Raw genomic sequence first — 104859 nt, forward strand, 5'->3', positions numbered from 1 at the left:
ATACCTGTGCGCAAGTGAAGGCGGTTATGTCTGTGTATAGGCAGTGTATAGGTACAAATACATTTGTAAATATTTAATAAGTAACATGTAGATATTTATAATGAATTGATGTTATTGTTGACGTAAGTCACCACAGGGAATACAACATGCATAATTACAAGAAAAGCTACTCAAAAATTAGCCTACACTTAGGTCGGACTTTGAACAGGTAGGGTAATGCGTCTCCAAGTGCTATGGTATGGCGTAGTTAATGTTTAGTGTAAAGCAAAACTTCAATCCGGCCTGAAATAGACCAACCGTAGTGCTATACTGCAAAAGCTTGATTCGTCTAATGTCTGTGCGAGATGAATACCGTTTACTTCAAACCGACTATTACTATTTTAATTTCAATACTTATTAATGTTTTGTTAATGTAACAGTAACTAAGAAGAGTATAGGCCTAATTGTCTTTTTTGTATACATTTGCAGATAAGCTGAAACAAAGTAACTGCATTTAAATTGAATTTTTGTTAACTTTCAGAGATGGTTGTGCGCTTACCATGTACTTTGAACTATCCTTGGCATAGCCTGCGCAATCTTAATTCTTGTTAAGGATTTTGCCATGAAGTAAAGGGCTGTAGACAAACCAGCGTTCCTCCATGCTAAAACTTGAATTATCTGGTTTTTACTGTGTATGTAGTAATGTAATTTAATGTATTGTAGCTTATTGTACTAGTAGTTGCGTTGGACATTTCACATATTTTTTCTTGTGATTGTTTATTGAGAAGGTAGACTGCCACTGTTGGCATTTATGTCGCCAATTTGGCCCGATAATATAAAGCTGTTAATTCGGCAAAATAACGCTATAGCTACAATCTTAGATGTTCCATTAACTGTTTGATAGATTTCACTACAGTCTTTGATTGATTAAAGTTTATCTTTCGGATTTTAATGAACATTCAGGTGAATAGGATAATCCCATGTTGCACCTCAGAAAATACCCTGACTTGTGTTGACATATTTGTGGAGTCTGTCCATCAGTTGTATCAATCAGTGAGATGCAAAATGTCGGTTTAGTGGTAGACCATATTTATTGTCAAAACAAATCTATGCGCATCGGTGTTGATACTTAAATCTGTAGCCTATTTTTCCAAAAATAGAGAACAAGTCCAAATCACGCTCTTCTTTTGCATAGCCTATTTAAGACTATCACTGGTCAAAAATCAGTTACCATTTAATTGTGTTGATGGCAATTCATGCCATGTGTCGCCTTGGCATACTGTATGATGTAGCAAAAACAAAAAATGAAAAGCATAAACTTTAACACATCCGAACAACGAACAAGCTCACACACACACACACACACACACACACCATTCCACAGATATACAGCAAATACACAAAATAAGTAATCGAAAAACTTATGGAGAAAGTTCTTGTATACTCTATGTTTAAGGGATACAGCTACAACACTTGGGTGGCCTATGCTACCACACTTCTTAATCACTTTAGAAGTAGGCACATTGAGTACATGTGACATTGAAGGCCGTTTTTATTTTCGGATAGTATACTTCTTAAGTCTTTTGACGTCATGTGAGCTTTACCCTTGACCATGACTATGCAGTCACTTTGACCTTGACTCAACGGAAGCTTGTGAATAATAAACAGTGGGCCGGGCATGGGAGCTTGGGAGTTTGTTTGGAGGCAAACAAGGTGTTATTCTCCCTGTCTAGACGACTCTGCGTAATGACGTGCCATAAATATATAAACCCGGAAACTGCACGAATGTCCCAAGACCTTAACTTCTATTGTCCATTTTGACGAAGACCATCTTAAATATTTGCTGGGATCTTCTCTAGTTTTATTTTCAAAGAGTGGTTTCACAACCTGGTATGCTACAGGCATGCTACCCCCGTATAACTCTTTAACAACCAGTGGTTATATTCCTCCAGTATGACTTGTGCGTTCTATTGACCACAAAGATAAGAGCGTTTACGTCTTTCGACAGCAGACATAGTTTCTGTGTGGCGTGACGCTAGAATGAGTGGATAGGTGATGTGAAGCATAGCCCGCACTCTGCACAGCCTAACATGTCTTCATGGTCACGTTCAAAGGTATGGCGACTTTTTGCTTAACGATTAATAGACGATAATTGTGTGGCTCTGTTGGCTTCGTGGTTGAAAACGCTTCGTATTTCAGATGCTTCTCCTGCATTTTAGTCAATATTACGTTGTGGATAAACAGCAAATAGGCTGATGGTGTTTTTGTCCAAGGCCTATGGATTTCATACATTAAGATGTCAGGAATGTATAGCATGTGGATACTGAGTCCCTGACAAACACTCAAGACTATATATCGGCTTTTACTTTTAAACGAAATAGGAAAAATGGTTAGTCACCGATGTCGAAGATTTACTTGCTTTTTTCTGTTCGCCAGTCTATGCAATGTAGCATATACTTGTAGTCTATAGAAGTGAAAGTATCCCATCTCTGACCAAAACTTTAACACAAATATATTTTAAACCACCACTGTTGCATTAACTCCTCACTGATTATGAAACAATTTGCTGATTATATTGTCATTTTAGATCACCGCATTTCATATGTTGTTGAGTAGCCTATTTTTGAGTAGCCTTTTTTTTGTTACGGCAGCAATTAATAATATTAATATCAATAACACAGAGATATGCATATGAATAAAATCAAATAGAATTAACATATTAGACTACGTCTCTGTAGCCCAAATGTAAATCGTCTCCCGATAAAGACATGAATCATTGCTAGCCTAATTCTTCTGTGGGCTATGCATGAAAACCTTTTACATTTTACATTTAGATTATTTTAAATGGTGAATATATGAATATAATAGGCGTAATTTAGGCGTGATTTATATAATTAGGCTTTATAATAGGCCTACGTTTACAAATAATGTCATTTTAAACAAACAAACACACACACACACACACACACACACACACACAAAGTAATAGCTATATAATAGTAGTCGTAGCCTAGTAGTAGTTGGTCTCCTTATTGTTGTTTCCAAGTTGTTGGAGAGATGTAAGAAAGAATGAACAAACCTTTGCCTCCCTAGTTCAAGACAAAAGCACATATATTTTAAATGCTTTATGTATGTTAACTAAGTAGGCTATCTACTGTGTTTTTGTTAAACAATTGTCAAATTGAATTTGATTTGAAGTCAACACACTTAACCTGTTGCCAGTGGATCTGCCCTGATATAGATATAAACATAGTTTGTGTGAGGTAGCCTACATCATTTTTGAAAATATGCCTTTTAACCAGGCCAGGTTGTGATTAGGCTTCCTGTAGCCTCAGCAAGAGAAAGGGGGCTGATAACCTCTGCTGGTAGCATGGTGAAAATGTCAGGAAGTGGAACTCCAACTTCCATTCACATCAGAAGTAGGGTCCATCTCGAGAGGGAGCGCAGAGAATTTATCTCAGTTCTTTCAGCTGTGACCATGAAAGAAATTGTAATTTAATGTAAGGTATGTGTTTAATTGTAAGATCATAACATTTATTGTATGCGTGTTGGACTGTTATTTATTTATTTTTTTCAATATAGAACTAAAAACATTCTACAAATAATAGGATGAACACAACAGGCCAATAGTCATATAAGCCATAACATAGTCTACCTTGACAATTTGTAAAGAGGCAGGCAAAATCTTTCGGGGAAAAGTGTCGCGCTGCTAGGATTATCCATTTAAGTAAACAATAAACCTCAAATTGAGAATGGTTAGCAGCGTAGCCAGCCAATGGGATAACATTTGTATTGCGTTTAAACTGCGTGCAGTGTCATGTTGGTATTCTGCACTTAAAATTAAGGCCAGCATTTTAATTGTTATTTTGAAAAGTATAAATAGATAGATAGATAGATAGATAGATAGATAGATAGATAGATAGATAGATAGATAGGCAGGCCTAGAATACCCAATACGTTATCAGTACCCTACAATAATGCAATAACGCAAGTCGAGATGTTCCATGTTTAAAATGTTCTAATTGATGGTGAGAGAGTGAGCGCTCAATTCCAAGGTTTTTTGTTGCGTTTATCGACGTTGTGCATTTTCTAGGACAGTGCTGCCAAGGCAAGAGAAAGACTGTGACAAAGCCAAGGCGGTAAATTACGCTTTTTATGCGTTATTGCTCTGCTTCGATTGGGCGAGCGATTCTAAAGCAACCACTTCAAAACGGAGCGGCAGACAGTGCACTAGACACTGACCTTGAACTGAAAGTATATATATTTTTAACTTCATATTAAAGCAGCAAGGAACCAAACTGTTTGAAATTTGCTTGAACTGATTCTTAGTTAATGCTAACGGAGGGATATAGATTGAAGTTGCGTTCAAAATATTTAGCAGATGATATCAGCCTTGGGATATCAGGTTAGGGATGCGCTCATGGAGTGAAGGGGGACGGGGCCATTTCAGCACTGCTGCTTATCCAATATCTTCCAACTTCGGTTCGATCCAACTAATGTATCTAAAGATATTTGCATGGTTTTGTAATATTAATTTGAACGTTTACAATGTGTTTATTAAAACAGGGCCTTGGTAGGATAGCAGCATACTTTAACATCCAATCACATCTAACACCAGAACTTGTTGAGTCATACCGACATGCCCAAAAGGAAAGTCTGTGGCCTCTCATCTCTTAACGTGTAACTTGGAATGATCGAATGATCTGTCAACAGTAGGTAGGATAACTGAACAGGAGATAGAACTTTTTCAGCAAATTGCAGTAGACCACTAGGTCGTGTTATTCACCCTTATATAATAGCCTACCACGTGGGCTGTATAAAAGCCGTAGGATAACATATGCATGTTGACAGAATTCATGGGAAGATTTCCAGTGAATGGCATGTGCATAGAACGATCCTTTCAGGTTTTCCAGTCAAATTGATGAACCAAGTAGATAGATAGATAGATATCACTGAATGCTGTTTATCAATTGACTGTCGCATTAGTCATCGCGTTGCTAGTCTGTATTCAGTACAGTAACGTACTCCATGAAATAAAAAAAAAATAAAAGATTTTCCCAATGAACGCCAGGCTTCTTTATATAATTATTTAGGTCGTCATTTAAGGTATGTATCTTTTAGGGATAGGTAGTTCAGTGTTACAACTAATATAAAGGTGTGTGAAGATAATGGATTAGGTTGAATACTAAGGGAGCAGAGGTGAAATAAAACAATCTATCTGAACTTTTTCTCCTAGGAAACTGAACTGGAAACTCAAGAGACACGCACATGTGGAGTGAGATTCATATTGTGAGGGCATGCACTATGTTGCCATGCACCTTGTTGCCATACGTTATCAGTATACCATGCACGCATTTCCATACATTTCAAATCAAGCTAGCGCAATGCATCAGGTTTATGGAACATATAGTTGATTTTTTTTTTTTTTTACAAATGTTTTGGTTTAATCATTTTGCACGGTTACCTCGGTGTGCCATCACCGCCTTGACAACATTCCCTTTGCCACAGCATTTCAGTTACCGCAGTAGAATAGGATCTCTATTTTAAAGTGTGCATGGACACACACTCTCCTCTTGCATTTTCAGACTTCAGTAATAACATTATCGTCAAATAATCTTCATAGTTACAATCACATCACTTCACCCTCACTCGTGGAGCGCATGGGCCGACTAAATCATTTAACTGGCCTCCCCTAGCTTGTAAAGTTCATATAAAAGAATTGTGAGATGTACAACAATCTTACTAGAGTTTGGCTGCCAGCGTTTATAGGTGGTATCTGTTTAAATTGTTCAGGTGTGAGAGAATAGCTGAAATATAGGCAACGCTCTTAAAGTAGCCTTATAGAATATCATCTTATTTTACAGAGCCAATAGTTCCAACCTGCTGACCCTGTTACTGTAAATATGAGTGCAGTGCAGCTATGAGCATCGGTCCCTGCTTAAAACAAGCCTGTAAAGAGGGGCATCGCAACTTTATATGACATTGAATTTAATCGTAATTTGTTTGAAAACAAGATGGCATGTGTACTCCTTCACACAAGGAAAATAAATAGTATTCATAAGAGAAAGTATTTAAAACGTTTTGCCAGCTAGTAAATATATCAAACGAGGCATGGGACACCCTTATATTTTAATAGTCTATAATATAAAAAAGAGGAAAGCCTTGGCACCTGCATGGTTTGAGAAAAGAAAAACAAGATTTTACATTTTTAATAAGATACTTTATAGTATTTTTAAAAAGCGCGTAAAATCGTAATACAGAAGTTGATGTTTTGTTTTGTCAGAAATGGACCAAGTGGGTGGTACCTTATGTGGCGAGGGTTAGTAAAGACACGTGACCATTGACTGACCAATCGGATGCACCCTCAGGTTCAACTATGTTAAATGTCAGATTGCAATAAACTAGAAGCTGTTGGTCGGGCCCGCGGAAATGGGCGAGCATAATCTCCTTAATCCTGGGTTTGTGGGACCTTTGGTAAACATCCACACTGGAGATACATTTTACTTTCCAAATTTTAGAGCCTCTGGGGGACAACTGGCGGGGCTACCATCTCTCTCGTACCCAAGAAGGGACAATGTTTGCTCCCTACCGTGGAACCCATCGGAGCCGTGCAATGGATATCCTCAATCCTACTTCAACAGCCCTGTATCCATTAACCCTTCCTTTAACCGTTCGTGTGAAATAATCCGCCCGGAGGAGGGCAAGTGCTATTATAGTAACAACAGTGCAAACAGAGAGAGTTGCTCTGATGGAAATAGTCTTAAGCGGGAGGAGAGAGCAAGAGACAATTCTTTATCGTCTGAGCATGGACTGCACAATGGAATGACCAACAGTGGCACCTATTCAAAGTATGACTATGGGACCGAGCAGATCAGTCAGGATCCGTCGTCTTGTCAGTCTCTGGAGTCCGATTCCAGCTCGTCGCTGCTCAACGAGGGAGGCAAGACCTCAAACAGCGACCCCCAGACCATGGTATCGCCGGAAAGTCACACAAGCATTGCCTCCGGCGGAGGTGGGTGCCACACATTCAGTCAGGGTATGATAACAAATCTGTTTACCGTGATATCGTGTATTAATTAAGCTGATTCAAAACTTGAACTTGACCAAGAGGCTCTTTGCGCATTAGTTGTCAAAGGGGCTTGGGGTCCTGTGTTTGCCTGCAGAGGGCAGGCGTGATGGTTCAACACCGCTAGGGGTTGCCCTAAAAATGCTCCAGGTTTCCCAGGCTTAGCGCTCAGTCATTTATACAACCAGTAAACACTAAACCATAAAACACGACGGCTCCGATGGCAGTGCTGTAGTGTAGACACACTTACCCTTAAGCCACTCTCTGTTGCGTTGTTTTTTCTCTCATTGGAGCTACCTTCACATTACGCATATAAATTAGCATTGTTATTCAAAGTGAACTCTGGTGTGGATGAATGCATCGAAAAGAGAGGGTTTTGTTTTAATGACTCGTAAAACGAATTAATATATGTCGTTGTGCACTAAGAAGTACTTTTAATATGCCTGGAAAGTAAATGGCCTAAGTAGGGGTATTTGCAAGTAAGACTTAATTATCGCGTTAATGTTGCTTTAACTGCAACAGTAAAACTTCATGTGACACAGACTACTGTAAATTAGTGGTTTTTTCCTTCAAGTTAAAAAGCTAGGGAATTATTTCATGTAAACATTGTGGTTTTATATTTGGTATTGGGCTAGCCTACATGCAATAGTTGCCTCAAAATGTGGTGATTGCATGACAAGCGTTAATCTCAGTGGCGACTGGAAATGCTCGTCATTATAGCCTAACTATGTTGGCCTTAGCGTAATCATTGGCATCGTGTTATCTCCGACTGACATTTGCTTGTGCCATCCTTCTCCTCCACCCAGGTGCGCCATGGTACCCAATGCATACTCGCACCCGCAAGAAAAGAAAACCATACTCCAAACTACAGCTGGCGGAACTGGAGGGGGAGTTTATGCTCAATGAGTTCATAACCAGGCAGCGACGGAGAGAGTTGTCCGACCGGCTCAATCTCAGCGACCAACAGGTTAAAATCTGGTTCCAGAACAGGAGAATGAAGAAGAAAAGACTTTTGATGCGGGAACAGGCTTTATCTTTCTTTTAGAGGAATGATATGAAGAATAGTTTTATTCCCACACAATTTTGCAGTGGCCCCATCCCCTGGAGAGTTGTTGCTGCAACAAAAAAAATGCACATTTGGTCCCCACAGTTAAAGCTCAGTAAGTGTAAATAGCAGATATCATAACGAGATATATAAACTGCTAGTGGGAACCCAGTTGACAGCGTGGTGTATGTGTATTTAAGTGGTGTCAGTATTTAGTGTTTAGTTGAGGAGGATATTTCCCAGTGTATTTCCTGACACTTTGAAAATGCAAGGATAATACACAAGCGTCTCCGTATGTTTTGACGTGTTACTATGACAGGTAATAGGTAGGCCTTTATGAAATGAAAACTATTTTATTTAGCCGAGGAGGCGTCTGAATTGACACCAGAAATCCTGGTTAGTATTTAGGTTACAAATAATTTAAGAGGAAAAGTAAAAACAGGGATACTAAAGAACATAAAGAAGCTAAGGTAATCTAAAAATCTGAAAAAAGAGAAAGTACGAGAGATGAAGGGTTGCAAACAAAGTATCACTACTGCAGAGCCTCATTAGCCCTCATGTCCTAACCTATGTGTCAAACTTTCTCTTATTCCAGCATGGGTTCGAATGAGGATCAAACCCAAATGTTCAATAGCCTTTCCCCAGTGACAGAACCTACCCTATATGTATCTCCCTATTTGTAGTTTCCACCATGTGTGCCGACATGTTCACGGTCACGGGCACAAAGTTTGTCCCAAAGTTGCATATCTAACGCTGGGAAGGCTAACCACAGCGCCAGCAATTTATGGACAGACGCATAATTTATTTATCACTAAAATTGCCAGAAAACCATTTCTGTCCTGTTCACTGACAGTGTTCCTTTCACATAACTTGAAATGAAAAGCTGATAGTCAAGGGCGATGTAGTAATGGATTATGCAGTTTGCTCCCGACACCCTGCTGTTATTCGAAAGGCCTCGTTGATACGTGGGGCTTTGGAAAACACACAGTAGTCGAACTTGAAATCCTACAACTCTCCTGTGCCATTGCAGGGGCGAAGAGACGCGTATAGGCCTACGTCATTAGTGCACGTTTCCCTCTTTCAAGTTTAAAGCCTAAAATCACAGGACGTCGTAATGTAGTAATGTAGAAAGCGTTTTGACAAAGTAGTATTCATTATATTTTATTTTAAATGGAAAATGTACAAAAAACGTACAGCTGTTCCGTACATTCCCACCAAAAGGGAGAGGCAATTGTTATATAGCTATATGTGATTTATTATTATGATTGAAATACAGGTGAAAGATATGTGGTGCATGCGGAGTCTGAACTAGCATAGATGAGTTGAATAAATAGGCTATATGTCTCCCTTTTTGAGAACTGTCGACTGTCGAGTTTTTGAAGACACTTTACCTCACTTGGCGTTTCGATTTTGTCATGTTTGATGCAAAGAATACGAGTTGAGTGTCTACATGTGAATAGCCGCGCAATATTTATTACTATTATTATTATTATTATTATTATTATTATTATTATTAGCCTATTATTGGCATATAGTCTAATTTCAATGGGTTGATGCTGCTTTCTTTTTCTATTATTTTGCTCGTGAATGGCATGTCTCGAGAATTCATTGAACTATCTATTAGGCTATAGTTCACATGGGTAAAGTGTGAATCTCATACTGCTAATATGCAGAATAACTTGGTCGTGTTTGGTATATCGTACATTCACTTGGGCCTGTTTGTTTTTTCTTTCTGTTGCGCGTTGCATCAGTATTGCATTCCCCATCTATCGCCTTTGTCTTGTATAAATTGTCATGAGTAGCCAATACGAATGTATCCCTGTGTATTGTTTATGAAAAATAAAATCTATGAACATAATATCTGATGGTTTGTGGTGCTTAACGTGGACTATACGTAGTCTTTCTTGAAATTGACTGGGCCGCCAACTGTTTTGGGCTAATTATGTAATTGGATAACGACTCTTTTTTTCGTTTCTTTTTTCAGAAAAGATGTGATGTATTTTTGTTTCTTTTGTTTTCAAAGCATGATAATTGTAGGAGGGTATTTTTTTAATAACACCGACTAAAATTGACAAGGTCCGACGCGAAAGACTTAGAAGTAAAACGCCTGTTTGTAAGATGTCGGTGAATTCATTAGAATATTTATTTATAAATATAACTCTTCTTCCATTTCACTGATTTGTGCATGTCTAATGAATAACGACAACGACGAGACTATGTGAATTTGGTGCCTTGCCATTGCGAAGACATAGTTACACAGTTGAGAATTTCAACTTTCTCAGTTAACGCATGGGCAGTTTCTTGAAACACTGGACAATGCGGCTTTGTATATTATTTGTGTTACACTGCCTTATAATTTCAGTTAAACATCACCTGTATTGTATTCCACTCTGTATTGAATTGAGAATACGATTTCCCATTCGTAGTTGTTCCTTCATCATGTATAGCCTAGCCACTGCATTCCCCAATACATTGAACAAGGCAATGCGCACTGTGCGTCAATTTCGAGAACTCTATGGTTCTGCTGTGATGTCCAAAGAAATGAATATGACCAGTAAGCCCTTTTGTCATTATTACTACAAAATGTAGTCAAAGAAATGTATGACCTGTCGTGGTTAAGTCATGGCTATTCCGTTATTCCGTTGCTTTTTTTTTATCGCGAGTCAAATACGAAATTGCTTATTATCGCAGTAATGGTGAGGATTGACTCAGCTGGAATTGCTATTGTTAGGGGCATATGGATTGCCAGGTGCACGAGGTATAGGTCTAGGTCCTGACAAGTGGGTGTTTTGGGAAAAGGGCCTAAAATGATGCTTTAAGAAAGAAATGAAACCATTGAATCAATTTTGAACGGCACTGGTCTTATATAATGTTTACTGGGTGGAAGTGTGCCAGCAGATATTAAAAACGTCCTTTAGACTTAACAGTGCTGTTTCTGACCTTCGATATCATTGACATTAGTTTGTTTATAGTTGGTAAACATGATGCATCCGTGAAGTCTAGGCATATATGATACCTTATTAATTTTGATTGAACACATTCTGGATTTTAATGTTAAGCATTAGTCTATAAAATTAAGCATTGAGCAAATACAGACTAAGAACGAATCAGGTATGGCAACCCACTTGAAAGCTCTGCATCGCTTTTGACTTTGAGACCAGCCTCGTCTGTTTATGGTGTCTTCTCTCCGCAGAGCAGAGGTCATTGAGCTACACCATGGCCTTCACACAGAACTTGTGTGTCATGTGGTCTAACGGGCCCCACACCACCCCTTCCTCACGTCTTGGACACAGAGAAAGGACGTGTTTGCTCATGTTCGGCCGAAAATGCATATGAAAACATTTCTAAAGTGCACGTCAGCATGTGTTTGCGTCCGAGAGAATAGCATGTGTTTGTAATTCTGGGCCTTGTTACTTTTCAAAAAAGAAAATGACCCAGCGTCCGAGACGATGGTTGAATTAGAATATAACAGACTATAGTAGGCTAGCCTATGCAAGCATAAGTGAAAATATGAACAAAATCTCGTAGACACTAAACTGCGCTCATTTTGAGCTAAAGAAAAGGAACCGCTTGATTCCAGAAGACAAAGACAAAGAAGATCGTATCTATTTAGTGTTCTATACTTACCACTTTAAATAAACGCCTCAAAACATTTATGTAAAGGCTAATAGTTGGCATACATTCATTTCTGGTATTTCCACAACTTTGGGAAATAACAAAGAGAGACATCAAGAAACATCAGCAACGCCAAACAGAACAATCGTCGTGAATTTGAGTGCACAGTAATAGAAAAGTTATGAGAGCTGCCGGTCCTGAAAGAGTGTCGTCACTGCACCGTTTAAGTGAAGATTAAAGCTCATGAAACTGTTGATATTATTGTTTTTGAATTAACCAACCATGTTGTTAAAAGTACAATCAGTTCAAAATAACTGTGAATAGGTCATCACAGCTTAAAAATGTGCACATGGCCTGCAACTGCTGATCCAGCAAAAAGCTGAATATCCGATGACAGTCGCCCCATATCGAGCTTAATGGAACCATGGATGAGCTAATTGGTTACGGGCATGTTTATTGGGGGTTAATACTGAGAATGTGAAGTGTTGTACGTCAAGGCATACATGTGTATAAGATGCACATCTGCATTGATGACTGCTATGTGAGGATTTAAATGCTCATCTGAAGAGGTTATGGTGCTGTCTTACAATGCTAGGCCCCACCCCATGCCAGGGCTCTGTCTGTGTAGGCGGGAACAGCATACAAATTGAAGGTCAAGTTAGTGTGCACCTTATATGGATTCCCAGTGTCCTGTGCGCACATGTGGACATGAGGTAAACTTAAGGCATGAAAAATAAGAAACAAAGCATCTCGACAACATCTATAAATACCCTGAATACTTTCATTCATTTTAAGAGATGCCTAATTCATTACACTGTTACTCCAATGCTGTTTGCTATGATCATTAAAGTAAACCATGCTTATATTCCACATACTCCACTAGTTGATGGAGCGAAGAGTGTTTGGACATATTGAACCCATATAAACACAGCTTTGTTCAACAACATAATTAAATTGAAGACGGAAAACGGATAGTTTATATGTTTGAGGTATTTATATTTTTTTATTTGTGTCGGGCAAATAATATAATCACATGTGTGCTATTTATTCACACAAACAAGTCTTCTCGGGACGATGGAAGCCTTTGTATGCTGTTTAGTGAACCTCCGTCTTTCAGCGAGCAGCTGATAACTGAACCCTATACCTTTTTTTAGGAAGATTTAACATAATCGTAACATTTTCCCAGATACGTGTTTAGAACAATGGAAAGCAATACATTATACCCATTGTGTACTTTGGGAGGTAGGCCGATGCTATTATCCTATGGTCAACTATACGGGTTTTATTGTCACTCAAATGCGGTTCTTGCGCGCAGCGGCAAAGGTCCGGCCTGGCTGAAACAAAGTGATATACAGTGTATTTCTGTTGAGTGAAGGTCAGACTCCAGAAACTGCTCTGTTTCATACGAGTGTATCCTAGATCCACGCTCCAAGCATCTGATTTTTGCATGTAGCGTGCGGACAGTGAATGGATAGACACTTTGAAAACCGCATTGCTCCTTAGGGGTAAGGCCTCTCCTCTGCTACTAGCACAAATATTATCGAAAGCAACAAGAGAAACGACGATTGTACAGGAGAGAGACTATATTGGTTCAGTTGGCCGTATCTCCCCTTGGTAAATTTTGCTTGACAGCCACGTAAAAATAAAACATTTCTTTGTATATTTTTCCATGTGCACGTCTTACTCTGAAGCGTAATGTAGATTACATCAGATATTGAACTTCAGTGCTGAAGAAGTGGGTGCCCACGGCGATTTAAACAGCTCCCAAGTTGTCCATGACGATTTCGGGGCAATTGTATCTATATGAAGGTATTAGTATTTAATTTGCGAGAGGAGCTTATGAAAAAAGAACCAAGTCTGTTGGTTAAAGAAAGTGAAAACAATATTAAAATACTATAAAAACCTTCGACGACAAAAATTGGGCATTTTTCTACTGGTCATATTTAGCTGTAAATATTAACTCTCAATCTGAAGTAGCTATCCGACGCATATAATGTGTTTTAAGATGGTCTTAAATAGAAGACAATGTTCGTCTTTGGACAGTGGTCCGACGATTAATTGCTAAAAATTTTGTGAGACTACTTGGATTTTTATGTATAGCTAAATAGGCCTACTATTAGTGACGCTAAGGGCTTTAACAATACCCTACTACGAAGCAGCCGCATTTCCTCAAAAGGCTGTTTTCCACTGAGGATCAGCAAAACACATAAATGATATATTCTAGAAACAAAAAAAGGAATGAAATTGAATTAGGACACTGGAATTGTTGAATAGTGTTTGTTGCCGATGTAATCGAATGCATAAAAACAGCTAGGTAGACGAAAGACATCATGAACAAGCATTGCTTACCATCGGGTCCACTTTGGCCGGTTAACAATTGACTGGACAATAATTTATTAAAATCGCAAGCCACCCCCCCTCCACATTCATACCACGATCTTATGGTCTAGATGTAGGCATTGATTCATTGAGTAACCGTTGATTTCCATGCGCCAATTATTTCAAAACGGATTATTTAGAATGACTGAAACTTTAAGATAAAACAGTTAATTGACATATCGGAGTGCACTAGAACTAGAAATAATTAGAACTAGAAACTAGAACTAGAAACTAAAAAAACTGGAATTTTGTTTCCGGAGTACCAGTACCAGTGGTGACTTGCGGTGAACCCTAGTAATGTCCTTATTTGATTGAGATTGACAAGTGCGTCCTAGGCACGTGTATTTACCCTCAATCCACGTGCATTTCTTAATTTTCAAAAGCATTTATTCTTGCATGTCAAGAAACTCCACAGTAAGTGCATATGGGGTTGCCAATGTTTCTATTTCCTCTTGGCAGCTATGGACAAATACTTAACCATTCCCTGTGACCATCCTTTTAAAATTGAATAATGTCCTTGATCAGAATGTATTGTGACTAGATAATGTACAAATGAGACTTGTGTAGCCCCACAAAATTAATGGGATTTCATATGGTGCGGGTCCCCTTGCCAACACTCCACGGATAGGTGCACTCTCTGAGACCTCAGTAAAAACTAGGGCCATTTTTGTTGTTGCTCGAAACTGTTCACAGCTCATACAAGCGAGTTTAACAGCCCTACTTACATCCAATTAAATTTATCTAGGCCATGAGGGGACAGTAATGTTATTACGCGCGCTCCCCATATTTAGCCGTGGTTTCTGACCGATTTGAAAGGAGACGCCACTGAATAGCTCAACGGTGGCGTATGGTCTTAATGCTTCTGGACAAGCTTTGAGAAGTATTGCAAGATCCCTATAGCATACAGCTATGAACACCATGTTTTCATTTCGGAATGGTTGAAGTTTTAAAAAGAGCTTGCGTGTAAGCACACGAGCTTTCAAGAAGAACACCAATCGATTGGTCACCATGAACTCTGATCGAGCGACCTTTTACTTCACGCGTTTGCTTCATGTGTTGAAGGGTAGTCGTATTAAGGCAAACTGTATTCTTCGAAACAACAGTGAACCGTGAACCACAGATTTAAGGTTGTAATTATGGACCTAGGCTGCAATACATTGCTTAGATTCCGCAGACAGTGTCGTAAAGGTCCTACTCCCCCAACAGTAGTGTTTGTAAGCAGAGAATGGCAAATATTTACAGCACCTCTTCCTTCTGTGGCTTTCAGGACTCCAGAAATCTCACTGATTTTTTTTGTTGGCCCAATTCTGAAGTTTGGACGCTTTAAATTTAGCTCATCAAAGTAACCAAATGATGTTCGTGATGCGTTGGATCAACCATTTGCAAGAGAAATAGTGCTTATTTAGAGAAAAGACGCGCAACGGCTGAGCCTCCGGGTCCTACTGCGAGTAGATCACTGTCACTTTAAAATTAACCCCTTCCCAAATGTACAGAACCCTATAGAAAATAATTCACTGGGTGTTGCATAGACTTTGTAATCCATTTCTGCTCTTTCCATGGTCTGATGAACAATACACTGCATTTTAAGCAACAAGCAACATGCATTGTGCATATATTTATTTAAAGCCAATCAAGGAGAAAATCTGTTGGTTTGTGCTGTCCATGGATTTCCCGAGTATCACGCCATGAGATCACATTTCCATTAATCGTGCCACCAGTTGAAATACATACTGTAAGCACTTCCTATGCGCAAATAGACACAAATAGAGTCGATATCCACATGCCTTAGCTCATGTATGGGATGGCCCACGCTCAGGATTTTATATACACGTTGCCTAGTCATTTGCTTAATATTCTATTATTTATTTGCATGTTAATGCACACGGACCTCACAGATTGATTAAATTGGACAGTTAATTTCTCAATTAAATATTAAAATTTCCTCGCATGTTTCTGTTTTTGTCGATTGTATGTCTACCTGTTAGGATGTTATGTTATCTAGGCCTATGCTCCCTATCTTCGTCTTAATCGGTATTTGCAGGTGTACGTTTTCTTTATTTAATTACTTTTTAGTTATATTCCCTCTCCTTTTCTTTGTTGTTTGTAGAACAAAGGGTTTTGCTTTTCTCCAGCCATTCGTGCTTTTATGGTGGACGCAGGGAGGATTTTAGTGGTCAAATTCAAGTGCTGTGTCTGGACAGCTGTCTGTTTTCTTTGTACTTGGTTGTAGGCATCTTGCACCTCAACCTTTTATCTATCTAAAAAGGGCTCTAAACAAAGTAATGTCATTGCCACAGACTTCTTTTAAAATAGAAGTCCTGTCAACAATCCTGATAATCCGTGGGCATGCTAACACAAATGTTCATTAAACACTCCAATAAACCGATAAACCCCTGTTTTCTGAGACCAATGCATAAAAGATAACTTATAATTATCTTAGGCTATCACATTAAATAATCAGTTTCAGCAATTGGGATTTTAAAAGATTAGGTCAGTTGAAACCATGCCCAATAACAGATCATTATAATGGAATTAAAAAGTTGCCACTCGTTAAATATGCCGAAACATTATAATATGCTTTTATCGCACAGACAAATCGTCGAATGCTTATTTTAGAATAATGTAGGCTACAATCATAGTCTAGCAAAAGACACTTGATTTTTTTATTCAAAGCGTGCTGGATAAATAAAGTATCTCCATCTATCTCTAGCCACGCGTATTGGCAAGTTTTACTATAGTTCTTCTCCTTTTGAAATTAGAAGCCTGTCTGTTTTAGGCCCGTGTGAATACGAGGAATATGTTATCTATATGGGATATGATATTCCATATGTAGTATCCATTCAGACTTTGAGCTTTCGACGGTTATTCAGTTCAACAAATAGCGATCGGCACAGAAAATAAGGATTGCAAAAGAAGGCACAAGTCAATTGTATGTCGCCTGTAAACTTTATTTAGAAAATCTGTTTTAGCAACTTGTATCAAAAAGACTTTCAACTGAGGGGTTGTGAAACAAAATTCAGAAAGGATAAGCCTAATAGTTATAGATACATCTTCTTAACCAAAGGCCCTGATATATATGAAAGATACACAAGATTCATGTAAAAGTTACCAGTGCGCAGTATGTAAACAATCTGAGATCCCTTAACATAGCACAATGTGCTTTCACCAAATACACCATCTCAGTTGGTGCAACGCTGTGAATATATTTATGTATTTATATGCAAACCACTTCACTATCACCCTCACCATCATATTGCCTCAACTTGATATGGGGTGGAGCTATATTTCTGACAGTTATCCAAGTGCAATGGTTTAAAACGTTACATAAATGTAGTAAATGACATTTACTGTGACTGTGGAGGTACTATCCTGACGTTTTCCTCGAAAAGTTCTGATCTATATGTCACTGTTGGAAGGATACTAAGCTATTTCAAGGCCATTGCCATATGGGAAACAGACAGCTAGCAGCTACTACCTTTTCTGCATTACTCTCTATAGATAATCAGATCTGTAATCAAATATTCAACTCTTCTAACAAATTCGACAACTGATACATACTCTCACAGTAGTGAAGATAAAAAGTCTTACCTGGTCATTCTTATAATCACTGCAACTTAGCCTACATACACTAACACATTCCTGTACTAAAAAACAGCTTCCCCATAAAAGGCATTGAAACAACATATCGAAATCTGGTACTCATTTTCCTAGTGCTCCTGCGGTGTTTTGAAAATTAATCGTTTGAACCTCCTAGATCTTACCTAAGAGAACCACTCCTACGCATCCAAGTGTTCCAAATTGATATATGACAATATCTACTTTCGATCACGTGTCTCGGGGCGACTTAGACGGATTGCGCGTCATCTCGCCTTCCCAAATTTTCTCCTTCTGCAGCTTGAATCCAAAACATCTATCTATAGTACCGAGTACGAGGGAAAGATGTTTAACTCGGTGAATCTGGGCAACTTCTGCTCCCAGACGCGCAAAGACCGGACATCCGACTTTGGGGACAGAACGGGTTGCGCCTCCAATATCTACCTCCCAAGCTGCACATACTATGTCCCCGAATTTTCTGCCGTCTCTTCGTTCCTTCCTCAGGCCCCTTCGCGGCAAATCACCTATCCTTATTCCACGAATCTGTCTCAAGTACAGCCGGTACGTGAGGTTTCGTATGGACTGGACCCTTCCAGCAAATGGCACCACAGAAGCAACTATGCATCCTGCTACTCAGGAGAGGATTTGGTGCACAGAGACTGTCTTCCGCCATCCACCATGACAGAAATGCTCATGAAAAACGAGAGTGTGTATAGCCACCACCAACATCACCCTAACTCCAACCACCCTGCGTCCGGGTTCTACTCTGGAGTGGGGAAAAACAACGTTCTTCCGCAAGGCTTTGACCGTTTTTTCGAGACGGCATATTGTGGAGCGGACAGTCAGTCAGACAGTTGTTTACAAAAGACTGAACCGAGTAAAGTGGACTCGGCGCCCCAGCAGCCGGCCGCTGTATCGGGTTCTCAAGAGCAGAAAAAGGACACTAACGATGGAGAGGAACATACAACTTCGAGCTCGTGTACCTCCTCAGCTACTAAGGACGGCAACGGCAACAAGAACAGTCACTCGAGTAGGTACCGAAGCTGTAAATGGGGAAAGGTTAAGGGACTAGCCCGGTGTTTTGTCGGTCAGATTTTATGTGGAGTTTTATAAGCATTCAAAGGATTTTATTATAACCTACAAAGCTCTTTCTTCCAATGAGAAGAATTTTTACGATGGGAAAGCACTTTGAAAAAAGGGGATGTTAAGCACAGACGCTGCTATCCTAGAGTCTGTGAAATTTTAAGAGCGCGCTATTGTGACAAATGCTAACTTTGATCATGAACTTGCATTGGGTGTTTTAAGGGATTTTCTCTTTGGGCTGTCATGAGTAAAAACCAATTGTGCAGAACATTGCTTTTGGCGTCCTGTGAGCGTTCTTTTAGCAGCTTGCATGTAAACTAGCAAATCCCTCATATAGTCAAATGACTTGCGATGTCTGAAGTGCCGTGCTGGCTAGCTAGAACTGTCATACAGCCTACCAAATAGCCACCTCTCAGTGTTGCACTAATGTTGCTTTAGAGCCCCTGGTTTCTATCTGTGTATCTCGTTACCAATCTAAAGTCATAGCAGCCAATTAAGATGGCATTTCCAGGCTTAGACTAATCTTGCTGTTATGTTCAAAATCAACACGAGGTGTCTATTCTCCAGAAAGCATGCGGCGACTATTCTTTGTGTTCAGTCTGAGTTTAACCGTTCACGTTAGAAGCCTATGCACTTTTCAACCTCCAACCAAAAGCCACTAAATGAAGACTAACTAAAAGGAACGGTTTTAATAACTAAAAAAGAATAACCCACCTCATTGCCTACATTAGAAAGTCTTAGTTGTGAAAGGATTTGCCCCTATTTTGAATGAATGCACTTTTTTCTCTAACTTATGTATATTTCTAAAGTAAAAAATTCACGTGTTTAATATGTGACAATACACTTTAAATGTGTCGCTTGATCAATGTGACACAAACTAGAGTTTGATAAAGCCATACAAAATCAGTTTAGTAAGTTGATGGTTAGCCTGCTACCCCGCAATAGACCACTCAACAATTACAGAACTGCCATCATTCCTTGTCATCATAGGATATTGTAATGCTTGATATATTCGTCGTCTTAGCCACATAGGCACCTTTGCATTCCTCCAATAAAGACATTTAGCTTTTCAACAGCAGACACCTGAAGGTAGGCTAGCCTAATGCATCAAGATGGAATTGGCATTAGAAATCCTGTTGAGAGGCAATTTTATGAGTGCGACCTCCACTTGTTTTTAAATGTGATATTTGCGCTGTGCTTGTGTGGATGTGTATGAAGCCTAAATGCATATACTCATTTGCATTCTTTTTCTTTGTTTCAAGGTACCCCACGCACAAGGAAGAAGAGATGCCCATACTCCAAGTTTCAGATTCGAGAACTGGAGCGAGAGTTTTTCTTTAACGTTTATATCAACAAGGAGAAAAGGCTCCAGCTATCCAGGATGTTAAATCTCTCAGATAGACAAGTCAAAATCTGGTTCCAGAATCGGAGAATGAAAGAAAAGAAGCTAAGCAGAGATCGATTGCAATACTTCTCGGGAAATCCCTTGTTATAATTGAACATTTCGCTGGGTGTCAATGTTCGTTACACCTATTGTTACTGTGGTACATAATTAGGCCATTTCACATCATGAACAACCCGAAAATCAGTTTAAGTCAGCATTTATAATGGTATCGTTCGTAGCAACAGCAAACGAATGCGTTTATTTGTCAGTAGCATAAAAGCGTAGTTGCCCGTGATTGCATTGTAAGTGCATTTAAAACTATTTGCTGTTTGCTGTAAAAAAGTCCTTTATGTTCGGTTATTGTCTAGCTCACTCATGTCATATGTAAATCCCAACTCCTCTAAAATCTTTGTTTTATTGTTCATAGCACACCTAATATGTTAGTTACTTGTATGCTACGAAACTGTCCTTTTAGGTTGTGGAATATTTGACAACCCTTGACTTTTATGTGTATGTGGTCATTGTATATATGTAACATAATCGCAGACACTCGATTCGGACTTCGGACTTGAATCTTTCAAAAAAAAAAAAGCAAGTTTTTTACATTTTAGCCATCGAGAACTGTGACGTGTACAATCTGTAATAATTTTTTCTTTGTACAGAGACTATGCAAAGTGCATTCGTGACTGTAAATATAAGTTTATTTCGAATTTCTTTTCTTTCTCCCTGCTGCTATTTTCATTATATTGCCGAGGCAAACACAAGAGCTTTAAATTTCGTTTCTAAATTATTTGCTTTGTGCTTGATGTTTTCTTGTTATGCGGTCGGAAAGAAAGATTACATTGGGCCTGTGTACTATATCTGTCAGAAATATTGAGGAATAAACCGAAATATTGGTTAAAAACAATGGTTGGTATTAATGGTAATTTCCAAATAATTTAATGATGCTTAGGCCAAGTAGGTTTTCAAGCTACATGCTATATAGTATAGGTAGGCCTACATGTACACTATCTCTCTGTCTCTCTCTCTCTCTCTCTCGCTCTCTCTCTCTCTCTCTCTCTCACACACACACACACACACACACACACACACACACACAGGCCTCATGGTCAGCGCTCAAAAAGTTTAAAATCCCTAGTAGTTTGCAATCGTTTATTTTCAATCCAACGGAATGAAAAAAAGACCTCATTGTGTTAGAGAAGATGGAGAGGATTTGAGTAGAGAGGCGGGAAACTGAAGGCGGTTTACAACCAGATATTATGCTAGCGTGCGTTAAGATCAACGGTGGGTAGCCCTTACACCTTTTGTAGGCCTACTACGGAGAAAGACGCAGTACGACGACATTGAAATTGCAGCCAAGAATCACGGCGGGGGAAAGACAGAGGGAAATGACAACCTCCTTTAGTGCTCACTAAATGGAATAGCCACTCTTGCAGTCTAGACACCGCCATAAAGGCAGAGGCACTAAATGGCTATTTTTTCCCTTAATTGCACCGTCTGTTCGAAGGGAATGGCGTTGACTTCCGCAGTAAATAGCAAACAAGTAAGACTGGCTTTTCGGAAAAAAAGACAAAACGTTGGAAAGCCCTACTCGATATGTAAAATAAGTGACATTTTATTTTGCAACCACCTCCACCGATTTCCGATTTGATCTGTCAATTGTACATGGTTGTCAACTGTACATGGTTGTTAGGTAGTGACCCTTAGATAAATATGTATTTTTTTATGATGGCCTGTGGATACCGTGCATGTATGTGGATATTTGAGTTTCTGGGTGTGCGCGTATGTCTGTGTGTGTTGTGTGTCTGTGCATGCGTGTGTGTCTACTGTCTGCTCCCACATTGAAGTGCAAGTGTGTGTTTGTGCCTGTGGGTGTGCACATATGCACGCCTGCAATGTGCCCACGAGTAATTATGCCATAGCTTCCAGTGCCTTAGTGTGTATTCATCCGGGCATATGTGTATGTTGGGTTTGCACGTGTGCGAGCTGCACACGTGTGTATTAAGTTAAAAAATATAATTAAAAAGTTGTCTTTGAACTTCAATAATGTCAAGGCCTTCACCTTTAACCCATTGCAATAAAGCGGAATCAAGGAGCCCCCTTTGCCAGGAAATGTGTGGAGGAGGACAAATAGCCAATGAGAATGAGTGGGAACAGAAAAAGGAATGTGTAGAGAGAACCAACTTTGACCCTTACAATTAAGCTACAGCAGGTAACTCTGCCAGCTTCAGCGGGCCCAGTAAATACTCTTTATTGTCCTTGTAAAATGTAATATTTTCACGCATGAGCAGTTTTAGGTTCACATTTAGGTTCACCGCTTTGGGTGTTTCTTCAAAGTTCGTACATTCAGATTTTGCTGAAATAAGTGTGTGTGTGTGTGTGTGTGTGTGTGTGTGTGTGTGTGTGTGTGTGTGTGTGTGTGTGTGTTAGGGAGAGAGAGCAAGAGAGATGTTTGTTTCGCTTGTTTGACACATGCATCTGGACATGGGAAAACCTAGAAATGAAGCCCATTTAGCATATATTAAATGACTTTTGTATTTGTGTGTGTGTGTGTGATAGAGAGAGAGAGAGAGAAGAGAGAGAGGGAGAGGGAGGATAACTCAGTGGTTTGTTCAAAATAACAGACGGAGTGATAAGATTGCGGTTGTAGAGGGGGAAGGAGAATCTCAACCAGGGATCAAGGCTACGGAAGGCTCCATGCAGTTGCCACACCCACCAACCTTGGCCCTGGCTCTGTGACGTAGTTAATATATCCAATTCCTCTGTCTTTGTATCGTCGCCATCACCACACAGCATGTCTGAAATAATGCATATCAAACAAATGAAGTTTTGGGGTCGTGTCTCGCTGAAATTCTTAACAGCACACCAAACGACGCGCGTTTTTCTGCACAACAGTGTGGTCGCACACTTGTAAACTATCTTCACAAATGCGAATTTAAATGTGCTCGGTAATTATGACCGAAGAACTGTGTAGCGCTTGATTGGCTATGGAATATGTTGAGTTTTCATTCACTTTGGCAATGTTTCTGATAGATTCTGGTGGAGTGATCTAAATGGAATGCTGGAGCCAAAAGAATCATCCGGGTGCGCTCTTGGCACATGGAAAAGAAAATGGCGGGGCCCTTAGAAACATCAACATCAGACTCTAGCCTGGAAGACAACTTAGATGATTGTATGAAATTCCGTTTCGTCTGGAAGCACGTTGAATAACAATTAAGAATAAAACATATGTGTTTATGGTATTATAAACGTGCAAGTACTGAAGATTAAGGATGGTTCCTATTAATATTTTCTAACTGTTTTTCGACAGTAATGCAAATGCAAATGGTAATCTGAAATTGAGTTGTTACTAAAATCATCGGAGACCTTTTTTTGATTTGTCTTCTCTCAAAAAATGTGATGTGGTTAAATAATGCTCAGCAGGGGTATCCATAGCCCAGCACATCACTACTTTGCACTTTAATTGCTTTGTGAGATTTCAGTTGAAAATGTGCATTACTGCAGGGTTCCTGTAGTGACTTCCTCTCACATAAGTGTACAGTGAAAAAAAATAACCTCCTAGGCGGTGTTCTGTAGTCATTTCGGTGGTCTTTCGCGATATTAAAATTTAATATAATGCTGATGTGCATCTCGATTACCACTCTCTGATTTATAATTGTCTTTAAGACGTTACATGCAGCAGCTATAAATTTCGTAGCGCCGTGGGTGGACGGCTGTTTAGTGAAGGGAAAAGAGCTGAACCTCGTTACTTTAAATTGGAGAGATATTTCATGGTCCTTGCAATGCATTTACAGGTCCAGCCCGCCCGGGTTCTGAGCAAAACAAATGTAGTGTACGTACCTGAGTGATGTGGTACTGTAGCGTTGAATCGGATAGTTCCTAGTCTTCTGTCTTAAGATCAAGGCCGTGGGCCTTTTGCTCACAACTGATTATACATACCTTGTCCCTATCTTACCACCATATCTTGTCCCTATTTCCCTGTCTTGCCTCATATTATTTCCCTTTCCTACTCGTTCAAGTGTTGAAAAATAAACAAATTATACACAGATCAAATTAATTCTAAACTTTCATTAATTAAACTTTCATCTGTCCTTTGAACAGGTTCAGATAGGTATAAATGAAGAATGGATTATATGCCCAAAGTGTGAAAAGACAACCATTTCCACATATGGAGTTGTTTTTTTACATACTAAATGTGTTAATATTTTTCCAAACATTGTGACCACCATACGTCAGTAGTAAACGATAAGTAGGCTAGTAAGAGATAAGCTGTACATACCACACACGATAAAGAAAAACCTTTATTCCTTTAATTGATTAATTAACATGTACAGATAGCAATCAATCAGATGAAACATATTACTCATTCAACGTTTGTTTCTCGTAAGAATTCCAACTGTGCAAATAATGGAAAACTGTCTGCACAAATGTCCAACAACAAAACTGCTGCGCTGCTGCACACACTGACGGATATCGATGAAAAATTCGATCCTCGAAACTTTGCCAGATTCGTCATTGCGCAAAATACCAAAATGCTCTTTTCAAATTGACTTCTCAAAAACAATCAATGGAGTAATGCGGTGTTCAGTCAAAACAGATTTTAAACATACTGTTGATCTTGACTTTGGTTTTTTTAGTCAACACAATATTTACATGATCACAAACACGATGACGCGGTTTAACTTAAACATTTTCACAAATACACAGGCAGAGGTACACATGCATAGAATAATATTTTAACAACATACGTTATTTCATGATGGAGGAGCCTGGATATTTTCTAATGTAACCATTGATAATCATTGATAATCCGCTCCATCGGCATTGTACGTATGAAATACTTACTGCGAAAAAGAGACATTAGAATTGTACATTGTACATTGTATTATGATTAAAAAAATTGTTCTGTGGTTAAAAATGTTATGGACAGACCTTTCTCTCTAAATAGGCCTACTGATTTTTTTCACATTGGCACAAGGGGAAATGTACAAGCGTTTGACAGACAGGGGAATGGACCAATCACACCGATGCAATAAAATCCTCGGAGGGTCATTGGCAGTGACCTTTCAGTCTGCGCTCCTGAAAGATAAAGCCACGGACAAGGCCTTCAAAACAAACCCTCCATTACAGAAGAAATATACAATTACTTCAGTTAAATGTTGGTAGGGGACTGGGTGATAGCGTTTGAAGAAGTAAACTCGACTTTCTTTCAGTGAAAAAGCATATATGCATGAGATGTATACATCTGAATTTTGAAGGTGTTTTAAGGCGGCAGGACACCCATGTAGGCTTATGTATAGGTTGTTTTATTTATGTTATAATATTCACATTACCGAAATGTAACAACCTTTCATTCAACCGCTTAAAAATCGATCAAAATGTTATGTCACACCCTTTGTGCTAACATGTTTACAATGCTTCATTCAAAATCACCCAAAAAAAACAAATACACAGAAAATGTTTACACATTTCTATTACATGGTTTAATTTGACGTCCAATCACACCATCAATGAGCATCATGATTTACTACAGAAAAAATGTAACACGGTTGTGGTATCATTAGTCGACATCATTTTCTCTTGTGAACATATGCATTTTACGCGCAGATTTACGCACATAACCCGAAGATGTCAGCGCACGAAAACCAAAATTAGGCGAATTGATTCAACGAATGTCGACTCCTATTTTTACCAAATTACCTCAAAGTAAGATACACATTATTGACTTAACTTTAGGTACTTTTGAGTGTGGATTTCTTCGTTAAATAATTTAATCTTGATTAATATTAAATACTCTGGAGTATGTGTGTAAGTCTTGACACAACACACAAAATACAGTTAAATTACTCATTCAAATACCTATATTACAAGTGTTACAGATGGATGTGTGTTATTCTACTAAATGAATTATTAACACGTGAGGTTAGGAGATCGTATGGGCTCCAACCACTGTAGAAGAGGCTAAAAGTAAAGCGGAAAACAACAGCGATGGGCCTAGCGTAGGCTACCGTTCGCGGGCAGGTTTAGGCTACTTCACCTTAACAACAACAAAACAACAAACTGCAAAGGGGGGAAAGTCTACAGCCAAAATCAAAGCAATCAATGTTCTCTTGCGTCTTGGCAGATATTTGAAAACATCTATATTTGGATACTATTAACAGACCGAGGAGCGAAAGTAGTACGTAGATTGCAGTCATATTATAAGCTAAATTAAGACCAACATTGCAGTCTCCACACAATGCGAACAACGGCAAACTCCAATGGGATTCTTTATTTGATTAGTATTGGACAGCAGTTTCAATCGAAAGCCCTTTTGCAACAACAAATTAACAAAAATAAAACAACACCCAGTAGATTGGCCTGTTAATATGATATAACTCGAACATACCTCATGCTTATTCTAAGGTAATTCCCTCTATTGAGCCTTCGTCAGTTCGGCTGGATCCCTGGACACGATCTAAAGAGTTCTCCAGGTTGTAAACATTTATATCGGCCATCACTTTACAGTCGTCTTTAACAACGTCGGCTCAGGCTTTTTGGGGTGAGGGTGGGGGGCTACTTTACGTTTCTCTTCAGAAAAGGTCTACCACAGGCGCCCCAGTCCCGCAACAGAAAGCCAAGCCTGGTTCAGCTGTTCTTTGTTCCTATGAATTAGAGTGTTGTTACAAGAAAATGTTGGCTAGATGGCGCCATTGCTCCACCCTACATCTCCTACGTTTACCAACTTGACCCCGGTGACGTAAGCCCAGTCTGGAGCATCAAGGCCACTTCCAGAAGCTCATTGGTCTGAAAATCACATGACAAGGTTCTCTGACATCCATAATTATGTTGCTGATATTTTTGCCCCCCCAAAAGATGTCAGCGTCCTACTGTCCCTATCCCTCACGGAAAAAGCGAAATTGCTGCAAAACAAAAGAGTAGGCTAGTCCTTTACACACCAAAATGACATGTCCGAACAACGTGGCAGCGGGATCGTTTCTAATGGATTCGTTAGTCGGCGGTTCATCTCCTTACAGAGGTGAGGGTTACTCCGCCAACTCCGGGATGTATATGCAAACGGCTGCAGACTATGGCTGCTCAATGATGAGAAATTTCGGTATTCTGGGCGCACCTCTGTCTAAACGGGATGAGCTTTCACCAACCAGCCTCTCCCTGAGCGCTTACCACCACTCGCATTACCTGTCACAGCGGGACGCCTGGGGAACGGCTGCGAAAACTTACAGGAATGGACAACCTGTTGCCCAGGCTTTGCATCCGTGTTCGTTTGCGACAAGCAATGTCAAAGAAGAAGACATTTCTTGTGTATTTCAAGCTGATACGGATAGGTCTAAAGACTCAAACGAGTCGTCTACTACGTACATACGACTGGGAGACAATACCAGGCAGACGGATCAAAGCACGGTCGCTGCGCAAGACTATTTCCGCGGAGGCCAAGTATATTCTACCCAGGGAGGACAACAAGGAGGTGGGTTTGGAACAGATTTTCCCTCTATGCCCAGAATAACATCGCCCATTGAGACCCCATCGTCAGATGAGTCTGTCAATAGAAGCAAGCCCAAGCAGGGCAGTACTGATGATGAGACGAAAGCTGAGGAGCATGATACCAACCAAGGGCAACCTAGGAAAGAGGATAATGGCCCTAAGACGGACAGCTGTACAGATGACTCAGAAAATGAACTGAAAGGTGAATTTCTAAAACCATTAATAGCACAAAATAATTCTGTACAGATGAATTTACCAACACGTATCGTCTCTCTGCCTGTCTCTCTTTCACACACACACATACGGGCGCTCACAAGCAAACATACACACACGCATTCTCCACCCCATGACACTAACCACCTTAACAAACACTGCAAATGTAGACAAAAAAATTAAATGCACACACACATGCGCACAGTACTGTATATCAAACAAAATATCAGTTCTGCGGGGAAGATGATAAATGTAGGAATATAATACGTAAAACATATTATGTAAAGCAGTTGAATTCTAACAACACACATCTCCAGCAGCATAATCTTTAAGTACATTCATCTCTGTATCATTACATGGCAGAGATATTTTGTACCACGTTTTTACAGCGACAGCTAGACCCATACAATGTCAATTATATGGAGAATGGGTATGTGTTTACGGCGCTCACTGTATTAACACCTTTCCATAAAGGGAGGGAGACACTTACTATTGAAATAAACACTCTCCCACTTGCCCAATATAACGCAAGCACACGCTCACACACTGGAATGCACACGTACTTGCTACATGGACCATTTGAACAGACAAAACATAGTCCCCTGCCACTAGGCCCATGGCAGTCCCCATTTGCGCAATATTACGCGCAAACAGGCCATTCAAATTGAACATCTTGTTAAGCAAATAACACACGTGTAGCCATGCTAGGCTATTTTAATCGAATTCTGAAACCAATATATTTTTTGCACTGAAAAAAAAAATTAGCTTGATAAAAGGTTTAGCCTACTGCATTCATTGGCTTTATAATGTTGCAAATACATTTCCCCATGGTTCATATTTTTTCAATTTTTTTATTTAGTTATGTTTCATTTTTCTATAATTTTAATTATTCAACAGATCTCCTCCGTCATACTATTAGGGTTAGTGTTAGTTTTCACATTTTCATTTTACATTTGATATCATAAAACATGATTTCATAATTATATATTTGATTTGTATAGTGAACTTGGTCTAAATATATTTATGAAAGGGTATGAGGCGCTTGTAAAGTATGCTGTATAGCCTATATACAGATTCGCTCAATTTTAGTTAATGTGAGTGTGTATATTGTGAGCGGGAAAGCATGTCTTTCTTTCGTTTGCCTAAAATTCAAAGCTCAAAAAGTTTAAATCTGGAGAGCTATGTTAAAAGAGTTACATTAGATAGTCCAATCATGGTAGATGAGTATGTCCTGTCGTGCATTTCCCCCTTTCTGTTTTGGCTATTCTGAGGCTCATAAGCGCGTCTGGTAATAAACCCTTGCACTTTTAAAAATAGGTACAGCTACATATATGACGTAAACCTTTTGTACACATTTTTCAACACTGCTCACTTGATTTTGGCCTCATATAATACTAAAATTAGGTTGGAGCAATAAGTCAAGTAGAATGATAACAATCTTTGCAGTGCTGGTAATACTTCACTATAAAAACAGTGAGTTCTGTTCTTGTACACTTATCGCATTTATAGCACAATAATCCCGTTCATGTTGTTTAATTGAAAAGAAATAACTTGTATGAGGACTACGGTGATAGTTGCGCATAGGCTAGGCTTACCACATTGCAATTTATTGAATAGGCTCATCATGGCCTTAAAAACATAAAAACGTTTATCTCACCCACCATTGTCACTTGATCTAAAGGTTTAGAAACAGGATTTCTGCATACTTAAATCAGTGCTGAATTAATGAAATTTGGATTCAAACAAAAGTTATTCTGATAATTCTGGATGATGTGAACATAAATTTGGCTAATATAACCTGGTATATCTGTTATCCTACAGATGAGGATCGATTGGAAAAGACAACTGGAAACTGGCTTAAGGCAAAAAGTGGAAGAAAGAAGAGATGCCCATACACAAAGTACCAGACTCTCGAGCTTGAGAAGGAGTTCTTGTTCAACATGTACTTGACCCGTGAGCGCCGCCTGGAGATCAGCAAGAGTATCAACCTTACTGATAGACAGGTCAAAATATGGTTCCAAAATCGAAGGATGAAACTGAAGAAGCTAAATAGAGAGAGCCGAGTTCGTGAGCTAACAGGCTACAATTTCCATTAAATTGATGTGCGAACACACAAACACACACACACACACACACACACACACACGCATACACGCGCGTTCGAGCATGTGGATTATGATCCGGGATTGGGAGATTTATGCGGATGACACAAACACAATTCTGTTTACATAATTCTAAAGAAACCTTTACAATTAATATCAGCTTGACTTGGTCCTGTACAAAGCCTGAATAAGACATTGACCTCATAGTGTAAATAGCCGTCATACGGAATATTGATTGCCCAGAAAGTAAACTTTACGCATTTTTTTTGTATAAGATGCCCTCAACATTCTTATAATGTCTTTTGTGAGTTTATATGTTGTAAGTGTCGCATACAATTTGCACGATGTATTCTGCATGTACATTGTTTTATTCTTATGCATTTATTATTTGGTGACTAAAATATCATGTGATTCCTTTCAAAGGATCATAATAATAATAAACTAGGGGTTGGCCAAAATAATGCAAGACATGCTTTGATCTGCTTCCCCTGGTTGTCCTTGCTGACATCACTTAAGACAGAAAAAAGAGGCACAAGGAGAGGGTGAAGAAGAAAGGAGGGGGAGTGTGTCAGGTCTCTAATATAAGTGGGAGACCATAACGTTGATTTAAATATTATCCAGGTGACCACAGTAAGTCAAGGTCATAAAATTGTAATGTCAGGACAGTCCTGCAAAGCGCTGGGGGTGGATTTTATAATCTGCAAATATAATGTGCTGCTGCAGTAAAGATGCATTAAAAGGTGAGTGGAGGAGGGCTTAATCCACATAGCCGGGACTGCAATGTGCTGGATTCACCGAAGCGGTGTGCGAACTCGTTGCCTCCAGGAACTAGCAGCTAGCTAGAGGGAATAATGGAACACTTTTATACCAAGAACCTACGATGGATGGCTAATAAGAGAAAGGACTTCAGGAAGCTGATGACAAGATGGACAACCCCGTGCACGGTCTTCGACGATTCGTAAGGTAGGACACAGTATGTCATTATTTACTCTGACCCTCTGGCGAAGACACGAGATATCGTGGCAGCTGTTTCCAGACAGGTTTAACTGAGTCCTGGTAGCAATAGTACAGTGGTTTGGTTTTACCTTTGACAAATGCACTTTGCATATGTCACCGACTAGGTGGTTAGGCTACTGCGCATCTCCAGAGTTCATTTGTAGCTGTTTAGCAAGTTTGGGATACTTCCTGCATTTAAGACAGACTACTGGTTGTAATTGTTGTTTTGTTTAGACGAATTCTAATTCGCGTCATCATAGCCTACAATATCCATGCTGCATGCTTCCTTCACTTTAGCTGACACCCATTTGAAATAGCCTACCCTACTACTAATTCCATGGGATCTTGACAGGTCGTGAAGTCTATCATGATAACAACTATTTTGTTAGTTTGTTTGTGGTTGCCTACTGTTTGGAAGTAGACTTCAAAATCTCATGTCACGACTGAATTGGACATGAATCAAGCCATGTGTTTTAAAAGAAAACTACAATTAGCATACTAGCGGCCAGTTATATCATCAAACTGTATGGTTGATTTTTATTCTTACTTGTTTCTGGTGCATGTGTCGTTTGTCCTCCCCGCTGGATTACAAGTTACGCACAGCTGATGCGTGGTTTAGGTAGTTTCATGTTGTTGGGATTGGCATCCTGGCTCGGCAACAAGAAACTGCCTTGATTACGTCAGTTCGTCTTCATCAAGGGCGACAATTGCCGTTAAATTACACCACTGAAATCCTCGCAAATGGCTTTGTAAATGAACTGCACAGTTACAGCCGCGACAGGCACCCCTCTCAGCTTTGGTTCCATTTATGTGACTGGTTGTAAAATCAAGTAAGGTTCTCAGGGGAAGAATAGGTTGTAAACATTCAGGGGTAAACTTCGACCGCACAAACACTTGGGCCCATATTTTGGTTGGAAGTTGGAAGTCCAAAGGAGTGGAAGTCAGTGTTTTGACATATCACTCCTATCTGTCATCTTTGAGATAGATAGATAGATAGATAGATGGATAGATGGATAGATAGATAGGAGGGGTTGATGGTTGTTAACAGGAAGAGCAAATTGAATACAATACATTCCAAAAATGATGCTACAGAAAGAAGAGATATCTGCTGCCGAGTGAAACCAAAAATAGTTTAAAAGCCGGTTAAGGTTGGTAAGATGCAGACTTGAGATATTTAATATGCAGGTTACCTCTTACGCTATTGTTGTGTATTGATTTATTTTGATGGTACATATTATGTGGATCTGTTTACTTTTTGATGTTGTAGACTGTGGCTTGCGTGTGTGTGTGTGTGTGTGTGTGTGTGTGTGTGTGTGTGTGCGTGTGTGTGTGTGTGTGTGTGTGCGTTTGTTTGTGTTTGTGTGCGCGCGTGTGTGTGTGTATGTAAGCCTAGGCGCACAATTCAAGTTTGGAAAACTAATATAAACAAACGTTTTGAATGAGAATATGTAACAGCACATTGCAAAGTATTTCACTATGCATTTTACTTTAACTCTTGTGGAGGACTATTTTAATAGATATGCTCCAACCTGATCAAAAACAAAAAATAAAGTTGTAAGGTGTTTGTGAATTGTAAACTAATGAAAACCTTTATTTGCCTTTAACACGTCTTAATAACAGCACCACAAAATAGATAACATGTCATGACACATGGCACGTCCCCTAAATTCAAATGTCCATTTGCATTCAATCCTTCAATTATTTATTATAGGCCTATTGCATTTGCAGACAGTCCTTTTCATGTGAGCCGTAGCACAGTCAAGTGTCTTGCGTGGCAGTGAAACAGTTGTGCTGTAAATATTTTCTTGTTGTCCTAGCACCTCAACCTCCTTCCCCCTGTACAGCTCAGCTGTTTGAGACGTTAGGAGACAGTCTGGAATCCAAAGTCATTTTCATTCAGTTAAGTGAAAGACTTATCCTTTGGAATGCGCCAGCAACAAAGAGTTTACAGCACGTGAGATGGCCCCCACAGGACATGGATACCTCCACGGCGGATACAGCGGCAATTTGCGAAGAATAGCCTGCGATTTAGTGCAGTTCGGGATGTTCAGGCCTACTTTGAGCAGAAGCTATACACAAAGTGTTGTCCATGTTCTCTGTGTAGAATCTCTAATCGAGTAATAGCCACAAAGACGCTACCAGTCGTAGGCTACGGCATGCAAAGGATGTAGAAGGCAACTCTGGTATAGATTACAGCAAAGGGAGGGAGAGAAAACGAGAATTATTAAATGTCCATATGGTTTTCAGAGTGTAATATATGGCGATCAAATATTGTTTTATATTTAAAATAGGCTATACATACAACACACACACTAGTAGTCAGAGGACTGGGCGTGTGCAGCTTGTAACTTGGGAGAGAAAGTCACAAATTGGCACTGATGAACAGGAGCCATCCTCTAAGGAGTTCAGAAGTGGATAAACGGAATCATTATTTAAGTCGATCTATCAAGGTTTTCGTAGCTCACGGGCTAGTTTAGCCAATGCCTCGCCGTTTAACCATCCTGGGATTTAATTGTTTTACGAACTCAGGCCTGGCACGGTAAAATGTTGCCAATATACTACAAACACACATCACTTGTGAAATAGTGTTTTCAGCCATAGTGGACATATTTTGTCCGTGGACACACTGAATTATACACAAGATATTGAAATACAGGCCTCCCAGTGGTGCTTATCTAAAATGCGGCCATGAATTTCGATTCGGATACAAGTTTTCGTTTTATATGGCGGAACAGACTTTCACAGGGACTGAGTAGAGGTAGGTGTAATTGTATTATATGTAGGCAAATTAATAAATATTATTGCAAAACCTTGGTTATTTGTAGCCACAACTTTAAGCGCCAATGGATACATATCAAAGGTTGAGTGACGCCAATTACGTTTAGGCTATAGTTTCTAAGGACTAAATACTGATGACCATAGGCAAATCATATTGTGTGTGTGGGTGTGTGTGTGTGTGTGTGTGTGTGTGTGTGTGTGTGTGTGTGTGTGTGTGTGCTACAAAATGAAGACACAAAGACATATAGTAGGCTACACACTTCTTAATTTTATTACAGATGTCTTTGGTCAAAACATGCATGTCATCCAATTCAAAGTATAGCCTACATTAGACATACATGGAAGATCACAATACTTCATAACATGAAATGCATATTCGTTAATGTCTTGTAGCCTTATTTATGTACACATATATGTACACGGGTAGATTCAACTCATGATAATAGTTTTTGTTGTTTAGTTGTTTTTGTTGTTTTAGTTGTCAGTCAAATTCAAGAGTAGGCGTCATGCGGTTATCTAAGGTTACGCATCCATTTGACGACTGACCAATAACTGCATTTCTAGCGTAATACGTGAATGTGCCTTACAGCCTTCCTTTGGAGGTTAATCTGGAATCATTTTTTGCCATTCGGGTAGGCATTGAGCAATGAGCATAACCAGGTGATCATAATAAGAAAGATCATACAAGAAATAGTCTAGCCAGATTTACAAAAAGTTACGAATATATGGCAATTGTTACTCACTGGTTTGTATTCACACGGAATGAATTTATACCTAAGTAGCCTACACCTACTATGCTCATTCATTGTCAGTCACATATTGAAAGGTGCTGCATGAACATATTAATTAATCCTGTTTCATGAAACACGTCTCATAGCAAATATGCGATGTCACATTTAAATAGGCTAACATTTCTAACATTTTCCTCGGGATGAGTAAAGTATCTATCTCTATTTATCTATCTAGGCTATTTGTACACAAAACTATGGATTCATGAATAGATGTATCCAATTGCGCCAAGAAATAGGTTGTGTGCCTCTGATGTGCAAAACGTCACCAGCCAAACCTTGACCGAAAACATGCAGTCGAGACTCGAGACCACAGAATCAAATTGCATGAAGCATTCGCTGCAGCCTTAAGGACACCATTTTAGGTAATGTGGCGTGCTGCATTGATGTGCAAGCATTGATGCACTATTTCTTTTTAGGAGTTTAGTTTACGGGAGGAGAGGTTATATTTTTAGATAATATTATATGAATCCAAACCCATGGCAAACATTAAACACCACGGGTTGCCTTTTTAAGTCATCCTAATATTATTACATTTGCAGAAAACTGAGCTGCACTGTATTTATACAATGGATAGCCTTTCCCCACAGATAGTATAATTCGGATTGCCTCATTTGGACGTATCATGGGTCACTAGCACCCAACAGAGAAGTATAAACGGTTAAGACAGTCACTATAATTTGAGCAGACTATTTCAAACGTACAATTGTTTGCCTCTACTCTATAAATGTTATAATGTTATTTTTTGTTTACACTCACAGATTGGCGTAGGCCTATGTTTGTCAAATATCCATTTAGTTGAAAAGCCCAGACAACTTAGGCGTAATATTTTTTAATCACAAAACATCAAAATCAGGCAACAAAATGTCAATCAGGGCCTATTGTCTACAACTAGTTTATATGGATGAAAGAACTTGTCACGCAATGCGGAATAGATGGATTGGGGAGTCAAATTGTCAAATTAACTAGGTAAATTGCATTCGCAGTCTGATGAAGACAAGGTAAAGAGTGACATTAACGTTACCTAACAATATGACAAAATTATCATATTTAAAACAATTGAGCTAGCCTAAAATAAGGCTTACGACATCTGGTAAATGGGTGTGGTTATGATGATATAATCTAGTATAGGCCTAATTGTAAACAACAAGCCAGACAAAATGGGTTACATGTTTTAAATCAGTTATCTATAGGCTACTAATCGTTCAGATACATGTCCATTGTAATATTTTATAGATGGCACAAATCTGATAAATTAAAGGATAAAAAAGTTAAAATTACAAGGAAGAAACCAAACAAACCGAGACGCAAAGGAAAACTGTTCCTAGGTTCCTAGGTAAGTGTCACGATTGGCATGAACAATGGAAAATATTTCACGAATATTACCTATTAATTATTGTTTATTATCAAAAGCTTTTGAGAAAAGAATGTAGTTGTACACTGCACTACAAACACTACAGTCGTTTTTGGAATATTTGCGGGCATGATGTAGGCTATGCTATGACGTTAAGGCAGATGCATTTCACATGAACCCATACGCTGTACCTGCGTTGTAGGCTACCCTTTATAGAATTTAGTAAACATATTCGTGCATTAGGTGCGTCATGATATGGTAAGAGTGCTTAATTCATAAAAGTAGGCTACACTTTCAGGAAAGGCTACTTGTGAAATAATGTATTTTCCTGGATTTAAAAACAGTCTAAATAAATAGGAAAATCTTTCAACTCAACTAATTCATGTTAACAATAACTATCGTAAGTATCTAGACTGATAGTCTGCTTACGGGCTGAACGAACCTATTTCATGCATCTAGCCTAAGTTAAAGCCTAGTCGAGGTTACGGCTGCAGTCAATAATACTCATAATAATAGCCTAATAATAAGCATAATCATAATAATAATAATAGATGAAACCCCAACAATATGAATGAGACTAATGTAAATTGATTTAAATGTGTACGTGTGTATATGTGTGTGTTGCTTTAGAGGAAAGATTTTGAGGAAAAAAGCCTGACCTCATGTGGCCGCCTGGATACTGGGCCTAACGCTGACAATGACAGCAGACATGCACTGATTTGGACAATGCCGAATGTCAATATCATATCCTCGAGTTGTAGACCAAGAACTCAGCACCTGTTATCTGCCTGCTGTTGTGGGCAGACACATTTTTCAATTGTAGGCCTGTCTGACACTTAAAAAGACACTTAATAAAGAGACTTAATCGTTGAAAAGTATTGTAGTTTACCCGTATTGTGGCTGTTTGCACGTGATACTTACCATTAATAATCTCAAAGCCTACTCACACATCTTTATGAACGAGTTTAGCCGAGCTGTTTCTTCCGAATTTGTCTGTGAACGAGAAATGTCTACGAAATCGGCCAAATCAGATCTTCTGAATCAAGCACACCATGCACTACAGATTACGAGTCCCACGATGATATAAACTTGTTGTTTGCATACCACATGCAAAGACTAAACCGGACAGCAACTCAGCCTAGGCTACCTTATGTCAGTTATAGGACCAAACAAGCAAATATGACGGTAAAACAATATAACCAAATGTATAGGCCTACTTGTAGCCTAGGCTACTTATAATTTATGTTTCAGTGAGTATTCAATCTACACAGTAAAATAAATTCTGGATCGTGTCTTATTAGACATGCAGAAACTATTAGGGATTTCTTCTAGGCTAAGAATAATTATGCCTGCATTTACATTATACATTTACGCAAGCACTTTTACAATTTACAATTTGTTTGGCGATGATAATGTGAAAAAGATTGTGCCCATATTGGTCTCTATTTCCCCTTGTCTGCAAGTTGGTTTATTCTCCATCACTGTTTGATGGGACTTTTTTCACAAGCCTCGTGTTGGTTTTATGCTATACTGGGAACTCAACCACAGTTTTATTAACGACACGTTTATGAACAATCAAATGGTCCTCGTAAAAATTTATTGAAGGACATAAAAACATGCACGGCCACTTGCCGAATGTAGCTAGATACGTCTTTGAGGATGTAGGTATTCCCACCTCCCCGGTTTTAAAAAACATCGTTTTACAAGGGATGTCCTGCTTGTGTTTATTTGTGACTCATGGAAACTATAATTCCAGTGTGTTAAAGACGCACTGCAACTCAACAGACCAGACTTTGGGGGTTTGTGAAAGCACAGGAATTGTCCACATTTAGGGGGAAATCAGACACACTATAAATGTCAATCAGGGACAAAAACAATTCCTTTGGAGTCAAATAGTGGATTTTACTATCGAAAGCGGTGTTACTGAAGTATCCTACTGGCGCACACAGTGCTTCCCACAGATGTAGGGACAGACTCGACAAAGATTAATTACATAAAAAAATAGTGCCATTGCTAGATCTTAACGTACCTCGTAGAGCGACGCGGCTTCATAAAAATCTTTTGAATAAGAATAGCTAGACCAAAGGATTGGAGTTATACTTTTATCCTGGCGTCCCTTTGAGAGAAATCTTAAAACCACCACACTGTTATCACGAAGTGCATTGCTATCCCAGGACAAGTCGCGCATTGATCCACTGTGCATTTTTTTGTGGGGGTAAATATAATCACGTGTTGCAGAGTCAGCCAATAGACGATGAAGACGGTTTGAGAAATAATTACCTGCTTGATTGTTCTATGGGTAGATAAAAAAGTACACATAGCCTACAGTCCATATAATAATCGGATGCATGTAAAAGAGAGGAGACGGATAATGTCGACCACGGGTCCCATAACTAATTATTATGTGGATTCTTTGATAAACCATGAAAACGATGATGTATTGTCGACTCGCTTTTCCTCTGCTGGTCCGCTTTCCTCCGGTCCCCGTTCGACAACTCTGGTGCCTGAGTGTGGAGACTACCCTTCCTGCAGCTTTGCCCCGAAACCAACCGTCTTCACTACCTCCTGGGCCCCTGTTCACTCCCAGTCTTCAGTGGTGTACCACCCATACACTCACCAACCTCATTTGGGAACGGACTCGAGATATGTACGATCATGGCTAGAACCAATTCCTGGTGCCGTATCCTTTTCTGGCTATCCAGCTAACGGTCGGCATTATGGTTTGAAGCCCGACGCCTTTCAAGAGCATAGAACCGGAGACTGTTTGTCCGCCAACGGACGCACCTATACGGATTATCTGTACTGCTCCCCGGCAGACATCCGAGAGAAAACGCAGCCGCACAACCCATCGCCTGAGACTGAGATTCTTTCTTCCGGAAAAGAAAAAAGACGAGAAACCAGAATTAGACCCGAGTAAGTTGAATCCATGTTCATTCACAATGTGCTCTTGTGTTATTGCAATAGTGTGTCTTCTCTTTGTAGATATTAACATCTGGCTCCCAGATTCACGAGGTGTGTATTTCAATAATCCTTGTCTGTTGTAATCTGACTAACCACGGGGAGAAGGCTTTCTTAGGTATTGGAAAAGGAAAACACAGAGACTCGCGCGTACACACACACACACACACATACACACACACACACACACCAAACATTGGGTTGTAAATGGTTATAAAATTCTAGTAGTCCAATTAATGGCGAGGTGGAGAGTGAGCCCTCCCTTCAAAGAACCAAAGTCCTTGTTATTTAGCTCCAGTGCTAGCATTGCTCATTTATTTTTACCCTAATGATAATTTCTATGACGGTGACAGAATAGTCTAGCCAATTTACATAGCCCATAATTTACCTGTAGCCTACTTTACTGAGGGGCTCACATCTTCATTTTTATCTCTTTTAATTTCTGGGTATTGATAGGCTACCATTTACCCAAAATATAGGCCCCACCACATTTATAATGCATCCTCTTTTATCATAGTCCTTATAAATATAAGTGATGTCTCATGGATTTATTTTATTTCTTACTGTGGCGGATATCATCAATTTGAGTTCAACAAACAAAGACTTTACTTAAAGAAACAACTTGTGCCGTGTTACAGAGCCGGCTCCTATACCGCGACTGCAGCACTATAAGGGCTGGAGACCACAGGGCGTTTTAGTTCTTTATGGGCCTATAAAGCGAATAGGTGCATTCACTTGGCCTGCTTTATGACGCCTTTTCACTGTACTAAGCGATTTTTAGCACGGGAATCAGATCTGATAGTTTGCCATAATTACTGGAGGCCTGTGCCCTCAGTCGAGGGCAAGTGCGTAGATACTTTAGCAGGTTTGCTCACCTCTGAAGTCACACTCTTTTTCTTTTTCTAAGCAGAGTTTAAGTGTGTGGAGGTAAATCATGACTTAATCATCTATTTTTTTCTTATTTTTTACACAGATAACCCTGTGGCCAATTGGATCCATGCGCGATCGACGAGGAAAAAAAGATGCCCATACTCCAAATATCAAACATTGGAACTAGAAAAAGAATTTCTCTTCAATATGTATCTTACCAGAGACCGACGCTACGAAGTTGCCAGAGTCCTTAATCTAACCGAAAGACAGGTTAAAATTTGGTTTCAGAATCGACGGATGAAGATGAAAAAAATGAACAAAGAGAAAACAGACAACAAAGGACAGTCATAAAAACTGTGAAACAAACAACCCCACCAGAGTGCACAGTCTCACCAAACACACACACACACACCAAGAGGAACTGTGGCCAAGAAATGTCTTATGCAGTAAACAGTTGTATTCATTCCTGTGACCTGTGAAACGGACTCCTTTAGTATATTTTATTGTTTATGTCTTTTTGGAGCAAGAATTTGGCGCGATTTAATTACAGAGGTGAAATATTGCTTGCTTATGCTAGAGGAAACCCTTTTAGTCATGGATTCATGAAACCTAAAACAGGCCTAAGGATACAGGCCGGTGGAAAAGCTGCCTCGAAGTAAAAGCAAGAAAATACTTGAACTGCCGTGTCTTTTTCATTTAGTAATTTATGAACTTCTCAAGACACTATTTCTTCTCGTTATGTTTGGGTGTTTGTGAATAAGTGAGATATTTTGTACAGAAAAATATAATGTCTTTCGTCCAAATACCCTATGTGCTAATGTCTTCGTGGTGTTGTAGATTTTCGATGTACCCAGTCGTGTATTTTCAATAGTTCTGTTTACGTTTGTTTTCTTTCTCCATTGCTCTGTTCAAATATATGGTCAACATCCAAATATTTGTGATTCATAATTTTATAGTATACCTATTGTTACATCAGGCTGTAGGCCGGATTTTAGATGGCGACCTAGCCTGCTCCTTGTCGCTGGATAGATAGGCTACCACTAAATATCACATTATAAACTGAGTATTTAAACGTCACAATAGTAATCAAAAGCATGAACACACATATGCCTATGTCAATAAAAGGCTGAAAACAACTTTGCATCGTATTACGATACCGTACAGTGCCCCTTGAAATTTAAGCAAAACTCATAGCTATTCTCCTTTTTTGGAAGACGATAGACGAATTGTATTTTGACCAACGTGTAGGCTACAGGCTGATCAAGCATAGTCCTCTAGAAAGGATAGGATAGTAGGCTATATGATTTTGCTGTATGTAGGCCTTAGCATATACGATGAATGTGACAGGCCCACACCTAAGACTTAACGTTGAGTGTTAGACTTTTCTAATTAAGCAACGGGCCATATTGTTTTTTTCGAAGACAAATATTGTTTACGTATTGGCCCTCATAGTATAATTAGCCTAACAAATGAGAGACTTTTGAGAGAGAGATTTATATTCAAAGAATGTGGTCATATTTGAAATGTGGACGCTGTGTCTTCACAGGTAGCCTGCCACCAGTAGCAATATAACTCACAGATATCACTAGCCTAATGGGAAAAAAGTAGGCCTAAATGGTTGCTATTTTTGACCTTTTCCCACTATCTGTGTCTCTATCTCACAGAGCAAAAGTGGACTATATTAGGCTACTTGGTAACATGCTAAGAATATTATCACTGCAGTGTAGGCCTAAACATATTCCACATAAATCCACAGATTGGTCTTAAGTAATTATTTTAAGCTTATATATATATGTGTGTGTGTGTGTGTGTTTTTATTATTATTTTACGTTTTGTCTAGAAACCAGAGCCATAAGTCTCTGTGTCTGGCGTTTGTTTCCTGACATCGGGTGAAATTGCCGTTTTGTATTGGTTAACAATACGAACAGGATGCTGAAATTTCAAAGCCTAATCCAGAGCATTTCCGCACAGGACAAAAAAGCCCTCGTTTTACAGTCTTACGTTGTTTGTCTCAAATGCAGACGAACAAAGCAGACCCGGCGAACTGGCTAGACGTCTGGGCTAAATTACTTTATGGTTTAAATGGACACTCATGGTGGATCCGTTCAAAGGGGGCTTTGGGTGTCATTAGACCCTGAAGCCTGCTGGAAATAACATGCTTTTCCCCACACCTCTCGGCGAGAAAGAGTAGGCTATATTCTAAAAAAGGAATTAACAGCTATCCACCCAAGGACAAATCAGCACTGCACCCTGTTTAATGTAGGCTAGGTTGTGGATTAACTGTAGGCCCTGTGGGCTTATCCCTTCCTACATAATCGAAAGGAGTGGGCTACTTTTCCCAGCCATGACAGCGTACTAGGCTATTATGAATATGTGTTCGCAAATCAGTTACTGCGCCGAAAAGAAAATAAGGGGCAAATATCTGAGGGCAATCCTGCAAGTTGTGTGTTGAATGACGTAATGTAGGTATCCCATCTGAACGCTAGATGACGCTGTTGACTGAAAATTGGTGCCTAGGCCTAAGCAACAATGCGAGTGCTGTGACGAAGAGCATGTCTGTCGAGTTAGGCTACACATTGGTCACAAAAAAGAACTCAGTTGTTCGTTGAATAGTAGCCTACAGATATATGGTTATCTTTATGATTCAGGGTATGATAGATGAACATTTTTTGTTTAATATTCGACATATGCAGGTAATACCCTAGGTCCTTTACAGGCCTATTAAACAAAACAACCAAAATGTAGAAGGCATTGGGTTTGGAGTACTGGAGGAATGCTTAGGCTATTTGAAATGTCCTGAGGCAAAATCTTCCTGGTGGAAAGCGAGACTAAAACGTAGCCCTATATATCTTATAGAAAGCGTCTATAACTTAGGACCTTACATCTGTAGCCTATAGATTCAGACTGTATAGATTAGACTGTGGCTTGAGTTACTCAGACACTGTATGTTAATGTTTTGGGGTGCATACATAAAAAATATATACAATTATCAAAGGAGGGCTATAGCTCATGTTTTGGAGGACTTTTATAATTGCAATATAATTTCATTCACACGTCATGTCCAAATAGGCTCTTTATCATGGATTGAAAACTATAGAAATTGTAAATGTTTCTTATGACTCTTAGCCGAACTACGGCAAAACAACAAATATAAATTATTATTATTATTATTATTATTATTATTATTATTATTGTTGTTGTTGTTGTTAGGCCTATTATTAGTAGTATGTTAGACTGTTTTTGCCGAGATTTTTGCTAATTGTGCTATTCCTGATCATTGTAGCCATGAAGAATAATTCAATTTTTAAAACAAGGTTCTAACCAGGCCAGAAATGACCAGTAATCTGCATCTTTATAGACTGTGAAAAGTCTATAAACTCTCTCTGTGTGCTTTCATATTTTACGATGATGTGTTAAAATCGTCAGTACCGCCACAAAACCACAAGAGTATACTTTAAGGAGGCCCTCTCAACCAGCGCAGCCGAAATAAACAACGTGATATGATGGTGTCTCGGAAAATAACGAGGCATCCAAGCTCAATTTTATTAACTCTGCGGGGCAGATTTACAACTTTTCACGAAAGGTTTAGCAGGGTCAGAGGAGTCAGTGACATGAAACTCGCTGGTCAATTTTATTTGTATTTCGCTGCTGACACAAAAGGCTATTTGTGTGTCTACATTAGGCGTATGCATATTAGGCCTACCCATATCAAGGTTGACTTTAATACGACTAGCGGTTTAGCTGCATCTCACTACTAAGATAACCGATTTTATAAAAATATATAAATGCCATGTTTGTAAAATGGCCTCCACCATCGTTATACCATGCCAAGATATGTTAAATGGGAATGAAAGACTTATTGTGCATGACTGTAAAACTGTTGGCTAAAACATTGTGGATGCGAATCGTCACTTCAGAGTTACAATATGAAAACAATAATAATATAATTTATTTTAATAATTTTGGTTATGTGGAGTACCTCAGACTTACCACGTGCTGGCGCTACATTGCTGATTTATATAAAATAGATATAAAAATTGGGCCTCCTTATAATCATTTATTAAATGTTTTCCCCCAAGGTGGACGCCTGAACCCATGCGGAAAGATGGGGAGAGGAAGGTGGAGGTGGCGGTGGTGTGTGGTGGGGATTGAGGAGGGGGGGGGGGGTCATTGTAGTGGGGGTGGCTGGATGGGAAGCTAAAAAAAAGAGCGCTTGTGACTGTGCCGGTGGAGCTAGCCAGCTTTAACCTTAACACACATCCACCATACACACCGTGAGCCGGATTTGAGACTGCAAAAGGAAAAGCTTGGTGAAAGAGAGTAAGTGTAAGGGAGAGCGAGAGTGGCGAGGACAAGGGAGTCGAAGAGAGAACTGCCAGATATTGTCCAAAGAGGCAGCATTTCTCCATCTAGTTCCGGTTTCTCTCTCTCCCTGTCTATGCTTCCAGCGATCTAGGACTTAAACAAAAGGCAGCCACCGAAAGGCATAAAGGACAATTATTTCAAAGGGATTCGTTTTAATGCATGCTAATCATGAGCTCATATTTTGTCAACCCTTTATTCTCCAAATACAAAGGTGGCGATACACTGGAGCCAACTTACTACGACTGCAGGTTCCCTCAAAGCGTCGCCCGTAGCCACACGCTTGTCTACGGACCAGGAGCAACTGCGCCGGGTTTTCAACACCCGTCTCATCATGTCCAGGATTTTTTCCATCACGGGGCAACGGGCATCTCAAACCCAGGATACCAACAGAACCCCTGCGCTCTGGCGTGCCATGGAGATGCAACGAAATTTTATGGATATGAGGCCATTCCGAGGCAGTCGCTTTATGGTACCCAACAAGAGGCGAGTTTAACGCAATACCCTGACTGTAAATCCAGCAGCTCTAACCCCGGAGAAGGACAAGGCCACTTAAATCAAAACTCGTCTCCCAGTCTCATGTTCCCTTGGATGAGACCCCACGGTTAGCAACATTATTTTGAGTTCTTATCTTGTGCGCTTGTGCGAACTTGAGTATATATGTATAGGATTTGTGAGTGTATATTTGTGTAAGCATGTGAGAAAGGAAGTATAAAAAGGGAATAAGGAAAATAAACAGAGTCCCCGTCATGTAATAACTCTAGCCAACAAACCATACACAAATTGAGCTATTTCAACTTTATTACTGACCTAGTGCTACAAGCAACTTTTTGAATACTTCTACTTGCATGCATTTCGCCCAATTGCCATGTAATCTTGTGGTATGGTCAAAATGCAGCCATGGTAAAAAGGTTGCAGATCTTGGATTTTGATTGCAGATGTCTTCTGTAGTTCGTTAGTTGTGTATAGTCCTGTAACAACAGCAGCGACAGTAAAGCATGTCCGTTTAATAAGTCAACTTCATACCCTAGCACAATTATGCCTGAGCATGAGGCACAGCAACTTGAAATAGTTTATTTATCTTCGCTGTCATCGTCAGTGGACCATCAGGAAAGATTTATAATATAGTCGTGAAGAGTAAGTGTTGTCATTTACATGTGGTAGGGATACAGTACAGTCCAGTTTAATGGCACTGAAAAGTATAGCTCCAACTTTCCACATCACATTCAAAATGCCTGATTATCCTCATCCAATCCGATACAAACAAATGTCAAATAGACTTAAATTAATGATATCTCTGCGTAAAAGTGTGTGTGTGTGTGTGAAAGAGAGAGAGAGGGAGAGAAAGCTCTGAAATGGCTGTGTAGATCAGTACAACCAAAGGTGCATATATATACATGCCAATGACGAGATGGCCTGTTAAAACGATAGGCTAGGCCTACTTATCTTTTTTTTAAGGATGACTCCGCTGAACATATAGAGTATCTCGATGTCATTACTTGATTGTTATAACATTGGTCATCACCATCAACTTAGTCCAAGTAAGTTGAGAGAAAACAATATTTTAGCAGATTAAAAGACTGTCGATCGATAATTTCATTCGGTCTGTTCATTGTTTTATTTATTAACCATGTCCTTCTAAATACAATACAGTATGTGGAAAGGTGTGAGACTGATATAAAAATATCTGTATTCTGAATGTCATATATACTTAGTGATCATATACTTCTTTTACTTTAAGCCCCTGGAAGACGCAATGGAAGACAGACGTACAGCCGCTACCAGACTCTGGAACTGGAGAAAGAGTTTCTTTTCAATCCTTACCTCACACGCAAGCGGAGAATTGAAGTGTCCCATGCCCTGAGTCTCACCGAGCGACAAGTCAAAATATGGTTCCAGAACCGGAGAATGAAATGGAAAAAAGAGAACAACAAAGACAAGTTTCCGGGTCAGAGGGGAGAGACCGAGGCTGAGGAGGAGGGCAACGAGGACGGTGAAGTGGACGAAGGGGACGACAAGGAAACGGAAGAGAAAGAGGAGACGAAGGAGTGATTTTATGATCTTTTATGGTTATATGGCTGAGGGTCTCACGAAAAGGTGATGAAGGGGAAAGAGGGGGGAGGGTGCTTGTTTATTACTATGATTTCAGTCAGAAAACAGAGAATCACAATCTATCCCACACAACCAAGGAAAGGTACTTGTATCTATGGATCCAGACTGTTCAGTACACGCGAACATGACCCAAGCCCTAGGTTCCTTGATTATTTAACCCTGTTTTGGAAGTCTAGTGCGTTATCAAAACATGTAAGGATTAAATCGCATGACAAACAGGGGCTGTAGTTTCAATATTCTTTCATATTTCAAACTTGAAGTGTTATCATTGGAAACGTTGTATGTTTTGTCCAAACTAATAACTGATTGCCCTTCAGCTGAAGGTTTTGTAAATGTACTCACAGCTGGTGTCAAGAATCAGTTCAGACGTGATAAAGTAATAATAAAAAAGGACCGGATAGCCTACGCCACTGGCAATTGTAAATCAGCCCAGCAGACATATAGTTTTATAGATTACATTATTATTGTGATTATTATTATTATTATTATTATTATTATTATTATTATTATTATTATTACAAAACCGTAATTATTTGATTTGACCTTATTGTAAGTAACCCTTTCAAACTCCTGAAAATGCTACCTAAGCCTGGGGAGCTTGCAATATAGATTTCTCAACGGACACTTACGTTTTTAATACAAATGTGTTTTTTTTATTTTGGAGGCCGATTATTTTCTCAATAATTACCCCTTTGAATGTCTTCAGAAGACATTAGCTCAAAGCCAAGCTGAGATATTACCAAGAGTATACCAAGCACTACCTACTCAAAGAGGCCTTTGCCTTATGAGAATTTGTATTCCAATCATTGGCTCTTCTGTATTTCCGTATGACACTTACAAATTTCCCCAACAACTTAAACTGCCTATAGAAAACGCACATTTATATGTAGATCATCATACATGCACCAATTATTGTTCTATATTATTAAGGAGTGGTATTTTAACGTGCTGGTGATAATAGCTTAGATTTTCGATTGCACTGAATATAATCTTTGTGTATGTCTTGTAATATCTTACTGTTAACGATATGCTCGTTTTACTGGTGTTTCTCATGTGAAAAGACAGAAATGTGTGTGTCCACGCCATTGTTACTGGCATAAAAGGAAAATAAACAAAATGGTTAATCTTATTTGCTGTCTTTTTTGCTCATTTTCGGCAGTTATAACATGTTTTAAACAAAAGATTAGTCGCTTTCATGACCTTAAACGGGCACATTGCTTGCATCGAATGCAACGATATAAATTCAACATTCAGAACGTTTTCAGGTTGTTGAAAATTGGTAATGGGTCGGTCCTGGATATTAGGTCAGGTTCAGGTACAGGTAGGTTATACGTATAGGAAACAGGTTGGAGAAAGACATGCAAGCAAATATTCAAGTAGGCTGTAAAAGGCTTCCAATTGTTAAATGATAGCCTATAACACACCTGATATATGTGTCACTGGAGTCGGGTGACCTGCTTCCCTGCCTTCGTGACAGATTTAGTCGACTCAGGCAAACAATTGAAGACAAAACATAAAATATGCAAAAGTTTTAGATACTACTCGTGGATGTTTGGGTTATCATCAGATTTAATCAAGCACTAGCCTATGGCTGCAATTAGGCTACTCCATAGATAAAGCAACGCACAATTTTGCGGAAATACATTCTGAACGCAAAAGGAATATCATCCACTGCGTCACTGACGAGCCACACAAGCAACACCTGTCCACAGGGGCCTAAAGCAGGGTCTCTGCTGAGGGTTCAGTGGCAAACAATCCGACAGCGTCAATAGTGTAAGGCAAGGCTGGCTGCACACTCAGGCTTCAGAGAACTCCTGGAGAAGCCGACCCTCGCATGTCTCCAGACGCTTTCCTGAGAGAAGATTGTATTGTCACGAGAAAGGCATTGTAAGTTTTCTGAAAATCTGTGACTGCAAGATGGTTTCTGTTTTTCAAACGTTACAATTTTTTAGCTAAATTATATAGCCTATATAACAGCTCAATAGTCTTACAGTATTTTGAAGTGTTATGACTGTTGAAATTGGTAGAAAATATAGTGCTTATTTCGATGCAACAGCAACAAGTGTATCTCTAGCTTAACAAGTTATTTCTTTGACTTCAACATTTTGGGGATATAATTGATAAGCAAATATGAGCAGTGCAATGGGGGAACAATTCCTCTTCAATATCGAGACTAGTCTAGCCTATACCCTGATAGCAGTAGACTTCGGATGGATCACAATAAAAAAAAAAAAACATTTCGTGTTATGGATATGCTTTCCCAAAATTATTCAGCTTTGTATGCATCTACAGGAACATGTGAGCCAAAGCTTCTTCACTTATTCTCCTCTTCACTGGTTTTTGACACGTAGCCTAGGCCTACGTTTAATTCTTTATTCTCAGAGATTCCATATTATGAACTACTTTATTATCATAGACTAGGCTACATTATATTAAGTCAAGCAGACAACGCTTTATATGTGGAGTATTGAAGAATGACTAAAATATAGTATAGAGATAAATATAATGAATAATGAGACAAGCAAGTTGAAATCTGTGAAGCACAAACTAAATAAAAGCTCAGATTCTGTAAGCACTTAAGCTCGCCACGCTGGAGCAGAAAGCCGACTACCAATATTAAATAAATAATAATTTTAAAAAACTCTGGAAAAAGTATATAATCAGGCGACCGGATGTGCCTTCACGTAGGCTGATTTGAACAAAATACGCAGGACTAGCCTACTTATAATTAAGCCAGAAACAATTTCAGCGTAAATGGATTTTGAATGTTAGTAAAATGAAATCATTGTCTGAACCTATTCGAATTTCATAGCCCTACTATGAATGCATTATAACTTACATGACTGCATACCTGCATGCCGAATCAAATAAGGAAAATGATAGAATAGCTTGACAATAATTATTTACGTTTCGTCATGAAGAATTGCCAGTTTGCCGTTTTAATCACTGCCAATTCAGCACATTTATCTGCCGTCTGCGTTTTTGTGCTCTTCTTTGACACAATTCTTTAAACAACTGTTGAAATTACTGGAGGTTTCCGGTGGGTGCAATTGTCTGAGCATTGTCCATTCGCCGGGCTATTGTATGTGGCACCAAATTAGGCCTTTTAGATACCTGCAGTAAAGTTTATTGGTGGTATAAACTCGACAGTGTCGTTTCCGGGCAGTCTGCGTTTAGTATAGACACAATGGTGAACGCAGGAAAAATTCTACTTGTGTTAGATATCAGGTGCAGTGCTACATTTAATCAATCTCTGCAATCCTATTTGGTTCCCTTTTAACCGTTTTACCTGCATCGTCAGAAGTAGTTTGACTTTGTCCACAACGAAATTTTATCAAACACCTACGTCTATAGAGAGGAGACAATGAAACAGGTGGAGTCCTGAATTTTACTACTCAATCGAAATTTAAATAGATTAATATGCTTAAACGAAAAGGGTATGCAAACGGGATTCTCATGAAGTTGTTTTGGCTGTTCTTTCAACGCCGTTGTAACTAAACCACAAGGAAGTTACAGGGCTATATACATGTAACTTCAAAAATATTGTTATTAGTGCATAAGTCAATTTCTCCAACAATTACAGCTAAACATTGAGACTATTGGGCAACTTGACCTACATCATGACGTGTTAGGCCTACACCAACCAACTTGGAAGTAAATAAAACGAGTTTTCTAGCAGGAAAGCGCCATATGAATGTTGGAAAATTACATAGGCTAGGCCTATTGATAGAACATTGTTTTAAATGAACGAATCAGACAATCCAAAAAGAACGCCGCGGCCTACAATCTTGAATGTTAATGGACCTGAACACCTGCTCTAGCTTATATTTCTAACCCAATAGATTGTGTATAGAGAGATTATGGCGCATTGAAAGTAGTACAGTGATTGTTGATTAAGGGACATTTTACTGAAAAGTCATATTCTGAAACAGTGCAATCGAAATGTATTTAAGATGTGAGGGGAATAAGGTGCGCCATCGTGCTACATGATTGTTGCATTTTTCGCATGTATATAGCATATCATAGCATAAGATAGATAGATAGATAGATAGATAGATAGGCAAGGTTTCCTCTGTTCTCTTCACCGATAGCCGCGTTTGCGATAGGCCTAGGCTAAATAAAAACATCAAAGCCATTCTTGAGCATAGGGTTAGTCAGGCTATCCCCTCATCCTTGGTTTGAGTAAGAATGTCTTTAAAAAGTCATGTCTATATGACTGACACCTATCTTTTACTTTTGTTTATGGTAGAGTTCTGTCTTGCAGCTTGAAAGAAGGAAATTATGCTTGACAGTTAATGGTACAATTTTGGTAGGCTACCAAATACATATTCTGCAATGACCAGCACCATCAGCATCACTAACATTAATTCGTCTGCTGCTTTTGCCATTGCCATTATATTATGGCTACTACTAGTGACTTTAGCTTCTGATGGGCCTAGGCTAAATCATCATGTGTTTGCCAAATCCATGTACCTTTATGGTAGACTCACTCGAATATTGTCCACGTGCTTTCATTAAGTTATTAGTTTTGTATGAAAAAATACCAGCCTGCATAACATGGCAAGAATTGGATCGAGGTGAGGGGGTATAGGGAGAAAACACAAGACATTCCTAGTTGTTTGGGGGAATTTACAGCTGAGTAATAAAAGTTTACGACTGGATCGCTTCTCCCATTGGTTGTTGAAGATCACGTGTCATCGCTCCATGAACATGAACTTTATGCCGTTGTCTTCCTCACAAATGCGTCGTTTTAGCGGCCAGAGTTTCACCGAATGCGCCTATAACACATCTTGTGTCTTTTACCGCTTTTTGACCCAGAAGTGAGTATGTTTTCTTTAAACGTTGTTGAGTAGGCATCCTCTATCATTTGACTCATTGCCAGTAATGGCCTCGCTACAGTCACCGCCTCCCGTACACCATCTCATCCTATCCTGGAAGTTGAGTTCAGAGTGCTAAGGAGATAAGCAGGCAGTTAGGATCACTGTCTCCATTTTTGTTGTCAAATTCCTGTTTTGCGTTAGACACTTTGGAAAAATAGCCAAAATGGCCTCTGTGTTCTCTTTCTCGATGAGCTTGCCACTGCATTGGCAGCCTGCCGTCACACAAACAACTGCGAAAACGTGGGTAAGTAAGCAATTCACGACTCTTTATTGGCTTGGAAGTTTCCATAACAGTCAGTGTATGAAATGTGCCCTTTGCTTGTTCATTTGAAGCTTACAAGATCAATGCGTTTCCATCTCGTCACAGTTCTTAGCCTAAATCTAGAAGCCGCTAGCTTTGTTGGATCAGTAGCGTCAGTGTGCGTGTGTTTGTGTGTTTGTGTGAAACCTATGAGATGGTCCTTTTATATATCCACCCTTTACCTTTGCAAAGTCGCAATCTAAGTGGTTTGAGGTTGTGTTTATTATGTGATGAATGTGCCTTTCCACGTGTGTGTGTGTGTGTGTGTGTGTTCCGTGTTCTTAAGGGGAGTGCGACTAGGGAATGGTGTGAAATGAGAGTTCTGGTCAGTTTGCACAACGATGTGTGGGTAGCGGTCAGGGTTAGATCATTAGGACTCCGTTTCTTACCTGATTGTTTGGCATTTTGTCTGGCCATGGCATTCGTGTACTAATTTCTAGTTGTTATTGGGAAAAGTTATCTTGCAAATGACCAATTGGAATGGAGAGCAATGAATATGATAAATGTTTACCCGTTGGTCAGCGTCACGTGGCCATCGTTATAGTATATTGATTTATTTTGTCACTGAATTTTAAACCGAACGTGGAATACTATTTTTAATTGTTTATGCCCAGTATCTCTGTCGAAGACAATTAGCGACTTGTTTGGTGGTAGTGCGCCACTGCATCGTTTTTTTTCTTTAAAAAAAAACCGCTCTCCAAAACACACAAACGCCCCTGGCCGAGACACAATCTCGTGCCTAATATGATGCGCGCTCTGGCTTGCTTGGAGCGAGTCTTTGCCTACCCCAACATACTGGCATGCAAGGGAAATTAATGCTAGAAATGTATCAAACAAAAACACCATTGCTTAAGTTGTATATGATGATTACCCAGTGCATCCTGAAATAATGTCTGAACAGTTCATCATGTTCATTGCAGCTCATTTGATTGATCCAGACAGGACCACACATTAGAGGGTTATTTCAACAATCATTGTTGGGTTTTCTAAGAATCCACATCTGTCTCTGTAAATGACCAGGTTTGCCATCAGCGCCAATGCAAAATTATGAAACGGGGACATTCAAATAAAATATGAGGTGATGACATTGCTATCACTGACTTACTGCACGAGTGGTAAGGCCCCCTTTGTCTTCTGTAGTGGCTATGAGAATTATCTGCTGAATCAGCAGTGCATCTGTCTTTCTCCCTGTATCTCTCAACACACACACACACGTATATTTGCTGGTCCTTCTAATCATAGACGATTACCTAGGGGAAGGTGGGCACGTGCCTATAGGGCCCTGGACTCTGATGGGGGTGGACTTGGCCCATTTGTGCATATTGACGGTCCAACAAAAAAGGTCGAAACAAAAAAGCGACGCACAAATGATGACCGAATAATACATTAACGTTAGACTCAGTAGAGAACAGCAGTGTGGTTAATCTGTGCCTAGCCCAATGGCCTGTGCCATGATGCACTTCTGATAGGTGAGTACAGGTTTCTCTCTTGGACTGGGATCAGAGATTTTAATCTATAGCAATGCAGTTGTTACTTCTTATGCGTGGAGGTTTTGTTAATTGTAGGCTGGCTGGCAGAAGGCATTTGGAGAGCATAGGCTGTGATGGTTTGCCTCCATCATAAATAGCACGAGAGAGAACAAATTTTGCTTCAGCACCCTCTGGTTTGTGTGATATGAGTTGGTGAGCCTCTACAGTAACATAGCAATCGTTTTTTTGCAATACTCTGCAGTGTGTGTATGGTGTGTTGGTATGTGTCTGCGCGCAAAAGCGCGCGCGTGTTCTTTGGGTGAATGCGTTTGTATGTATATGCGCGCGCGCGCGTGTGTGTGTGTGTGGGGGGGCGTTGTCATGCCCAGAGTCCGCGGTCATGATAATCCGCCCATGCTTCCAATACTGCCACCTTGTGCCCACTCGGAAAGGGATCCAGGCATTCAGGTTAGGCTCTTTGAAGACTGCACTTACTGTGAGTCATGATTGACATGTATCAAAAGGCAAATCAGTAACTACGCACAATTAGTTCTTTGGGAAATGCCCACTTAAAAACTGGTCTCCGAATTGTGCATCTGGTATCCAAAAAGCCGTTAGGTCAATAAGATTTTCTTTTTAGGTCATGAAGGTATGTATTCTTTCCTTTTTCGAGTTGTGTCCTAATGGGCCTATAGTATATTATATATTTCTAAAGAAATACTTTTATAATGTTGGCCTGGGACACCTTTAGCAATCCCCTAGCCACAGCTTATCCCGCTAGTGGCCTCCATGGTGCCCTATGCCTCATTGGATTTCCTGGCACAGTAATCGTTCAGCTTTGTTTATTGTGTTGGCCTTTGTATAGGCCAACACAATAAACGGTACGTCGTTCAGTTATATGGCCTATAGAAATACGTCTTATAACACTCTGAATAAAACAGCGCTAACGTGGGGCTAACATATTTCCACTCAACCTATAATTTAGCGAATATATGCCAATATTGTTGGTCGCATTGCATATTAAGTAATATAATTTAATAATCCATCTGTGTGCTATATTTATCACATGTGCACAGCCCTCATAGTGCCTAAAGCTCGTATTAGATATTACCATTTGATAAACAAGCTCAATTACCTCCCCATAGTTGTCAGATAAAGGAAGGCTCTAAGGGCCTGAAGCTTTCATTGTCAGTGTGATTGGCTTGTAAGCAGTGGCTACTGCTGCCTGCAGTGTGTAGTGCGCAAGTCATCTTACGTCCAGAGTGATCACTCCGATCCGTATTGGAACATGTTTTGTAAGCCTGCATTTGTTGTTGGTGATCTGTTCCATATTTGTGTGTTCATATTTGTTCCCATTTAAACACCTGAGTAGCCCATTTTCAGTTTTCTCTTCTAGCTTTTTGGGGGGTAGTTATGTGTGTATATAGACCTAGCGTCCGAGCCGTAGGACACACAAGTAAGCTACATCAAAACTCAGTCAAAACACTTTACTTTGATATCTGCTAATCATTCCTTTATTTGCCAGTATTTTAAAATGATTATACATGTAATAATGATTCATAATATCATAAAAATTACACGATGATTCACACAACTAAACAGCATATGAAGACCGCTATACTTGAAGGCATTTTCGATGCTGGGCACTCGTCTGATACTGGATGCTCGTCTTCTGAGACCTAGAAAACAGAATTATGTAGGCTACTTCAGGTAATAATGAGGAAACAAAAAAGCAATTAGCAACACTGAAAGTTGAATGTATTTAGACCATTAAAAATTCTATGACTCCATAAGTTTGGATATTTCACAAATATGACTCCCATAAATTAGAGCATCTTTCCACGTATGTGTGTGGGGGAGGGGGAGGATATTTTGACAGTGATGATAATCACTCTCAAGCAACTCCCGTTGCACTTGCGATTTCTGATTGTGTTGCTATTGGTAGATCCTTTGTTTTCAGCTTTCTGTAGACTATGCACCTCTGTTCAAAGGCCTCGTAAAATAGGAAAAGTCCCTTGGCCCCACCCATGCATTGCAGGACTATAGATGATCTCATTCTAGTTGAAGATCATCTTTGTCAAAATGGTACAAACTAGTAGCCTATATGGCTAGTGGTATGGGGGTTTAGGCTTTGTATAAGTAAATCCATTGGACTTCTCGAAGTTGGCGACGAATGGCATGCACACTAGGCCCAGCCTATATGTTAGCAGTAGGCTATTACAAAAATATTGAGAGCGTCATCTTAAAGGAATTTGTATGTCGAAAGGGGCAGGGCAGGACAGACTCTTTCTTGTCTGTGTTTGAGTCTTATTATGTGTATTTCTTTATATTAATTATATTATACTTCAATTAGCTGTAGCTATACCGTTTTAAGATGTTTAGATAGTTTTAATCGAGTAGGCTACATCGTGTAAAAGAATGCTTCGCCTTTTGTTTGGTTTAATAAAAGGAATACAAATGGTATATTGGTACACTAGTGCAGACTATCCCTGCTTACTTCCTTACTTCTTTAAGTCTGAAAGGAATGAGTCAAACTGGCCATTTTATTTCAGCTACATATGCGCAGGCATGCCCACGTGATTTGTCTTAAGGGCGGCCATAAAACACTTACGAGTCTTTCTCCAGTCACATAGGTATGTCGAAAGCCTGGTTGCTTTGTTATGCACTACAACTTAAGGTCAGCAGCACACGAGTAAAGAGTCATCTTCTCTGATCATGATCTATCATAATTACACTATCAGAGCATCATCGCGCTATTGCTTTATGGGGAAACAAATCCAGTTTTCAGCCAGCAGTTCAGTTAGCGGTATGAAGCGACCTCTGTATAACTTAATCGGTTATTGACGCATCATCTTCAGTCACAGTTTGATCTGTTTTATCTGTCTGATGAAAGATACACGTGTTTAATATTCTTGTTAATGCAACATGAATCCTGGATTGTCATTTGACTGTAAGTCATACAGCACAGAGTGGTAAAGTTTGTATGTAGACCGTAACGTTTGTCATTCGTTTTGGAATTTATTGTTTTATTTTGCAGTTGCTTGGCAAAAATTGCAAATATGTAGGCACTCGTGGAGAACATGCTTTAATACTGTGTGAATGCTTCCAAACATACATGAGTATTTTTTGACTGACAAATAGCAACATAGGCCTACAAAATGCATTTAAATAATAATAATTTAAAAAATATTGATATTTAATTTAACCTCCCTTTGAAAACATAGATTAGTTTGTAGACGTTGTTGTTGTTGTTGTTGTTGTTGTTGTTGTTATTATTATTATTATTATTATTATTATTATTATTATTATTATTATTATTATCACTACTTAACGTAGGGTCTTTGGCTACTTACAGGTTATTTCAAGCATTAAGAAGAGCTTGGCACAGTTATTTGGATTTAGACGGTCTTGTCTTCTTCGTAATATCCCAAATAACAATGGTTTCTGACAGTTCTGATCTGATGTCCTTACGTTTTAACATCTGCGATATGTCAAGTAGCCTATGCGTTTTGGAGAATAGTTCTATAACTATTTTTAAATGATTATAAATATAAAATAGCCTACATTTCTTACCGAGACATACATGGATAGCAAATAACGCTTTAAGATGACTTTTTGTGAACAAAGAGTACAAACATAGACTGCATATAGCAATGAATTAAGGTCTGAGGTGAACTTGATTGACATGCTGAGCCAACAACTCCCTATATTTTAAACATTATAATTGTAGAAAAATGTATTTCTTTTGTCATAGCCTACAATATCTTGAAATAGCATCCATCACTATTCACCAAAAACTTTGAATATCTCAGTACAGGCGCAGCAATACCGCAGTGGAAGTACAGACAGCCTGTTGCGGTTTAATCATGTGCGCATAGGAGGTACCCCATAAGCAACTTAGTCTAAGTATGTAGCTTTCATTAAATAACTTTCGAACCTATGTCGTGTTGTGTTGTTTAGAGCGCTGGTTCCAGACAACATAAGATTTACATGTGTGTACATTTACAATTGCATTTACATTTGTTACCTTACAAAAAGGTATAGGCGACACGTCTAGTCTAGTGGACACGCAGCTACGCTTTGGGCGTGATTTAAGTTTGGAATGGCTTGTTAGTTTTGTCATTGAAATGGAAAATGGATGCATTGGAAACAACATGTTTCCACAAACAGGATAGGAAGACAGTAGGCTATGTTTTGTGAATCTGCAAAATATATACAGTTTTCTGTCATTGAAAATCACCGTCAGTCATTCAGAGCAAATATCGACTGTATACGAGTAAGTGGAATTGTGCCAGTTCTTGTGTACAATTATAGTATCGAAAATCGTAGTAGTCTAAATATGAGCCCAGCAAGTATGAGCCGAATGAAATCAATAAGTCCGGTTTAAGTTACACATATCATTGATTAATTTAACGTATTGATTGATGGTCATTATGATCATTACAGGTGAAATAAGTCATAGGTATTAAATAGGCCTGTACATTCCAAATTGGTGGCATTCCACTGGGATGCCTTAATGTTGACTGCAAGATGCCAGAGCAATGTGTAATTTATTTTAGTGTAGTGAAGATCACGTTTTTAAAGACAAAGCTCAACCTCAGACAGCAGTCCTTCAAATTACTTTACTGTGAATTATACTTAGATTTCCACCTATCTTGTTCCTCTTTTAATTCCATTATAAATCCCCTTTCGATGCATCCTTTTCATACAGGCCGCGCGCTCGCGCTGAGTGTGCGTGCGTGTGCGGGAGTGAAATGAAGAGAGGCTCTGAGCTCACGTGCGCGCGCAGGCGTGCGCTTGCGTGTTTTCTTAAAGCTTTATGTGCTTTTACCAGAGGGCTATGAGGATACAAGCTACATGTTCCGCAGCACTCCCCGCTCACAATTGGTGGAAAATGGTCAGGTGACACTGTCATATTGTCCTCCTTTGAGCCAACCTTAGCTATAACACTAGGTTTGACCGTCTTAACTCGAGTATAGAAATTAATAATATTGAAATCTGAGTATCACCTGAAAGACCCAGAGACGCCAGGAGGTTGCCATCTTATGCGACAGAAAAATACACACTTGCCCTGAAAGTAGTATCCCAACTGTGAGAGTTGAGGGATTGAGACAGAGAGTAGTTGGATGAAAAAGAGAAACAGGAGGAAGAGCACACGTGAGGCCGATAGGGAAGGTATGAATTCGTATTTCGCGAACTCGTCGCTCCCCTGCCATTTATCTGGTGGTCAAGAAGTTCTACCAAACGTCTCTCTAAACTCGGGCGGCTATGACCCAGTCAGACATTTCTCGTCCTACAGCTCACCCATGAGTCAAAACCGGATTTACGCTTCGCCCTTCTATTCACCTCAAGATAACGTATTTGGGACGGGTCGAGGACCATACGACTATGGATCTAATATATTTCTCCAAGAAAAAGATGTGCTCCCTAGCTGCAGACAAACAAGAATGGGACTTAATGGTCAGAGCCACATCACTCAGGACTACAACTTGGATCCAGGCAGGAATGGAACACAAGAGCAGAAAGGCAACGTTCAGATATATCCATGGATGCAGCGCATGAACTCGCACAGTGGTAAGTTTTACTAGGACTTAGGGAGAGAATGGACTGGTTTTACGATATGTCCTAGCAACAGTGTGAGATACTTTTTATGGCCCCATAAACCACTGCTGAATGGTTTGACTATAAAGGCCCTTTTTCAAAGAGGAGTTTACCATTTGTCCCTCTCTTTTAGCAGCAGGGAAATAAAACTTGTAAATATTTAGTTTTTTAAAATTATAGAATGCGCATTCCAGTGTAGTCTACTACTGAACTTTGCGATCATATTATGTTGACTATTTTTAATGGAATTTAATGATCTGACAAATTACCACTCTGTAACACCATAGCTATGGGATGTTAAAATATAAGTTGCTTAAGGTATTTAAAGTTAAGGTGTGTTCGTTTTCTGCATAAACTGTTAATGCCATTTGAATGCGATGTATTGGATTTGTTCAGCGTTTAACTGTAGCTGAAACCAATTATTTGTCTTTGTCTCTTTGCCACTGTATCATTCTTATTATTATGTGACATTTACCAGCCTCGTATTTGTGTTTCTTACATTGAGCAGGGGTTGGCTATGGTGTAGACAGACGCAGAGGTCGCCAGATCTACTCCCGGTACCAGACACTGGAACTGGAGAAAGAATTCCACTTCAATCGGTATTTGACGAGACGAAGACGCATCGAGATTGCCAATGCGCTCTGCCTAACTGAACGCCAGATTAAAATTTGGTTCCAGAACCGCCGTATGAAATGGAAAAAGGAGAGCAACTTGACCTCTACTATCACGGCGAGTGAATCCACTGTTGTATCTCAAGAGGCAAACAAAGAGAGTGATGAAAATGAGCCAGAGGAGAAAAAGGAGGACTGATCCTCATTCTCCAAATTCCTGCATTCTGAACATTTAGTAGACATAGTAGTAGACAGCAACATAACTACCTATTCATGACATTTTACACTTTAATGCATGATAAGCATTGTTATTCAGTTCCTGTTTTACCACCTCCTGTGCGTATGTACCCACTTGCAGGCGCAGAAACTCACTCTCCCATATCAGTACAGAAAACACGCACGCGCACGCATACACACCAGCACGCACGCATGTTGAGAAACTGCAACAACTAGGTTTTTATATTTAGTGCAATTCTGCCGTTTGAATCGGAGTGAGGAATATATGCAACTTTGTGTGCTTGATAGTGCCAGTTTTATCCTGTTGCAAAAATGGAAATAATTGTTATCCTATAGAGCAGTCCATAAACATTTGGCCAGGGCAATGAGTAGGCTACATTTGCCTTACAGATGGATCGGCAAACCGTGCGCCTCAGCGTTCATTCCAAATGAAAACTGAATTACATATACATTTCTGTTGTTAACTTCTTTTGATGTTGTTGACATAATGTTGTATAAAAATATTTTTCATGAATTTCGATGTCTGTCCTAATGGACAATATACACTACCTACAGACGATTGTTCATATTTGTATATATTAATCCACTGCTCAAGCATGGATTTCAACCTTTCGTTTGCTATTTTTTTTAAGTGTGAAGCACACTTTGGCTTGTACAGGAGAAATTGCCTAGGCAAACGCTTTGAAGTATAACATTAAAATTATACAGAACAAAAATAATCTCATTTTTGATGTGAAGTGTTTTAAACTGTGCTTTATTTAATAAAAATGTTTCACAGTTTTTGCAATCTACTTTTGTACATTACTATACTACATATACATGATATTCTTACTTCGCACAGTGGAGACCTCATAGGCCGATGTCCTATTCAAGCTGGTACAATGAGGTGGGTTCTGCACAGTATTCACTCTGACTGATGATAGCGTTGAAATATTTTTCCCCCAGTAGAACATGAAGCTATAAAAAGGCTAAATGACACACAGTAAATGCTGTAATTTCATCAACCTTCGTTTCTAAGCCTATTCCTTAAGTGCTGGCACTACTGTATATAGTCTACTACAGAGTAGGCACCGAGACTGAACATCCTACGTATGTAACAGCAATTAGAATATAGAATATCAAAATAGCATTTCCTTTACTTCATATTTGAAGCAGGTTACAATGATGAATAATTTATTCACATGTGATTCACTAAAAACTGACTGCCACTGCGAATCCACATAGGCGTAATGAGATGTGGAATTGATAGATCCTGGGACATGGCTACTTTAGGATGGACGAATCCGTAACCACTGGTCTCTTAGGATATTATGCTAATAAGAACTATTTTATTATTAGCAGTAACATTATAAGCCTACCAATACTAGGCCATAGTACTATATGGCGGCTGCTGCTAGGCTACTACTACCACTACCACTACGACTTCAATCACCATTAATAGTGTAACTACTATAAAGTAACATTTATCGCAAAAAAATCATAATTAAACTGCTGAAAGAAAGATCACTGCTGTTTTAAACTATGTGTCTGGTGGAAGACATCGTGGCAACCACCTTATGACAATGGGTAGGCGAAGTGACACTCGTGGCCAGTGGATGGAACCGCTTTGCCCAGTAGCAAACACCAGATGACGCTCTTGGCTTGTTGTCTCGCCCCTTTTGCCCAAGCCCCTAGATAGTCCCCTCACCATGAAGTTGTCGGATACGTTTTCTCTTCATCCATCTCCAACCGCCTGGGGATCAAGCCAATTTATGACTGGCTAACATTTGCACGTGATTCTATTTAAGCATTCCATATTTGGGCAGTGCACGTCGAATCAAGAAAAAAAGAAAATGATTTCCCCACCTATAAATCCACGTATTTTTAAGGACAAAATCCCTCCAACTTTCAAAAGAGACACAAATCAAAAGGAATAAACAGTCAAACCAACAAGAGCAGGTGTGTGGCATACTTTACCCCCACTTTTCTACTCCTGTTGCAGCGTGAATTGCAGTAGCTATATTGCCTGATCCTTTTTTTAGATAAAATGAGTTCTTATGTTGCGAACTCATTTTATAAGCAACCGCATGACTCTTACAGCATGCACACCTTTGGCAACTATGGTTCACTCTCCGAGCTCCAGCAGAGCAGTTATTGCCACGGAGGTCTGGATCTCAGCGGAAACATCGCTGATCAGGCTTCCTGTAACTCCCCGAAACGGGAGGAGATGAGTGCAAGCCTCTGCGTCCGGACCAGCACGCCACCCGAGCCCCTTTCGCTGAAGCATAGGGTTGAAGGAGCTATGGAAGTGACCGCGAAGCCCAGCGGCAAAAACCGAGGGAACGAGATCAGAGACGAAAATGTAGGAAATCAACAAAATTGTTCGATCCAGAATTTGAATTCGAAGCAGCCACAGATATATCCCTGGATGACCAAGCTACACATGAGTCACGGTAAAGTGTGTCTTAAGATTCTTTCAGAGACTCAAAAATGGTCATCATTCTCAACCTTCGCCACATCTCCCTGCCTGTTTCTCTTTCATTCATAGTTTTCGTTCTTCAGTTGCAGGCCAAACGCAGGAAATAATAAAACTCTTGCTCGTAAATTTTATGACAGCCATTTATTGCTCGTAAACCTGCCCTGTTACTGTGAAGAGGTGATCTCTGATCAAATTTATGTTGGTAACGAAATTGAGTAGGACATCCAAAATTGTAAATACCACAAACAAATATTTTGAAGACACCCACTCTCACTTACGAGACTTATAATTTTACCCATTGTGGGTATAAGCTTTTCTAGATGTAGTGACTACACTGTTTTGACCTCACTGTGAACTCGCCCTCAGAGGTTGAAACATCTCTGGATGATACCCTAAACTACAGAAAGGGTTGAGGCATCGTGGTAGACTTTTGTACATTGCATTCATACTGTGATTAAGGATTTTGGGAAGGGGTGTTGTTATTTGCTAAGTTAGTTACATGCAGTTCTGCCAATACATTTGCAGTTCTTTAGCATCTCCTCTGTCTGCATGCTCACTTTTTATTTCCCTTGGATTAACTGCATGGATAATGCTCCCATCCATTACATTTTACAACAAGGTAATGATGTGATTGTGCTTAGCAGGACATAGCCTACTGTAGGCCTACGTGGATCACTGATGCTCTAAAACTAAAACCCTCACATTTTAGAAGCACAGTTTTGTAAAGGCAGACGGTTCAACGGGGCATGTTGGCTACTTAACCATCTAAATTGCACGAACATATATATTGTAGCAATACACCACCATGCCATATCAACAGGTGCCATTAAGTACCACCCATGCAATAGGAAAACAAGTATGCCATCAATTATCAACCAACACGATCCGTCATGGTTTCTTCGTTTCAACTGACTTTGTAACCCATATTTTTCTGGTGCCACTTCAGAATCCGAGGGTAAACGGTCACGAACCAGTTACACCCGCTACCAGACTCTGGAGTTGGAGAAAGAATTCCATTTCAACCGGTACCTCACTCGGCGCAGGCGTGTCGAGATCGCCAATAGCCTGTGCCTGAACGAGAGGCAAATAAAAATTTGGTTCCAAAACAGACGCATGAAGTGGAAGAAGGATGCAAAACTGAAAGTGAAGGAATCGCTATGAAGTCTTGTGTTAGGCCTGCTACTTCTCGTGTTGCTTAGATCAAGGAAACCCAATTACACATAAACATATAGGCCTATGTTTCAAAATGTTAAAATATATTTACATAGTAAATTATTTGTTTTTGTTTGTTTGTCTGTGTGTGTGTGGGGGCGTATGCCAGTTGCACCGTGTGAGTTTAATTCTGGTCTTATTGCCATAATTTTTGTTCTGTTTATGTCATATAACCAGATGGCCTACTTAGAAAACATAAAGGGAGGGTGCTGGCACATAATTGACACTCCCCATCTTAAAGATACATCCATCTTTTTTCATGACCGTTGTTAAATTAATCATGTGCACGGTTACTCCAACTTCCTGTACAGTTTACATTATGGTCTTATGTCGTCCCATGAACTTTTTACTTTTATATATTTCGTTTGTTATCATTGTTATTGTTATCACAGTGTGGTTGTGTAATTTGCTGTTGTGCACGTTTAAATGCGGCTAACCTCTCTGAACCTCCCTGACTCTGAGACCTGTATGTCTGAATGTTTGAATATGCCAGAAAATAGTTTGGATTTGCGTGAAGCACATGTAATAATTTCAACACTGTTGCAAATAGTGTGTTTTAGGTGAGGTTATGAGATTCAAATAATAGGCTATCCGCCTCCATCTTTATCATCAGACGTGATGGTGGCTAATATGACTTCACAAACTGGCCTATATGTCTTCCTATAAACATTTGTAACTGCAAAGTCATGTGTATGGCTCTTGGAAATGTTGGAGTTGTTTTGTTGAAAGGTACCCTCAATAAACTTATCTGGATTCCCATTGGATTTTTCTAAATGGTGTGTTTTGTGTCCCTACTCAACTTTAACATAGCCTGGATGTTTGTCAATACAAATCCGCAACCTAACCAAACCATCCTATTTTGAATCCTTAAACCAATACTGAGAGGATAGACTTCAAAAATAGTTGGATCTTCTATTATCCTGGACATATTGGATATGTTCTAATGTGGATATTTAGGCCAGTCTATTTTAAGACCAAGGATATCCCACTGTAAAACGTGTTTTAAAACGGAAGCACATATGAGTTATACTACGAAACACCGCCAGCCTCAATTAACTCGGGCATTATTTACAGTTGCTCATGCTCTCCGACAGATGCTAATAAAAGTTTACGACCTCAATAAAACTACTGCGTTTCCTCGCACCATTCAAACAATCACGACTGTTTCCTGTTATAACAGACCTACGCGGAAGCATTGTTACAGTAGCCCTTTGATGGTCAAAACGATATAGGTATCTGGTTGACGTAAACTAACAAAGTATCTTTCTGTCATTTTGAGGTTTGTGATTGCATTAGACTACATTTGGTAACGTCATAAGACAGGATAGACCGGATGATAATTAGGCCTATAGGCTAATGTTCCGGCAATTCATAGTTGTTTGTGCCAAATGGTCTAAATACGAAATTATTTTAAACTGTAAGTTATTTTAAACTGTGTCTCTCCTTTTCTTATTTTTAACCTAAATTTTAAAAAAAATCAGGGTAGCCTATTACCCTATGCAGCACAGATTCAAACAATGACGTCTAGCCTATTTGTCATCTTTAAAAGTGCTATGCAATGATCGAAGATTGTTTAATATAGGGTACTGACAAGTGTTTTTATTTATTAATTAATTTAAAATGGCTAACATCTGAATCTGAAGCTTAGGTCTGATTTCTCATGATGAAATATGAAATTACTCACCGTGGAACTGAGGTTTCACTGTACATGTTCCATTACCTGCAATAGAGGCCAAATGCTCAGTCAGGGCTCACTGCACGAATGCACTTTGTGAGCAACAGTGGATGTTCCCTTCTTTAAAACACCCTTTTCTGTAGCTTTCTTTTCACATACTTTAAACTTTTGAAGGTTATTTATGCTAGTTGCCTAGAGCTGGGCCGATGAGTGGTTCACTATGAGCACGTGGTATCATTAAAGTGGGTTTTATGGCCTGGAAGACCTGACAATGCCTCAATATATTTACATCATATATAATCTTAACTGTCCGGAATCGCAGCTGCCGACTCTCCTTATCTGTGAGAGTAGGGCTCTGAGACTGTTTAGTGTGGATTACCTCGTGGCGGGTTGTGGTCATCTTATAGCACCCAGTACGCTATGAATGGATTCTAATCGTGTGCGGTAAGTTAATACGCTCATTTCTGTAGAATCGGTTAAATTAACACCCGGCTAAAGAATACCGAATTAAGAAAAAATGCAATGAAATACTTTAGGTATTTGAGGTTAAGGGCGAATAAAGTTTAGGCTGGCTACTAGGACTTCTGTTTGTAAATGTGATTGCAAAACTTTGTAGACTAGGCTACTTGTCTTGTCTCTTTTATATATTTTTAGGTTAACTTATATGTTCATATGACTAACAGTTCTTCACAGTTTTGTAATTTCATTAGAATAATCTAGTTTTGGGTGCACTTTTACAGAAGCCTGTCACTCTGTGCAACACACAACGGCTTTCAGTTTTTTCAGTATATATTTTTACAATCTTTCGATACTGTCAGTCCATAGAAAAACAATGCTGTTTTATCAATTTTCTTCAATTCTCACAAAAACCTACAATCATAATGCTTGCATCAAACAAAACACATGGGTTTGAATGCAGTCTGGGGTCGTTTGAGGGGCGGGAAGAGCGGAAAAGCACCGCCAGAAGGGTCTGTCATTTCCATGGGGTCATGTACAGGGCAGCATGAACATAAAACAAATCCTTGGCATGGAAAGGTCAACCATGAGGATAATCACCACCACAGCACAGACGCTCCCTTGCCAGAATTCGGTGTCCACGTGACCTGCTTTGTTCAGGCTCATGTGAATCAGGAGTTTTAAAATCTTAACAGCCTATTAAGATTAAGGAAAATGCTAAATGTTTTTTTTTATTTTATTTGGCATTGACTTTTCCATTGACAGCAAAGAAGGTTTTGGTCAGGGGCAGAAATAGAATACTGCATCTTGCACAAACAAAAAAAAACCAAGGTCCTATACTGTATGCCTGCATATAAATTGCACCTATTCTGAAGCTATGCATTGTCCAGGCAAGCAGAGATCCCAAGGAGGAGGAAGCCTTTACTCAACTGTATGGAATGTGAATGTCGAAAGGCATCACTAGGGGTTCCACTCTTGCAATCCTAGCTGCAGACTAAACAAGGATACCTTGTTGTTTTGGCATAGACCAGAAACAAAGTGATACATTTAATATTCAGTTTTGGTTTTAGTTGTCCATGTCTGATGAACATGATGACCATGCTCTTTCCATAGTTCCAACAAGATACAGTCCTATCTGCATCTTCTAATAGAGGAATGGAACACTGATATCTGTCCAAAAATGTATGTGTGTATTACATGTAATATCTACAACACATTCAACATGTCCTGTTAAAAACATGGTCATCATGTTCATCAGACATGGAGGTGTAGGCCTTTTTTTCATCCCTTCTGTTTCTCACTCAACAGAGCTGTTATTCCTCATTTCCAGAATGACTCCCTGTTGTCTCAGATCACAAGTGGAAATATATTCCTGAAGTGTAAGTTGTCGAAACTATACATAGCATTTCCTGTCATTTCCTTGAGCTAATGACTACAACCAGGACCAGGGTAACTTGTGCAGGATGGAAGTATTGATCTCTTGATTTTGTTTGATATATGTAGAGGTGTACCAATAATAATGATATTCTGGCAGTAAAATTTAAAACACAAAATGACTTGAGCTGTGGGGGTTAAAGTGTAAACATTCATCCAGCATTCACAGAATTCAGAATTCTCTCTCAATGCCATCACTGATGCTGCTGCTGCAGTGAAACATCCAAACCTGTAAAACAGTCAAAACAGCAAAAATGGCATTTGAGTTGAATCCTCTATATCAGGATGTATTCTTGTGTTGATCTAGCTTTAATCTTTGTTGGTATTGTTTTGACCATGTTGATTTCTAGGAAGAGGTCATGTTGCAAAGTTTCTCCAGTGATCATCCTCATATTAATGAAACTGATGGACATGAATGGATGGATGGGTGTTCTAATTAGAGATCAGACCACAATAACTCATTAGTCTTATTTGAATTGATAGCTTGCAATGACGTTCAGAGTTGCTCAAGAAAAAAGGTGCTGGGGTTTTGATGCACATTTCAAACCTGATTTGTTATTCTGTGTGAATGCTTGATGTTCCAGGAGTAGGTCTGCTGGTAGAACAGGTCTTGGGTCTGTGAAATAATCTCTTGGTCAGATGGATTTTCAGTGATAGTCAGATTTGTCTCAGAGGAAATCGCAGTGTTTGGTTTCCGGAGTAGTATCTAGGTTAAAGGCACTATTCTAGGAAAATTACCTAAAAGAGCAATTCATTTCACTTGGCTTACTTCCAGGGGTGTGAAGATTTCACTCCATCTGTAAGCTCAACAAGCTTTACCACATACAAATGCAAATGCCGTTATGGTCATTGTGCATGTATGCTGTATAATAATCAGTCATTTAAAGGTATCCATACAGACTCCAGGGATTTAACTCGAGAATGAATCGTCTGTGTATACTCATGCAGGGCTAAACTTATTCACTACTTAAGCAATAGCAACATTAGCTTCCATCATGTTATTGTATCTTCAATGTTTTCTATAATGTCTCTGTTGTTCAAGAAAAATACAATATTCCTTTGCTTGGCATCCTATATAGTTCATACAACTTTTCCCACTGATTTTGATTTGGCTTTGTACCTATGCTGGTTCCTATCGCAGCTGTTGGGTAGAAATCTTGTATCTCCACATTTATTAATTTTCATGAAATTGAAAAAAAAAACTTGTATTTTTTAAATAATCCAACATTGTATCATCAAATACTTATACTGTAAACACACAACACAGGCACAAATAGGACTTAAGGTTACAGATAGATTAATATAAAATGAACAAAATGTGGTCAGTGGTTGTGTGTGAATACCTGACATTGAAGTCAATAAATTAAGTCAAGAGTGTAGCCCAATTTATTTTGTTAACACATTTAAAGATGCAGCCTTCATATCAACACAAATAGCACTGCATTTATATATAAACTGTCTGATCATGTACTGCTATGTGCCTTAGCATGAGTATACCATGTTGGAAGGTGAATGATCAGAAAATGGCAATTAATTAAAATATTGAGAATGTATGACTTACTATTCCTATAGTAACCCCCTTTTTTCTGTCTGTCTGTCTGTCTATCTATCTGCCTGCCTGTCTGTCTGTCTGTCTATCTGCCTGTCTGTCTGTCTGTCTGTCTATCTGCCTGTCTGTCTGTCTGTCTGTCTATCTGCCTATCTGTCTGTCTGTCTGTCTATCTGTCTATCTGTCTGTCTGCCTATCTGCCTGTCTCTCTGAATTGAATGTGGTTCTGATTGGATTATGTGGTGTTGCTTCTGTATTCTTTGCATTGCTCATTAAGTAGTTTCATTCTTGAACCCTTCCAATAAATTTAAATTAGTGCACCAATAGGGGGTGCTGTTACATGTCCTCCTTAGCAGAACAACTGGTCACTCTCTGTTCCACAAGGTCATACTTCAGTGGCATGTATTTCGAAGGACATGCAGGTGCAAACAAATATATCAGTTATATCATTCTGAGTCTGAGTGTGAACATGTGAAACAGAAGATTATACTCAATGTGGTGATCAGTGTAGAGCAGTGTGATAAAAACACGCGTTGATACTTGCCTACTAGCTTATAATAGCACATAGGACAAAGGCAATCTACAGGAAACTTATGGTACATCTACAACATAGAAGAACACTTCTGATGGACTGATAAGAAAGAATAAGACTTAGGATATTTAACTTTAATTGAGAACAACGTTTGTTCTGTTGCCGGTCAATATGTGGTCTACCTGGAGACGTCATTCAGTCTTCATAAAATAATTATTTGAATCTCGCTTTTAATTATATTCTGCCAATTAAGACGGAAACTGTAAACCAATTTACACTACCACACTGCCATCTGACAAGCTTTTGGCATTATAGGCTATTGAATAAGAGATGCCATGTCTGACCTCACTCTCATTCCTTGCTTCATTTTTTCATTTTAGCAACTGATAAAGCAAATTCCTTTTCAATGCATAGTCATTTAGTATGTTCAAGTAAAAGCTATTCAGGCGTATTAACATTTTGGGAGCATATGGAATAATTTAATTTCAATGCGCTATAATAAGGCCACAGAGCTCTGGGTTTCTTTGTTGTCCTTCAAGGATCTTACTAGATGTCTACGTTCATCACTATAACTAAAAATACGCCAATACATTGGCGAAATGAAACCAAAAATAACCTGAGCTAAATGCAGTCGTTTGTCCTAGTTTGGGAGATAACCGCCCTTGGACTGAACGCTTAAATTACCCTCATGCCGAGACAGAGACAGGAATGTGAGACTACGAAGATTGGAGGAAATTGGTCTTTTATCGTAATTATTAGGCTTGAGATTAAATGTTTGTTGAAATGGCATATTGAAATTATGATGTCAGTTGTATAACGAATTAAGATCACAATCTCATTTTAACAGCCTACTCTGTTACTATATTTGGTTTTTCAGTATAGACCCTAAATAATGTAGCCTATGATTCAACTTTGATACAACTGAAAAAAAGAGAAAATGCCTTAGTAGTTTATTTCAAATATCTGTTAAAAAAAGTGTCTAAATTTCACACCAGTCATCATTTCAAAGACATTGAAATCATTAAAAGATTCGTATTTTAAGAAGGCAATAAATCAGAAGTTCAAATAACTGTAATAGCCTATCTATAATTAATTCCGAATTATCCGAGTGCTCAATTGCGTCCCACTTGTTATCGCAACATAGTGAAAGCTGTGATTTTAGAAGGAAACCCAATACTTTCTTTTAAACAAAATTACCTTTCCTTTCAGGAGAAAACGAAGACGGCAATGACGTGAGGACAAGCAGGACTAAACAAACTCGTAAGTCCCCCGGTTTGTTTTCACCACACTCATCTTGTTCTCCCGTGTTGCTTGGTATAGCCGACAGAGAGGGCAGTGTTCACTGATGATGCTGACGGCGACAGCTTCTTAGACAGACATTGGCTGACGAAAGTCTATGAAAAGTATAACATGCAGAGAGTTTTCTTTGTAGCATTACCATAAAGGTCTCCTTAACCCCCTATATCAAACATTATCCGACAACACAACTGTTTTGCAGAATATGCAATTGGCTTCACCGCAATGCAGAATCACTTGTACTTAAATCAATATTGACTATATTGAAAACTGACTATACTAAGGAAACTACCTCCAAATAGTTTTGCTTAACATAAATCGTTTTGTCTTATCAGTTGAACCATGATGAAGTTTGCCCATAGAGCCTCTATAGGTTGCGTGGTTATGAATAGCTGTGAAGTGAATCCCGTTTATATTAGCAAACTGAAACTGACAACCAAAACTGTTTACATTAGCAATGGCCATTTATGTGCGCTCCAGAGCTGTGCCAGATCCGCTCCAGATCCAACCACTGTCACGAGATATAGCCTGCTGATATGGTCGAATAACTTATTTAAACTTGTTTAATCTGACAGTCTCTGTAGCAAGTTGGTTTTGTTGAAACAGTGGACTATTTATGCTTAGCAACCTTTTAAAATATTTATTCTTTCAGAATTTAGTCATAGATGACGATATGATCAATAGATGGAGCACAAACAAATATGCCATAGAATGCCTGCTGCCACCGTAAGCACCATGAGCTATTTCTGTCATTCAATAAACAGGCTCATGTAAATCGTAGGCCTAATATTAACATAGCCTACTCACCTTTATTTACATGTAATGACCATTTCCGTGAATATGAGTACTAGGTCATTTTAATTATGACTATTGGTGAATAGCGTTGCATGATTATTTTCGTTCACAGTGTTCATGTTCAAATAATGTCAAGTCAGTTTGGAAAAGAAATAATTCATACATTTCTAGTTCAATTTTGATCAACCTTGTTAAAATAAGTTGCTGAGAATCGATTACCTTGTCTACACCTGAACTCTGCTCCAAATAGTCAATACACGTGTCCCTCGAGGGTTTAGGCTGTTGTGGATTTAGATTCCTTCAGACATATAATTGATTTTTAAAGACTGAGATTGGATGTTTTCACATCCCATTGACTTGTCTTGATTAAATGTTGTTTGCTAATGCTTCCACGAATCAATATTTTTGAAAATATTATCCAGAAATATTTATCTTAAAATAGTAGGCTACACATAGGTCTTATTGTTTTTTGCACGCAGCCTACTAGCCTATTGAGGGTTCAGGAAAATCGTATCGTCTACTGTGAAGACCCCCAAGAAAGTCTTGCATCTTGTAATATGTTTTGCCTACATTTAAGGCCACTGCAAGATTTGTTAAATCCAATAGTGTCCAGGTGATGTTGCATATGGTCCAGAATGATGACGCAGTGCTTGTATTATTGTGCTTCAGAGAAATATATCTCTGCATATCTATCTAAATCGTCTTTGTAGTAGCCTATGTGTTTGCGCAAACGTTTTGAAGGATACTTTTGCACATGTATGCGTGAGCGTGTTTCACGACGTGTCCACACGTTTCTGAGTTGAAAAGCATTTTTCAACATACAAATGAAACATCAAATTAGTTCGCCTGCAGGCTTCGTTTCTCCCCTCTAGTCCAACAGCATAACTAGTTATTGAACTAGGTGCAAGATCTAAAGTCATTTGTGTGCAGAAGGAATTCATCGTTCGTCCTCCATCAATAACTCTGTGGCAGTGAACTATTGGAACGAGTCAAGCGCGTGAGGTGAAATGCAGGTCAGGCTGTCTAACTAATATTAAAATGCGTCCGCAGCACTGCAGAGGGGGCGAGCGGGTGCAGGAAAGGCGTTTTAGACTGCTAGGGCGAACAAAAATCCCCAATGATATTCTGAGACTGAGACGGACAATGTGTACGAAAAGGTTATTCCATGTATCCATATTCCTCCAAAAACGGCTCGTTTAAAAGGCGACTCGACTTATTTATCAGTTAAGGTAGGCAATGAAAAAGGTTATTCACGTGCAAGTGTGTTTAAATGCTCTGTTGTCCACTTTTGAACGAAAAAGTTTCCAGCTAAGCAACGTGGCAATTGTACATCCTGCTTCAAAAGAAAAAGAACGCGTGGGTTTGTCTTCGTAATTTTGAAGTCCTTGTAGCCTAATAATGTTTTACTGAAAAAATATAGATAAAAATGTATGCAACTCTTCAGAAGGTTACCGCGCGGTCATATGGTAATGGGCAGCACAGAAAAGAATGGGGGACAATGGAAACTTATTTTTCATCTGCGCTGTCACGCGTCCGCTTTGTGTCCAGCGTGTTTGCGACTGAATATTCATAGTGTGAGGGGCACCTCAAAGGTTAGGACTTGATAGCATCTGATGGCAAAAAGACCCCCCTCTCAATCTCAGTCTCCCTCAATCCCACATCACACCCCCATTTCTCTTCGAGAGGTGTTGGTAATTTACCATTAGCTGGATTACATTCGATTTGCCTAAACTACTTGACGTTTCTGATCATGGTTATGGGTAACTGAATTTTAACATGAAACTGAAAAGAGACTTGCAGGCCAAAGATGCTTACGGTATCTAAGAGGCCACCTCTCTACCAACCAATTAAATGATTTCTTCAAATATGTCTGTTAACCCTACTCACAAGTTAAGCTCTGAAATACATATCATGTAGACAGCCGGGTATTTTGCAGGACTATTGACTGATTGTGATGCTTGCATAAATATGAGAACTGTTTTCATTCTTTTCTGTATGCTATTTAATACACAAGATAAATGAGACTGTTGTGTAATAAATGGAACAAAGAACAATACTCCATTCTGAGAATAATTCAAAGATAGATTGAACTGGGAAACTGTTGACGCTGGCCTGAAATCTCATTACAAATGTGCACGAATTTGTATTTAAGTATTTATAGTTTATGTGAACTTTTGTCAGAGAAAAATATTGGATTTTTTTTTACTGATCATATTACTGTGTACAATTCTGTCGTACCAAGTTTGTTATAGGCTACTAAGCATGGCTACATTGTCAGCACACCTTGTAGAGATTTGATTTGTTTGTTTTGTTTTCCTCTAATGAAGAGCACCGTCGCCCTGCCTTCCAGCTTCCGACTTCCTCTCCCAACAGTTGTCTATATGTACCCTGTAGAACCGAATTTGTGTGACAACCAAGTAATCGCAAATGCGTCTCTACAGGAATACATGGGCAGCTTAAAAGCTACATATGTGAAGTTTTTGATGTTCCACTTGATATCATCGAGTCCGAGACACAGAAATGTGTCCGCGCAGTCGAATGTATGCCAGAATGTGTCAGACTTGGCTACTTCCTTTACTAGAGTAAACAATCAAAACGTTATTTGGTTCGAATAAGAATAATTTCTTGCATTAGAGGCATTGGATAGAATGAACACCTCTTGGACAGAATGCGAGGGATACTGTTGGGGGATTCTGGGCCTTCTTCTCTTTAACACATTGATTTGTGGCCTTATAGCCCCATAAAACTCCATAAGGTGCTGCCAAAGCTACCAATCTAATCGGAAGTGTACTTGTCCCTTCAACCTCAGAAGACCCTTCTGTCATTTTTACAACTTAATGAACAAATAAGAGAAAGTAGTTCAGATATGAACAGCTGGCCTAATTCCCTCACTGAAAAATAAATAATAAACAAAGTAGGCCTAAACCCTTGAACAGGACAAAGGATTTCGTCTTATTCTCTTTCCATACCAGATCATTTTGTCATAGTTTTTACATACAGTTCTACAGGGCGAAGACATAAATGTATCTAATGGTTGAACAATAAAGATGGTTTAGTTAACAAGATCATCAGTGTGTCAGGTTAATGCTGTCAGCACATCATCAGCACAGGCCTATATCTTTTCTGTGCTCGCAACATAATGCTTTTCATTCAAAATTCGTCTTTATTGTACTATATCCATCCCTGAATCATCCTGCTGACCCAAGCACCAAAAACATGGTGCCCCATAAATAGCCTATGCATCACTTGGAGGTAAGGCCTACCTACTGGTCTTAATGAGCGTATGCTGCCAAGAGAGAGAGAGAGAGAGAGAGAGAGAGAGAGAGAGAGAGTACAATGGCGACAACTGAATGTGTATTTGGAATCATCTTTGGTTCCTTATCCGGGGACTACCTCTCACACTGCTATTGGGCCACTGCGTCACGTGGTAAAAGTAACTTTACAGGGTTGCTCGCTAGTAGGAGGGCTTTATGGAGCAGAAAAACGACAAAGCTAGAAAAATTATTTTTCACTCCAGAAATTAATGATCATGAGCTCGTATTTGATGGACTCTAACTACATCGATCCGAAATTTCCTCCATGTGAGGAATATTCGCAAAATAGCTACATCCCAGACCATAGTCCCGAATATTACAACCGCGCGAGGGACACTGGCTACCAGCATCATCACCAGGAGTTATATCCTCCACGGTCAAGCTACCAGGAGCGACAGTATAGCTGCCCAAGCATCCCTGAGCCCGAGACCCAAAGAGGACATGGACTACCACTCTCTGGGCACCTGCTCGCAGGGAAGGGGCAACCTGCCTCATGTGAACCCCAGTTACCTATGTCCCCATCCACACCACCGGCTGCCTCTGCCGCCTGCAACCAAGCCACACCGGAGCATCCAAACAGCACAGCCTCTGCCAAGCAGCCCGTAGTATACCCATGGATGAAGAAAATTCACGTCAGCACTGGTAGGAAACTTGTGTCTTTCTGTGCTCCATCCAGCGCTCTCATCCTCCTACATCTCCCCCTTTCTGCCTGTCTCACTCCCTATAACCCATATCTCCTCAGCAGCCCCTGCTACGATAGGATAGAAGCCTTTGAAATGGCACAACTGAGGTGGATTTACGACTCGGCTTTGGTAATTACACCCACCATAAATTTTATAGCCGAGCTATACTCTGGGCAGCCGTATCACCATGTGGCTTCTCTTGTTATGTATGTGTGCGAGAGGGAGGGAGAGTTGGGACAGGAAAAAAAAGCTTTGTAATGTTGCATAAATAATTAAGCACTGATTTCGACTTGAATGTCTTTCACTTTGGAGACATATACCTTTTAGATGTATTTAAATCCCCATTCCCATCATGTTCCACTGACACCATTTCAGAGACCAAAACATTCTTGTTTACCCACTTCTTCCTTCGCTGCTTCTCTCCCTTTCTCTCTGTGCTCTTTGCTCACATTCTCCCCTTTTCAGCGAATCCCAATTACAATGGAGCGGAAGCCAAGCGGTCTAGAACTGCTTACACCCGCCAGCAGGTTTTAGAATTGGAGAAGGAATTCCACTATAATCGCTACTTAACACGACGAAGGCGCATCGAGATTGCTCACACCCTGGTTCTCTCCGAACGGCAAATCAAAATTTGGTTTCAGAACCGCAGAATGAAGTGGAAGAAAGACCATAGGCTGCCCAACACCAAAGTCAGATCGTCCTCTTCCACAGGCATATCCAGCGGGTCCAGCACAACCTCTGCAGTCAGCGTTGTTGGAGCAACCTCGGCTCCAAGCACCATGTCAACTACCGATGAACTCTCCGGAACTGACCGTGGCGAGGATATTACAAGGTTATAAAAACAATTTCACGAAGCAGAAAGAAATGACTGATAATTTATAGAATATAATATATTTTGTTTTCGTAGTTATCTTGTGCGTAAAAAGGGATTTCCATGTAGTCCACAATTACATGAAATGCATGTTATCTAGCATGGATCAATGCGAACACCACTGGATTTTTTACGCGATACAGGGTTTAATTTATTTAAAACGGAGGCAAAATGTTTTGTATGAAAATGCTGTTCTGGATGAAGCAGTAAATGGACAATATATCTAAGTATTATTGTGGGCCACAGCCTGCTCACTGCTGCCAAGGTGAAGTGCACAATTGTTCTATTTATTTCATATCTAGGATTGGAGGACATTCCTTTTTGTATTTACATGCTACCGCCGAGAATATAAAACGCTGATCTTGAAAGTAGCTTATTTGTTTATCGGAAAAATATCTGAAATACTGTGTTGCTCAGCGTATAAAAAAATTAAATTATTATTTGGTTATGTGGTGATGTTGTGTTTAGGCTATTAAAGCAGATCATTGTGAGATGCAATAAAATCCAGTTTAGTGTTGTGATAATCATATTGGTCAATAAAACGTGAGTGTCTATTAGTTTAAAAAAATGCTTGAGTGAATATCATCCATGTTTAATTTAGGCCAAATGTCCATTTTGTGAATAAACCTTGACTGATCAAGTACTGAAACCAATGTGTTTGGAAGGTGTGCAGCTCAAATATGGCCATAGTAAGGGTAAATGTAATGTTTAAATAAATATACTAATTAATAATATTGCTCTCCTGGATTGGCCTAGACCACCCCATGTATGGTTCATACAGGCACTGAATGATAGCAAAAGTAAATATCTAGGATGAATTACTTGTTAATGAGAAATTAGCTGTGTCTCTTTTTGCCATAGCAATAGCTAGCCTAGTTGTGGTTCTGTACTGGTCATCACTTTCGCATTCGATTAGAATAAATAGTCTGAGCTCTTCCTTTGAGATCTTATCAGGACTGACTGCAATGGACAGTTCCTAGCTCAATATGAAATTGGACCTTCCTCACAATGTCTTTGAAAATCAATGCCACTTGTAAAAAGGGAGACCTTTTGTTTAAAGATGTATTGTTTTCTATTTTCACTTCTGTCAGACTGTGCAGACGTTGACTTACCATCAGCAAAACCCATCAAGATTTTTGCAAGGATATTAAGCATTGGTAATGCAATTAAAGCCACGTCACTGCATTACGTTACATTAAAAGGGATCGGTTTAGGCTACTGTGTATTCCACAGATCATTTGCTTTTTTGTTCAACACATTTAAATTCTGCGCCTGCAAAGTTTTAGTTGTCAAAGTAATTCTTAATCTAAGACTCTGCCCTTCAAATGCTATTTATGTAGTTGATGAATAAAGCCTGATCTGAAAACAACTCGTGATAAAATATCTTAATAGTACAAGTGAATAGGGGGCATAAGCAACTACCGATGCAAATACAATTTTAGGATAGGCCTATTAATATGATGGTAGTGGAAGCTAGCAGTGGTATGCGGTGCGCCTAATTGTATTTTCTGCAAATCACTGAAAAGAACAATTTCTTGTTTTGAAAGTAGCCTGCACATTTAGCCTAAAAGTAGCATATGCCAACTACATAAAAACCTGTCAATGATGCAGTCTGTAACGTTGTTGTAAATGTATGGAAAGAATTCACATTGTCTGTCGTTAACCATAGGCGTAAATTCTGTTGAAGTATTTGCATTGTTCTGTTCCATTTTTTACTTGCCATAGGCCTACTCTCACAGCCTTTTAAAAAGTGGCGCTGGTCAGTGTTCCATACGACGTCATGACGTCCTCATCCGGAGTGTGTTATCCAGAGGAATCCATGAACCCCAGTATCCCCAAAGGCTAGAATGGTAGGCTACTCGATGTAAAAGGGTTTGAAAGATTCACATATGCAATATCCCAACGAATCAAATGAACGCAAACACTCGTGATTTTTGCAAGCCAATAAATCATTCTTGTCTGATGCATTCACAATATCTTGGTAGTATTTTGTTTGAGTAAACCATAGCCTACATATAGATGTGTTTTCTCTACTCACATAGCACTAAATATGCTTGAAGATGTACAGCAAATGAATACTGAATTTGATGGATTGTAAACCGGTGTGACTTGAATGAAGATTATACAACGGCCTACTAGGTGGGGGGGCTGAGAAGCACAAAGGGAAGAGGTATTCTAGATCATCAATCACCTACGGCCGGTTGGAGTCAATCGCACTTGAATATTATTAATTGTGTTTGCAGGTATTTTCAGAATACACCATGCATCCATACAACTATTTATCCTGAATCTAGCTTTTAATATTTTCGTCCCAGCAAGTGTAAAAATGAACGTTTGTGCACTAGTTTGACTTGGCCATGACTTTGGAGAGGCGCATAAAAGAAGGCCCCAGTTCAGAGGCCATTATACCAGTGGACAGCAGGGAGAAATGAATGTGCATGCCTAAATCGCAGCATCCCGGTCATTCCTTTAAATGCTGTCGCCACCATGTCGTGAAGCTGAAAAGGTACTTTATTGAAGTTTCGGGTGAGAAGCGAGAAGGCCGAGTTCATTTCGAGGGCACATTTTCTGTTCCATTAAGTTCATTTCAGCCGGGATGGCCGACCTCTCGCACCCCGTGACCTGACTGCATCTCTCAACGTGTAGCTTGCCTTCTGTGCTTGCCCTCATAGATTTCCTTGGGCCCCGCCAGCGCGCTTTCTTTCTTTATAGGCTGTGCAGTTGTATGAATGTGGCTGTGCAGTTAGAACATCTCACTGTGATGCTCTTTTGTTACTCGCTGAAGTGACCTAAGTGTGCGGTGAACTATCGGGCAAATCTCAACAATTGTAAACCCAGCGGTAACCTTGGCCCTTTCCATGTGGGATTGTCGAAGGCCTTAACCTCGGAGACACGAGTGAGTAGTGAGTACAAACATTTAATATTTAAATTGCAGTACTGAAGATAATAGATCGCTCCATTAGGAAATATGCTATGCATTATTGGTGTTTTTAATTGTTAATATAATAACCGAAACATTTAGATAACTGAATAATATTTGATGTTCTGTGGCATATTTTCATAAAATAGCCTATTGATGCGTTTGAATGCTGAGTGTTAAGTGTGGCATGGTAGCCATGCTCTAAAACATCTAGATTAGGGCTATTGCTTTGTTGCTTCCTTCCTTGTAATATATATATATATATATATATATTATTAGTTTCTATTACACGCTATTAGATGGCTGTTTTAATAGTTTGTTGAATTGAAATTGATTTCCCCACTTGTAGGCTACAATGTATCGAAGCAATGCTTTTGTGTATTGTGCATGCCTATATTATGTTACACATATATGGTACATGCAGTTGTCAGCTCCGGTTGTAAAACTTGCCCCGGGGAAGACGTCTTAATAACTTTATGAGCAAACCCCGAAATTCTTCATTTTTGTTGTCTGTGGAACACATAAGCCTAGGCCACACACACACACACACACACATTTAACCAATGGATTATGCTCTATAGTCCTATAGTCTACATTCAAATATAACGTCTTTTTAAGTAGGCTTATTCCCATTTTTAAACCCATTTCATTATACAAAATGTCTCAATTTTCTAAGAAATGCATGGCACAAGTTGAAAAGACTTACAATATTAAACTATTTCAGACATTAAAACTCATGGCCTCATTAGTTTCGAGCTTATATCGTGTTAAACTGTTTGGATAGGTTTGCCTGTGAAGAATTTCATTCTGCATTGCTACACGTTTAGCCACATGCACGCTTATAGTGTTGCCAATTGAGAGACTATAATGTCATATTTAAATAGTGCAAACTCGTCCACTAAATTCAGATTAAACCTAACAGATAAGAAAACACTGGGTTTTATGGCGCTGAACTTCCTAACTTGAATTTGAAGCCGATCTGACACGAACAGGACAAAAACGTCCTCCATATTCTGGAAACATCAGTCGGATTCAAATGCATCTTCAATTAGTGGAGACCAGAATCAAAACATCATATACACTTTTTATTAATTAATTAGTTAATTAGCTCAGACGTGTTTGTTACACACGGAGAGGCTACATGATCTTAAAATGCGAACTTGTTAAATTAAGAGAACGTCAATAGCTAAGATAAATGCACAGCCAGCTAATTATCAGGGGAAAAATACCCCGCTTAAACATAAAAAAGAAGTCTCTGAAGGTTATGCCTACTAGGTCAACTCGAATACGGAACTCTGCTCCTGACCATTAGCCTACCTTCTTGCAGTGAGTGTCTTCCCTGAAACGTCGGTCTACTTCTCACATTATGTTAACGTCCCTAACCCATTGTGTTCTCCTTAACTTACAAGACGATAAAAAGGGGGTTAGACTTTAAGTCAAAAGGTGTTCTCTTGATCTTGGTATTACACAAACGATTAGCCTAGCCTATACAGAGATGCTGAATTATAATGCGTAGAACGGGGAAGAGCAACTGGTATAACAGAAACGTTGTTAGTATTGGGTATCATACTGCATACAATCTTCATCAGAAAAATATTTTTTGCTACAAAAAATATCAGGTTGGGGGTGCTGGCCAAATGAAGGCTAGATGACTGTGTGTGGGGGGGACTGACCAGTAGCAAAATGGACATTAGCTTTACATGTTGCGCTTCTTAATATAGGCCTAAAACGTTAGAATTTCATGGTCAAGCCATGACACAACTATTTAGCCATCTTGGTGCCATTCAACTGACAAAACTTAACAAAATATGAAGACTTTACAGAGACAGGAAAACTCGAAAATGATCCTTAACCTTAAAGAATATTTCAAGTGTGTGTAGAAATTACAAAACCTTTATTTTCACATTAAGCTAAAGTATAACAGGCTGTCTTCAAACGTCCCTGAAGAAGTCTTAACTTTGTTGAGAAAAGTATCTGTTGACCAAGTGATCTGTTTAAACTGCTGCTGTGACAGCTGTATAAAAGCCCAGGGTTGAACATGAGGTCACTCCAGTTCCAAGGAGATATTCTCCCACATTGACCACTGTTGAACGAGCGTGTCTGCCCACCTATGCTTAGTGTCTTGCCCACGTTGCCATAAAGACTCTAATTCCTACCTTGTAGAGGTGAGGGTGCCTATATGTAAGGGCTAACATCATTTGAATGGATGTGAGTGTGGAGGAAAAAGAAAGTGAGTGGTGAGTCCACAATGGCTCAGGCCATCTCCATAGCTATTGTTCTGGGATGTCACCCACTCACCCTTACACTTAGGCTGACCCTTCTCTCCACACCAAATGGTCTCCCTGGCTACCACTGAACTGATGGACTTTCCATGGCAGACAACTAACTGATTGGGAAACACGAGAAACCTCATTGTATATTTAGCAAAACTCTCTTAGTATTTCAATGTATTCTTAAAATAGTAAATTTTTATGCTATAGCCTGTGTATTGTTAGTGTTCACAATAGATGATGCTAGCTATGTGAGGAAAGCACTTAGCACTAGCTTGCATCAGCTCACCTGAGGAGGAGTGCTCACAGGGGCCAGCCCTCTACGTGACTGTAAAAAGATTCACTGATCAGGTTATTGTTCTCTGAAAATATGACCTCAGCCCTTGATCATTTTAATTTCGCACTGTATTCAGAGGTTAGGTCAGGAAGCTTCAGGTAACAGTCAAACTTGCTCACCCTTTTTACCTTTCAACTGTGATTTTCAATGAAAAATGTACATTCATGTACAATAATTGAGTGTTGTATTGGCAATGACTTCCATAATGACAATCCATAATGTTTTGAAATTCACTATGAAGATTTTGCTCAATCAGTGTTTAGTTTGTAGTCTGTAGTCATCATCCCATTTTGAACTAGGTGTTTACTGTACAATCTGGCACTACAGATCTATAGATAGCATACCATGTACATTAGGAGAGGCTGCATGAATCTCCTGTATATTGCATGTGACGCTGTAGGGAATTTTCACATGAATTCACCAAGAACCAATGATCATATCGCTCTCTTTTCTCTGTTTCATATTTTAGACCATAGTAGGTCCACATTTCAAAGCAAAAGTGACTAGTCAAAGTCAAAACAAAGTTTATCTCACTTGTTTTAAAGGTCAAACATATCTCTTCAGTTCTCTTTGTGTCTCTGTCTCTCTGTGTATATTTGGAATATGCTCAGGCCTTTTGTTGAGACCAGAATAGTGGTTGAATATGCTTTTATCAACATACAGCTTGGCTTATTTTGGGGAGAAATTGAGTGAGAGGGGGAATAGTTACCATTAATGTTTTAGCTTGGAATGTGGGCTGTGAGGCAGATATGGTTGTATTGGTTGGTGTATTGATTGTTGTAAAAAAAAGCTTCTCTCCTTCTCTCTCTCTCTCTCTCTCTCTCTCTCTCTCTCTCTCTCTCTCTCATACACTGTGCAATTGTCAGAATAGTTTAGTGTCCAGGTTTAATGGCTGTAGTTTATGCCTTTATTGATATGGGTTAGCTTAGCTCCTGTTTTAGCAGTCCAGGATCATTTCTGTAGAAACCTTTTCTAGGAGGAGGTGGGGAGGTATGGCCAGTCTTGGTGTGAGAGGTGTTTGCTGGCTTTTTGGTCGGACAGGTTAAGTGGTTCATGCTGAAAATCCTATAACAATGATGACCATGTTCTGATGGTTGCTATCTGGTGAAATCAAGGGTAAGGGTGCATTATTAACAAACAGTGTGGCCTCTGGAATAAGTGATTTGTGATGGAGATACATTAATGAGACACACATGTGACCATTAATGACTGGTGGACTATTTTTTTAACAAGTAAAGCAGAAGAAGGTAGATATATTAGACTTTTAAAGTCTCTCTCATTTCATTCCTTCTCTGTTTCTTCTCTCTTTATCACCCACTGATAAACTAAAAACAGTATATCAATTTTAAATGGGTGGACACTACCGGACATAATCTTTCAGGGAAGACCCTCATCTGTAGTCTCCAGAATGCTCTCAGCGGTCATTAAAGGTTCCATGTTTGGAACAAGATGGAAGAATCCTCCAGATTGATCAATTGAAAGATCCCTTGGTGCCAGTATCACATGCCTAACACTACTCCCGAGGCATAGCAACGCTTCAACAGTAATATGCTATAAACTCCAAATTTCACTGCAAAACAAGTCTGAAATGCACTTAAAATATCTAAAATGCAAAATAATGATTGAACAGATAATTAATCAAAAGATCACACTTTGTACCATTGTGACTTGGTTAAAGCTTAGAAAACGTTTTGGTTTCTTGAGAGAAAGGCCTCCAGGGCCCGTTGGCCTCTGTGTTGACATGAGTGTGAGGGGCTATTGTCCTCTTCTCCATGGTGTCTGCTCTCCCGTCGGAGCCAGTATGAGGTCATGTCGAGGTCGTAAGGCATGATGCAGAACCTAAATGATTTATTTAAACTTTTGAATCTCGAAGGAAAACGAGTATGGAGACATTTTAGAATATACCAACTATATGTATGCCTACATAATTAATTAAGCCTATTCAGCATTCACTCTAATTATATAGGTAAACGTTTCTGATATTCGGAGTACTGAGGTTGTTGTAGGCTAGGCTGTGTTTTCTTTGCAGAGGCCAGGCAGACATCTTTATTATGCGCATAATACAGCATTGCATTGGTAGGATTCTTTTCAAAATAAAAGTTGAAAACAACAATACGTCTGCCAAACATTTTCGGCAAATTTACGACTGCTGTGTGGAGCTTTATATGCATTTGGCAAGCAAGATGGGTTGTGTAGCCTACAATTTCATCTCACAAACATGCAAATTATAAACAGATGGGCTAGGCCTATATGTTGTTATTTACCTATCCTAATTTATGTGAAAATCGGAGTGAAATTAAGTATGTTCCTTCACATCAACATATAGTGGAGACACCATGGAGACAACTTGAAACTTGGTGGTGTTATGACATCACCTGTCCTCCCTTTAGTTACAGTGTGAGGGGCACTCCACAGATCTGAGCGCTTTAATTTAACTCTGTATTGTTTACAGCGATACAGTACACATCTGCAATAAATCTTCCGGTTGGTCTACCGAGACAGGCCCATTTGTATGCATCGTTATAACCGAAAACATCCTCTACCCATTAACATTCTTTCCTAGAGTCTCTCTCTCTCCCACTCTATCCACCTCCTTATCTCTTTTCATGCTCAACACTGGAGCATGGAAAACAGATCGTTAATGCCTTTGTTCAAGAGCAGTCTGCACCAGTCTGGCATAGCTACAGAGTGTTTTTGAAAGAGGGACGTTATAGTGTTGCATGCAGTTATGTCAAGGCAGCAGCAGTCCACATGATGTCAACATGGACAGATTGAGAATAAGATTTCAATAAAATGTGAACGTGAATTCCATCATAATGTTACTCGTTATGGCTTTATAAACGTACGTTACCCTTGCCTTAACATTGCAAAAGAAAGAGGCCACTAAATAAGGAAAACAAATACAAAAACAATACAACGTGCATTCGCACCATCTTGTTCTAATGTAGGTTTATTTATTCTGGAAACAGGTGCATAATTTTCAGTTTTTTTCCTTTGCGTTAATTTTCATCCATTGCTGGTCAGACATGGAACGATTCTGCTTTGTGCAGCTGTTTGTGTCGGCAACCACAAGAGCGCAGAAGGTAAGGAGGAATTATAAAAGGCTTGACACCAAGAGAGACCGGCGCGCTTTTGTGAGAGAAAGAAAAATGATTTATTGCCAGCAACGTGGTTCAAACAGAGTTCACGGAGAATTGTAGTATACTCACGGAGGCGCTGAGTTATGGTCTTGCTGAGCTAGTACATCAAAGATTGCTGCTCAAATACAGCGAATGTACTCAACCATGTGAGACACAGGAGACAAACTAAACTTATTTTGAGATTTCTACTGTCAAAGCGATGTAAGAAGCACACCATTTGATTCTTTCGAAACACTGCATAACAACGTCTGTAATAAGATTTCACTGCTGCGTCTGCCGGATTGCAGATAACTAGTAAGCTGTTGTCCCCTTGAAGTCTAATTAATTTTTACACCGGAAAAATGCTGTCCCCATGTAATTTAATCAAGATTTCATTCCGATTTATAATTGCGCAACAAATGCTGTTTGGCCCTTTTTCATGGTCTTTAGGCTAGTGTATATGCCTTTAACTGCCTTTAACCACTAATTTTAACTGAATTTACCAAACATAGGGTTAAAAGAATAAAATAATACGATGCAGCCTATTTAGACAACACCAATTACAATGGCAGGTAACTTTGGCAATTTTCATGTGCTATTTTTTAAAATGTTGCAGAGTGAATCTACTTGCATGAAATCCACACTTCTGTGTAGTAATATTTCATGTTAATGGCGTTGCAGCTTGTCTGAGTTTGGACTTGTAATATGCATGCTGAATGCTTCTATGTGACAAGCCTTTTGACAGCAATTCACTGAGCTCTGGATAACAAATCGTTCCTAAAACAAGATTGATTTTAGTGGTGCAATTGAAGAAGATAAGGGCAAGACCGCCTTCTTGATACTCTTCCTTAATGGATGTATTATAAAATGTGTGCAACTTTGTGACTGAAGCGACAAAGTATTTTTTTTTTGTTTGTTTGTTTGTTTGTTTGTTTTTGGAGGGGGCAGATTGCTTTGCCTATTGGTCTGATTCACCTCCTGGTAACTCGACATTTGAGTTTGATAATCTGCGAAATTAAAGTAGTTGGAAAGCCTTTCTGTTCACTAGAAAAACGACATTTTATATCAAGGCTGACTATGATTTAGAGTTAGCTAGGCCTACTGGTAACGTAACCTACTGTGCTTCTGGCTGATGCAGTTAAGTTATTGGTCAGGCCATGTTACTGGATCTCTCCTCACTGCACTTCAGAAGATCTGTGTTACTGACTGAAAGGGATCAGAAGCCTATTGGCGGCAACTCTGAAGAGTGGCTTTCGTGGCACACTTGGAACAGTAGGGTTGACTATGCATCCAGAACGCGCATCGCCCATTCATAAGCCTATATTGAGAATGGACTATTTTCGATATGTGTACAAAATGTCAAATGAAATTATCGTAAAGTCAAAAGCGACTACTGCGTCTGCATGTGTTTATTCTCAGCAGCAACAATTAACAGTTAAAATGAACACGAACGGGTGTTCATAGACTAGTTATAGGCCATCTTGTGAAGCTGGACCAAATAATAAATGTTTATTTATCAACAAAAACGTTAAAGTAATAATGTCAAATCTTAAAGACAGCTAACCTATGCATTAGGCTACTAGCTTAGCTGTCTGAGCTTTATACCAGCCTGTCTTATTGAGGGCAATAAATGCAAAGCTAGGGCAACTTACTTCTGTGAGGGCTAGGTGAGGCGAGATCACCTTTTACAAAATACATAGACTATAGGCTACTAATAGCATTTTAAACAGCCTATGAGGTCAACAAGTTCCTTTAGGTCAGCTTCATAAGAGACAGATTGGCCTATAGGCTAAACATTTCCATGTCAAGAAATCGTTTGTTTTTCCTAAGCACTGTACAGTTCCGGCTTTCTTTGTTCTTCGGGACATCGATGTATTATGACGTTCATTTTTCAGTCGATAACATGACTCGAAACAAAATAAGAAGTGGTACAGTTCAAGGTTGAGATGCATAGACTATCACTGTGCAGAAGGGCAGTTGCATATGCTATGTCACTAGTCGGTAGCAACATAGTTTAGTTTGTGCAAGAGTGAATTCTATTGTAAGGTTCTCCGTCTTTGTGTCGCAATGAGTGTCAAAACGCCTTTGTTTTGACCACTCCCATTTATGCAATTGAAGTCGATTGCCTTCAGGTAAAAGGTGCACTTTCCCGCAATACGTGACAAGTAGGCTCTACGAGGGTTGTTCTGTCATGTTTATTGAATACACTTTCAATATAATAATGAAATAAACTGTTTATTATAGCATATGTCACACAGTCACAAAGACCGATGTAAAAAAACTCAGGCCACATATAAAACATTTATTAAGGAATAAACATGATAGGAGACCATAATAAACTTCATTTGCTATGAATATATGTAGGAAAATGACAAGAGATTATCGAAAGGACGGCAAAGATTACTCGAGTTAAATAACATGGCAAGTTTTTCCCAGTCCACCCGGGCTAAATTGTTTAATGGAACCTACCACATATAAAAGCCGGTCGATGTTACTTTTCAGGTCCGGAGATGTCGTTGTGACTTCACTTAAAATTGGCACACAGGCTAAATCTAATGAAGTTCTGAAATGAAAGCACAACATCCACCGATGATTGTCGTAATACGCAGATATCACTTATCGTTGCCTAATCATTACTGTAGGGTACGCGGTTCATCTCTCGTCTCCAACTGCCAGTCATACAATACAAGCCCCTCTTCTCGACCCTTTAAAAACATAGCCTACATACTTCTTTGTCTCGCCATGGATACAATGTTTTGTTTTATTTTTCTTCAGAGTCATGTGAGGAATACAAAACTGCCTGGTATGCCGGGAAAGACTCTTTGTCCGACTCCAAGTTGTCGGACAGCTGACAACTCAAGCATCATTTGCCTCGTGCTGCCATTGGAGGAAACTTCCACGTGACATAAAGGTTTACTCATGTTCTCATCGTATGAATTAGCTTTAACAGTTATTTTTTCTGCCCTTTCCCCCCTAGCGATAAAGATAAAATTATATTTGCAGAAATTAAAGGAATTAGACAGGAATTAGACCCACTACAGGACATTCCAACATTATCAAAATGTTTACAGTTAAATTGAATACTGATCAAACTGATTTCCATCAACTCGGCTCTTGTTTAGCTAATCATAAATCTTATTCCTGTCATCTACAGGATGGAAGTTATGCGCAAGTGTTTGGCGGTGATCTGGAACACAGCGCGGGACATAGCGGAGGCCATATCCCGGAACTACCGATGCGCACTGACTTTTCTCAAACAAGCGCTAATCTTGGTGATGTCAGCCGTATCTCAAGTGAGATTCACGCTCACTGGAGCTCCCAGGGCCCCACGGACAGAGGTCCAAGCGTTGCAGGAGATGCATGCTCGAGCCAGAGTGTTGAGTTTTACCCTCACTGGCTTTCAACGGAGCACATATACCCTTGGATGAAAGAGATGCGACCGACCCACAATCAGAAGGTGGTTCACTCTACTTCAAAAACAGGTGAGACAAGTTACAATGTGTCAATCACCGTTGACTCTACAGCCAGTAATGACAACGATACGATTAGTATAAGAGAATGACAAGTGAGCAATGAAGAGAATGTGAAGTGAGCAATGAAGTGAAGTTCTTTGAAGAAGATTTGTTTGTTTCTTGACGGGACCCTGACGTTTAACACAGCTTTAGTGACTAGTAAACTTCAAGCAGCGACAAAGCCTTATTGTATAATATTATTCGATTCTGATCATGGGGCAAGTCTATCAGATCACCTCATGACCACAAGTCTACTCAGGTAACAGAACATCCATCTAAGCATGGGTCATTAATATGGCTAAGCCCACTAGAATGTTGAGTTTAGTTGGATGCAGTCAGGTGTAACACTTGATATGGATCAATATGCTATTTTAGAATCATGTATTCATGATTGTCATCTCTTTTTCCTGAGGTTAGTGGTATAGGTCAAGAGATCAGCTCTGGACTAATGTGCATCAAAACAATTTTGGACTGAAATACAGAAGTATTTTTGCAGTTCAGGAGTGTGAATGATGATATGCAGCAGAAACCTTTTCTTGCTGAGTTGAATTGTAGTAAATCCTTAAGTTATGAGGCTCTTAGTGCCATCCATAGACTGTGAGGTAAAACAGTATACAGTCCATGACCTGACTTCAGAACTCTTGAGTACTTAAGTTACTTGATCGGATGATGCTAAGTTTCTTAAATGATGTGCACACATTTTGGCACATGGTGATTGAGTCACTATCTGTACATTTTTACTTTGCACCTCTCGATTTAATGGCCTTTGTCTTTAACCACAGAGCAGAGAAGTAATTAAAACGTAATGGACTCCCAGTAGGACAGACTTTCAAATGAGCACAATGTCTAATATTCTACACTATAATGCCTATTTCTCTAAAATGGTTAGAATCCAGACTATCTAGGATTTTGATTTCATACATAACATCATTAAATATGTAGAAATTGCTAAGTGAATATTAAGTCTCCTTGACATGAAAATGAAACCATTTATGCATTGTGGATTCAGAAAGACTTTACATTATGAACCAATGGTGAACATTTTAAAATACTGCATGATTTAAGAGAAGAATTAAGGTGTAAATTGCCCAGGAGGAGTCAAGTGAAGTGAAGCCAGACTATAGTTGTACTTAAATTTTGAAGTGAAATGATAAAATGATAAACTGCTTGCATTTGCTGTATGGGCAGCTAAGACGAATGGTACAGAGCGGTATAGCAGTCTCCTAGTTTAAACCATTTAAAATTGGGTGCCGTGCACTCAGACACCCAGTCGATTCTTCATAACCCATTTAGAATGCAGCCACAGAGGCAAATGGGTTGCAGGCCAGTTACTCTGCTGAATAGGGGTCGCTCTGAGGATAGGACACTGAGCAAAATATCTTTGAATTCACAAAGAAATGTGACTGACTTCTTAAGAAGAACCCCATGAAGAAAGCTGCCAGCAAATACTGTTTTTAAACATCAAACATGAAGTAAGAATTATTCCTGTCTCCTTGTCAGTATTGACACGGAAACCTTTCTTTGTGAGAGAAAACAAGATATCTCTAGGCCAGGCAAAGTGATTTGACGAAGACACTGATGATCTGTCATGTCACTCCACAGGTGAAGCAGGTGGTGGTTCTGATGGAGCCCATCTCCCGGTGACGGGCAGGATTGGCGGCTTCAAGGTGAATAGCAAGCGAGCGCGCACAGCCTTCACCAGCTCACAGCTGCTGGAGCTGGAGAAGGAGTTCCACTTCAGCGCGTACCTGTGTCGCCCGCGGCGACTGGAGATGGCGTCTCTACTGAAGCTCAGTGACCGGCAGATTAAGATCTGGTTTCAGAACCGTCGCATGAAGTGCAAGAAGGACCACAGGGAACGGGTGATGGCGATGGGACGAGTGAATGCCTCTGCAGCAGACATGTGTCATCGCAGCCCAGCTGGACCCCGTCTCCACCTCCACACAGAAGCATTAACACCTGTCAGCAAGGTGACATCTCTTTACCACCCCACACATACCTGCTCTGTGCGATACCTGATCACACAGCAAGGCTAAGTACTGGCTATTATATGCCTACGGCAACCAATTCTGATAAACCCAAAGGCATTAGACATGACAGCAAAGGAAAGCCTAGGGACTTGGCCATCTCCCAGCCCATTTGCACTGTTCTGGACCCTGAACTGGATCTTTCTACAGCATTTGGACTTGTTGGGTCACCTTCTGCCTTAGAGGGTGACGACAGCACACACCATCACCAGGGTCAAGGGCTCTCTCTGACCTCCCATACGCTCACACACCTGTAGTCACACACCTGCGCAGCCGCCTCTGTGCGCCGGGGCACATGCGTCCGTCAGGTCCCAGTCAACAGCACCAACTCTCCCTGATGTAGCGCCCAGTCGGCGGCTTCACACTACTACGAGAACTTGTCCTCTCCAGCTGCCAGGTCTGTAGTGGGGAGCCAGGATTTGTGGTGGTGAGCATGGTGATTTAGAGGGAATTGTTAACTTTAATGAACTCCATACATGTGTGGTGTTCCTGGGGAGGGTGCCGAGAGCAGCCCCCTCTCTCATTATCAGTGTGTGAATGGGAGGTTCTGGCTGTGGACAATCTTGCCTCTCTCTGATATATTGCTCTTGGCTTGTTGTGTGTGGATCCCGGCCAACTTCCATGTTTTTGTCTGTGCAACTCAGAAACAAAATGTGTTATGAAAGGGAGGCCTTAATAACAGCATTGTTGTCCTCTTAAGATTTACATTAACTTTTGTCTGAGATTAAAGTTTAATTGCAGGGTGTGCATGTTTCAGTGCTTTGAAGTAATCCATCACAAATCATCTTCAGTATGGTATATGTAAAGGATGAGAAAAGCCAACAAATCTTTTGACTCCTTTTAACATATTTTCTAAGAGCACTGTTACTCTTAGACAGTCTTAGTCACTGTTGCTATGAGCTGACTGGTACATGTGCGTTCTCACTTACTGCTAGGTATGAATTTGGTATGATTAACCACAAGTTCTAAGTTGAACTGAAAAAGAGCAAATTGAATGAACTGAAATGTTCTCCCTTGTGCTTCATATGTACACTGGGAAAGAGCTTGGTCTCATTGTACTCTATGGGTATTTGTATATTATCAAGTCAACTTCTGATAACTACAGCCATTATTATTGCCCCACTGACATTGACAGAAGTGCATGTTGAATGTATGTGCTCTAGTTAATGCATTTCACCGGGATTGTGGAAAACTTAATATACCATGTTTTATGGAAGGGAATTTAAAATCTCTGAAGCAATATTTTTACCAGAATATGGGGATGATTCTGCATGTGTGTATGTTCCATGGTTTTGTCATTCAAGAATACAAATATTTTCTTTGAAGGATAATTGAGAAATGTACATCAAATGAGATTTGGTTATGGTGATTCATTTTGTCTAATAAAATGATGGTGGGTCTTGAAAAAATAATTAGTTTGTTTTTCTTTTTGTTTGGTGATATATTTGAACACTATTCAATGAATCATGTAGTGCTTGCAGAATGGAACGTAAACACAGACATGTTAGTTAAGCTAGTCTCACAATAAACCTATTAAACTAACAAACAATTACCTGGAAATCCAAAGAAAGGGAAGGTAAACTGCTTTTTACAGAGCTAGCACCATTGTACTTTGTATTCTTACAACATAATCTGTGCATACATGTCTCCCCACCTCCCCCGTCTCCTTTTCCTCCTCCATTAATCATCAAGACAAGGCAGTCTCTCCAGCGCTCCAAGCACGGCTCTCCAACCCGCTGGGTGAGATGACAAGAGCACTGCCAAGACACTCCTCTAGCCCTCCACAGCCTTCTCATCTCATAGAGTCAAGCGCAGCACATACAAGTCAGGACGAGCAGGTTTGGATTGCTCATCCTTCTCTGCACAGCCCCATTGTCTTCTCCCGCCCCACATAGCGCTCTGTTAGTATGGCATACTCAGTGCTGGCAATGTGGCCATGCGGGCTGTTATCCAGGCTTATTAATTCAATTTAATTAGTATGTCATCTCGTGTCATTTTATATACTAGCTAGCAGATAGACATTTTCCCCATTAAGAAGTTGCAAATTTATTTTCATTTTCAAATTATCTGATTAATTAATGTCATTCCAAAGAGCTCAATAATGATGCCTGAAATCATTGGACAAAGGAATGATTGATGCTGTTGAGCAAGTAAAAAAACAAATGGCTATGGATTATTTACTATAAATGATCACGAGTGGAATAGCACCAGGAGCATCAATTAAGCAAAGTCTGTGGCATGGCCTTTTTAATAAAACCAATTAATTGGGAAACTGATAGTCTTTCAGCCAATAAAGATTGGTAGAGAAAATCAACTGATCTGCTTCACCAGAATGATTAGCAATCTACTGAAATCAGAAGGTCTCCTTGAAGACCATGTTCTTCTGTTTTCATTTCATTTTCAAATGATGGGTTCATAAAACAATAACGCAATACACCCCCAGTCAATGATCACAACTAAAAACATGTCACTGAAAATCAAGATGATATGATTTTGGAAATGTGGCTTTGTGTATCATTAATAAACAAATTGGTATGGATCCTAAGATGGGCCAAACTTGTCAATCCTGACCTCAAAAGTTGAATTGTACCGTGGTGTTCCGTGTGTGTAATTAAACCTCTGTCCCCTCGTTTCTGCTGCGTGGCTGCTGTATTCTCCGCCAGTGAAAAGCACGCCCGGCTGCTGCTCTGTAGTACAAGCGAATCATCATCCATCACAGCATGGCTGTGTTCTTTATGCAAAGCAGGAGCTGGCCTCCCGGTGGCCTCTCTCTGCACCACCATTAGAAATGCATCTCCCCTCCAGTTCCTCCCGCTGGATATTAAAGAGAGTATTTTCATTAAACGGCAGCCTTTTCATATTGCTTTGTTCACCAAACCAAAAACGGGAATGTGTTCCTTAATGCAACTTGTTCAGTGAGTTGCAAAGCCGTGGGAATCATTTCTGGAGTATGCACATAAAGTGCATACAGTACATAAGCCTGGCTTTTTATTTTTAAGCAGGTGAAGGTAAAATTCAGACAAGTGCATCCACTGAGTTGCATATGCCCTCTTAAAATGTAATGACCTGAACAGTAATTTTCTCCAAATATAATACGAATTATCTCATTAAAGCGTAAGAAGTCTTAGGTGGACACCTCTATAAAATGTGAGGCCTGGATGCAACTTAAGAGTGGTGTCTTGGCCATAACACTCAAGGCATAATGTCAAAGAAAGTGACTTTAAAGAAGACAAACAGGACTGAGGTTCATTTGAAAGCAGTTAAAGGGAATGGAGGTTTCATAGTGACGGTGCTTAAAAACTATAGATAGACTTGAAGAGACAGCAGGCAAAGTGGATGGAGTCTGAATTGGATTCTTTACATTCTTGTGTGCATTGGCTGACCAGGCTTGATTTATGAGCACATTAGGCAGCTTTACACAAACTCTGGCGAAAGATCAGAAAGGGGACGAGAGGCTGCTGTGGCCACTCACACAATAAAGTTGCCTATTTTTAGAGGCTCTAAACCACAGAGAGCAAACAGCATGATCTCTGCTCCACATAGCGAAACGACGCGATGGAGAGACTCCTTGTCGCCAGCGTAGAGGCTCCATCTGGATGTGAGCACGTTTTTAAAATCAGATTTCAACTGCTGTGATCAAAGAATGATATTTGATTTAGGGTCCTACATTATAACTCTTGAGACTAACTCTGGGGGACTGCTTACATACTTCCCAAACCACTCATGCCTTTCATAGGAGCAGTCCAGATTACTATCTGTGTTCCAAGCAAACGCTCCGATCATTATGTATCATTTGCTGTGGCGATTGTTTGCTTGTAATAATACGGTGTTTACAGATGCTTACAGTGTGTTTAGTTGTGTGTGAAATGAGCCATACTTATGAGAGTGCTCAACCTCTGTTAAGTAGAGCCTCCTAACTGCATTGCAATGACATCCGAGTCACTGTTATTTGTCCTAGTTAATGGACAAAGACCTATTCTTTCTTGCATGCAAGGTCAAGGGTGCAATTAAGCGATCCTCTGAGCATTTAAGGATGTGTTCCGATTCTGCTCGCCCCACAAGGTACGCATGTGCATAACGACTCTGCCAGGGCACTTGTATAGGTACTCTAAACGGGCCCTAACTGGAGTAGCCTTTTTTTCTTTTCTGTGCTAAAAAATCAAATATGTTTTTGGAGATTATGTTCATATTGTCTAGACTCCGGTGCATCTGAGGACAGTAGAGCTGTGTATCCTCTGTTCTTGCTCTCTCCTCACCCACATCATATGACCTGTAAGACACAACCCATTCATTACAGATTGAGTTAGGTATCCCAAAATCTGGTTACGGATCAATTTGAGTACAAATCAATTAGTAATAACAGATGGTCCACATGGATCGGAAATGTGTGCCTTTTCCAGAAATGTCTTATGACAGACTGTAATTTTAGGGGATAGCTCATAATAAAATTGGATGTGTGTTTAAAAAAGGCCTCCATGGCCCCAGCTGTGGCGCAACTGGCTGGGGCACCTGCACCGTACGCCGGCCACCTGGGTTCGATTCCTGCCCTGTGGTCCTTTCCGGATCCCACCCCGACTCTCTCTCCCACTTAATTCCTGTCACTCTCCACTATCCTGTCACATTAAACGCATAAAAGCCCAAAAAATATACTTTAAAAATATATACTTTAAAAAAAAGTAAATAAATAAAATAAAATAAAAAAGGCCTCCACTAACCACTCCATTCAACTAACTTTAGCCATTTCATTACATCTGCATTCTGGCCTGCTACAGTTGCAGTGCTCGTAGTGTTCCTTGTCCTACTCCTAATGGCCATTTCAACGTTTCATTAGTGTTTCAAAACAAGCACGATGGCTGCCCCCTCAAGGACACAAAGAATGCTTATCCAGTGAGCTCTCTAACATTAACATTTCTCTGTCTCTCTCTCTCTCACACACACACTCACACTCACATACACACACACAGGGCATGCACTGAACTCTTCTCTCTAGAGCCAAGGCTATGTGTTTCTTCCAAGGATTGTAAAGTATTATTTTCCAGTGTCACTTTTATGGGTTTTCTTTATTTGTCAGTGCAATCATGCAGAACCCAACATGAGCATCAGTCAGGTGGATGAATCATAACTCGCCTGCGAGGGCTCATCCATCTGATGTATTTGACTTTCTGCATCATGTGTTACTGTTACCATCCCACAAAAGTGCTGCATTATCAAGATCAATAGCATCTGAAAGGCAGCCAAGTTGATTGGTGGCTTTCAGTGGAATAAATAAGGAGAGGCAAAAATTAAGCCAATCATAAATGACAAAAACAACTTACTATAGAATGGATATCCTTGTTGTTTAATAAAGGAGCAATAGTATACTACTAATACTGGACTTCTATTCAACAAATCAAATCAAAAATGTAACTTTCACATTCATAGAATTCCATTTCAGAATTTCACAATCATCCAATTCTGTGACATAATGACAGAAAAACAAAAACAGAAAAGTGACTGGTGAAGACAATTTTCCATCACTTTTGTACTAACTGTTAGAGGTACACAAAGAAGAAAACAAGCATATGGCATTGTGATGACACAAGCAGTCCTTCCTGCAGCATTCTTTAACCCTGCTAATTTCCCCCCAGTGAGGAAGCCTCCGGAAACAGGGTGGTATACGCAACTACTCTTGCCAATATGACTGATGGCTTATTGTCACTCTGTTTGGAATAGAGCCTGCTGTGCATCCCCGGACTCCTGCTAGTTGCCTAGGCACTGACATTCATATTCCCGGGTAAGTAACTCACGACGATGCCAATGGACAGACTGGTACAAACAGACACTGTGCAGGCCTACTGTGAGCTCAGGGAGAATGTATTCATTACAATTTGCTGCTGTTTTCTATGTCATGTCACATCAAGTGAGATAGTTCTCATCAGTTTGCAACATTCATTCCTGCTGGTCACGAGAAGCCGGCTAAATATGTAGCAAACAAGGCTTTGTTTCCCAAAATAAAGCCCTCAGAACAAGTAGTGTCTGTGTCAACTGTTATCAGCTATTATTCCAGTCTCAGTGTTATCTTCAAGGTACTTACGCCTGGGCAAGTTATCTTCTCAGTTTCATCCCCCCCTCTCTGACACTCTGCAGGCCAGTAGCATCTCTGGCTGACGTATGTGTGCTCTCCTTTTGATGAAGTGCACGCCGGGCGCAAGTACATAGATTGCCTGGCCTCAGGCCATCATCAGCGACAGGCCCTGCACTGCATTAGCGGCGGTGACCTTTCAGGCTGCCGGTGACAGTCATCTGTCAGCGCGGCGTCACTCCCAGCCACGGCGTCAGGGCCTTTAAGATGAGGAATAATTAGTCCCGACAACCTTCGCGGGTTAAACAAGGGCTGCGTGTCATCGCCAGACACATCATTTCACATCTCTGTCACTGAGGGCAGGGGTCAACACTAACCATCGATACGATACGACTACAGCCCCTCTCTCTCAAACCACCCTGCCTTTAACATATCATCGTAACCGCAAGGTCTGGAGGATGAGAGGAGTACCAGGGTGCTAAGACTCTTGCTTCCAGGTGCCGACTGACAGGGAGTGGAGGGGCCCGGTCCTGTGTAGAGGCAGAGAGACACAATTAGAGCAGTGGGCAGGGTCTTTATACGCTCCCCACTGCTGCCAATGTGCTAACAGCAGCTGGCAGCCTTTACATTGGATGGCGATCAAAATGGGGCTGGTGAGGTAGTGGTTGGACTCTGTTCAGTTGAAAGATGGAGATAGAGACAGAGAAAGCCAGAGAGAGGGAGAGAGAGGTGGGGGAGGAATGACCATCTGATCTGTTCATTCTGAACATGGGCCTAAACCATTTCCCATCTCATCTGCCCTGGCAAATATGCACACTGCTAGAAGACAATCTGTTAAGTAGGTGGTTGCCAGCTCCCCACAAGCACTTTACCCAGGGACCCATGCACTCTGTAAACGCCTGCTACTGCTGTGCACTACGGACAAGCGGCTGCACGTTGGTGCTCAACCAAACTTCAAAGCATTCGACGGGGAAACAGGAAACTCAAGATACCTCTGGGGAGCTAATAAATACTGCAGCACTCTCAGGTACAAGGAATGAGAGAGAGAGAGAGAGAGAGAGAGAGAGAGAGAGAGAGAGAGGGAGGGAGATAGGAAGAGAGCGAGAGAGAGCATGAGGGGGCCAACATTCAAATTTAGTTTTAATTTACTTTAAATCTGGCCAAAGGCTATTTCTGACTTCAGATAATCCCAGTGTGTTAGCATATAAGGCACAGGTGAGGAAGAGATGCATCTGTTTTTATCAGTGCTTCTGTCTCTCAGTCTCTCTGCGTCCTGCACCTCTAATTCTCCCCTCCTTCTCTCATCCCCACCCCCCCCCCTTCCTCTTTCCCCAGGATGAAAGCCATTACAGAAATACAATTTCTAATGCCTTCACACAGGTCTGCGATCGACTGCAAACAAATTTATATTCCAGTGGTAAACAGAAAGCTGCAGAGATTTATTTATTGAGCGGTGAGGAGAGAAACAAGTGAGCGTGTGAACCCTGGGTAACCCCACCGCTGACATGAAGATGGATCAGTGCACCATGCAAATGCACCCAGGGAAGGGATATATTGCTCTCAGTCATTCAGCACATCGCCAGCCTGTAGAATCCCATTAACTTCCCACAGCTGAGGCCATATTTCTGGGCTTGTAAGAACACACTGATATGTTGTTGATTATGTGCAATTGTTTTTTAATCACTTCAGAGCTACAGTAAAAACCCTTTATTGGTGTGCTGACAAAGGAATTCCACCCAAACATTTAGTCCTTTCTGTTAACACGCTTGTTTGGGAAGATTTTATATCGTTGCAATAATATTAATTAATGGTGTTACTACTAAGCCTCAACAAATAAACCAGAATTTAAGGCTTTTAAGATTTCAAAATTATAGAGAAAGGCACTTTATTTTTCCTCATCTTCACTGATAAAACTAGAATAGTTCAAAGGTTTAACATAAAAGCCATGACATGTTTTTGTTTGTTTTAAATGTATGGTATATTCTGTTTGTGCAAATGTGCAAACCATGTATAGTAGTACATGGTTTGCACATTCTGTTCAGTAACAATAAATTCATAGTAAAATTGTTGTGAAAAGTATTTCATTTCCCGACATAGTAGATTTGTTGTGAAAATGTAGACCATTTATTTATTTATTTTCCAAGAACTTTGAAACACCTGGTTTAAAAAAGCCAATCAGTGTGCATTAATGCTAAATGAAACATAATGAGCTGTCTGTCTGTACAGAATACACCATTGAATGTTCTGTTTTTGGACATGAAGGACTGGCCTTCTTAAACAAATTATTTCAAAATTGTCATTTCAGAAAGTTAGCATACACCTCAACTGAATAAAAAACGCAAGTCAGCCATTGGTTCTGTTTGCCTGTAAACAACTGCCGGTTTTAACATGACCTGTCGGTGAACCCCGAGTCAACAGCTGTGCTTCGACCTTTGGTCAAAAGGGAGTCGGCTTTGAACATAATAGAAATAAATGAACGCAGGTTATTTGAAATGAAAAGCGAGTTTTCCCATCCCATTTGGGGCCTGCAGTTTTTAACATGCATGTTTACACATACACACACACACGCACGCACACACATGCACGAACGCACGCAGTACCACTGGAATAAAATTAGAAATTATCTGTCACCGCTGAAAAGACTCTGAAATGTGGACTTATTATCTATGAAGCAGTTACAGAGGTCCACATTGTGAAGTTAATCAACTCCTCATTTAAACGCTGAAGCTGTAGTCTGCGTGCACATCTTCAAGTCACATTGGTTAGGACTCTATTAAGGCTACACTCCCGACCCGAATGCATGTGGTTGATATAGCATTAGCCTACAGAACCTCAAGGAAGGAACTTGTAGTGCTATAACTGCAGTCCACGATTGGTAGCCTGCTGCCTCCAATGGCTATACCACGCATCGACCCACACTGTCAGGCCCGTGTCCATGTGATGTTTTTGCTGCCGACGTGGAGGAATCAAAGCAAAACTAGCTAGATATTGCCTATAAATAACGTAGATCCTTTTAAAAAAAATAGTGTCGCGGTTCATTCTAAGATAAGCAAATCGGAATCGTTTTGAGCACACACGATAGCCTAATATTATTACATTTCCAAAAAGTAAAGTAGCAAGTAGCTGACACTAAATTTACGAAAGTAAAAGAAAAAGTAAAGAGGAAAAGATGAATAATAATTGGGTCTGAATCTGACACTGAAAAAGACTTGAACTAGAATGCTGATCCCATTTACCTATTCTAAAGGGCTTCTGTATCAGCTGGAGTCACGTGATGCAGGGTACTTAAAATTGTGGAATAGCCAAAGTAAAATCACTAAACCTTTGCGTTTGCTTTTTGCACTCCACAGTCATCACACATGGAAGCTAGGATAAAAACAAATCCACCGCCGCTACTTACAGCATTTTTAAGTTACCACCAGAGCGGCTATCACAACAACTCAGCCATGTCAGTTTAGGCCTCTAGCCAACTGTGGTAATTGTGCTATTTAAGAGTTAACTGCATAGCCAGCATCCAAGTGTAAAACAGGCCATTTAATATTCAAAAACCAAATAGGACTGAAAAGGCGCATACGGTGCGTATTCTGGTAAACTAGTTCATCGGTGCCATGTGCCCTGCTGTTTTGGATGTGGGGGATGTCCACCTATTGGCCAAGACTGAGAGGGCACGTCATCCCCATCAATCTCAGATCGAATCTTTCTGTGAGGCATGTCCTTATCCAGGGTTAAGCCACGATCCATAATCGCTGCGTGCACGGTGCCCGTGAGGCCAGGCTCTGAGAATAACTAGAATTAAGAAGAATGTAGAGGAAAACCGATTATGAATTCTTTAGAAGAATTAATTCACAACGAAGCAAATGGTACGGAGAGCGCAGGCCACCGTTTGGCGGAGGGCAAACTAGAAGATTTCAACTCAAGGACTAGTCCACAAGTTAGCAAAGGCGTCGAGGGATTCGAGAAAGTTGAGACACAATGCTCACAGTATTGTTATTCAACTTTCTCCGGCGATGCAAGTGATGTGTTCAGTCTTCCACACCCATCCGGCTATGCGAACGCCAAGCACTCCCTCCAAACTGACGGTTTTTCTGTGACATCTATCCGTCCTCAGCATCAGTTTCTCCCCTCGTTATTCGGTGCCCGGGCGCAGGCACTCGATGCTGGTTACTCTCCCTCCACAGACACTTCAAGGACTTTCCCCGAAGCATTTACCGACTCGGGGCCACTGAACGCCTGCACTGAAATATTCAAGGACAACGGGCCAAGATTTCACCTCGCTATTAAGGGCAACCATACTTTTCAAAATGTCGCAGAGAAGATGCCCGACTCCAGTTATGGCGGTAAAACATTTGAGTGGATGAAGGTTAAGAGAAATCAGTCTAAGATGGGTGAGTTAAAAAGTTCTGCCAACTTTCTGCCTGATTAGTGATGTTACTCTAACATAGTTTATCCTCTGTATTGCTTTTAATGAAACGGTTCTTTAAAGATGTTTTCAAAGTAGCCTAGCCTTACTTTTTAAACTCCACCCAACATCTGTGTTGTTTGGACGTGATGAACGCGTCAAGACTGATAACACCTAGCCTAATAGAATAACTTAGTTCTATACTATAACGTATTCTATCTGTATAAACATAAAAGTTGTGTTAAAACTAATGGACAATAGCTCATACTCTTTTGAACAAACACTTTAGCTTAACAAACAAACAAACAGATCATGTAAGAGTAAATATTGATCCGACCAGTTGTAATAAGAAATAGTCTTAAAATACCCGAAGAAGAAATACAATTATCCACCTGAATACAGTAACTCTTTCAGTGCAAGTGCAAGTTCCTCTTGGGTCCTTTTGGGTATCTGTTGGGGTAACCAGCTCCCCTACAGGTTGAACACTGAAAATCTTCCTCACATTTTCCAACATAAAATCTCATAAGCAACTGTCTGCATGGGAATGATAGTGGAAATATTTAGTTTTTCAGAAAAATATGAAATCCCATCAAATCATGCTCTAAATGTAGCTAGTAGATATCAACAATAGCATTTAAAAGCTTTTCTTTCTCCCAATAGCCCCTAGACAAGGAAGGTAAAGAACACAATCACATGTTCAGTGTTTTCACAATAAAAAAGGACATTGTATGAAATAGGCTATATCTACAACAATACTGGAACATGGCAAAAAAGACCCGCGCTGACCACACTTCACTGTTGGCATGCATTTGGTTTATCTTTGTCTCTCTGTGCATCTGTTTATTGGATTACATAAAGGATAATAATTAGCAAAATACAGATAGATAATTATACATAATATGTATGTGTGTATTTTGCTGATTGTTATCCTTTATGTAATTTTATAAAAGGGTGCCAAGCAGCACAAGACACACCCCTTCCTTCTAATCTTCTTGCTTTATCTATCTGCTTGTATTCTTGTTATTTAATGACACCATCTGTGGTGCCAGTCAACAGACACTCCTTCCCAAAGCTTATATTTCCCAACGTGTAACCTTAGAGTGTAAAGCGTGGATTCCAGTGAGAGGCTGAATGTAGGTTAGAGTAATTCTGTCGTTAATCCATTGTGCTCTATGTGATGAGTATACTGAGACAGTAGCTCTGGATGTTATTTATCAAAGTGTCTATGTGCCTCATATTCAGGCATGCATAAAGGCTGCACACATGTTCCCCTGTAACTTGATCTTTTGGTACAGTGTATATATTCCCAGTGTGTCATTCTTCAATTAGGGCCTGACAGCACCTGAATTACAGTGGGCTGGATGCCCAGATGACTGAGGCAATGTGTATCGATCCCCATTTTCTCCCCACACGCGCGCGCGCTCGACTCGGCTTAACAGGCCTCGCTGTTCTCCTGGCGGGCTGGGGTTGGCCCCGTCAAAGTGCACGAATCATTCCTCAAATATTTAGCTTGATTCCTTTATGCCTTTGGCCAGCGTTGGGTCTATTATCTTAGAGCTCATTTATCAGGGAGGAAGGTGTGCCCGTGCCCTGCTTCCATTTCAGAGGCAAATTTCCTGATTACTTGATGAAACTTTTCTGCGGTTCTCTCCAAGATTTCCCCCATTCTAAGTGGATGTGGTGAACTTGACTTCCTCTCAAGCAGATGAGGTGACTCTTTACCTGGCGTGAATCTCACCTTTTATTTAAAGCAAGCCTGTGGATATTTAAAGAGAACAAAAGGTTGAACAACGAATAGATGTGTTCAGTAGTTTATTGGAGACTAAGAATATGAATGTGTCAACGGCTCTTTGATAACAAAATTAATAATTCAGTTTTAGGGTTGAAGGTTTGGATGTGGCTGGGTTGACTCAGGCCTGAGCAGTACTAACATCCAGCTATGTTAATGATGTCATCATTAATGGATGCATGAAAGGAAATGGGGTATTGAGACTGCATCAAATATTTAGAAGTGCAACAGAAGCATAATAGTTATTATGCTGGAAGCTATGCATGTTCTGACTGATTCTTATATCTAATTGCCTGTTGTGTAAAATATTTGAAAGCATGTTAAATGCTGACCTATAGGCAGATGAGCTTTCTCTGACCATTAATATTTAATATAGGTATTAAGCGACAGAATGCTATACACAGGTTCAGTGCCTTTTTGGTCCTAGTTTTAACATATTTAAAATATGCCTTTGTACAGACTGTAGCCTATGTTTTTAATTATTTCACTAGCAGCAGGGACAACAGGGATCACCTTCGACTGCAGTGTGAAAGTGAACAACAAGATACATGTATTGGACAGACTCCATTTGCAGTGTGGGATAGGCCTATGGTTTGATTTCATCCTCTTAAGTTCTTTAAACAAATGGAAAAAGACAAATGACAATATAATTGGTTTACAAGAGTCTAGAATTTTTCTGTGTTTGGTACAATGTCAAATTACAATGTCAACATACTTTAGACCTTCACATTAATCTATGCATTGTAGTCTACAGACTGCTCAATACTGAATCTAACTAGAGTTGTTTTGATGTGAAGCCTAAGACAGCTGAACAAGAGTTGAGGGATAGGCCATGGATTATGTGTAAAGATAAAGTAAAGACTATATACACTTTCAAAAATCTGCAGAAGATTTGCAATATATGAAATATATGTTGCCTGTCTGTTCATACTAAATTCAAATAGAATGAAACCAGCCTGAAGCCTTATACAACTTTGCTCTGTTTGCCTTCAGGCCTACCTTTACCTGCCTTTAATTTTGAAACGTTCATCCTAGGATAAGTTGTTTTGTCAGACTGTGACTATTCTTTTATCAGTTAAAGGTTGTCCTTTCATGCATTTTTTATGTTGTTATTTCAGCTAAAATGCAGATGCCTTGTGCTGCAAGATATTTAGCAACGGAACACCAAATGCCAAGCGGCTGTTACCAAAGCGAGAACACCATGCACGGCCAGCCTGCCAACGGAATGGCGAGGACTAACTTCAGCACCAAACAGCTGACCGAGCTGGAGAAAGAGTTCCACTTCAACAAATATCTGACACGGGCCCGACGGGTGGAGATCGCCAGCAGCCTCCAGCTGAGTGAGACTCAGGTGAAAATTTGGTTTCAGAACAGACGCATGAAGCAGAAGAAACTGCAGCGAGAGGGCATTGTCCCCGGACCCGGGCATATGTCTGCTCCAGAAAGGACAGCTCTCCAAACGCGTTAGCTATAGTTTCCGCAGCTCGAACCTTGTCTACATCACCTGCCGTCAGCGAATGAAGGGGAACTCGGCAATGACCGTTCGTAACTCTCTACAGTGGTTTTGGAAATACAGGGTTCGCATGTGCCTGCGTGCGGGCACGTAATTAAGTAGCCATTTATTGCAAATGCACTTTATAAAATATTTACAAAGATGATTTAGTTTATTGCTATTTATTGTTTTTGGAGGTTTATTAACATAGCTGTTGCCTTTCAAAGTATAAAGTAGCCTATCATTTATTCATTGATTTATTATAATTTAAATGGAAAATATTTTGGGTCAAAATGCACATGGAACACTTAGGCTACCACGTGCACTATGTAAGTTTTGTTATATTTATTGATGGAAATAAATTGAGCTACATTTGATCCACCTATTTATGAGATTGCCTAACTAAGTCTTTACTATCAGGAATGTTTAATGAAACTTTAGCTTTAGCTGAAATAGCTTTGCTTTCTGACAAACATATAACACTTGCGCACAAGAAATGTGGCCATTGAGTGTGACCAGCTGATTTTTAGGTTGCAAATGCACGTGTTCATTCTACCAGTGCTTTTATAAGCTTCTCCTTGTCTGTAAATTAAGGCTTTTTATAATGAACGCTATACGCCTCTAAAGCCTATTACGTGAACTGGTTTTAAACCGAGGGCCTTGACGTGAACAAGTTGACACCAACTTTTCTTTTCTAATGACATCAAAGCGAATCTCTGCGCTTTTGGAAATCGTAACCGAGGTCATATTGGTAGTATGTAACTATAGGTTACTTTTTGGATGTATCTGAAGAATAGGTTTCAACGTTATCGACCAAGTATTTAAACTGTTAGCCTAAGTGGCTATTTAAAAAGTATTCATGTTCAAGAAAGTTCTCTCTCCATTGCTCACTAGTCCCCCCCAGACTTGCCCACACATTTTAATCTTTTAATTCTACATTTCGACTCGATCATGAGTGCAGTAATTGCTAGATTTATATCCTGACAACCTAGGGATTTATGTCATTTAGAAAGTATAGATTTATTGACAATTGGGTTTACAATATTGATCTAAATTGATTGCGTTTGTAGGAATAAACAATTACACACATCTGGAAATGTGAACCACATTTGCTAGCCAACAAAACATTCTAAAACCTTTATTCTAAAACATTTACATTTCTAAAACCATTCAACGGCAACTCAATTAAATTGTTCTTGAGAGGAAATATGATTTGTTTTTAATCTTTTGCAGTCTTAGATGGGCAATTTGATTGGATCTAGTTTTGAGCTCAGATCAATACGCTGTAGGCCTAGTCGTTGTTGCGGTTTGTTTTTATTTATTTCTGCCCCGTATAAAAATGACATTTAACTAGATCAAGGGAACAGCCTCGCTATCAGATTGCTTGCTGTCAGAATAT

The 104859-nt window shown here is 39.7% G+C and overlaps 9 protein-coding genes and 1 long non-coding RNA gene across 22 annotated transcripts; 9 read left to right on the forward strand and 1 right to left on the reverse strand.

The window, feature by feature from the left end:
• The first annotated feature begins 6282 nt into the window (after positions 1-6282).
• hoxc12a (homeobox C12a) lies at positions 6283-9948 on the forward strand. 2 transcript variants are annotated; one of them, XM_048240245.1, is made up of 2 exons: positions 6283-7015; positions 7852-9948. In XM_048240245.1, exons 1-2 carry the CDS (start codon positions 6409-6411, stop codon positions 8088-8090), a joined length of 846 nt encoding a protein of 281 aa, XP_048096202.1. In that variant the 5' UTR covers positions 6283-6408; the 3' UTR covers positions 8091-9948. The 2 variants fall into 2 exon arrangements, with proteins under 2 accessions (XP_048096202.1, XP_048096203.1); XM_048240246.1 differs by having other exon boundaries at positions 6283-6991.
• Positions 9949-17094: 7146 nt separating this feature from the next.
• On the forward strand, positions 17095-20855 carry hoxc11a (homeobox C11a). The gene is made up of 2 exons (XM_048241299.1): positions 17095-18708; positions 20024-20855. The coding sequence occupies exons 1-2, from the start codon at positions 18024-18026 to the stop codon at positions 20254-20256; spliced, it is 918 nt and encodes a 305-aa protein (XP_048097256.1). The 5' UTR covers positions 17095-18023; the 3' UTR covers positions 20257-20855.
• A 3586-nt stretch (positions 20856-24441) lies between these two features.
• On the reverse strand, positions 24442-26760 carry LOC125293058. The gene is made up of 2 exons (XR_007193315.1): positions 26534-26760; positions 24442-25224 (listed from the first exon to the last, which is right to left on the reverse strand). It is a non-coding gene; the product is annotated as an uncharacterized LOC125293058 (long non-coding RNA).
• Positions 26761-26988: 228 nt separating this feature from the next.
• Positions 26989-30403, forward strand: LOC125293051 (homeobox protein Hox-C10a-like). Its single transcript, XM_048240672.1, has 2 exons — positions 26989-27829; positions 29662-30403. Exons 1-2 carry the CDS (start codon positions 27088-27090, stop codon positions 29934-29936), a joined length of 1017 nt encoding a protein of 338 aa, XP_048096629.1. The 5' UTR covers positions 26989-27087; the 3' UTR covers positions 29937-30403.
• A 4017-nt stretch (positions 30404-34420) lies between these two features.
• On the forward strand, positions 34421-40618 carry hoxc9a (homeobox C9a). Its single transcript, XM_048240682.1, is given in 3 exon segments — positions 34421-38742; positions 38744-38771; positions 39790-40618. Coding segments are annotated over 3 exon segments (816 nt in total). The 5' UTR covers positions 34421-38202; the 3' UTR covers positions 40038-40618.
• A 3276-nt stretch (positions 40619-43894) lies between these two features.
• hoxc8a (homeobox C8a) lies at positions 43895-47289 on the forward strand. The gene is made up of 2 exons (XM_048240683.1): positions 43895-44652; positions 45790-47289. The coding sequence occupies exons 1-2, from the start codon at positions 44211-44213 to the stop codon at positions 46098-46100; spliced, it is 753 nt and encodes a 250-aa protein (XP_048096640.1). The 5' UTR covers positions 43895-44210; the 3' UTR covers positions 46101-47289.
• Positions 47290-48032: 743 nt separating this feature from the next.
• On the forward strand, positions 48033-91122 carry LOC125293052 (homeobox protein Hox-C4a-like). Of its 11 annotated transcripts, none has more exons than XM_048240677.1 (6): positions 48033-48047; positions 69785-69835; positions 77260-77384; positions 86956-87091; positions 87335-87662; positions 89295-91122. In XM_048240677.1, the coding sequence occupies exons 5-6, from the start codon at positions 87416-87418 to the stop codon at positions 89726-89728; spliced, it is 681 nt and encodes a 226-aa protein (XP_048096634.1). In that variant the 5' UTR covers positions 48033-48047; positions 69785-69835; positions 77260-77384; positions 86956-87091; positions 87335-87415; the 3' UTR covers positions 89729-91122. The 11 variants fall into 11 exon arrangements, 9 of the variants coding, with proteins under 9 accessions (XP_048096634.1, XP_048096631.1, XP_048096635.1 ...); XM_048240674.1 differs by lacking the exon at positions 48033-48047 and adding an exon at positions 50578-51284; XM_048240676.1 differs by lacking the exon at positions 48033-48047 and adding an exon at positions 65004-65048.
• Positions 57021-60008, forward strand: hoxc6a (homeobox C6a). 2 transcript variants are annotated; one of them, XM_048240684.1, is made up of 2 exons: positions 57021-58384; positions 58917-60008. In XM_048240684.1, the coding sequence occupies exons 1-2, from the start codon at positions 57937-57939 to the stop codon at positions 59219-59221; spliced, it is 753 nt and encodes a 250-aa protein (XP_048096641.1). In that variant the 5' UTR covers positions 57021-57936; the 3' UTR covers positions 59222-60008. The 2 variants fall into 2 exon arrangements, with proteins under 2 accessions (XP_048096641.1, XP_048096643.1); XM_048240686.1 differs by having other exon boundaries at positions 57307-58384; positions 58920-60003.
• On the forward strand, positions 60677-62972 carry hoxc5a (homeobox C5a). The gene is made up of 2 exons (XM_048240687.1): positions 60677-61691; positions 62664-62972. The coding sequence occupies exons 1-2, from the start codon at positions 61286-61288 to the stop codon at positions 62876-62878; spliced, it is 621 nt and encodes a 206-aa protein (XP_048096644.1). The 5' UTR covers positions 60677-61285; the 3' UTR covers positions 62879-62972.
• An 8401-nt stretch (positions 91123-99523) lies between the features above and the next one.
• Positions 99524-104074, forward strand: hoxc1a (homeobox C1a). Its single transcript, XM_048241360.1, has 2 exons — positions 99524-100165; positions 103087-104074. Exons 1-2 carry the CDS (start codon positions 99601-99603, stop codon positions 103434-103436), a joined length of 915 nt encoding a protein of 304 aa, XP_048097317.1. The 5' UTR covers positions 99524-99600; the 3' UTR covers positions 103437-104074.
• Positions 104075-104859: the final 785 nt, after the last annotated feature.

Source organism: Alosa alosa, chromosome 4 (genome assembly GCF_017589495.1).
Source record: "Alosa alosa isolate M-15738 ecotype Scorff River chromosome 4, AALO_Geno_1.1, whole genome shotgun sequence".
NCBI lineage: Eukaryota > Metazoa > Chordata > Actinopteri > Clupeiformes > Clupeidae > Alosa > Alosa alosa.

Excerpts from the sequence above, each read along its gene's own strand:
- hoxc5a (XM_048240687.1), top strand. The coding sequence starts at position 61,286 with ATGAGTTCTTATGTTGCGAACTCATTTTATAAGCAACCGCATGACTCT. Across the intron at positions 61,692-62,663 it reads CAAGCTACACATGAGTCACG|AATCCGAGGGTAAACGGTCA; the intron begins GTAAAGTGTGTC and ends GTGCCACTTCAG.
- LOC125293051 (XM_048240672.1), top strand. The coding sequence starts at position 27,088 with ATGACATGTCCGAACAACGTGGCAGCGGGATCGTTTCTAATGGATTCG. Across the intron at positions 27,830-29,661 it reads CTCAGAAAATGAACTGAAAG|ATGAGGATCGATTGGAAAAG; the intron begins GTGAATTTCTAA and ends GTTATCCTACAG.
- hoxc8a (XM_048240683.1), top strand. The coding sequence starts at position 44,211 with ATGCTAATCATGAGCTCATATTTTGTCAACCCTTTATTCTCCAAATAC. Across the intron at positions 44,653-45,789 it reads CCCTTGGATGAGACCCCACG|CCCCTGGAAGACGCAATGGA; the intron begins GTTAGCAACATT and ends TTTTACTTTAAG.
- hoxc11a (XM_048241299.1), top strand. The coding sequence starts at position 18,024 with ATGTTTAACTCGGTGAATCTGGGCAACTTCTGCTCCCAGACGCGCAAA. Across the intron at positions 18,709-20,023 it reads CAACAAGAACAGTCACTCGA|GTACCCCACGCACAAGGAAG; the intron begins GTAGGTACCGAA and ends CTTTGTTTCAAG.
- hoxc1a (XM_048241360.1), top strand. The coding sequence starts at position 99,601 with ATGAATTCTTTAGAAGAATTAATTCACAACGAAGCAAATGGTACGGAG. Across the intron at positions 100,166-103,086 it reads GAGAAATCAGTCTAAGATGG|CTAAAATGCAGATGCCTTGT; the intron begins GTGAGTTAAAAA and ends TTGTTATTTCAG.
- hoxc6a (XM_048240684.1), top strand. The coding sequence starts at position 57,937 with ATGAAAAAGAGAAACAGGAGGAAGAGCACACGTGAGGCCGATAGGGAA. Across the intron at positions 58,385-58,916 it reads GCGCATGAACTCGCACAGTG|CAGGGGTTGGCTATGGTGTA; the intron begins GTAAGTTTTACT and ends TCTTACATTGAG.
- hoxc12a (XM_048240245.1), top strand. The coding sequence starts at position 6,409 with ATGGGCGAGCATAATCTCCTTAATCCTGGGTTTGTGGGACCTTTGGTA. Across the intron at positions 7,016-7,851 it reads GTGCCACACATTCAGTCAGG|GTGCGCCATGGTACCCAATG; the intron begins GTATGATAACAA and ends TCCTCCACCCAG.
- LOC125293052 (XM_048240673.1), top strand. The coding sequence starts at position 74,190 with ATGATCATGAGCTCGTATTTGATGGACTCTAACTACATCGATCCGAAA. Across the intron at positions 74,623-75,128 it reads GAAAATTCACGTCAGCACTG|CGAATCCCAATTACAATGGA; the intron begins GTAGGAAACTTG and ends TCCCCTTTTCAG.